Genomic DNA, 132,166 nt, shown 5'->3' with positions numbered 1-132,166 from the left:
AGAGATGCCCATTAGCTCCGGGGAATGGAGATGGAGCGATAGGAGCTCTAATGGCTTCTCCACGGAGCCTCGATGTCAGGCTGGCTGCCTGGGCTGCGCAGGGGCTGCGCGCCTGGCAGGCTGCTGTGAGGATGGGGGGGCACCTCCAGCCCCCCACGTGCCCCTGGCTGCCCCCATCTCCCTGCCCTGCTCGGTGACACCTCCTCTCTCACGCCGTCTGTCTGTCTGCCTTTGAGACCTGGGTGATGGACAGACTGCACGGTGTGTGGTGGAGAGCCTTGCAAGACAAGCTAGAGAAGGGTCCCAAGGGCAGTGGGATGGGGACAGAACCCTCCTGCACTGGGGGGACGCCAGCAGCGGTTAAGTCGTGGTTTGCACCCCTTGGCAGGGATCTCGAAGCGGATTTTGAGCCATGTGCATGCACGCTGGCACGACTTAAAGCCACTCCAACAGCAAGAGCTGCCCCGAGGGGTGGCCGGAGCACCCTGGCTGGGAGGCAGCCCAAAGCCGTTCCCTCCTCACCCTCCCCGGTCCCACTGGTGAGGAGGATGAGAAGGACGTTTGGCGCTGGAGCCGGCTGATCTCCCCAGTTTAATTAACCCTGTCTCCCTCCTGCACAGCCTTCCTTTCCTCTGCTTAAATGCCACAAATGATCCTATGCAGATGCTAATGTGCAGAGGGGAAAAAAAAAAGATTCCACATTTAATTGCAGAACATAAAGATATTACAGGGTCATTAAAACTCCATGAATATGGAAATAAAATCCACAGGCATCCATGCAGATAATGGCAGGGAAAAGGGAGCCGCAGGTGAAGCTGAAAGGTGGAAAGGTCGACTCCGTCTGGATGCATCATTAACCCCCTGCTCCATGCAATCTCCGAGGGCGGGGAGAGGGGGGGTCTCGGGGGTCCTGTCCTCACCCCGCAGGGCCGGCAGCGGGTGGAGGGTGGTGCTGTCCGGGCCGGAGCCCAGGGGCGAGGGCTGGCCCCTGCTGCCGGCTCCGGGGATCGGCCCCCGCCCGCGGCCGCGGGAGCCCCCGAAGGCGGCTCCAGTCCCCGTCGAGCCCGGGACGCGCCCGGGACTCGGGCCGCGGGACTGCGGCGGCGGCAGTGGCATGGTGGGCTCTGCCCATGCCCCGCTCCGCTGTGCCCACCGCGGCCCGGGTGGGCTCCCAGATCCGCTCCAAACTCCAGAGGGCAAACGCTGCAGGAAAGGAGAGAGCTGGGATGCGCTTGCGACCCGGAGCTGTGGGACCCCCCGGGAAAGGCGGGACACCGGGACGGTGGAGCCAGATCCGGGCTTCTGCTCTCTGCAGGGCACCTGCGGGGCCAATGTGCACCCGGGGCTCATTACAGCCCGATCCTGGTGCCTCATCTCCCCTCCACTGCTCCTGGCAGCTTGGGCTCCCTCCCTCACCGCACGCTGTCGGTTTGACACTGACGTGAGCTGCTGAGCGGAAAAAATTAATAGGAGCCTCACTAATTGGAGCTGAGACACCAGGAAAGACAGACAGGGCTGCATGAGGCGTCCCCATCCGGAGGGCTGGTGGCTCTGGCACCTCGCTGCTGCAGCCGGGAAAGGGGGTGCGGAGGCGTGTGGCGGCCGTGTGGGCTCGGGGGCTGCTGGCCGTGCCTGGGGCACTCCGTGCCTCTGTCCGTGCAGCCCCTTTGGGATGTCCCTGAGGAGCTGCAGCCTCTGGGCAGTGCAGGGTGCCAAGGCCCTGACACCCCCGTGGTGCCTGATCTGCTGGAGGTGTCCCAGCCCCTTCCCTGGCGAGCTGCTGCCCTCTCTGCCACCAGCCCACGTGTCCTGGGCACAGTGAGAGCCAGGAGAGCAGAGGGAGGAGAAGGAAGGAGAGCCCTGGGTGCTCTGAAACCACTCTGAATTTCTGCTGCCGCTGGCACCCAGGCCCTGCCAGCCAGCTGCTGCCTGATGGGTGGGCACAGCGAGGAGGGCATGGTGCTGCTGGGACACCTCTGGACCCTTGGGAGACCCAGCACGATGCTGCTAGTGCTCTCCTCACAGGGCTGCCAGAGCCCCCCCGCTCTCCCAGCAGCAGCTTTTGCCGCCGGGGAGAGCGCGAGGAGGAGAAAAGCAGATTAGAGCTATCGCTGCATCTCCACGCGCCGAGCTGCAGAGCTAAATGTCAGATGGCGTCTGACACAGCATGGCAAGGGGAGACGAGGAGTGTCAGCGCGTCCCTCGCCAGGGTGGGCACCTCTTGGGGCACAGGCAGCAGGGCTGGCAGCCGGGCACCAGCCTTCCCCTGGGAGCAGAGAGGAGAGACAGGGGTCCCGTTGCCTCGCCCAGTTGGCACAATCCCAGCTGCAGCCCCAGAAACTTTCCTCCTCTGGTTCCCATGGAAACAAGGAATTTTCTTCTCCCCAAAGTTGAGCCACAGGGCTGGCAGCGGGCAGGGACAGGCAACAGATGATGCCTGCACTCGCCTGCCCGAGTCAAGCCCCTGACGCTGGAGCCCCGCAGGACAACCTGTTTGGTGGGAGCTGCTGGTTGGGCTGGTGCGGTGCGTTGGCGCACCCAGTGCTGCTGGCACAAGCGGTGCGTGTCTGCAGAGCGAGAGCCCCGCTGCAGGGCGGTGCGCAGACCCCCTAGTGCTGCAGGAGTGCTGCATGTTGCAGTGGCTTTCTCCCCTTGGCAGATCAGGATGGCCTGATGGGTGGAGAGAGGCTGAGGAGGAGGAACATCTCCTGCTGAGTGTACCGGCTTGTCCTCCACAGCTTGGCCAGAGAAAACGAGCAGCTTGCTGGGAAAATTACCCGGCAGAGCGACCAGAGCCCTCGCCTGCCCCAGCTGTCCCTGGGGAGTGAGCCCCTGCGGCTGATGGCCACGCAAGAGGAGCCAGCTCTGCCTTTGGCTCAGGCCAGGAAGGACACCCGGGGAGCGATGTGAGACCCGTCCATCAGCAATCAGAAGGTTTCGGCGCTCTGCTTGCCTCCCGCAGGAAGATGACAGCCCGATGCCTGCTCTGACGAAAGGAAAAGCTTTCAGCAACTGCCAGCCCCAGGAAGCACCGCAGCAGCGGCTGCAGGGGCCATGTCCCCTTGCAGGCGTGGGGCTGCTCTCCCCACAGCCGGGGGTCTCTGCCAGTGGAAGCCAGAGCCTGCCCTGCCCTTCCCGTGGGCTGGCAGGAGTGGGTGGCCAGACACCGGGCACCGGGCACCAGCTCTGGGGCCGCTGAAATCCTGGGGCTATGCTCAGGAGCTTTTCCATGGGATAAATGTGGAGGAGACAGGTTTCGACAACAATGACTAAAACTTAGCTTCAGCAAAAATTAACTCCAAGCAGGAGAATGTTCCAGGCACTGCCGTGCGCCGTCAGTAAAAATAAACCTGCAGGTTAAACACAGCCTTTTCCTCCTGGGTGCTCATGTGCCAGATCGAAGAGCTTCCTCCCAGTGAAATGGCTAAAAACCTAAAATCAAGCACAAGCCCCAAGGTGTGTGGCACAGGACGGGGGGCAGCCCTTCTCCTGGGCAACCCGCACGGCTCTGGAGCACCAGCCCTGCCGCACCAGTCTGGGGACCCTGTGTGGGGATGGCTGTGCCTGCCCCAGCCACCCTCCAGCCAGGGCTGGGGGGAGAGAGGGGGCATGCAGAAGCTACCTGGCTGGTGCTGGGGTCGGCAGAGACTGTGCAGGCAGTGCCGCTCGCGGCGCTGGCACCAGTGCCGATGGAGGGAGGCAGCTGGCGGTGCAGGCTGGCAGCCTCCCCGCAGCCTTCGCCCTCCCCGTGGGAGGTGCGAGATCTTGCACTTCACTTCGCCCCCGCGCCACCGCCCGCTGCCCTCCCACCCCCTGCTGCGGGGGGACCAGGCGTGAAAGCACCTGGCGCTGCCGCTGCAGGTGGTGACGCGGCTCCTGGCGCCCACCCGGGGCTGTCTCACAGATTGGGGATAGGAGCAGGTGCCACTGGAGATGCTCCCCTTCCCCCTGGCACTGCCGTGCCCCAGCAGGATCCGGCACCATGGTGCAAGCACAGGGCAAAACCCCAACCCGCCAGCCCCACGGCCCAGCTCTGTCCTGTGCCGTCGGGCATCATCCCCGAGGCTGGGACAATGTCCCCAGGGCCCCCTGGCACCGAGGGCTGCAGTGGGGCTGGTGGCCGGGGCTGGGGCTGCCCCATCAGCGCTGCAGCTGGCGGCCAGTGAGCATCCACGCGGCATCCGGGAGCTGAAGGGAGCCAGAAGCGTCGGATGGTGTTTGAGGCTCACTGGAGACCTGCGGGGCCGGTCCCCATGCCCGCTGGCACTGGTGCCCCTCCAAGCCACGCACCCCTTCTCCCGGGGCCAGCTCCTTCCCTCTGCCTGCCGCTCGCGCTGGGTTTTTAATTAGCGCTCCTCTGTATATTCAGATAGTGGGAGCCCAGAATGGAAATGTACAGGTGTCCCCTTGATCCAGTTTCCATGGTTGCCGCACCGAGGTGGGGGCTACAGCTTTTTTTCTATTTAATAATTTTATTACAGTGGCTTCAATCCGTTGGCAGAGGAGGGAAGGGGGAGAACGTGGGGGAATAAAAAATGCTGGATGAGAAGGCCACGTTCCCGCGGCTGGGCTTATTTGCTGTCATTCTTTTTGTCTTATTAACAAGCGCCGGTTTCCAAGATGCTCAAAGTCAAAGAGCTCAGTAACGAGATCCCAGCCCTCGCCGGTGCAGGGAGAACAGCCCGGGGAAGCCGTGCCGGAGCCCCAGGAATGCTCGCGGGGCTGCCCCGTTGGCAGAGGTGGCCCCTGCAGTGGAGGCAGAGGAGCAGGATGGCGCTGAGCAGGGTGGGGGTCGGGGACGGTGCTTAGCTGTGCTGGCGTGTCCCCGTCCCTGCCCTGTTCCCACATCCCTGTCCTCATCCCCGCCCTCACGCCCCTGCTCCCCCCAGCCTGCCCGCAGGGTTGTCCCCGGCGTCCCTCGCTGGGACGGCAAAGCTGCCCCGGCCCCGGGCTGCGAGGGGACCCAGTCGGCCCCCGAGCAGAGGCTGTTGGGGACACTGGGCTCAGTCCCCCACTGCCGGTCCCGCAGCACAGGCTGGGGCCGGAGATCCCAGAGCATCCTGGGGGGAGGTCCTGCCACCTCCCGGGGAATCTGGCTCACGTTCGGGGCCCTCGTGCTGCACTCGCCCCAACTGCCCTGTCCTCGCGGGGCAGGGCAGCCCTCGGTCGGGGTGGCGGCTGCCCTGGGGCTCCGGGTGCCCGCGCCAGGAGCTCGCCTCTCCTCCGCGCTGAAGGTCTCGGTTTCCTCCGGCGTGGCCAGCGCGGGGTGTAAACGCGCCCATCTGTTCCCGTTACATGATTTAGCCCCAACCCCGCCTGTGCAAGCAGGAAAAATCCACTCTGTTTACCAGGGGAGGGCAGCTTTTGTGCAACGGGGGTTAAAAATAACGCGGAAACGGCACGGGCCCAGGAAAAATCTGCTCTCCTCATGCCGCACCACGCGGTTCGGCTTGCCAAGTGCGTGGAAGAAATCCCCTCTCCTCCTCGCGCTGGCAGCGTCCCGCGCTGTGGCAGGCAAACACACACGCGCCGAGCCACGGACCTATTAGTCACCAGTAAATGTTCTTTTCTCTCCCGATTTGTTTCCCTTAAGCTTGATGTTTTCCTCTCCTGCTGCCCCAGCCTCGTTAGGCTGCAATTAAAACCAGGAATCACAGCCGCATGGTGCAATTAAAACCGCGGGCAGGATGCGGGATGCTGCGGGGAAGCAGGCGCCGTCCCTCGCCTCTGCTCCCGCACCCAGACGTCCTGTCTCCCTGCCTGGCCCAGGGCGCTTCCCTGGCGCGTGGGGTGCGGCGGCGGCGCAGGGCGGCCGGACGGGCGCGGGCTGAGCCCAGCCCCGCTGCGCCATGAAGGTCTTTGTGTTGCTCACGGCGTCACCAGATCCGGCGCCTGGAGGATGCGCTGAGACGCATCCACTCTGGAACAAGATGAATTTTCCCAGCTGCGAGGATCATCAAACATACGGAGCAGCTCTGAGGGGAGGGAAGGGACCAGCTCTGCTCCGCGCCTTTACACGGAGATTCAATCTCCCTCCTGCCAGGCAGGGAGCTGCACGGGACCCCCCAGCTCCCACGGCCGCGGGGACGCGCTGGCGGCCGCTCACTGCGCTCTTCCCCACCGTTTTCTTTTGGGACCGTCCTGGGGACACAGCTCCCACCCGCACAACCTGGAGCCGTCACGCTGGCTCACGTGCCCGTCCCAGCAAAGGACTCGAGACAGCCCGTCCCCTTGGTGCCCTGCTGCTGGCCAAGCGACCACAGCTCCTGTTGCCGCATCCAGCTCCGGCACGGGCTGACGCCAGCGGAGACCGCAGGAGAAAGGCTCGGTGGCACCACGGGGGCAGGCACGTTGTTGGTGCCTGGTGCGAGGGCCGGTGATGAGCCAGTCGCGCAGTGCCTGGGGCAGAGCACAGAGGGGCTGGATCCTGCCACGGAGGAGCCACATTGCCGGTGTGCCGAGCTCCTTTGCAGGACGGGACCAGCCGGCCCCACCAGCACTCGAGCCGCCCGCGCAGCAGCTGCAGCCCACCATGCCCCAGCCAAGCACCAACGCCAGCGCCGCGTGGGACGCACCAGGGAGCTGGGGTTCCACAGAGAGCCGAGCCTGCCAACAGCACAGACCTGCGCTCGTCTGCCACAGGGATGCCAGAAACTCTGGCATCCCCGAGGCGCCGCCCCGCAGCCCGTCTCCCCGCCGCCGGGGCACGGCCCGCCAGCCGCCCTGCACAGAGGCACCCCCGGCTTTGGAAATATATAGTAACAAGTGAGTGCAGGCAGCAGAAGTAGCAAAGCATATGGTAGGTGTTGGAGTTTATTCCTGTCAGTGAGTGTCAGCAGCGACAGACGGCTGGGGGTGGTGAAGCGAGAGATTTTGGTAGGTGCCCGTGCAACACCACCCTACGGACGCTACAGCTGCAGCGAGGGTGGGGACCTCGCCGCTCGCCGCCGCGTGCCATCGGAGGGCACCCGCATGTGCAGAGCACAGTGTGCGGTGATGCTCTCCCGGCGCCGGCAAGGCACCGCCTGGGGCTGTCTGAGCCCCAGGGATGTTTGGCATCAGTGGTGCCAGGGGCCGAGGCACCCCAGCCTCACCACGCTGTGCAAAAACCACAAATCATTTGGCCGTTCCCCAACAAGCAGAGTCCCATGAGCCCTGTCCATCCCAGATGCGGATCACCACCCGCCTGATCCGGAGGAGGCTCCGAGGAGGGCTAATGGCTGCTCCTGGGTCCCAGCTGCTGCTCTGCAGGCTCGGCCAGTCCAGGGATTTGCCGGCACAGGCAGTGACCCTGCTGCCATCGGGACCTGCAAGGGAGCTGCCCGCTCAGCCCAGCCCGGCTCCGTGGCGCCTGGGAGCTTCCAGCAGATCAGCCCAGGGCCAGACCCGCTCCCACCACCCGCCGCCTCTGCCAGGAGACGCTGCGGGCAGGCGGCCAGCAGCAGCCGTACGGGAACAGATCGTCTGCAAAAAAGCGCATCCGTCCCCGAGTAGCACCTCGGAGCAGGATCTCCGGCGGGTTTGTACCGTTTGCCTGAGCTCGCTGGCAGGGTTTGGGGCACGGGGCATGCCCTGCACAGCCCCTCTGGGGTGCAGTAAGACGGATGCTCAGGCTGGGTGGGATGCATGGCTTGCATCCCGCCAGCAGGTCCCTCCTGTGCTGCCCGGACCAGGACAGGGAGCAGGAGCTGCCTCCCCCAGGGCCACACAGAGCAAGAGCTGCCAAGAGGAAGGTGATGCTTTGCCAGCGGTCGGGCTACCGGCAACTTCCGCCTGCCCCTAACGCCCGAGTCTCCATGTGCTCAGCAAGGGGTCCCCAGGAGGGGCTGGCAAGGGGCCAGGCTGCAGCACCAGGAGTGACAGTGAGAGGAGCCCAGAGACCCAGAATTAAGGCTGACGCTTCGTCTCCAGCTCCTGCCGCCATGCCAAGTGGAGGTGCCCGCAGCACTGTTTAAGGACACTTCACCACCGTCCTCTTCAGGTGTCTCAGCCCCCCCCAGCAGTGCTCTGGGGATGGGAGGCCAGAAGAAGCAAGCCTCCTCCCCAGCAGAGGCTGGCTGGCTGCCAGGGCGACTGCACTGCTTACGGAGTGCCCAACAGCTGCTGGTGCTCCGTGGCTCCAGCACCACCACGGCCTCAGCCCCCCCTGAGCACCCCACCCTGCCCGGGGCGGGCGAGGGGCAGCCCCCAGCAAACAGCCGACCAAGGGCACGTCCTCCCCTGGCACAGGTGAGATAAATACTCGCGGAGCGGCAGTTCACCTGCTGCTCCTGCTCCTGCTCATTGCAGTGTTCTCACTTCACACCGATGTGCTCGATAAGATCAGCGATTACAGAAATCCCACACGGCAATTGGTTCGAGTTGGGAGCGGCGTGGGGGAAATTGGACTGAGCTGCAAATAGGAATTAATTAAAACCTGGCAGCGGAGAGATCTGAGGGTTGGAATATATATTTTTATGTATTGCCCAGTGTAACCTCTGGCTTTGTCGCGGTGCGAGGGGTGCCACAGGCTTCACTCAGTGTGGATGCGCCCGCTGCCGCCCGGGCCGTCGTGGGGCTCAGGGAGGGGACGTCGGCATGATGGGCCCTGGGCTGGGGCTCCCAGCGCTGCCCTGGCGCAGACGAGCGCGGCCGGTGGCATCTCCCCAGCGAGCTCAGCTGCTGGAGCTCCCTGCCCTCCCTGTTCTGTGCCTGGCAGCGGCCGTTATCTCTATTGCCATGGCAATGCCAGATGAGCTCCCTGCAGCGTGTCCGGCGCGGTCTCTGGGCACCGCCTCTGCCAGGCAGACTCGGCTGCGATGGCAGACATGGGCCCAGGCTTGGCTCGCATCCTGCTCCTGCCAAGCCCCACTGAGCCGGATGGCCCCGGAGTGGGCCGGGGCATGAGCACAGCCCCAACTGCTACTGCCCTGGGAGAGCGAGGGAGACAGAGACACGTCTCCTTGCCCGGGGCCTTGGCATCCGGGTGGGGAAGCAGAGGGAGAAATGGAGCTCCGCGCCAGCCGGCACCCGGGGCATTTCCCAGCCCTTTGCCGCCAGTGCTCCGGGTCCAGCCGGGTGCCCACGGACGCAGCAGGACCCTCGTGCAGCGCAGCCGCCCCGGGCTCAGCCAGAGCCGCCCCGCGTGGGTGCCCGCCCGCAGGCGCAGAGCGGGGATCGGCCCCAAATGCCATATCGATCGCGCCCGTCTGCGCTGATAGAAGTGTTTGCCAGCAGCTGCGAGCGTTTAACAAATCCTCCTGTCTGCTTTGTTTATGCCATTTTTTTCCCTCCCACCTGAGCCCGTCTGATGCTTCGGCCGTTGCAAACATTTTAAAGGCAGCATCCAAAACTGCCGCAGGCAGCTGGCGGAGAGCAGGTCGTCGAGGCAGAGGGGAGAGGCAGGAGAGACCCCCCGCCCTGCACAGCACCCTCTGCTCTCGCCCTTGCCCACCATAGCCTCGTGCTCCCCCGGCACAGTCCCGCACGCTCTGTGTGCCCGCTCCCGGCCGGAGCCAAGCCTGCGCCGGCTCCGGGGTTTTGCATTAATTCCTCCTCTGCCAGAGGAGATGGGGAGGGAGAGTCCGAGACGGCACTTCCCACCTGCTCACTGCCTTTCCCTGGCTACGGAGGCAGGATCTGGCCCCTGGCCCCAGGTCCTGGTTGGATTGCCAGCCTCAAAGTGGGAGAGCAAAGCTCAAACAGAAAAGCAAAATAGACGGAGCGTGTGGCCGGGGCTGGCGGTGACGGGCAGCGCTACCTGCCCTGGGGACAGCCCGGCACACGCTGCTTCCTCGGCGCTCGCTTTGAGTGAACCGCCAAGCGCCGCGGGGCTGACAAGGAGCCGCAGGTCTCCCTGCTCCCAGCGGGCCCCTGGGTCCCCCAGCCCGGGGGGTTCTGTCCCTCGGAGGAGCACAGACCGCCAGCTGGCACAGGACAACCAGTGCCCAGCCCAGGGTGCTGGAGTGCAGGAGCCCGGGGGCAGAGTGGGGGGCAATCGCTCTCCTCTGGCTTTCTCTCTCGCCTGATGTGACTACGAGGGATTGTGGGATTCAATTAAGTTCTGTTTTCCTCCCAGTAACAGTGGGAGTCTCTTCTCTCCGCTTTAAAGCAGACACACTGCCATGGAAGACGGATGCTCGCAATAAAGCACAGGAGCGTGCGTGCCGGGGAGGCTGATGCTCGCGTGCGGCCGGTGCCGCCTGGGGCGTGCTCACGGCTTCCCGGCCGCACACCCGCACACCTCTGCACGCCTGGTCCCGCACGCGGCACGTCCCGCGTGTGGCACATCCCGCCGGCCCAGCCTGGATGCCCAGAGCTGCGTGGCAGAATTGCTACGGGTACCCGGCAGGCCCCGGAGCAGGACCCCCCCACACAGCCCCCACGGCCCCAGCACGTCCTCGCCCCAGCGCGGCTGCAGCCAGCAACGGGCACGAGGCCGTTTCACCATCCGGTCCCACCGCGCTGGCTGGAGCCAGACCGCGGCCGGGGCTGCCCCCGCGTCTGCCCCGGGAGGTGGGGGCTTGTGAGGGCGGCTGCTGCCAAACCCGGGGTGCGCCTGCGCTTTGCAGAGCTGTCACCCCTCTGCAGGGCAGCGATGGCTGCCGGGTCTTGCCCCAGGCGAGAGCCAGAATTTCCCCCCGCCCGAGGTTTTTCCGTGTGCCCAATGGCCGGGTGCGGTTGGCTCTTTGCTGGCCCGGGCAATTGTGTCCTGGGGGTCCATCGCGCTCGAAGGTGGCCGGTTGCGCTCGCCAGCCGTGAGCCCATGGCAGGTGTCGGTTTGGCACCTCACGCCCCCCACGTGCTGCGGCACAGACTCTGGGAAATGCCCTGGCGGCTTCATGCGTGCCATGCCCAGCTCTGGCACCGGGCAGCCCCTGTGGCCCCTCGCCCCAGCGCCAGCACGGTGGGGGCTGCGGGCAGCAGACAGACATTCCCCCCACCCCACGCCCCCTGTGGAGCGCCCCCCCCCCCCCCGCCCCCGCCGCTGGACCCGGCGGCCGAGGGTTGCTAGGCAACGGGAAGATGCTTTTTCTGACCAAAACAGTAAATCGGTAGCCGGGTCGGGTGAGGGAGACACAGCTCGGGGGAAAACTCGGGGCTCCCCCAGACCCAACAGCACCCGAAAACCTGGAGAGGAGAACCAGCCGTGGCTGCCCCACTTGGCCAAAAGCTGCCCCTGCCCCAGCCCCCACGGAGCACCCCCTGAGCACCGGCTGGGGACAGCGCCCGGCCCTGGGAGTCCCCTGCCCAGCCGGGGGACGGGGCAGGGACAGGGTGTCCACACACGGGGATGGGACGGCCCTGCTGCCCCCCTCCCTGGGAAACCTTCCCAGGGGAGTCCCGGCCCCGCCACGCGCCCCGTATGAGATGGAGCCCCTCATTCACCCTCTCCCTCCCTCGCCGCTGCCGCACACGCAGCTGAATGAGCTCCAGGCGATTTTCTCAGAAGTTGAGTCCTCGCGTTGTGGGAACACAGGACTAAAAATAGCCGAGGTCTGTGTGCGCGTCTCGCCCAGGTGAATCTCGCTCTGCAGATGAGGGTGAAGCGGTGGCCGCTGCCTCCAGCTCCTCCGTGTCAGCCATGTCCCCTCTGCCTCAGTTTCCTGCACAGATCCGGACGCGTGCCATGCCGTCTCCCAGCACAACCCACGTGTGGCTGCACTGGCCTGGGGACCCCCGGCCAAAGAAACCCCCGTGCGGGGGAAAGCTCCCGGGGCTCGAGGGTCCCTCCGTGTGGGTGCTGCAGAGCTGCTCCGTCTCGGGCTCCCACCTGGCAGCCTCCAACGGCTGCACTTCACCCGGGCATCCTCCGTCCCAGGGACTGCGCTGTGGCAAGGGGACGTATCCTCCTGCTCCCCCCCAGCATCTTCCGATCCAGAGGCTCATCTCAGTCCGATCCCGGCCCTCCCAGGTCCAGCCCAGGGTGCAGAGAAGCAGTCACATTTCCTTCCCACAATGACTCGATTACAAATTCAGAGTTAAATCTTCCCCCACAAGACACCCCTCTCCACCCCTCTGACTGGTTCCAGTACTTCAAAACGTTGAACGCTTTCCAGGGATTTTTCGTGTGTTCAGGCTGACCCCATCCACTTTAGTTCAGACTAACTTAATCAGCCTCATTTTATTGCTAAGTGCTGTAGCTTTACACCTCTAGAAAAAACACAACTTAAATTCCTGGCACCTGCCAAGCTCTCGCCACGCTGCTTCTGTGCCCTGCGGGGGCAGGAGGAGGGAGGGTGGATCTGTTCAGGGCTCCTAGCCTTTATTTCTACCGAAAATGACAAATTATTAGAAGGGTGGAAATTAGAAAAATGGCATTTAGGTAACAGACAAACGTCCCTCTTTTCAGCAGCGTCTGGTTAAAAGCAGATTTGGAAATGGAAGGTGGGGGAAAACCAGGGTAATCAGCTGAATGCAGCAGGGCAGGGGGGACGCCCTGAGAGCAGCTCATCCAACACCCACGTCGCTCGTGCCACAGAGCACACGGGACGCGTGTCCCGGCAGCACCGCAGCGGGGCCATGGCGGGACAGAACCATCAGGCTTGTTTTCACACCAAAACGCTGCCGGAGCGAAGAGCACCGCTGCACGGGAGCTGGGGTTCGAGGGGAAAAGGGCTGCAAAGCTTAGAGACCGGCAAGGAGGGCTTCCACCCCTCGCTGCCATGGGGTCAGGGCTCAGCCATGCTCCAAAAAGCCTCCTGAGGGTCGCCTGGAGCTCAGAGCCCCCCAGCAGGGGCTCCAGCCCACGCAGCACAAAAACATCCTTATGTCCTTAATCACCAGCACTGCCAAGCCGGAGCCCAGGGGCCAGGCCGGCGGGGCCGGGGAGGAGGAGGAGGAGGAGAAAGGACCCCCACGGGAAGGGGCTCTCCCTCGCTGCGGCCCCATCCCCACGCAGGCAATGCCCCGGCTCGGCTCTGCCCCAGCCGTCTGCCCAGGATCCCATCTCTGCTCCACGCCCCCCCCTCCCGACTCTACGGCACAGGGAGCCAGTGGGAGGGTAACAGGGCCCAGGGGACACCCCAGCAGCGACAAGCAAAGGGAACACCTCGGGAAACAAAGGGCTGGGGCCCCACCTGCATCTGTTTTAGAAATTACTTTATTGCACTAAAAAGAGGAAGTCATCTGTAAACAAACATTCCATTCAGGTATTAATATATTTTTTCACTCCAAAAATGCATCATTAAATCCAGCCACAGAAATATCAAAGCAGGAACAGTAGAAAAGAGCTACAGGAGAGGAAGGACCCAGCCAGGCCACTGTCCTGCTCCCACGCCGCCCTCCCGCCCGTCACGGGAGCGGGGCTCACGGCAGCACGTCCCGGGGCTCGGTGGACAGCCGCGCTCCGCAAGCAGCCCTGGGACAGGTGGTGGGGGGGACAGCACAAGCCCCCAGGCCCTTGGGTCTCCCCCAGGGCCAGCCCCAACCCAAGGAGCAGCCCAGAGCCCTGTTCTCAGCATCCCCCTTCCCCAAACGCAAAGGCATACAGCTCGGCTCGGGGGGATGTGTCACTCCCCAGCCCTCTCAGAGCACCAAAAATCTTTGTCCAGCTCCTGTTCCCCCTTCCCTCGCAGCCGTCTGGGTGCCCCCCACTCCCAGTGACGCCTGGGGTCCCACCCCAGCGAGGGGTGCACGGGGCTCTTGGGCACAGCCAGTCAGGCAGGGTCCCCTCCCTTCCCCAGGGCAGGATGTTCACCCCCAGCCCAGGGACGTGGCCCATCTCCCTGTCCCACCCTCCCCAGAGCCCCCATCCGCTCCCGGGGCCAGCCTGGGCACTGGGGGCCAGGAGCATCCCCCGTGTTGGCTCCTGGGGGAGCGGTGGGAAGTCTCAGGTGAGAAATCCCCCGAGAAGGAGGGACGTGTCTGCTCCCTATGTCCTGCACCGTTTGTTTCAGCCACAAGCTCCAACAGCCACGATCACCCCGAATCGCCCCGACATGCAAACCCGGCGCTGTCAGGACCATGCCTCGCGCACCTGACACGTATTTACAGACAGAAGTAAAACACGCCGCGAAAGATCAGCCCCAGATATAAATAGCCAACACTGAAATCTGCCATCTGCTGCAAAGGACAAGGAAGGAACATCAACTGCCACCGACAGAGGTTAACACAGAGGGACACACGTGTGTGTGTGTGTCCACGCGTGCAGGGACAGGAGCACTGCGAATCCCGCTCCCTTCCGCAGGAACATGCAGAGCCCGATGCAACGGGTAACACCACAGCGAACGACAACAAGGCGTCTGTTTTATACACCCGCAGAAATGCCCCAGCTGGCATCTCCCCCGCTCCCAGTACCTCCAGCCGGTTGACCGGGGTGGCAGGGAGGGATGGGAAGGGGTGGGAGCCCCCACTCTGCCCCAGAGGAAAATTGCAGAACCAGACCAGCCCCTTCGGGGAGCCGGGTCCTGCCGGGCACAGGGGCTTCATGACCCCAGAGGACACGTCCCTCCCATCCGGCCGGTGCAGCTGCTCACAAGCCCCTGCAGGTGAGGAAGGGCAGAAGGCAGGGGAGCCTCAGCCCCAGCCTGCCTTCCTGCCCAGCAACACCCAGGGATGTCCCCAGTGCCAGCCAGACCACCCGCACCCAGGGAGGACAACTCCTGTCACCCCAGCTTTTGCCAGCAAGCACGTCTGCTGGGACACTGCCCAGGACCACCCATATGTCCAGGGCGAGGGGTGCCAGACCCCCATGGCAGTGCCAGCCAGCCCCTGGCATCTCCCTCCTGTGGGCAGAGACGGGCACAGGCAGCCTCCGATATTTGGGCAAACCCAAAGCCCTGAAGCTGTGGGAGCAGCTTCCCGCAGGGGCTCAGCAACAGGGAACACTGCTGAGGGTGAGCAGGGAGGGCGTCCCGGGAGGTTGCAGGTGTCGGACCAAGCTGACTTGCACATCTGTGCGGTCCTGCAGGGCTGGGAAGAGTCCAGGAAAGGCTCAAAATCTACAAGCCTGGCTCATCCCCCATGGTCACCTCCCTCGGCCCACTCTTGGGTCACCTCTGCAGTATTTTCTCTGCAGTTTCCAAGACTAGAAACTCGTCTCTTAAATTGAAGCCGAGATCAATGCTATCACCTGACTCCAGGAGCTAGGTCTTTGAGACAGGTGGCAGGAAGTGTGCTATGGAGATCTACCCACCTCCAACCTTTGTGCTGGGCAGCTGGAGACCACCGGCACCAGGGACGGAGGAGCCCAGCAGGTGACATCCATCCTTCCTGGTGGAGATGGGGCTGGTGGCTCCCCACTTCCCGCTGGGCTCCTGAAGATGCAGCCCCAGGAGGGAGCAGGGAGGGAGCTGAGGGGAGAGGCTGCAGCTGCCGGTCCTGCCAGCGCTGCCGCAGGAGGGCCGGTGCTGGCAGAGCCCCACAGCAGCGCTGCCCCCGGGACCCCCACGCTCTGCCACAGCCCCGTCCCTCCTCCAAGGGGCCCTTCCAAACCCTTCTCCAGTGAGGCCGGGGGACAGGGCCAGCCCCCCCACCTCGCCCCAGCCCCATGGGCAGACAGCTCCCTCCGGGGCTGGCAGCAAGCACCTACAGGCAGGACAGGAGGGTGGTGAGCGGCAGCTCCTTCTCCCCCAGCAGCGTGTCCCGCTTAAGGCTGCTGCCCTTGTTGACCACCTTGAGCTTCAGGGACATCTTCCTGGCGTGGCCGGGGCCCAGCCCATCGAAGAAGAAGTCCTCGTTGAAGATGGGGTTGCGGCTGTTCTTGACGATGGTGCTGCGCTGCTTCTGCAGCTTCCCGGGGTTGAGGCACAGCGAGACGCAGCAGTTGATGCTGCGCAGGTCGACAAGGGCATCGTAGAGGTCCTCGGCAGAGACGAGCCGCACACGTAGCCGGGCGTTGGAAGGGTCGTACTCAGCAGCCAGGCGCAGGCTCCCGCCCCGGCTGAGCCGCAGGTTGTGCTCCCGGTCACGGCCCGGCGGCAGGTCCAGGGGCAGGAGGGCGGCAGGCGGCTGCCCCCCGGCCGGGGCGCTCCTGGCACGGCGCTGGGCACTGGGGCTGGTGTCGGCTGAGCTATCATCGGTGGACAGCGAGCTGTTGCGGGCTACCGAGTGCTTCAGCTTGATCACCTTGGACTGGCTCTCCTGGCTGAAGATCTTCAGCAGGGAGACGGAGCGGGAGAGCAGTGGGGAGCCGAAGGGCGAGGACTCGGCCGAGGAGCACGTGTCGCTCTCGCCACCACTGAAGTAGCGGCCAGGGTGCATGAGGGCTGCGCCCAGGTCAGTAGGTGCCCGGGGCCCACTCTCACCGTTGAGTTTGGCTCTGCGCTGGGCACTGGGCGAGGTGGCCGGCGAGGGGCAGAGGCTGCTGTGCTCGCTGTGGAACAGTGACTCTTTGCGCCGCGTGTGGGGGCTCTCCACCAGCGTGGCAAAGCCGTAGGAGGTCTGCGCCTTGGGCACGTAGGGCAGTGACATGGCCGTCTGTGCCTGCGGGTCCGCGTTGGTGCCGAATTCCCCCTCGGCTGTCCAGTCCTCAGCACTCTCGATCTGGATGATGTGCCGGCCAGCAGCCCGCGACCGAGGACGGCTGGACGGACGGGGGCTGCGCGGAGGCTTGCGCCCGGCCAAGTCCTGCTCTGAGGCTGAGGGGCCCAGGGTGGGCGCTGCAGGGGGCTCAGGGCCCTCGGCAGGTGCCGCGCTCAGCTTAGGCGGGATGAAAAAGTCAGGGATCTTGTCGGGGGTGAGGACGTTGCTGTAGCGGGACCCCCGCGGGGACTCATCCGATCCCGAACCCCGGGCCCCGCCGTTCTCCGCCACACCGCGCAGCCGCTCCAGGAGCCACATGTTGCCGCCGGGTGCGGGGCTGGAAAAGACCCGAGGGGCAACGCTGTCACCGGGGTCGGGGCAACAGCAGGGGCAGACCGGAGCCGTCAGCCCGGAAGGCAACCGGCAGCACCGAGAGACGGGGACCCGCCAGCCCGCGGGTTGGGGACGGGAAAGCACCGGCCGCACAGAGGGACGCGGACCCGAGGGACGGGGACCCGAGGGACGCGACGGGGCGGCCGCGGCGCACGGGGAGCCGCTGCCGGACGCGACGCGACGCCCAAACCGACCGACCGACCGGCGCCGCCGCGAGCGGGAAGTTGCCGGGAGCCGCCGCACCTGGAGCGGAGCCGCCGCCGTCGCCGCAGCCCGGGCGGGGCGGGCGCGGACGCGCTTTTATACGGCGGCGGCGGCGGCGGCCCCGCTCCTTCCCCGCGCCGCCGCCGTAATCCTCCGAGCGCGGCGCCCCCGCATTTCCCCGCGCCGCGCCCGGCCGGACCGGGACCGAGCCGGGCCGAGCGGCCCCGGGCTGATGATGCTCGGGCGTGCGGGTGCGGGGGCCCGGCCCCGGGACACCCGGCCGTCTGCCCACGGGGGCGCCGGGGCTGGGATGGGACCGGGAGTGGGGGGACGCTGCGCCGGGAGCGGGAGGGCGGCAGCCCCGTGCCCCCCCCGCGCCCTCCCGCCCTGAGCGCGGCCGGGGGCCGAGGCCGGCGGGACGGAGCCGTGTCCCCCCCGCGCGCAGCCCGCTCTCCCCCCGAGCTCTCGAGCTCCTGCAGCGCTGAACAAAGCCCGCAGCACTCCAGGGCGGCTCGGAGCTCGAGGGCTCGCTGAGTGCGTTAAGTGGTTTAATATCGCGGCTGCAGGAGCCGAGGGGGGGGGGGGCAGTGCCGCATGTCACCGTCTCACCGGCACCTGGCGGGGACAGCGCTGGGGGCACCGGGAAAAACGTCGGGAGGATCCATGGGGCGTCACTGCAGGCCCCGGGGGGCAGGAGGGGGGCAGGACACTCAAACCGGGGTGACCCCAGCCCGGGTGCCGAGTGGGTTTATCGCCTTGGGGACAGGGGTGCACCGAGCAGGACAGTGGCACAGACGGGGACCAGCAGCTCTTCCTCCCTGGCTGATCCCTGCGGATGCCGTCAGGCTGCGGGGAAGGCGCCGTCATCCCACAGCAGTGCAGGGCTGGGAATAATCACCAGGAAGGAGAGCCTGGCGCGGCGAGCTCCTTCGGCAGGGGCTGCTGCAGCCGGGCAGCGGGTGCGAGAGGTGGGAGGGAGGTCTTGGCTCCCTCTGCATCCTGACTCCGAGCTGATAAAAAGAGATGGCCGGCCGTGCCAAGCCAGACCAAGGGCCAGCAGCCAGCTCCTGGAGAAGGTGGCAGGGGGGAAGGTCCCCAGGGCATGGGGGAACAACCCTCCTTCCTCTGGAAGCAGGTCACCCTCCCCTCTCCCTGCACCTCCCAAGTTCACCACATGCCCTCCACCAGCCATGCCCAGGCTTCTCCCAGCAGCAAGTGGGTACTCCCTGGCAGGGCAAGCACTCTGATTTACAGACTTTTTTGGCTTTTTTTTCATTGCTCTGCCCAGTGGGGAGCAGTGGCTCAGGCCAACTGCAGACCCTCACTGGCGGTGGGCCCCTTGGCACGGCTGCCCCTCACTGGCACAGGGGCAGACCTGGGAAAAGCTGCTGGGATCTTCTGAATGGGGCATATGGGGAGCAGGGACCAGCCAGGACCTGGAGAGGTCTGGGCAGAGGTGTCTCAGGGGCAGCAGTGGGGAAGGGAGATGGCCGTGTCCTGGCTGGACTCTGAGCTCTGCACTGCCAGGTGCTGAGTCCTGGGTCCCGCAGAGGGGAAGAGGGCAGATGGAGCCCGGGAAAGGAGGACAGGGCTCAGGGGAAGGGGAGGATGGTGAACAAAAGGCTGGTGTTTACCTTTCCTCCACCCTGCACAACGGTGGGTAAACAAGGTGCAGAAATGGTTGAGTTCCCTTGAGATAACAAAGAGCACTGGAACTGGGCCAGCCCTGCCTGCTCGGCTCGGGGCCAGCCGTCTCCGGGGCACGGAGGGGAGCAGGGTGCTTGGAGCTGCTTGCTGCCTGCACTGGGCTTGCCTGGGCTCAGTTCAGGGCAGGGCTTCCAGATTTGAGGCCGAAGAGGTGCTGCAGCCGTCAGGCAGAGATGCTGAGGTCCCGAATGCCCCAGTTCACAGTGATGGGACGACAGGAGATACCCCGTGCTCACGGCAGGAGCTGGCACGGGCGCTCACATCTCTGGCACCCCGAGGCCATGGTCTGTGCTGGGAGCATCCCTTCCTGGCAGCGCAGGCAGGGGCCGCAGCCAGCCCTGCTGCTGGCACGGGGCTGCCAGGAACCAACGCTTGCCTGCCGCACTGAGTTGCCACAGCCACTGTGTGGGTCAGGAGCTGCAGGAACTGAAGCAGAAACGGGCAGAGAAGAAACACTCGCAGGGCCAGCAGAAAACAAGGTTTCCAGGGCCTCCAAAACAGGCTCTGGACCATTGCCTGGCATGCTGCAGCGTGGAGCTGGGAGAGGTGCCTTTCCTTGCCTGCCTCCCCCTCATCCGGGGCTCTCCATGGATCCGAGCATCGCTGGATACCAGGAGGGGAGAGCTCTCGGGGCTCCAGAGCCACCTCCCCAGGCAGTGTGATGGGGAGCTGGACAAGGGCTGGGTGAGGTGGACGAGGATCCCTTGTGCTGGGCTGGAGGCTGCTGGAGGTGTGTGGTGCTCGGCAAGGCCTGGGCACAGACCACGGGCAAGCGACGCCAGGCTGGGCGCACTGGCAGGGCCAGGCAAGCTGGCAGAGCTGGGGACGCGGCTGGCACAGCCGGCAGCATGCTACCACCTGCTGGAAGCTGGGAAGGAGAGAGCCCCGCGAGGAGAAGGGGCTGGTGCTGGGACCCCCAGGATCCCAGGGCACGGGCTGACCCCCGCTGCAGCCCCTCTGGGGCAGGACCGCTGCTGCGTGGCTCCCAGCCCACCTCCCCCCGTGAGGTCTTGCCCTTGTGCCAGGTGGCCGTGGGGCACTGCACCATGGCAGGACCCTCTCGAGGAGAATCCCCACGCAGTGGCCCCGCACCCCATGGCCATTGGCACTGCTCACCAGCCTCAACCTAAGCAGTTAAACACCCAAAATAAATCCTCCACCGACCGTTCAGGCACTTTCGGCAGCACCCGGGGCTGGGCAGCAGCCGGGGAAAGGCTGGGCTGGAAGAAACTCCGAATTCTCGCTGCCTTTTCCTGCCGCTGCCAGTGAGGGAACTGCACAACGCTCTTTGCAGACGCGTTACTCCATGGCAAAAATAGCAGCCGAGGTGGAAGCGCCGTGTCCCTGCAGGTATTCAACATCAATGGAAAATTACACATTCATTACTGGGCTTTATTTAGGGGCTTATTTTATTCATCGACTCAGCCAGCACCCAGCCAGCCCGGCAGCCCTGTCGCGGGAGGGGCTGTCCCCAGCGATGGGCAGAGGGTGCCAGTGGTGCGGCAGCAGCACCAGGCACGCGGGGCAGAGCTGAGATGGGCTGGCGGCACCCACCTGGGTCAGGGTGAGCGGAGGGGACCAGGCAGAACCCTGGAGCCGGACAGTGCTGGGGCTGGTGCCGGACCTGCCAGGAGGCTGCTGCCCACCCAGCGCACACGCCTGGTGGTTCGTGGCCTGGCCACGCCGCCAGCACAGAAAGCCACCCGCCACTGGGCTGCCGCAGCGCTGGGGCAGCCTTTTCTCACCTCCACCCACTCCAGCCAAGAACCTTTCCTACGTGCTGGCCACACCACGCTGCTGGGAGCTGTGGCCAGGCCCACCACGAGGCTCTTGGTCCACCAGCCATCATGTTCATTAAGAGGTGACGAACGGCAGCTCAGCTCTGGGCTGCTCAGTGCCAACTCGGCTGCAGCAGGAGCTGGATGAGGCCTCGCCGGGAGGCTCGGAGGCAAGCAGCCGCATCCTGCCACCAGGCAGAGGCAGGAGGTGGGCCTGCAGCCAGCAGGAGGAGGCAGCGCAGGGAGATGCTGGGAGCAGGGAGGACCTGCTGTGCAGGACCAGTGCCCTGGGGCCAAGCCCTGGGTGCTGCAGCCCCCTCTGGTGCTGGGGGACACTGGAGGGGGTGGCCCGGGGAGGGGGGTGCAGAGATAAGTGCGGCCAGCCAGGACAGGGCAGGCTGCCACTGCCAACGTGGGACTGGCCAGGAGCTGGTGGTGACAGAGATGCTGCGATGGCATCCTCTGCATCCCCAGCCCCATCAAGCTCCCAGGCGCAGGAGCCAGCAGTGGCAGCCCCGTCCCAGCACCGTGCCCAGGGGCAGCACGAACAACCCGGGCGCCTTGCTCATTTCCAGGTTTAATTAGAAACGTATTCCAAACCACGAACCCACACCCAGAGCCAGACACGCTGGAGAAGGGGACGTGTATGCTGTAAAAATCTGCCGAAGACCCGAACCGGCCGAGGGGCTCCCCGGGGGCCGCAGGACATCTCTCCTCCCGGCAGCCCTGGCCTCGTGAGCCGGTGTAAGTAGCTCACCCCTGCCCTGCGCCTTCCCCGCAACAGCTTCGTCCTGGCCCTGGCCCGGGGAGGGCTGTGGGGGCTCAGGGCTGCCAGAAGCCTCACACGGCAGCCGCTCCTGGGGAGATCCAGCTGGAAACATGGGAGCAACAGGGACATCCAGCAGCATTGGCTTCCCAGCCCCACGGACAGAGCCAAGCTGGGGGCTACAGCCCCCACCGACAGGGCACCCTGTGATGGGGGTACTCCCCAGATGTCTGGGGGAGGCGGGGAGGAGTTGGGTCCTGCGCAGCAGTGCTGGGCTAGAGGCACGGCTGTGGGCGAGGGGCTGCTCCCCGGCTGCCCCTCACATACCTACACGCACACGATGCACACACGACGCACACGCTCACACGTGCGCACACGCCAAGCCTGCTCGCCTCATCCCACCCTGGGAGCTCCGTGATGAGGCTCCTGCCACCAGCCCCGACCCCAGTCACTCCGTCATCGTCCAGAGACCAATTCTGTGCAGCCCGGGGCAGGAGTGAGCAGCACTGCCCGAGCCAGCTTCAGGCCCGTCCCTCTGGGCAAGGCTGCCCACCAGCTCCCAGCCTGGCAGCTTTTTGCCTCCATGGAATAAACATCTTCGTGTCGGCTGGGCAAGGGGCCCTGTGTGGACAATGGAGGGGAGGCAGCGGGGAGGGGGGGCCCTTTGGGGCCAGGGACTGCGAGGCCCTGCTGGGAAGGGGGATGGGGAGCCTGACCCTGGGGTGCGAGGGGAGCTTTGCCTCCTCCCGAGGCCAGGCACCACCAGAGGAGGGGAGTGCGGAGCGGCCCCGGCTTTGCCCCAGGGCTGGGGTGAGTCCGGTGCCAGGGAGCGGGCGGGAGCTCACGTACCCCCAGCATCACTGCTTCCTCCGGACAACCTGGCGGAGGTGCAGCTCACTCTCTGCAGCCACGATGGGCTGCTCGTTCTGCCGGTGGTGGCTGATGAGGTGGCTGATGCTCTCAAACAGCACGTCCTTCGTCCTCACCTGGGGCCGGGGGGGCACAGCGGTCCTGAACCCAGGCCAGCTGCCTCCCCTACGGGGTCTCCACACAGCCTCCAGCGCCTGCCCACCCCACGGACATCTCCCCCAGTGTCCCTTCCCACCCAGTCCTCACCCCATCCCCATTGCCCACCCCATGCCCTGCCCTTACCACGCCCTCAGGGTCCACCAGCAGCAGGTGCTTGGGCTGCCCACTGTGCATCCCAGTCAGCACGTACTGCCCCGGGTTGGTGAGGCTGTCCCGCACCAGGAAGTCCCCGTCTGTCTGCAGGAGCCTCTCGGCGTCCCGCCGGCTCATCCTCCCGTGGTACCATGGCTCCCGCCTGAGCTGCTCCTCCGTGGGGGCGACAGGGGCTTTCCGCGTCGGGGGGCTCGGCCACTGGTCCTCGATGGGGAGGCTGGTGCCGCCCCCCGCAATGCACTCATGGAGCTTCAGGGCATCCTCGAATGGCCCTGCAGGAGCCAAGGGGTGCGGGCATGAAGCAGGGCTGGGGTGCAGCGGCAGCAGCAGGACCCGCAGTTATGGCCAGACCCACCTCTGGGCTGGACCCCACTGCACCATGGCTGTCCCAGGCACAACAATGTGCTTGTGCCCAGGCATGGAGGGGATGATGCCACCCTGCACCAGCACAGCTGCCCCTTCCACAGGGCCAGGCAGGGGGGTGGATGTGGTGCCCACCCACAGCTCTGCCCCGAGCACATCCCTGCCGGCCTCAGCAAGGGTGGGCGAGGATGGGGCCCCAGCACACGGCCCCCCCGTGCTCAGCACAGCACTGCTCTAGGCTCAGCCAGCGTGGGCACGGCCGGGGCTGCGGCACACAGCTGGGCAGACCACCAGCATAGCGGCAGCAGGTCTTGTGGCAGACACCCCCCAGCCCGGTGGCTTACTCATATCAAAGAGGTCCTTTTTGGGGCTCTCCTCTGGCACCCCGCGAGCCGTCGCCTCCAGCTCCCAGGTGTCCAGGCTCTGGGTGTTCACGTACATGTGCTCCTCGTAGTCCCGTGGCCCCAGGGCATGGCCATCTGCCTGCAGGTACCCATCACAGGGCTGGCCTGCAAGGACCGGGCATCACCATCAGCCTGGGCATGGCAGAGCTGCGGGGACCCCTGCTCACGGTCCCCAGGGTGCCCCCCACAGTGGTACCCACCCTGGCTCTCCAGGTCCCAGGGTGGTCCCGGCTGGCTGCTCTGGTCTCGCCTGACTGTAAACCCGCCCTGGGGAGAGGAAACAGCAAGGGCAGCATGGGGACCTGCCTGGGACCCCCACGGCACGGCCGGCAGCGGCCCCGGGGGCTCACCTGGCTGGGGGGTGCAGAGCTGGAGGGCTGAGTGTGGACATGGCCCAGGACTGTGCCGTGCCGGAGCCGGGAGTCGATGAGTCCCCCCAGGGGCGGCTCCTTCCCCGGGATGCTGTTGTAGTAATCGTGCTCGGCCCCCTCCTCGTCTTCCCCCCAGGCCGACTCCTCTGCACCCAGCACCCTGCAGCGGGAACGGGTGAGCTGGGGACACCCTGCCCGGCTCGGACCCCTCCCCATGCCTGGCAGGGGACGTACCCAGGACAGGGGGTGCAGGGCTGCGGTGGGGCCTCCCATCCCCCTACCTTTCCAGGGGTGCCACCACCTTGGGGGGGCTGTGCAGGTACTGCTTGAAGCGCAGCTCAAAGGCCTGTCCCACCGTGCTGATGACGCTCTGCGCCAGCCCCTCGCAGCACTCCAGGATGTGGCAGGCTGCGGACAGACGAACAGACGGCTTCAGTGTTTCCCCATCACCCCTCTGGGACCACCCTGAGCCGCCCCTTGCGCCCAGCACAAGGGATCCCCTCCTCCAGCCTCCATCTCCCAGCGCATCCCTCCTCTTCTGCACAGCTTGCGGGCACAGGGGCCAGTGTCACCTCTCTGGTTGATGGGGTCCTTGGCGACGTAGGCGACATAGTCCGTGGTGTCCTGAGGGCACAGGAGAACTCAGGGCCCGTATCCTGCTGCCACGCGGGGAGCAGGGCCGGGGGCACCAGAGTGAGGGGCCGGGCTCAGCCCCAGCCCCCACGTCCCACCCTGGGCCCAGGCTGCCCCGCAGTCCAGCTGAGCCGTGGGACGGGCAGCCCCTGCCCCTGCTGCCCCTCGAGGGACCGCAGCTGGCGGAGGGCTGGGGTGCGTGTGCCTCACCGTGTCCCCACCGGAGGCAAAGGAGATGGATTGCATGTGGTGGTTGGCGATGATCTGGGGGGAGGACATGGCCCGCGGGGGCAGTTAGTGTGGGGTCGCCAGTCCCCCTGGTTCACGGCGGGAGGCAGAGGGCCAGGAGGTAGCAGGTGGTGGGGCCGTGTCCCCAGGGATGGCTCTCACCTGGCGCGTGGTGGGGACCATGAGGTTCAGTCCATCAACGGAGATATTGACAGCGATGCTCATGCCAGCGAAGCGGAGGTTGCTCTTGCCCAGGATGGAGAAGAGAGCTTTGTTGGGAGCCTAACAGGGAGAGAGGAGCATGAGGGCGATGCAACATCCCAGGATCAGGTTTCCTGGGGGGAAGGAGGCAAAGAAGGGTGGCCCGAGAGACCCCAGGCTCTGCCCCTCGAACTGGGCAGGCAGTCCCAGCACCCAGTCCTGCAGCCTCTGCTCACCCCAGGAAGGGATGATGGGTTGGGTGGAAACTCACCTTCTTCTTCCAGATGCCCTTCACGCCCGGCACCGCCTCGTACAGTCTGTTGATGGCTTCCCTGCAAGCCATGGCCCCTGGCCGGGTTATTGCTGCAGACCCCTGGCCCCTTCCCAGCTGCCTCCCCGACCTGCAGCTCCACGGGGTCTGGGGGCACCAGCCCCCGCAGCCCCGGACGCCGCAGCCTCCCCGCAGCACTGCCCCACGTCACGGGCCTGCGGTACGTAATTCCAGCCGGGGCCACCTCCCTTCTCCTCTTTCTGCCCAGTGATCCGCGGCAGTGCCCTTCGTCTGTGTCCCCGCGCACGGGATGGATCCCATGGGGCAGGGCTCCCCCAGACCCTGGCCCTGTGTCTCCCCCTCTACACAGGGCCCCAAGGAGGGGGAGCACCCAGCTCCAGGTGGCACCGGGGTGCGGGAGAGCAGGACTGTGGGGCCGTACCTGGTGACCTGTGTCCGGGTGTTGAAGTCGAGGGACCTCATGGAGCGCAGCACCTCAATGCACCCCATGTACTGCAAGGGGGAACACGGTCAGAAGAGCCTCCTCCAGACACCGTTGCCAGCCCAGGGCAGGCGACAGAGAGGAGAGCAGGGGAGGAGCCGGGCGTCAGTGAGAAGGGTCCCTTTGATGCCAGCTCTGGGGCTCTCACCCCAGTGCACGGCACCTTTTCACCCTCCACCCCAAAATACCCCAGACGCCGTGCTGAGACCCGACAAACTCATCTGTGTGCTGTGGCTTGTGCCGCCCTCACAGGGGCTGGCTGCCGCTGGGTCCCAGGGCTGACTCCCCAGCCCAGAAAGCCCCCTGGCCCGTGCCAGGCTGGTTCGGGAGGCCGTGCCACCCCTCCCAGGGGTGCCCGACAATACGGGTAGTGTAACGGGGCCCGGCTGCCCATGATGGGGCGAAGGGGCCGCAGGCTGCACGTGCCAGGGCACCCCCCAGGCCGGCCGCCCCCTCCCCCCCCGCAACGTCCCCTCGGCCGGGGCCAGGGCACCCCGCGGTCGCAGCCCTCGGCGGCAGAGCCTGCGCCGGGGCAGCCGCGGAGGACCCGAACCGGGGGCTCTGCCCGCAGCCGTCGGGAGCAGCGGGCAGACCCGCCGAGCCCCGGCCCGGCGGCCGAGACGGGGCTCCCCGGCCGCCCGCTGCCCCGACACGGCGGGACTTACCCGGACGATGTAGGAGACGCCGGGCCCCAGCACCCGCTCGTCGGGGTGCAGCCAGCCCTGCGCCGGTTTGCGGATGAAGCTGCCCTTGCGGCTCCACTCGTCCCCGCCCGGCCGGGCCGCCTCCGCCCGCGCCGCCCGCCCCGCCGCCGCCGCCGCCCCCCGCGGCCGCCCGCCGGCCGGCAGCGCGCAGGGAGCGGCGCAGAGCGGCTCGCAGGCGCCCAGCACGGCGGCCAGCGCCGAGGGGGCCCCCGCGGCCGCGGCGCCGCCCGCCCGGGCCCCGGCGGAGAGCTCCCGGCCGGAGCCGGCGGGGCCGCGGCCGAGGAAGCCGGCGGGGCCCGGGAACTTCCACTGCGGCATCCGCGGCAGCAGCGCGCAGAAGGTGGTGCCGCGCTCGGGCTCCTCGCCCGCCGCGGGGCAGGGCCCGGCGGGCGCGGGGGCCGGCGACGGCATCGGGGCGGTCAGCGGCTCGTCGCGGAAGCGGTCATACTTGGGCTCCGGGAGCATGCCCGGGGCCGCGCTCCGCTCCGCCGCTGCCGCTCCGCTGCCGCCGCGCCGGCTCCCGCCCCCCGCCCGCTCCCCCGGGGCCGCGCCGCGCTGATGTCATGGTGTGAGCGCTCCGCCGCCCGCCCCGGCCCCCCCCGGCCGCCAGCGCATCCCCCGCCCCCGCCCCGGCCGTGCCGGACTCGCGGCCGCCCCAGCATCTCCCGCCCGCCGCTGCGTCTCCCGGCCGCCGGAGCATCCCCCGCCCGCCCCCGGCCCCCCCCAGCATCCTCAGGCCGCCTCTCAGCCCCCCCGGCTGCCCCAGCCGCCCTGCGCCCCTCGGGCTGTGCTGCCCCCCCTCTCGGGTCACCAGCGGGGGCTGCGAGGAGGCGGCAGCGGGAATCGCGGAACGGGAACCGCGGGACGGTCCCAGCGTTCGGGGACAGCGGGGGATGAGGCTGACCGGGGTCTTCTCGGCACAGCCCGGGGCAGCCGTGCTGGCTGACAGACCTGTGGGCACGGCCCTGCGGCCCCCACCACGTCTGCGTGCCCCCACAAACACAGCCCGTGGGGCTGCAGCCACTTGCGCTCTGCCCTGCACCCCACTCCAGACCCGCTCTGTGAGCCCCCCGGGCTCGCACCAGCGCTGTGGGATCCCGGCTTTGCTGCAGGGTTAATGGGCCGGGGGGCAGCGGCGCAGGGGGGGCTCCTGCCCTCCCCCGGGAGCCATAAGGCTGATGCACGGGGCTGCTCATCCCTCGCGTTTTGCCCGTGGCTGAGCAGTGATGCGCGGGCAGCTTCTGGAAGGGGCCAGCAGCTTCTGGAAGGGGCCAGCAGCCCCTGGCTGCTGCCCTCACCCACAACGTGGGTGTTTTCTGCTCTTTCCACATCTTATCGCCGAGAAGGGCTTACAGGGAGCCCGAGGCTGGCTGGGAGGCGGGGGCGTGGGAGGCTTTGCCAGGCTTTGCCGCACAATGGGGCTGCCCTATTTCTGTGCCTCCCAGCCCAGCGGTCTTGCTCGCTCTGACTTCATCTGCCTGCAAAGCCAGGTCTGGCTCCCACTCGTTTATATCTGTCTGGAGGGCTCAGGCAGTAAAAAGCACAATCATTTCTTGCTTCTCTGCCAGTATCTGCAGCAGGGGAAAAAAAAAGGGACTTTCTGACCTCAATCAAGTAACTTGCCCTTCCTCCAGCCCTGGGATTGCTGCTTTTTTCCAGCAGTTCAAAGAACTCAGACCTCTTGTCGAGCCTGGCACCAACCCACAGCATCTCGCTCACTGCAGGGCTCAGAGGGGCTGGGCTGCGTGCGTCCCCCACAATGTGGGATGGGCACTGGGCTGGTGTGGACAGAGCTGGGGACTCCTGTTCGGGTTTCCTGCCGGTGCCCGGGGCGGTGGGAGCCAAGCTCAGGCAGAGGGTGCAAGTCCTGTCCCTGTGAGGCAACGTGGCGATGTTCCAGCACAACTCTCACCAGCTGCCCAGGGCAGCTCTGGCAGAGCCAGGGATCAAGCCCAGAGCCGCCTCTGCATTTTGGGTTCACCCTCTGCCCTGGCTGGCGTTGCCAAGACTTTGCCACAGATGCTGACCCCCCCCCCCCGCCCCAGCCTGGCTCCAGGCCGGCTGGGCACAGAGGGGTGAGGGGCCGCGGACCCAGGAGGCCCACAGCCGAAACCCACCCCCTGGCCCACCGCAGCGCCTGTAGCTGCTCCACTGCCCCGGTGCCGTGGGGTCCCTCGCCTTTCCCCAGACCACCCCAGCTCTGCATCCCCTCCATTGCCGAAGTCATCGTAGCGCTGACGCTCCGTCCCCGCGGTGCCGGCATCACGGGCTCTCTGCAGAGCAGACGTGCCTGGATGCAGGTTCCTGAAGAGCCTCCTTGGCCGGTGGAAACCACTGCGTTCCCCTGCCGGCAGAGGTGACACGGCTGCAGCCGCGCAGCCGGGTGGGAGCTCTCCCCCCACGCCAACCGGCACAAACAAAACCGGAGCCTCCCCGGGGGCCAGCTGTGCCCTGGGCAACGCGCGGCCGCCTTTGTCCTGCCTTCTCGCTGTCTCCTGCTCCCTGGCAGGTGACGGGTGAAAGCCAGTAATTGCTCTAACGCGATCGATAAATCAAGGTAATAGAATTACATTTGCTGTTGCCATATTAGGAACCGCTTCTCTGCTCTCTGTCCTTCTTGGGTTTGTTTTTAAACTGCTGCAGAGCACTGGAACGAGGTGGGTCCTCCATGCTCTTGAAGCAGCTCCAGCGTGGACTTGGGTCCCTGCCTGGCACGAGCGGCCCTGGGCGCACGTCCCTGGGGCTGGGGTCTGGCCTGAGGGAAGGCACCCGGTCCCGGTGGAGGTTATGGGCATTTTACCCCACACCACGTGCACATAAGTCTGGGGACCATGGGCACAGGACCTGCTGCCCTGGGCGCAGAGCAGCAGCCCCTGCCAGCCCCACGCCCACTGCTGCCCTCGGGGCTAGAGCAGGAGCACATTTGCCCGCAGCCCTGGAGGAGATGGAGCTGCTCTCCTCTCCTGCGCAAGTCCCTGGTGGCCGGGGGATTATTTTCATCTCGTTTGCAGCCGCTCTCAGGCTCTGAAGTCAGCTCACGGGCTTTCCCCTGACTGCTTTTAATCATTACTTGGAGGAAAGTCTCTGTGAACAAAGGCTGGATCGCAGCCTTGGGGAGCCCCACGGCATCTCGCCACCCCACTGCTCTGCAGGGCGGTGTCCTGCGCGGTCACCAGATCCCTCCAGGCTCTCCCGGTCACCCCCAGTCGCTGCCGTGTGTGTGTGTGTGATGGTCAGCAGCCCCACAGACCCCTGACCCAGCGATGCTGCTGGGGCGGCCAACTCGAGCAGGGGGCAGCGAGCAGGGCTGGCCTCTGCCCTGCCGCTCCCCAGCGGCACCCGATTTGCATCCCTTGTCTAAACTGCGCCTAATTAATCTCCTTGCTCCTCTGGCACTGCACTAGGGGAATCAACATCAAGTGCTCTCCCAGCCGTGAAGGATTAATTGGGGGAGGAGAACACACCACGCACAGCCAAGCACAGGGGCGACTCGCCGGTGGTGCCGAGGCAGGTGCTGCTTTGCCGCCGCAGCCCCCCCGGGGGCACTGAGCCTCTCCAGCCCCCGGCCCAGCTGCTCCCTCCCCAGCTCCTCTTGGCGCCAGGCTTGGGGAAGGGGCTGCGACCCTCCCCGGAAGGCGCTTGGCGGTAACTACCGCGCCTGACGCCGGCCAAGACACCGGTGCCGAGAGGACAGTCACCAGCCCAGCACCAAGCGGGGCTGCAGTGGTGCAGGGGCCCCCAGCCCCGGGGTGGCCGGGGGTCCCTGTTCCACCTCCCTGCCCCCAGCCCAGTGCTCCAGCCGGGAGGTGCCTGCAGGCCCAGCAGCGCTGCGGCCGGGACAGCGGGCGGCGGGGCGGACCTGCCCTTCGCCGTCCATCAGCCCCAGTGCCGGCAGCAGTAAGCCCTACTGGGAGGGGGGGAGAGCGACGGCAGCTCCGTCCTGAGACAGAGCGAGCTGGGCGCGGGGCACGGGGCTGCACAACAGCGGGGATTCATTTCAGATCCACGGTGGAAATCGGAAGAAACGGGCAGCGCTCGAGCGGCACAAGGCAGGGCTGCGGCCGGAGGCGGCTCCGGCCCGGGAGGCGGGAGCCGCCGGCGACATGTCTCGGCTGCTGCCTCCGGGCGGCCCCGGAGGGACCGACGCGGGGCGCGCCCAGCAAAGGCGGCGCTAAGCCGGGCCGGCAGGAGGGCGGCGGGGCCCGCGGGAGCTCACACCGGGCCGCCCCGGCCCCGCCGCCCGCACGCAGCCGGTGCCGGTGCAGGCGCAGCCGCCCAGCCCCACCGCCCGACACCTCCTCAGGCTGCGACCGACGGGCCCCGGCGGGCGGGGGGGCGGGGCGGGGCCGCTCCCCCCGGTGCCCGCCCGGCCGGTGCCGGTGCCGGTGCCGCGGGGCAGGGACCACCCGGGTTGGGCGGGCCCGTCCCGGCATGCCGCGCGCCCCCGGAGGACCGGCCCGTCCCGACAAGCCCCGCGCTCCGCCGTGGAGAGCTGCCCCGCCCACCACCGTGCCTCGTGACGTCGTGGCACCGCCCTCCCAGGCCGGCGCAAGAGGCCGCGCAGCGCTTCTCACCCCCGCCCCCGCCTCTCTCAGCCAATCAGAGGCCAGCCCGGCTGACCAGGAAGAGGCGGAGCAGCCAATTGGGCGCGAGGGAGTGGGGCGTGGCGGCGCGCAGTAGGGCGCCGGAAATGCTTGTCACGCCGTCGCCCGGGCGACGGGGGCGGGGTGGGGCCTGCGGGGTGGGGCCTGCGGGCGGGCCGCCCTCCGCCGCCGCCAGCCGGGCCGCTGCCTGCGCCCCGCGGCGCCGCCCCCGCGCCCGGCAGCCCCGGGCCCGGCGCTCCCCCGCCGGTGCGGGTCCGGGTCCGGGCCCGGGCCCGGGCTCGGCGCGGCGCGGCCCGCCGCAGGGAGGATGGGGCAGCCGTGGAGGCCGGCGAGCGGCAGCGGCCCGGCGGCGCCATGACCGGCGAGAAGAAGAAGAAGAAGCGGCTCAACCGCAGCGTGCTGCTGGCCAAGAAGATCGTTATCCGGGACGGGGCCGGCGTGAGTGCCGGGGGGCGGGGGGCTCGCCGGGCCCGGGGATCCGGGGGGGCCCGGCGGGAGCGGAGGGCCGGGGGCTGCCCGGCGGTGCGGCGGGCGGGAGCGCGGGGCCGGGCCGGGCCGGTCTCCGCGGAGCTGCGCCGGGGGCGCGGGCGGGCAGGAGGCGGATCAGGGCTGGGCGCTGCGGCGGGGAGCGCGGTGCGGGGCCCGAGGGCGGCAGCGGGCGCGGAGGGAGGCGCCAGGCCGCCTCCAGGCCCGGGCGGGCCGCTCCGCCCCTCCGAGCGTCCCCGCTGCGGGCCTCCGGGGCGCGCAGGGACAGCTGGTGCCCGCGCAAAGACGCTTCGAGGTGGGCGCACCCCAGCAAGATGGCTGCACGCTCCTTCCGCCGGGCTTGCGCGCTCGGGAGAAGGGCGCTCCGGCCCCGGGCCGCTGGGCGGCCGCTGGGCTGCCCCACGGGCCTCCGCCGCTCTCTGCACCGGGTTACGTTTTGTTGCTGGCGTCCGTGCGCTTTGCGGCAGCCCCCGTGCAGCCCGGGGAGGTCGGCTCCCGGAGCCGCGCGAGGAGCGCAGCGCAGCGCGGGGATCGGTGAGTGGAAGGAGCGACGTTGGATCTGGGCTTGCTCGGTGCAGAGACAGTGACCGTTGGGTTGGTTGCAGTCGTGTGGTAGCGACGTTGAACTGCTCGAGAGGGTAGGAAGGGGAGGACGGCAGCAAGAGCAGAGGGCTGTCCTCTGCTGGGTGGTGATGGCTGTGCCGCTGCCTTGGGGCTCCTCCCTGCAGAACACCCCATTCGCGTGCAGGAAAACCCCTTCTTTGGCTGACCGTGTCCCCCCCGGTGGCGTGTCTCTCGTGTTGATGCCACTGGTTTCTTTTTGAAGCAGACTCGGCCCGTCTGCGGGACACAGTTTGATGGAGCCTGTGAACGTTGCAGCAGAACGATGTCCCTCGCTGCCTCCTCTCCTGTTTCCCGCAAACTTACAGCTGCATTAGTTATCTGAAACGCAGTAGCGTTCTGTCAAAGCCTGGGAGGATGTGACTGGTAAAAGACTGCTCTTTGCAAGCCACGCTACTGGAATTCCTGTCCCTGAGAGACTCAGTAGGGAATGCTGGAGGCAGGATACAGGCATGTCTTTGGTTTGCTCCATTGAATGATTTGTATCTCAAGAGCACAGGCTAGATTAGTCAGATGTGAGGAAATTAATCTCTTAGCCTGGAAGGAACGACTGTGGATTTGAGGTTTCCCATACCAAATCCCATATGCCTTTGGATTTGAGATTTGTGCAGCTGATGGAAATTTTGTTTAACTTCTGGATACTCTTCAAGCCATTGGAAGCTGTCTGAATGCTGGGATTGCAGACGTTTCAGGTGGTTTTATTAACACTGTGTCAGGGCTAGCCCGCACTTCTGGGCGAGCTCAGGTCGCGTGGGTTGCTGATGAATCCAGAAGTGAGTTCTTGTGGAAAAGCACATTGTGCTGCCGAATATTTGGCCTGTGCGTTCCCTGACGTAATTCAGCTGAAACCTGTGTGCTTTCCTCTTGTTCCTTGCAATTTATTTTCCTTGTGAGCTCGTGACTTTGCAGGCGTGTCCTGCGTGGCAGGAGAAAACCTCCTGGGCTGGCAGCTGGGATTTGGCACTTGGGAAAGCGGCAAGAACAAACGCTGCCCTGAAAGGGCCGTGAAAAATCTTTGAGGAAAGAAAGATAACAAGGCCTTGAGGTGTGCAGTTTTGGTTCGTTTGGGGTTTTTCACAGCTGCTCTAGGGACCGTGCCTGTCCCACCGTGCTTGGTAGATGGAGTTGGCGCTCAGGAGGGAAACTGCCTTCCCAAACTCCCAGCGCTGTGTTGCAGATGCTGCTGTGAAAATATTCAGAGAGTCGAGGCATTTCATTTCAAAGTCCTTAAGGGGAGGACTGAAAGGATGATCGGTTGGCCGTGTTTGGAGAAAGCATAATGGTACCAAAGATGTCAGTTCTTGGAGACAAAAAAATTGAAAACAATTAGCTTTTAGGAGAGGCACACGTTGGTAGACCCTGGAGGGAGAGATGCTGCACCCAGTCACACGTCTCAAATCTGTTGCGGATCAGGATACGTGTTTGGGTTTTTTTTTGTTTTTTCACTTACGGAGCTCTGTTTTGCAGCGACAGGGGATTGGGGAGCCCAGCGTGTACCATGCCGTGGTGGTTATTTTCCTGGAGTTCTTTGCCTGGGGGCTGCTGACCACGCCGATGCTCACGGTGAGTAAATCTCCCTGGGAGTAGTACGGGCTCTTGTAGAGGGGAGTTCAGCATGGGGAAGGGTGAAGATCCCGACATGGGCCTTTGGAGCACAGCAAGTAGGAACCAGGATGTAATAGTTCGTACCTGAAATTTTTTCTGTGTGCATAAAGCCGGAGCTATAGTAATTTTTCATGCAGTTGGGCAAATATTTTCCTAATTATTGTACTTTAACTTGGAGCAAAGCATGAGTTAGATTTTTGAAAGCTTTTGGAGAATTTCAAGAAAGCAGGACCAGAAGACCTGACCTGAAATTACTAGAATTTACTGGTAGTTTACTGTCATTTATTGCTTTTTTTTTAGATATTTAAAAAAAAAAAGTGCACATGAGAGCTTAATGGAAGAAAGATGAGCAAAGCTTTGACTTTTTATCCAAAGACTGCACTTTTTGCCCTACATTGACTTACTTAGGGATAAAAGAGATTTCTGTTGAATTACTGCTGTCATTGCCTGAGGTGTCAAAGCACAGAGACAATTTCCTGGCAATTACTGACTGCACCAAGTCATGCTCATCCTAGGAGAGCCCACCAGTAGCTCATTCAGGACTTGACTGAGTCATGATTAACACAGGCAGCAAAGGCAGCTTCACGGTCAAGTTAAGTGCAGAGGGGTAGCTTTAATGAAGAAACTTAAAATCTCGTCTCAGATACTTGCCTTTAGTTAAGGAGCTGTAAACTTCTGATTTGGCACTTTCGGGAAGAATTCTCAGCCTCTAAAACACATTTTCTGGTGGTGGCGTGCCAGCTCACATTGAAGTCCGATGTGCCACACGTATTTTTGACCTGATCTCTGATATCTGGGTAGCTACACAAAGGGAGTCTCTTTTTTTTTAATCAAAGGCATTAGAAATGCAGCAGTAGCTTAGCAGTATGAAACGCAGGTCAAGTGTGTAGACAGTACAAAGGGGGAGAGAGCAGAAAAGTTATGCAGAAGTTGCTAGCTCTGTTTTTTGTTTTTTCCCCTAGGTGTTACACCAGACTTTTCCTCAGCATACATTCTTGATGAATGGCCTGATCCATGGAGTCAAGGTAAGGATTATTCCTTCCAGGCTTTCGTTTGAATCTGCAACCAGTGCAAGAGTGACAAGCCATTGTAATCTGTGTCATTTGCTGGTATCAACCAGTGTTTGAGAGAGAAATGTTCGTTTTTCAGTTTGGGCTGCTGGTTGGCACACCTAGTGCAAAATGAAGGCTTGGCAGAGCACAGGCATCGGTAGCTCATGTAGTTGATCCTACCGAGCAGTATTAGCAACGTGCTGCTGGTCAGCGTGGGTGGGGGGCTGTGGCAGCTGTGTGTTTCAGCTGAAAATATTCCAATAGCACGAGGTCAGCCCTGTAACCGTGTTCTGGAGCATAACAAAATAACACATCAATGACATCTGAACTTACCAGTAGCAGAAGTTGAAGCTAAGCAGGCCTTAGTGGCTCTTCCCACACAGGAGGTGGGCAGTATGCTGTGGCACGGTGAGTGGGCATGGTGAGTTTGGATGAGACCAGCATTCCTGGAGCAGAATTGCAGGCAACTGTAGCAAACAAGCAGTAGCCATGTGTTCTGACTTGGGAATGTGGCAAAACAGATTGTTAGGCCCAGGCTCTGGCAAGAGGATCTCAAAAATGAGCCCTAGAGAGGTTTGCTTTGATGCGAGTCGGGCACTCCCATATACGCTTCACGTTGAAAGGCATTGAACAGTTTTATTTGTGCTTAATGGCCTTGGCATCTCATTGGGTCTGTCTTATCTCCATCTAAGAGAGAAGGCTTTCCCTCGAGCTGCAGCAGCTGTTAATGTGATGGAGCTGTGCCAACATCTTTTTAGGTACTGGCAGGGCAACTCCCCTCTGCACGGGCTGCCTGGGAAGGCCCCAGCTGCAGGCTGAGCACTTGCAGAGAACGGGAAGTAATTGAAATGTCTGGCAGCGCCTAGCTGGTCCAGGATTTTCTTTGTGTCCCTAAAAGATGGGAGCAGTTTAACAAACGGTTATGTTTTGGTAATATTGCCTGCTTGTAGAAAATAGGAATGGATTGTCTCCTCTTATCTTTATCTTTAGATGATGTTGTCAAAAGCTCTTGCTATCGACAGTTGGAATTTGACTGAGAGATTTCTCGCTGTCATCCTGTCTGTCTGTCTTAGGGTCTGCTTTCTTTTCTAAGTGCCCCACTGATTGGTGCTCTCTCTGATGTCTGGGGCAGGAAATCCTTCCTCCTCCTCACTGTCTTCTTCACGTGTGCACCAATTCCTCTTATGAAAATCAGTCCATGGTGAGTTTACTTGTGTCCCAGCCGAGGGGTTCTGAGGAGAAGAATGAGTGCGAGGCTGAACGGTGGGGTATTTGGGGTGTTGCATTTGAGGATGAGATGGAAGAGTCCATTCCGAGGAGGAGGATGCTCAGCCTGGAGACTCGTTTGCTTGTCTGGTTCTACTGGAAGGTTCAGCATCAGGAGGAAGGAGTCTGTCTTTCCTCTCCTGGTGCCTATTCTCACAGGGTCGTTACCACTGTTAGAGGACGTTGATGTTTCCTTCCTGTGTGGGGAAAACGAGTGATGAAACTCCATGTGCCACCAGACTGAAGCTCGGTGCTCCTGAGTGCTTTGTGGTGCAATGAAGTGGGATGGACTGAAGGAAGAATAAGGGGAAGCTGTGAACTACCATGTGGCTGCTGTCTAACTCTGCCTTTGGCGATGCCTGTTCCAGGTGGTATTTTGCCGTCATTTCCATGTCTGGAGTCTTTGCCGTCACCTTTTCTGTGATTTTTGCCTACGTTGCTGATATCACACAGGAGCATGAACGCAGCACGGCATATGGCTTGGTAAGGAGCTGAATAACTGGCTTCTCTCCTGAAAGAAATATTTGGGGCTTTGCGGGTAGGAGAGGTACAAAATTAGTGTGGGAGATTTATTGACAAGGCTGAGGACAGTGTCAGTGAAAAGGTGATACGCGTTTTACTCACAGTAGTCTTCCTGTTCTTCTCTTTGTGGTTTATCACCAAGAGAAAGGGCCAATTTCTGTCGGAATATGGCTTGTGTTGTTGCTTAGCCTTGAAACCAGCCGGGTCTGAAAGCTGCTTTGCACTGGGAAAGGGGGCTGTGATGCTGGCAGGCATGCAAGTAGCCTGTGATTGGGCCCCTTCTGTAGGGGTACCAAAAGTATCGGTGTGTGAACTGTTAGGATAGATTTAATTTCCCTTTGCTAGAACTTGGACTAGATTGCACCAAGAGAACATGTCGTCTTTCTGTCTGTTCACCTGGATTATCTCCGTCAAAGACGGCTAACCCAGTGCTCTTGGACTACTCTGGAGGAGCAAATGGGCCCGAGGAGGAGGGGGCTGTATTAATGTTTTGTGCTTCCAGGTGTCAGCCACGTTCGCCGCTAGCCTGGTCACAAGCCCAGCGATCGGAGCGTACCTTTCCCAAGCCTACGGCGACACGTTGGTGGTTGTGCTGGCGTCGGGCGTTGCTTTGCTGGATATTGGTTTCATCCTGCTGGCTGTGCCAGAGTCTCTGCCGGAAGAGATGCGCCCGGTGTCCTGGGGAGCTCCGATCTCTTGGGAACAGGCGGACCCGTTCGCTGTAAGTAATCTCGCCGCTGTTTTGCCGCGTGCTGGTAATGCTTGTTTGCTGCAGTTCTGCTAGTTTCTCTCGAAAGGAAGGTGCGTTCCGTGAGAGGTGAAGGGTGTGAGGCTCAGATTAACCCTGTCGAAGGAGCAGTGTTCAACTGACGGCAGGCTGCACGTATCTCAAGCTGTCCAGCAGCTTCTCAGGGATTTCATATAGCTACAAATCACCTAAAAGCAGCTCCAGGTGTCCTGAAGCAAAAGCATCTCTTGGTGGAAACGTGCCGGCTGTTTGAACAGAAATTCCATTCCTTAGCGAGAGCACTGTGCCAGGAGAAGTCTGAGCTTCGTAGCGTTTCACCTCACCTTTGCTTGCTAGGAAGATTATTTTGGCTTTCTGAGGAAAGAACAATTCTGATCAAAAGCACTTGACTGTAAATCTGAGAGACTCAAAGGTAAAAATTCCTCTCTCTGGGGTGTAAGTTGATGCAGTTGTACCCCTGGTCTGGCGTGTTGTGGCAGTGTTTGCATCTTCCTCTGAAATGGTGGTCTGGCTTCGTTCAAGCGTTCGCTTCTCGATATTCGACGGTGACTTAAGCACTTGGTTTTGCTGTCTCTGTACCTGGAGAATGTTTAATGATATTAACTCCTTCTATTATTTTTTTTTGTTTGTTTCCCACTCCCTTCCCTACAGTCCTTGCGGAAAGTGGGTCAGGATTCTACAGTGCTGCTCATCTGCATCACCGTCTTTCTCTCCTACCTTCCTGAAGCCGGCCAGTATTCCAGTTTTTTCCTGTACCTGCGACAGGTCAGTCTTTTGCTGTGGCGGAAGGCTCTGAATGCAGGAAATCCCAGCCTACAAATATTGTCTCATTTGCATGTCCTGAGGAGGCTAATCTTGGCCAATAGCTTAGTAAAGTTGAAGCTATAAGAAATAGTGACTTGTTCCAGCTTTCCTAAAAAATGTGGGAGTCTGGCGATCACTCCATAGGCGTTGCCAGGACCCTTGTTTGGCTTCTTGCTGCTGGTCAGCCCGTCCATCCTGTCCGTGCCACTTTCAGGCATTTAAGGTGAGCCCGGTGATTTAAAGCTGTTTCTTCAGCCAGAGGAAAAGTTTTTTCTCAGCAGGGAGGTGGTGGAAGGTACAGTTGAGTAATGTTTAAGTACCCGATGAGCAATGTCAGTAAACATCAGTGACACCGATCGAGTGTACAAATCTCTTGCCTGAAAAGTCTCTCTCTGGTGTTTTCACAGGTCATTGGTTTTTCCTCGGAGACTGTGGCAGCCTTTATTGGTGTGGTTGGAATTCTCTCTATACTGGCTCAGGTGAGAAGGAGCTCTGGCAGTCTGGTGACAAGAATGTCCAAAGTTTCTGATAATAGGGGCTGATGAGTTGTCAGAATCCCTGTGGTCACACAGACACCGTCGGATCCGTGCACGGCTCCCTGCGGTCCCTCTCTTACCTTTTGAATGTACCTGTTTGTTGAATAACAAACTGTGGGGTGGCCCTGTGTTGCTCTGCAAAACTCCATAGATTGTGCTCCACCATGGACAGGGATGTGCTGGCTTCTAACACAACGTTACAAGAGTGGAGGAGTGTGTGTGCACGACAGCCCATCTCACAGCACCATGAGTTCCCTCGGGTTCCTGTCCTCTTGTCTTCCAGTGTTGTCATCTTTCTTTGCACTTACTTTGAAAGCACCTCTTTTTTCTTTCCAGACTGTAGTGTTGGGAATTCTCATGCGTTCAATAGGAAATAAAAACACCATCCTGTTGGGACTAGGCTTCCAGATCCTGCAGCTTGCCTGGTACGGCTTCGGATCGCAGCCTTGGTAAGAGTTTGCCCACGTTTGTCTCGTGGCTTTGGCAGGTATCTCCCTCCGTGGTGGTTCAGTGGCTCTGCGGCAGCTCCCTGTGCCCTGGAAGAGGGAGATCGTGCCCTGCCACACTGCTAGTCTGTGGCTGGCCCTTGGGACTCTGCCTCCTAACTGCTGCCCTTCTCCCCAAGGATGATGTGGGCAGCAGGAGCCGTGGCTGCCATGTCCAGCATCACCTTCCCAGCCATCAGTGCCATGGTGTCCAGGAACGCGGACCCCGACCAACAGGGTGAGTCCCTTGGGCATCTGACAGGCACGTTCATCCCAGCAGGCGCTTGAGCTGGCACGTGTTCAGCTTCTCAGCGTTGGTGGCAGAGGGGCGGGCAGGAACATCTGTGCCAGCTGGGCAGTGTTGCTTTATTGTTAGTAGCATTGGCACTCTTGCCTTTGACTATAGCTGATGCTTTGGGAGGGAGTTCTTAAGTTGTGCACGTAGGTGTTCAGCGTTGCCTGAGAGAGGAGGCTGCTGCTTAATTGTTTACGTGCTTCATGGTTCAGCCCTGAGTCCTCGGGCTTGGCTGCCTTAAATTCCAGTTCAGTTGGAAATTGTTGCTTGATGTGCCCGTGGTCATTTTATTCTTGAAAGTAGCAAGCCCAGTCTTACTGATTTTTGTAAAAGCTGATACTGAGCGAAGCAAATCACCAGCTCGCTGCTTCAGCTGCACAGCGCGTGTCGATCCAGATCTGACGGTTGGATCCTGTCGTTAAATATGTAAGCGTCCCTGAACCGAACAAGTTTCTTCAGAAAGCCGGAGGCATGTCTTCCTTCCCTTGCTCTGTCCCCAGGTGTGGTGCAGGGGATGATCACTGGAATTCGGGGGCTGTGCAACGGTCTGGGGCCGGCGCTCTATGGCTTTGTCTTCTATCTCTTCCACGTGGAGCTGAACGAAATGGCTGAGGTGGAAACTTTGGGAAAGGCCTCCAAACCCAACATGGCCAACCCTACAGACGAGGTAACCTGTTCAGCTTTGTTGTTCTGTTTGCTGGTCTGCTGCTGTCCTTGCACTTGAGCCTTGATCGTTCCTGTTTCACCCTACAGAGCAGCATTATCCCAGGGCCTCCGTTCCTCTTCGGGGCTTGTTCTGTCCTGCTGTCGCTCCTGGTGGCCTTGTTCATTCCAGAGCACAACCTTGCACTGAGATCAGGCAGCCACAAGAAGCACAGTAATGGAGCCCAGACCCACACCCACAGCCCGCAGGCCGGAGGATCGGATGGCAAGGAGCCCCTGCTCGAGGACAGCAGTGTGTGAGGTTGGGAGAGAAGCACCTGGCTTGCGTCTCAACTCCAGATCAAGGATGGACTCAGCCAGTTGGAGTTCAGGGAGAGAGGGTCGGGGGAGAGAAGAAAGGAGGGTGACAGACTGACACCAACAGCTAATGAGAAGGGACGGGGTTTCCCTTCAAGCCAAATACACCCAGCTGGTGCAAAAAGGGAATTGTATCCTCTGGTGCTGATGGAAAGGGGAGATACTGAACTGCCTCGTGTGAAGGGATAGTTCTTTAAAGCAAACCTGCCCTTGTACGTGAGAACCGAACTTCACGGTGTGACCTGCCAAGCACTCGGCTCGCCAGAGGAAAACGGAGGAGCTGGTGTTGTCTTTGTTCTACCGCGGACTGGCCGAGCTGCCAGCCAGAACAGAGCGAGGCGGCTCTTGCGCGCCCCGTCCCCGACGTAATTGGTGTTTCTGCTGATCCCGTGGCAGCTCGGCTGGCCGGCCGCGGCCCAGGGAGGCTCGGCGGCGGCCCGGCGCGGTGTGCGTGGCACGGCATGGGTGGCCCGGTGCGGTGTGCACAGCCCGGTGAGCATCTGATGAATTCAGTTGAAAGCGAAACTTGGACCCCCAAAAAATCCACTGACTTTAGTGTTCTGATGAAGACAGAAAAATTAAGAGGTAAAGTTGCAGCTGACACAAGGGAGAATGGGCAGACGGGAGAAACGCAACTACAGGAATTACGGACACTTAGGTGGTCAACAGCGTTTGTATTCGTTTGGTTTTTCTTTTTTTGTTACGCTGATGTAACGTTTGTCTGTCGCTGCCTCCATGGTAGAAGGCAGAGGGTTTTTCAGAGTCTTTTTCTGGAACTGTACGGGTTGTTCAGAAAATACGGTTCTCTGAGAGGCTGGAGAAACACCTGAGCTCTGCTGAGCACTTTGATAAAGCGTCGTTTCCTGAGAAAGAAGGAGTAGAAGTAGCTGTTTATCTCGAGTGCTTTCAAAAAGCATGTTGATTTTTCCCCAGGCTCTTGCCATCTGATATTAAAACCAGATAATGACCGTAGCTTGTTTTTTCTCGGTCCGAGAGATCCTGATGATTGCAATTGATTTGAACTTACAGGTCTGCATTCCATGTAGCGTTTCTGAGCCTGCCACGACGGCTTTCGTTTTGTTGGAAAATGGGATTGCAGCCTCTGCTGCCAGGTTCAGCTCTGCTTAGAAAGAGCAGCAGGTGCTCGGATTTGAGTGTTGAGAAAGAAGCTAAGACACGCGTAGGGAAGGCGTGGTTGGTTATAGATGCACAGAGGTGTGGCCGTGGGCAGGAAACAGTTGTTGTCATCTGAGTAAGATCAGAAGTGATGGCATTGAGCAGTCGCTGGAGAAGTAAGGACCAAACTGGGAGCACTTAAGAAACTAGTTGTTAAGGAAGTTGAGGATACAGTGGCCAAAAGCAGCCCTGCCTCAGCGCAGGCTATGTGCAACAGCTGTTGTTTGCTGGTGGATCCCTTCTCTGTAGGTTTGGAAAGGTAACTTAGGGAAGGAAGGGCAAAAGGGAGGGAGCACCATCGCTGAGTGTCTTGGGTCTTTGCAAACAGGTAATCGTGGCGGACACTGTGCCTGCACAGCAGTGACTGCAGACGCCGTTTACCTCTGGGTTTAATGGGAAACACCAACTGGACGGCCCTGGAGAGCTCAGTGCCTGACACACAGCTGGCACAAGCAGGGCAGAGCCCTGTCCATCCCCTGCTTTGCCCTGGCAGTGCGGCTCGCCCGCTCTGGGAGTGCGCGGGGACGTGAGCTCTGGGTGTACTCAGCGTCTGACCTCTTCCGTGAGCTGGTCAGCACCAGGGCTGGGTGACGTGGGCTTTGGACCCATCAAGAACTGCAATTCCCTGAAGGGCTCTTGCACAGCTGTGAGATAGTAACAGCTTGGAACCACTGCCTGCCTTGTCTGGGCTGAGCTAATAACTTAATGTCTGTTTACCAATTTTCTGGACCAGTTAGTTACTGGAGGTGGACAGTTAAGTGAAGTAGTTCATAGTTTGTTTTGCTTTAATCCAGTCTGGTACCCAGATCCTGTAATTGGAACTGTGAGAGTAAATGATTGTCCACGCAGAGGGCAGCCACCTCGGGCACTGAGGAGCTGCTGATGTGGATCTCATTGCGGGACTGGAGAGCAGAGCTGGCAGAGTCTCACTGGCCTGTGGTGACTCCAGTTTTCCCAAGCTCATGGTGGTGATGCTCTAAATTCCCAAACGTTATTGGGCTTCTTTCCTGAAGGAAATCCAGTCGCTTCAAGCCAGGCAGCAACCCCCCCTCTGTTGCTCACAGAAATGCCTTTGCAGACTGGAGTTCCCAGGGCCTGGCCAGGTGAGCGTTTACACGGTTACAACGAGCTGACGCGGGTTTGTCCCGCGCGCACAAGCGAAGGGAAATGCGACACGGAATCGTTACCTCGCTCACACGGAGGCACTCCGAGCTTCACGGGCAGGCTATAGCGGAACGGTACAGAAAGACGAGCATAATTTATATGATATGAAGTATATAGAGATCTATTTTTAAAAGTCCTTTCCTTTATTGAATAGTTTATTGAAACCAACGTGTTTCCAGTCCCGTTCCCTCTCACCATTGCTGCTGCCTGCAGCATCTGGGCCTCTCCTGCCCTTCAGACAGCAGGACTAACCGGGCGAGCGTCCCTCCTCGGCGCCCGTCCGTCACGACGCGATACCCGAGTTTCCCGTGATGCGGGCATCGCCCGGACCCGGAGCGTTCTGGTCACTTTGTCAGGCCCTGAGCTCGGGGCAGGCGATGCCGCAGGTTCCTGCCGTGTTGGGCTGCAGCCCGGCTGCGTGGACGGCTCCACCGTGGCGGAGGTTTCGTTGGCAGCGGGGGGTACAGCGTCGGGCGGCTGCGCTGGCGGAGGGTACGCTGCGAGTGCGGTTACCAGCGTGAAGGTGACTTGGATGTAGGTCCTTTGCCGTGCCGGTTCAGGGGCTTCTCTCTGGCACAGGGACTGGCCCTGGGACGCGGCGCAGCCCCGAATCCGGGTGCCTGTGGCGTGTGGACCTGCCCCAGGAAGAGGAGCTCCCTGTGGGGCAGGGCCACACGCCCTCCCCAGCGGTGCCACTTGTTCCTGGCGCTGGGAGCAGGCAGCGATTTCTTTCCATGGTTCTGGAGTTCCTTCACCTGGTTTGATGGGGGCTCAGCCCCAGGTGACTCCCCTCCCCGTCAGTGCCAGGATGTGACCCACCCACCGTTCTGCCTTTAAGTGACGGGGGACGACTTGGGCCAAGCAGTGACAGAGCTGAAATTACCGGACCTGAATGAAGAATGTCTCATTCTGAAGGGCTGGTAATTGCGCAGCGTCCCACGTGGAGACTGGGAAATCTGTACGGAGCATTCAGCTAGTTTTGCCAATTTTTGTTACTTTATATGAAAAAGCAACTTTTTTAAGAGCCTTTTCTTAAAACCCCCTTGATCTGCTGTGTAGTGCCTGAGCCTGGCTGTTTAACATCAGTATTCCCAGAATTTGCCTGCAGTGACTTATAATTCAGGTCGGTAACAGCGATGCCCCAAGCATAAGGCAAAACTTGGCTTAATTGCCCTTTTTCTGCAGTTCAAGTGAGTTTAAACTGGACTCATCCCATTAAAAAACCTGGGTTAAACCGTGACTTTCTCTTTTGCCATTACTTTTGCCAAATAGTAACTTTTTACTTCACTGTTTTTGATTCCTTTCTCTGCACTGGATGGCTGCTAACATCTTTGATTAACTCGGAGAAGTGGGCACGTGGCAAGCCCGCCCTCCCTGCGGGACGGCAGTACCTCTGCGCTCTCACAGTTTGTTACTGCGTGCGTTTCTGTATCTCTCTTTTTTTAAGATAACCATGAAATGTATTTGTTTTGGTTCCGGTTGTGTTTAGAACTGGCTAATCTCTCCCTCCGATGGATTATTTATTAAACTGCTGCTTTCCTGTTGTGTTGAAGTTCTCTGTCCTCATCCTTCTCCCTGCCCGAGGTACCAGGCAGCTCTCCACGCCCTCGCTCCGCTCCTGCCCAGCGCTGGGTTTGGCCCCGTAAGTTGTGCTGAAGGGGCTGCGCGGATCGACCTCGTGTCTCCCACGGGCACAAGTCGCCGAGTTATTTCTACTGATTCCTTGAAACCATTCTAGAGCAGAAAGGATTTGGAACCAAGTCACATTCACCCTTGATCCTAAAAGAGCTATCCAGGCTTCCACTGGAGTGTTAAACAGCAGTCCCCGAACAGCTGGAACTCCTCTGGGCATGCTGAGCCCCGGCCTGCTGCCCGTCGCGCGGGGCAGGGGCCGAGCACTCGGGCGAGAGGAAGCGTTTTTGGGGCAGTTTGCGCCGGACGGTGTTTAGTGTCGGCCGAGTAGGGAGCAGCAAAAGGCTCCGGAGGAGCGAGCGGTCTGCGTGCCGCGGGCAGTGCCATAGCTGGCAGTCTGGCAGGTCTGTCTGAGCGGGGACGGGCTGCCTGCCCCCATCCCCACCCCGAGATGGCAGAGCGGGTCCCCCGGCCGGGTCCCTGGCTCCGGCCCCCCCCAGCAGCGCCGGCCCCACAGGAGCCTCCTTCTAGGGCTGGTTTTTAACATCACAGACTGTTGTTTTCACTTCCAGACAGGCTTAATTTAGATCTTATCTTGCCTGTTTAAACACTTCTTTTGGTGATTGAGAATAGCTCTAAGTGAACAGTATCATCACAAGAAATATAAACACATCCAAGTCAGCTCTTGGATGAGATCTGGTGTTTGATGGCCGACATCCTGTAATGAACTGGGAACAGAAGCCATCTATCATACAACATGTTGCCTTTTGTATTCATTTCCTCTGGACTTGAGCTTAGTTTTAGTTTTTTATCTTTATTTGAGAAAGAACTTTCAGCTTGTCTCACTTAGGAAGATATTTCAATACAGTGTGGTGTTGGCCGTCCTCTCCTCGATGTGGTGGTGGGTGGGACGGCACGCGCAGCCCGGCATTGCTGCACTGGGGACATCACGGCTGTGCCGCTGGGCGAGGGGCAGAGCGGTCTGTGGGACAAGCCTCATGGGGTGGGATTCCTGTGTTTTGCACCATGCGGAAAACCTTTTGTCTTGGAGTTGTCCTCATTAGCGCCTACTCCAGCCCTGTCATTTCTGGTACTGGGTGTTAGCAGTGCCGGTGATGGCAGCCGGGACAGCCCAAGGGGCTCTGGCACCGCCGCAGCGGTGTGGGGGTATCCTGTGCCGGGGGCCAGCGCTCGTCCCTCCGTGGTTTGTCTTTCCCGGCTGAACTGTTTTGTTTCCTGAGAAATGCCTCTGGACTGAGCGTTGCCCAGCGAGAAGCCCCTGCTCCTGCCCCGCAGGAGGAAGCGTGATCGGCGTCGAGTGCTCTGCAAGCCCCGAACGGGAGGAAGCGCATCACGAGGCGCTGGACTTTCTGGTAGCTATTAATCTCCTGAGGAGCAGCCTGGGAAAGCTTTGTTCTAAAGAAAGATCCGCTCCCGAATGCTCAGCTCTGGTTTGGATGCTCATTTATGGGTTTTTATTTGCTCACCTGAAGCATCATTTTGAGGGGCACCTGGGGTGCGATGCCAAGGTGACATTATGAAGCAGTCCTTCCCTAACGAAGGAACTGGCCGCGTGGTGCTCCCCCTCATGGGGGCTTGTGCAGCCCCGACCGTTCCCTCCCGGGCTCGCCCGGGGCCTTCGCTGGCCCATCACCGTGGAGGGACCAGCGAGACGGCCTCACGCACGGCACAGGCACCACGGATCCGGGTGTGGGAGCAGGGGCAGGTGAAACCCTGGCACCGCGTGCGCGTCTCTGGGCATCCCGGGCTCGCTGCTGGGAAGAGCACGGCCGACGCGGGCAGCAGTCCTGGCCACGGCTTGTCCCACACCGAGGCTGGGCCGGGGGCTCCGGCGGCCGCTGGAAACTCCGGGAAGTGGCTCTGTTAACACAGGATGGAAGGAACAAAAACCCCAGAACCATTAATCACCGGCTTCAGCTGAATGTGCATATTTGATGGCGGCTGTTTACAGAGCACTTCCCTCGCTCGGGGGCCTCCCAGGCCTCGGAGAATTAATTGCCTGGCATCCCGAAAGGATGCGCGACGCCCAGTGCCCGGAGCTGCCTCTCCGGAGAGTTCCCGGATGGGAAACGGCCGGGTCCTGTGCCGACCTTCCACCTTCTGCAACAAGAGGTGCAGGGCTGGGCACGTCCCTCCCTCGGCCCTTCGGCACCTTCCCCGGCCTTGGCTGCTGCCCGGCAGGACGGGATGGGCAGAACTGGGCCCGTCTCTTCCCAAGGAGCTGGTAGGGCTGAGGAAGCGATGGCAGACCTGCCACGAGACAGAGGGCAGGCGCTGAGGCTGTGCCAGGGCCTTGGGGCTACGTATTGTGGAGTAATCGACATCTTCCACATAGTAACACTTCCTCCTGTACCATAAAACCGACCCTCCCAGGAACACCCTACTTTCATCCTTGGAAACACCCTATTCTGGGAATAAATACTGTTCCTGGGGCTGGACACCCTCTGCCCTGGGGATGTGCCTTTCCAAACCCCTCGTTTCGGGGCAGTCAGGGCTCGGGGACGAGTTCCTCCCATGTGCCCTCACTGCCTGGGCAGCGATGGGGCTGCCCACTCCCGAGGCCACGTTCCCACAGGGGTCCTGGTAGGACGTGCCCTGGGCAGACACTGCAGCCCCATTCTCCCCTCCCTCCGCCCCATGTGCTACCTCCAGGCAGCCGTGCTCGCCAGCGATGCCCCGGTTTTGGGGCAGGGGGACCAAGACGGCCCCTCTGGCAGACGGGCATCCCCAGCCCCGCGATGGTTCGTTTCAGCCGCTGCTGCTTGGAGCATGAAGAGGGCTGGTTTGCTGGGGGCTCCGGGTGGAATGGTGGAGCCTGGTGAGAACTGGGGAAGGGACCAGATCTTGGCCACATTTTGGGGTGCAGGTGCCTGCGCAGGTCTGTCTGGTGGGGGGTGCTGGGGGCTCCTGCAGCCACGCAGGGACCCTTTGGGCCAAGGTCTCTCCCAGGTTTGGGGCCCTTGGCTGCAGAGCTGGGTGTTGTGCAAGAGCTGAACTTGGAAGAAGATCAGAGACCTCCCTCTGGAAATACCCCTCGGGCTGGAAAGTGGGGGAGGCCCCGGGGCCAGTGCCCGCGGGGGCGGTTCCTGCAGAGCTTAAGAAGGGCTGAGGACGGGGCTGGCGGCCAGAAGGAGACAGCCCTGACCAGCAGCGTTCGCTCTCTGGAAGGAGGGAAGGAAGGAAAAGCAGCCCTTGCTGCTGCCCTGCCCTGCCGCTGGCTCTGCCGATGGACCCAGCTCGTCTCCTCCTCCTTGGCTTGCTGTGGGGCTGCAGCGGTGAGTGCCATGGGGCCAAGAGCTGCCCTGATCCCCTAACCCGCCGCGCTGCCCAGCCCTGCCCGCTGCTCTCTTCACTTTGCCGCATGGCACCGCGGCCCCAGGGTCTCCCCGCTGTTGGGCCCCGACAGCCACCATGTCCCACGGGCACCGCTGCGACAGCGCTCCTCATCCTGGCACCGCAGCCTGGCGCTCGGAGCCCAGAGCACGCCGCCGTGCCAGCGACAGCGTGTGCCTGGCCCGCACCCGCCATCCCGCTGCCAGAACAGCAGCAGTGCTGGCGAAGGACGAGAATTGTGGGGAAGGGGTTTCTGGGCTTGTTTCCCCAAGAAGTAACTGGAAAATCTCAGTGGTAAACAGCGATGGATCAAGCAGCGATGCCTGCGACGGGGCAGGCCTGGGCTGGCAATCGCCAGGCGTGTCAGCTCTGTGGCACTCCCGATGCCCGGTAGCAGCAAGCGGCTGCCCCGGGATGGTGGCACTGCGGCGGAAGCCTCAGCCGTCCCTAACGAGCAGCGTCCCCACCATGAGGATGGGGCATCTGGGCGTATGTGTCCGCTTCGCAGCAAACTGAGGAACTGGTGTCCCATTTGCCTTGCAAACACCTGGGTTCTGGTGACTGTCCCCTTCCCTAAACCCCGCAGTTTCCTTCTTCCTCTGCCCAGGGCGACCCGCTGACAAGCTGGCGGTGGTGCCGCAGGAGCCGGTGGTGCGGTACGGGGGCTCGGCACAGCTGAACTGCTCCCTGGCCTGCACGGGGGGCACGGTGCAGTGGAAGGGGCTGGACACCAACCTGGGGAGCATCACCTCCTTCCCCACCCACAGCATCCTGCACATCAGCAATGCCGTGGTTGCCATAGGGGGCACCAAGATCTGCCAGGGGACCTGCCATGGGAAGCAATACCAGCACACTGTCGACCTGAAGGTCTATGGTAAGCTTCCCCAGCCTGTCCCTTGATGCCTCCCTCGCAAAGTCCTGGATTCCCGAGAGAGCTCACTCCCTCCTGGGCAACAGTGCCAAAAATCACCGCTTGACGCTGCAATTCCTCTCTCAGCCCTCCCAGATAAGCTGGAGCTGGAGGCGGACCCCCCTGCCCTGAAGCCAGGGCAGCCCGCCAGCCTGCGCTGCTCGGCCCGGCGGGTGTACCCGCTCGCAGGGCTGGTGCTCACCTGGTACCGGGGAGGCCAAGCGCTGGAGGAGAAAGACTTTGATACCACGGAGACTGACGAGGAGCTGTTTGACATCGTGTCCACGCTGATGGTGGCTGGGAAGGAGGTGGGAGAAGGAGTGGAGTTCAGGTGCAAGGTGACACTGAGCATCAGGCAGGAAACCTTCACCTGGGTGGCATCTGTGGTGGCAAATGCTAGTGGTGAGTGCTGGGACTCGGGTTCACGTGCTGCCGTGTCCACTGGAGCCGACCCCCATTGCCCTTGACTGCTTGAAACAGCAGTGGGAGCAGCCCCCACCATTGCACTGCTCTGCAAACCTCCCATGCCCGCTGCTGTGCCATGCCGGCAGTGCCGGTTTGCTCCTGCTCACTGCCACTCCCTGCCCTGGGCTGGCTGCACACACGGGGTGGAGGAGGATGGGGCTGCTGGGCAGCGTGGGCAGAGGGGGCTGTTGCCCCAGGGGGATAACGTGTACCAGAGAGCCCCTGTCCTGGCTCCGAGCCGTGGCGAGGCCACTCGTGACCTGCTGTGTTCACAGATGTGACGGAGCAGCCAGTGGCCGTGGCCACCTCCCCGGAGAGCCCCCAGACAGTGGCAGCTGCAACAGGGAGCCCCAGCACAGCCTGTGGCACCACAGCGCTGCCCCCAGAGCCGAGTGTCCCCATGCGTGACCCCACCACAGCCCTGACCACCTCATCATGGCAGCCTGATGCTGAGACCATCCTGGAGCCACCTGCTGCCACCAAACCGCCCCCCGCAGAGCGCCACGCTCCCCAGAACCTCATCGCCAGCAGTCCCACGGCACGGCCGGCCACCGCCACGCACCCCGGCTCCAGCACCACGCGCTCCCCAGCTGTGGCGCTGGGGACGGCTGCGGGCAGCGCCAGCCGGGGCTCTCCCCTGGCAGAGGGGACCGCGCTGTCCGTGGGGACGGTGCCTGCCTGCAGCTTGCGGATCTGGTCGCTGCCTCCCAACGGGACGCGGGGCAGGGCCCTGCGCATCGAGTGCCGCGCGCGGTGCGCTGGGAACGCCACCGTCCGCTGGCTGCGGACCCCTGTGGCCCTTTCGCACTACCGGGAGGAGGCGGCGGGCAGCAGCTCCGTGCTGCAGCTGGACCATGCCGAGCCCCGGCACCAGGGCCAGTACCAGTGCGTCCTGCTCGGCCGCCGCTCCCAGGCGGTCAGTCTGGAGCTGACGGTCTCGGATGGTGAGTGGTGGTCTGCAGCCCTCTCTCCTGTACCCCTGTTACCGGGCTAGGGCTGCAGTGGGTTGTGCTGGTGCTGCCTTCCGTGCTCGCCTCCGCGTGTTGGCTGGCGTGGGCAGAGCCTGCTCGCAGCTACATGCCCTTCCCGTGTTTTGGCAGTTACACGCCCTTCCCATGTCTTTGCAGACACGGCCATCGCGGGCCCTGCCATTGCTGTGGGAACAACGGTCTCGCTGTTGGGACTGATCGTGACCAGCATCGTATCTCGGTGCCTGTGGAAACGTCTCCGATCCCAGTACGAGCTGCCCTAGGAGCGGGAGCTGCTCGCAAAGGCCCCCGGCCCCCCGGACCGGTCCCTGCTGGCGCCCTCGCCCGGCCCCGGGATGAGGAGCAGCCGGGAGCCCCGCGGCTCTGCTCGCGGCGGGGTCGGCGGGGCGCGGGGCGCCGCTGCGAGACCCGCGAGAAGCGGCCCCCGCCCCGGGACGGTGCTCCGGGGCCCGGAGAGCTCCGAGAAAGCGTCACCCGCCCTGCGGCTGCCGCTGCCCGGGGCGCCCCGGGGCTGCTGAGGGGAACGGCTGCGCCGCCCCGGGGGCCCCCGAGCCCCGGAGCCGCCGGGGGCCCCCGAGCCCCGGAGCCGCCGGGGGCCCGGGCGTGCGGCCTGCGGGGCTGGCGGGGAGTCCCGCGGGGGCGGCCCGGGGCCGGGCTGAGCGCTGGGGGGGTCCGGCCTCGGTCGCGTGTCACGACAGAGGGGTCGGGGGCCGCCCGGGGGGACGCACAGCCCCGCGGGCGGGGGCGTCAATAAAGGGCCGTGTCCGTTCGACCCCGAGCGAGTCCCCTCCCGGCCGGGGAGGCCCCGGGCGCGGCGCGGGTCCCCGGGCGGCGTCGGCAGCGACAGCCACGCGCGCGGCCGCTGAGGGCGGGGCCTCTGCCCGCACCCAGCATGGCGGCTCGCACGGCGGCGCGCCCGCCCACCGGCCGGCTGCCAGTGTGCAAGATGGCGGCGCAGGAACTTCCCGCCCCGGCGGAACGGCGGTCTACGATGGCCGGAAGCGGCCTCCGCCGCCCGCAGCCAAGATGGCGGCGTACGAGAAGCGGCGGGCGGCCGTGGCCCCGGCCCCGGCGGCGGGCGGCGGACTGGCGGAGCCGGCGGGCGGCGGGCCGGGGAGCGCGGCGGAGTTCCTGCTGCGGGCCGGCGTCAGCGCCGTGGTGCGGGAGGCGCTGCTGAAGGTGCTGGAGGCGCGGCCCGCCGAGCCCGTCTCCTTCTTGGCCGACTACTTCGGGCGGCTGGTGCCGGGCAGCCCCGGCGCGGCGGGCGACGGCGCGGCGGAGCCGCCGGGGCCGGCGCAGCGCCTGGCGCGGGCGCTGTGGTACGTGCGGCTGGCTCACCACTCCCACAGGTGCGGCGGCGGCGGCGGCGGGGGCGGGCGGCGGCTCCCGGGGCGGGGGCGGGCGGGGGTGAGGCGGCGCGTCTGTCCCTGCCCTGTCGCGACAGGACGGCCTTCGACAGCAACGCCGGCGCGGCCTACGAGGCGCTGGGCGGCGGCGGGCGGCCGCCGGGCGTGGACGGGCGGCGGTACACCGAGCTGCTGCGGCGCATCTGCCGGCGCGGGGCGCCCGCCGAGGCGGCGGCGGCGCTGCTGGGCCGCGTCCGCTGCCGCGACCACGAGGCCGTCCCGTTCGACGTCTTCCGCTACGGCGTCCTGACCTGCTGCGTGCTGCTGGAGTTCGCGGCCAAGGCCGACGCGCTCTTCGGCGTCCTGGCCGGCGGCTCCGGCGCCGCCGACGGGAGGCTGTGCCGGGCCGTGCTGCGGGCGCTGGAGGACGCGCTGGGCGCCGGGCACGGCCCGCGCCCCGGCCGCTACCTGGCGGCGGGCACCAGGCTGGGGCCGGACGGGCTGGCCCTGGCCATGGGCCGCGCGCTGCAGGAGAGGAAGCCGGGCGCCGCCATGAGCAGGGAGGAGTTCCTGACGAAAGCCACCGCCTTGTTCGTCGCCAAAGTGAAGCCCGTCGAGTGAGGCCCGGGTGGGGGCAACACCGACCGCGTCTGCTTCGAGTCCCCCGGGGCTCTGCGCAGAGCGGTTCCGGGGAGGGCTCCGGACGCCAGCGCTACGCGGGACGGCGAGCACCGGGGCTGGGCAGGCGCTGTCCGGAGAGCCCGGATCGGCCTGACCAGAGATCGACGACTTGTGCTCCCGTCCTTGTCCAAGTGCAGCAGGTGCCCGGCCACCCCTTGTGCCAGATGTGTCCCTGTGCCTCGCCCGGCCGCGGTGCCTCTGGTCCAGCTGGCGTTAGTCAGTCTTCTCCAGGTGCTAACTGGGGGTTGCAAGGAGGCAGCCGTAGTCATTAAAAATGAGCCAGAATGAAGGAAAGTGGGGCTGGACCTCCAGATGTCCTGCAGTTCGTCCTCGCCCTGACCACGTCGTGTCTCGCAGCCCCACGGCGAACTTTGCTTGTGCTCCTGGGTTTGCCTGACGCGTGCCTGCGAAGCGGGGGCCGTGCTCCTCCACCTCGCAGGCTGCGGATCCGCAGGTGAACGCGGGGCTGATGCGAGGTGTGAGATGAAGCGTCGTTTTGGTGAGCAAAACGCTTACAACACGCGGATGAGAAACGGCCGGCTGGGAGGCACGCCGCCCCGGGAAGGGCTGCGGGCCGAGCAGCGACTCCTCAGGCAGAGCTGTGGAGCGCTACGGATTTGGTGGCGGTTGGGACGCGGAGCACCGGGTCAGGACGAGACCAGCCCCGTTCCCTGAGGCCATAGTTTGCTTTGAACAGAAATGTGTGTCGAACCATGTGTTATTTATTTTGTCTGTTAATTATTTATACTGTGCTATGATTGTTTTACTGTAACACATTAAAGCTTTTTGTTATTTTTCAGTGGACAATTTCTTTACTGCCTGGTGGCATTTAGTGCCAGGATGAACCGCGGAAGCGCTCAGATCCTCGAGACAGTCTGTGTCTTCAGGGGTCGATGTCAGCAGGCAGCAGGTTTGGGAATGTGAAGCACTTGTGGCTACTGCCAAACAAAGGAGGCTGGGAGGGTGCCCGTCATGCTCCGGGATGTTTGGTTTGTTTTGTTGGGCGGATGTTTTGTTTCCTGCGGGCAGGAGGGGCACAGCCTGGAGCCGGTCTGGGTGAGGCTGCAGGTGGTGACTCCCAACAGGATGTGACACAACAGGAGGTGGGAACTGGGGATGCTGGAGACACCTCTGCTGGGGCTGTGCCAGGAGCAGCCTCTGCTCCAGTTCCAGGTGCCGCCTCATGAAATGCCACAGATTGTTCCGTAAGTGCAGTGGTTGTGCCACGGGCTGCCTCCCGGTGGGCGGGTACAGTCACCCGGTGCAGCACAAACCACTGAAGCTGAATGCTGACCTGGAGCAGCGCGGCCGGGTGGCGGGATTCGGTGTCCGCGTGCCGAGGGGGCACCGGGGCCGTTATCTGGGGCGGGATTCGGTGTCCCCGCGCCGCGGGTGGGGGCTCCGGGGCCTGCGCTGCTGCTCGGGCCCGCAGAGGAGGCGGCCGGTCCCCGAGGCAGCCTCGGTTCGCCCGGCTGGCCGCGCTGGGCCGGCGGCCGCACACCGGCACCGCCGTTACGGCGGCGCCTCCGCCCCGCGCGCGCCGCAGAGGCTGCCGGGAAGGAGCCGCGCGGCAGTGGTACGCTGTGATAGGCTCACAGCGCCAGGGGGAGGAGCCCGCGCCCGCCCCGCCCCCTGCGCCGGCGGCGCGCTCTGATAGGCGAGCGGCGCCCCGCCCCGGCGGACTACAGCTCCCGTCGTGCCCCGCGGCTGCGCTCGCAGCGCCCCGCGGAGCCGCCGGACCCGTCGCCGCTCGCCCCCCTCCGCGCAGCGGCCGCCGCGCCTACGCCAGTCCCCGGCTTCGCTCGCGGCCTGTCGCAGCTGCTCGGCATGGCGCGGCCCCTTGTGCCCAGCTCGCAGAAGGCGCTGCTGCTGGAGCTCAAAGGGCTGCAGGAGGAGCCCGTGGAAGGGTTCCGGGTCAGCCTGGTGGACGAGGGGGACCTCTACAACTGGGAGGTGGCCATCTTCGGCCCCCCGAACACCTACTATGAGGGCGGGTACTTCAAGGTGAGCGGCGGGGGGCGTACGGCGTCGGGAGTTCCGCGGTCTCGAGGAGGAGAAGCTCTGGTGGCCGCGGGGGTTGGAGGTGTGGGTGGGAGATGGGGCTCGGAAGGGATAAAGGCAGAGTGGGGGGTGTCGGGGGTGTTCTGGGGGGAGGGTGCCTTGGAGAGTGGTTTTGGAAAGGGGAGAGATTGCGGGAGAGTAGGGGGAGCCTGAGAGGAGGCTGGGCGTCCAGAGGAGGTGAGTGCTGGGGGAGCACGACCGGGATATTCCTGGGCTTGAGGGGTGGTGAGCGCCAGGGAGCCCCGGGTCTGTAGCTGGGCACCTCGGGTGTGTTGGGGCTTGGGGCGCTGGGCCACTCCTGGGGTGCCCGCAAGGAGAAGCGGGGGTGAAGGGTGTGCAGGTGGCTGCTGCCAAACCAGCCAAGGGTTCCCTTCGCTGGAAGGGGGCTTCGCCCCACCCGGGGGCTCTGCCTCCCAGGGCTTTTCCTCCGTCCTGTCCTCTCCGTCTCCCTGGTCGGTGGGTGCAGGACAGCCAGCTCGGGGTCACTGGCGTTCCCTCCCGGAGGGGGTCGGGGCATCCACCAAAGCGGACGGAAGAGACAAAGGACTTTCCTGCGCAGCACGGGCGGCTCGGGCCGAGCAAGCGGCCGCTCGGGCTGGGGGTGAGCGGGTGTTGTGTGGGGTGGGGGCACAGGACTGCGCGACCCGCCTGCGCAGCGCCCATCAGCAGGATGCGGATGTGCTCTTCCCAGGTGTTGTGCAACCTGTGCGGCTGTTTTCTTCCTCTTTTTCCCTCCTCCACCACAAGCTCTTCTGTTGTCTTCCTGCTGCTGGCAGGGTGGGGATGCGCCCGGGTGAGTCAGCCCCAGGGCCAGCTGTGCCCAGGGAACTGTGCTTGGTTTTTCCGGTGGAGCAGCGGCGGGCAAGCCTGATGCCTCAGAGTCAGGTTTTCTCTCTTCACTGAAATGGAGGCTTTTTCCGTAACCTCTTTTGGCCTTCGGCGTGAGGCTCTTCGAACTCTCCCCCTTTCAGCAGCTCATGCTCCTGTTTTGTGCCCGAGAGCTCCCGGAGGCAGCGCCGTTGGGCGGCCGTAGGTGAGACTTTGTGTGAGAGGGAAGGGGCTGAGTGCCCCTCCAGCCCCCGGCAGCATCGGCGTGCGTGCAGCGCCAAGCGGGGCACGCTGCTCTCCGAGCCCCCTCGGCAGCGCGTTGCTTCGGGCCGTTCTGTCCCGATCCCCTCTGCCACAACAAAGGGGATTGTTCTGTGAAGTTCAGCTGTTTGGCCGGAGCCCAGCGCGGGGCTGCGTGGTGCTGGGTGCGCTGCCCGAAACGCACCCAGCCCCGCTGCCGCCCGCGTTCCCTGCATTCCACCCCTCGTCCCGCGCCACGGAGCACCGAGCACGCAGACAAAGGGCCGCCCGGGGGGTGAGCGGCAGCATGAGTGGGGACGGAGCCGCTGCGGTCGGGGCACCCCTGGTTCATGGTGTGAGCAGCCTGTGCCAGGGCTGCACCCTGGCAGGGCGGGAGGGGCGCGGGGAGCGGAGGGGCTGGCACTGGGGCGGGCGCTGGGGCCGGTCAGAGCGGCGGGCAGGAGGACAGACGTCTCTCTGCCTTCGACACCAGTCTTTGAGCAGCTCGTAGCTGACAGCGGGGTTTGGCAGCGTCGCCTCTGGTCGAGGCTGTAATTCCAGAAGCACCCGAGGCCCCGTTCACAGTCGCCCCCCGCAACGGGCCGCGCTGGGCTCGTGGGGCTCGTTCCATGAGTGAAGAACGATTCCGGGTCACTGTCCCCCGCTGCCAGGCAGAGCCGGGGCAACTCGCTCTGTCACTTCATGGATCCTACGTCTAAATTCTCGTCTACGTGAACTGAGGGAAGCCAGAAATGCTCAGGGAGTTGCGTGTTTTAAAACTTCACCTTTTTTTGGTTTGTTTCTGGCTGTTGGCTCTTTTGGGAGCAGCGGCTGAATCTCGATCTGGAAGTTTGCTTCCAGAGCCTGGAAATGCCCGAAGGCTGAATCAGCCGCTGCAGGTCGTGCAGCGATGTGGGGAGGATGAGGATGCTGCTGTATGGCTCTGTGCCACCTCAGCCTTCACCTCCTCCCTGGGAGGCCGGCAGCGGGCCGGTCTTTCCGGCTTGCCGTAATCCCTCGTTCTCCGTGGCCGCCGCCTGCAGCAGGAGCCGGCGGCGGGTCAGTTGCCTCTGCTGGCGCCGGAGTCACGGGCTGCGGCGTGATCTTCATGTGCTTTTATTTTTAGCACCTGAGCTACCCACTGTGGCCAGCTTTGACTTGGTCTCTTTTTTCGGTGGTGATGGGCTATTTTTGGAGATTCAGTGCGTTAATCGGAGCACCGAGCACCTGACGGTTCCTTCCCTGTGAGCTCTGAAGGGTAAACAGCCGTCCCTCCGGTGGCACAGCGCAGGGCTGATGCCAGGCTCGCGGTCTGGCTCCAGGTGCCGCTTGGTTCATTGAGGAGCGTGGCTGGAGCTGGGGCCCCCCAGCCCTGTTGGCCGCCGTACGGCCACCGGCCCTCACCACGCCGCTGTTTGCCATCCAGAAGTGTCCTGCCCCCATGCTGTGGGTGCCAGTGTGGGAGGGGGCAGGGAGTGTGTGAGGCACGTGCTGGACTGGCACCACGAGCTCCCACTGCGCTCTGCCTGGGGCCCGCTGCCTCCCGCTGTGTCCGAGAGCACTGGGTTGGCCCTGGTGGAGAGCAGGTTGTGGGGCAGGGTGGCAGTGAAGGAGTAGCTGGTGCTGCTGCAGCTCACAGGCCCTTCTGCTCGCCACCCTCTGCGCAGCGGCACGGCAGCCGCCCTGCCAGTGTCCCGCCTGCGAGGCTGGCAGGTGCGGAGGCTCTGTCTCTGCAGGAGCACAGCTGGACTTGGCGGAGGTTCCTTTTTCCTGGTGGTGTCGGGAGATCTGTGTCTTCCTTCCCTTCCTTCTCACAAGCTGATGCTCGCTTTTCCGTATTGTTTCCTTGCAGGCTCGTCTCCGGTTTCCCATCGACTACCCATATTCTCCTCCTGCCTTTAGGTTCTTAACCAAAATGTGGCACCCCAATATCTACGAGGTAGGTCGCCTGGGACAGCGTGGGGCATCTTGGACTGGCGGGAGGGCACGTTTCCATCTATTGTGACAGTACTGGATGAAAACGCCAGCCTTTGTCTGGCATTGGAGCATGGCATTGGAAACTCTGTGCCTTTGGCGTTTGGTGTCTGGCACTGGCAAGGCAGCTAATGAGCTTACGACAGCCGGTCTCCAGTCCTGGAGCTGGTTCCAGGTCAGCCAGGCTTGCAGGCTCCCACGCTTGGCTGGCAGGGACATCATGCTTGGGCCAGCAGCGGATGCAGAGCGGGTGCTGTGTGTGGCCCGGGGCTGCGTGCTGGTGGCGGATTGCTGCCTGGGGGCACATGGGGTTGGGCTGTGTCGGGTGGGCACCTGGGGGCACATGAGGTTGGGCTGTGTTGGGAGGGCACCGGGAGGGCTGTGCTGCGGATGCAGTGTGTTTGGGCATTGGACGGCCAATGGTTAGACAGCCTGGTCTGTGCTGCGCTGGCAATCGCAGGGTGCTTATCCAAGGCCTGAGGCTGTGGGCAGCATGGCAGGGACCACCACTGCTGCCATCCCTTCCTAGGCACCGAAAGAACGGGCTGGGGTTGCCTCACCTGGCTTAAGCCAGCGAGGAGCAAGCAGGCTGCTGGAGCAGAGGACCGAGCTGCTGCTGGAGGGTGCTTAGGGCAGCAGCTCCTAAGGATCCTGTTTCACTTGTGCTTTCAGACGGGCGATGTCTGCATCTCCATCCTCCACCCGCCAGTGGATGACCCACAGAGTGGGGAGCTGCCATCCGAGCGGTGGAACCCCACCCAGAACGTGCGGTAAGGGCTGCGTGGGGAGGGAGCTGCGGGCAGGAGGCTCGTCCGAGGGCAGGGATGGGAAAGCAGGGGATGGGGATTGCCTTCTGCTCCCAAAGCCTGCGGGAGATGCCTAGAGGTTGTTGAAAGACACTTGGGCTGTGTGCTTGGCTGAAGAACAGGTAGAGCTTGCATGGGAACGTGCGTGAGCCTGACAACCCGTGCACTGCTGTCTCCTGCCTGGGCTGCTTGACTTGGCTGAGACACTCCCTCGCTGGTGGGCCAGCACCCGGCTCTGCTCCTGACCCACGGGACGCAGCGGTGCTGTGCCACTGAGGCTGCTGGCACGGCTGGGACGTGGGCAGCTGCTGACCCGCCTCGGCTCTTACCGGCCCGTCTTTATTGATTGCCAGGACCATTCTCCTGAGCGTGATCTCGCTGCTGAATGAACCCAACACGTTTTCTCCAGCCAACGTGGACGCCTCCGTGATGTACCGCAAGTGGAAGGAGAGCAAAGGGAAGGACCGTGAATACACAGACATCATCAGGTGTGTGCGGAGCTGAGCCCAGGCCCAGCAGCACTGTTGCAGCCTTGAGAAGACTTGCTAAGCTGTGACCTTGTAGGACGCAGAGGATGGCAGGATCCTGAGGGCATATCCTGCCCTGTCGAGTCCCGTCTGCAGGCTAGTTGGGGGGCAGGAGCCTGGCTCTGAGTGTGGCTTTCGGGAGAAGCTTGGTGGGTTACGTGCCCAGCTTTGCTCTCAGCCGAAGCCCTGGCCCTTTTCGGCTTCAGAGCCAAGGATCTGGGTTTGTAGCAGACATGGTGCCAGCACAGCCTTGGGCACCACCTTGGCACCAGCACATGAAGCTCCTGAGCTGCAGACTGGCCAGCCCGGTGTGGCAAGGGGGCCCTCGGAGCAGGGGCACGTCGCAGTGCAGCCGTGTTTGCTCTGCGGTGCTCTCCCTGCTCTGCCCTTTTGCCAGTCTTGCGTGGGACCCGTGAGCGGGCAAGGGCTGTGTCGCTGGGCATCCCCCGGGCGAGCCGCGCGCGCTGACGTGGGTGTGCTGTGCGAAGCTCTGTCCTCACCCCCTGCTTCTCGCCCTCCAGGAAGCAAGTCTTGGGCACAAAGGTGGACGCTGAGCGGGACGGTGTGAAGGTCCCCACCACGCTGGCAGAGTACTGTGTGAAGACCAAGACTCCAGCCCCGGATGAGGGCTCAGACCTCTTCTATGATGACTATTATGAGGATGATGAGATGGAGGAGGAAGCAGACAGCTGTTACGGTGATGAGGATGACTCCGGCAATGAGGAATCTTGATGGCCTTCTGGCATTGCAAAACTTACCATGAACTACTGAATTTTACCTCAACTAGGACAAACTGGTTTGAATTTAGGATCTGTCAGCCCTGAAATTAACTCTCTACCTCGGAGGGAGACTGTTCTGCTGTTGCAAAGAAAATCCCACCACTGTCTTTGTAGAAAAAGCAAAAAACAAAACCAAACCCCATTTTATAAACTTGCCGGGTGGGAGGCGGGTGGGGAGGGGGAAGTCGGGTTGGGGTGTTCACAAATCCACAGAAACCGGGGAGCTGGTGTCTCTGGCTGGATAAGGAGTGGTGGCAAAACCTGGTCTTGGCTGCCCGTCGTTTGGGCATGTTCAGCTCCTCTTCGTCCTCGCGTGGGAGGAACGGGCTGGGAAGGCTGTGGAGCTGGTGAGTGGTTGCGTTGGGTGGGCAGCGTGTGAGCGTTGGGTGGGCAGCGTGTGAGCGTTGGGTGGGCAGCGTCTGAGCGTTGGGTGGCTTCTACAGCCTTTGAGGTGTCTGGGCAGGAGGGGTTGCGGGGTGAGTGCTGCTGCCCCCGGCGGGGCCGACCCTCCTGCTGCCCCTTCCCGTGATGCTGGAGCCGTGTTCACAGTGAGCTGGTTGGGAAGGGCCGGTGCATCAAGCAGGACATGCCCGGCAACTGCCTGGCACCAGCGGGGTGTGGGGATGGGCTGTTTGTAGTTTTTAACTAGCTGGGAGGGCTGGGGTAGTTCTGAGTCTTTCTGCTTCTGTTTTTTTTTTTTTTTTTTGAAACTATTTAATAAAGTACTTGAAGGGAATGGCTGTGTGGTGCGTGGGTGAGGCTGTGCCCAGGCTGCAGGGGTTTCCATGTCAGCCATGGACTGGGTCCTGCCCTGCAGCCTCGGAGGGGAGGGGAGGGTGGGCTACCTGTTCTCCCGGGGCTGTGGGGGCAGCCTTGGGTCCTGCAGCCACCCTCTTCCCTTCATCCTCAAACTCAGAGTGGGCAGGAGCCTCTGCCCAGGGTTGCCTTTGGCCTGGGAGCACCTCCGCCCTTCCTGGGGAGGGCACAGCGCTCACTGCCTCTGCCTGGGCAGAAGGGCAGGCTCCGCCGAGCCCTCAGAACCCTCCAGCACGGTGCAGGGAAGGTGCTTTTCCCTCCTGCTCCTCCCAAGGCGCTGGGCAACTCCGAGACCAGCCGTGCAGCGCAGGCGGCTCTGCAGGCAGCAGACGTGCCCGGGCAGTGCCTGGCTGTGCGGAGCAGTGGCCGACGGGTGCCCGGGGCCCTCGCAGCTGCTCTCGTCTGGGTGCAGCTGGGTGCGTCCCCAGCCCGCGGGCCAGGACTGGCTGGGACGTGTGAGCTCCCAGCCGACCCGCTCCGACCGCGCAGCCGAGGGGCATCACCGGCGCCTCGTCCTCCTGGGCTGGGCTGGGGAGCTCGGCCCCGCCGCCAGCTCTGTGGGCTGCGGCAGGGATGTGCCCCTGGCAAATCGCCTGCCTTGGGGCTCTCCGTGACCCCAGCGGGGCTCCTGCCCCTGCTCCCACCCCTCGGACAAAGCTCGTCCGGGATAAGGAGCAAAACTTCCCCTTGCCTGCAGTTGTGGAAGTGGGATCAGGGCTTGAGTGACACCTGTGGCTGCACATGGCGGATACATGTGCTTTGTTGCCTTAGGAAATGAGGCTAAAAGGTGAATAGGATTATTGTCACAGGCCTGGCAAACGGCTTCCAAGGTCACCCAGCTGGCACGGAGCAGCGGCAGCCCTGGCTGCTCGTTCAAAGCCAGCCCCCTCCTCCTTTTCCTGAGGGGCTGCTCCATGCACCCTCCCCCACCCTGGCTGGGCCTGGAGGCTGCCCTGCGCAGGACCCGCTCCTTGGATGGAGGATGCCATGAGCTGCCACGTTCTGCCCGCTCTCCCCGCTCTCTGCTCCGCAGGAGCCATGTCTGCCGAATCCCTCCAGCACACAGGGGAGTGTGGAGGGGGTGCCCGGTGGCTGGTGGATGGGAGGGGGCAGCTGGGCAGGATGTGCTGGGGGCAGATGTGGTGCTTGGGGTGAGAAATGCTCCCGGATTCTGCAGCTTACAAGAGCCAGCAGATCCCTGCGGAGAGCGCCGCGGGGGCTGGCGCCACTGGCCCCATTGTTCTGGCTCTTCCTGCCCCCATGCCGGGCACCCCCGGCCCCCCAGCCGTGAGCACTCCACCTCGCTCCCAGGGCTGCGTTGTTCGACAGCTCCCAGGCGCTGGGGACGGAGCCGCTGCCCTGCAAAGGCCCCTTTGCCCCGGAGGCCAAACCACGCGGCCATGCCTGGTTATCGCCCGCCCGAGCCCCTCAGGGTTATCAGGCAGCTCCAGCTGGGCCGGTGCCAGGGACTTGAGGCCCCGCATCCCCCCAGCCGCACGGAAAGCGCTGCCCGGGCTCAGATCCCGCGGCCGGGCGTTCTCCCGGTGCCCCAGGGCTCCCCCGACCAGGGCTCTGGCCCCGCCGAAAGCCGGAGGAGCCCGTGGACACGGCCCCGTGCCGCTGGCCCGGTCCCTGGCGTGCTGCGCTGCCGGTTTGTCTTGGCGCCGGCCCCGCGGCTGCCTGCGGGAGCCATTGTCTCCGCCTCGCTCCCCGTGCTGCGGAAGCGCCGCCCGGTTCCCTTCCCACGCGTCCCGCTGGGGGGACGCGGGCCCCGGCTCGCCCCGAGAGCCGCGGCCGCGGCGAGACGGCTGCGACCGCGACCCCCTCCCGCTGCCGCCCCGGTGCCAGCCGCGGCGCAGGCCCCGGGCGCCGCCCGCCGACCCCCCTCGGGTGCGGCCCCGCTCGGCCCCCGCCGCCCGCCGCGCCCCCCCATTGGCTGCCCGCCCGCCCGGTGGGCGTGGCCGCGGCGGGCCGGCCCGAACCGGCTCTCCCCGCGGGGGCCGGGAGGGAGGAGAAGGGCGCTCCGTGGCCCCTTCCCTCTGATTGGCCGCGCCGGGCTGGGTGGGCGGGCCAGCTTGCCAGAGCGCGGCGCGATTGGCCTTCGCCAGGGCCGAGGGGGCGGGGCCCGCGCCGGGCCCGCCCCCGCCTCCGTGACCCGGCGCGGCGCTTATAGCGGGCGGCGCGGCGCGGCGCGGGGCGCGAGCAGAGATGGCGGTGGGTGCGGCGGGGCCACGCGGCCTCCTGGCGCTGCTCCTCCTCGGCGCGATGGCTGCCGGCGCGGCGGGGACAAGTATGGCGCGGCGGGCGCGGAGGGGAAGGGCCGGGCCGGGTCGGGTCGGGTCGGGTCGGGCTGGCCGGGGGCCCCGAGAGGAGGCGGCCGCGGGCGCTCTGTAGGGCGGCGGGGGTCGGGCCCGCGGGCGGGGAGCTGCGCCGGGCCGCGGGGTCCCCGCGGCGGGCTCGGACGGCGCCGCCGGGGCTCGGAGCGGCGCTGCAGCCGGCCGGGGCCGAGCGGGCGGCGGCGCGGGCGCCCTGCGGCGCAGCACGTCGCTCGGCGGGCGGGGCCGGGGGGGCGCGGGGCCGGGGCCGGGCGCGCAGGGAACGGGGCCGCCCCGAACCTGCGCTGCCGCCGGGGCGGCTCGGAGCGTGGAGGGGGGAGCGCCCGCCGCGGGGAGTGGGGCCGGGGAAGCGGCCGCGCTGGGCTCGGTGCCCGCGCTGCCCGGCGGTGCCGCCTCGCCCCGGCGCGGCCGGTCCCCGCGCTCCGGTGGCCCCTCGGCGCGGCGAGCGGTGCTGCCTGGGTTTCCCCTCAATAAAAGTGAGAAAGTTTATTCCTCGCAGCCACTTCCCCGGTTTCCGGGGCTTATGGGGAGTAACGGATCTCCGGGCTTTAAAACCTTAAAGATGTTCACATGATGCTTAAGTTGATAATCCCCTAATGAGGAAACAACGCCTGCTCTTGGGCTCCGGCCATCGATGGTGTGCGGCTGGAAGCTGGATGCAGCGCTGGGAATTACAGTAGCCTGTTGTTGGGTGCTTAAAAACGTAACCCCGAACGAGCTGGGATTTGCTCTGTGCTGTTGCTCTGACGTTTTGTTTTCTCACTTCTCCAGCCCCCATGAGACCAGCCTGGCCAGTTGTGTTCGGAGCCAGGGGCGAGCAGGCTGCCGTGGCGAACACGGCGGCATTCTGCCTGGAGGACTCTGCATCTCTGATTCAGACCTGGTGCCAGAGGTGCTGATGATAAAGGCGTAGTTTTATTGTGGGTGCTAGGCTGTTGTTTCTGGCTGTTTAGCATCTCAGGTACTAAAAAATTTGTAGCCTGTTTGTGGTATCAGACTTCAGTGTAGTAGAGCCAAACCCAAGGATCAAAGGCAGAAGAGTGGGAGGATTCTGAAAAATCCAGGGTAGTGTCAGAAGTGTCTGCTCCAATGTTTCCTTGCAGCTGAGTTGCATTTTAATACTGCAGAACCGGAGAGCACGTGGGACCCTTCTAAACATCACACGTGGGGCAGAGTGTGAGTTCTTAAACCTGGACCTGCCCATGTCGGCCACTTCCCGCTCCCCGTGCCGCACCGAGCGCTGGTACCAAGCGCTGGCAGCGGCCTGCGCTGAGCGATGCCCCCTCTGAGGGACTGACACCAATGGGGTGTGGACGAGGCTGTTTCTATCCTTGGTCTGAAGAGCCTCGGAAGGAAGAGCTGCTCCGCAGGCCGGTTGGTTGTGCGAGATGCGTGTCCTGCTCCGGCTGCCGGGCTTTTGGGCTCCGTGAGTAACGATGCTGATTCTTCGAGTGAGCAGAGTAGGGGGCTGGACAGTGAGGGCTTTCACCTCTCAACAGTGTTTAGGTTCGGCTTTATGGAGCAGAGCCCGTGAGGGATGGTCCTTTCAAACTGCACCGTCCCAACTTTTGGTAGCTCACCATGCAGAACAACTGGCTGAGGTGTAGGTCGGAGTGTGCCTGGACTCTCTGCCCTGGGGAGGAGGTGTCCTGGCTGGGAGCACTTGCCTTTGACTGGTGTAGTGACTGCCTGGTTGTGCGGAATTTAAGGGGAGAGTAGATTTTATAGGTATTGGTGGAAATGGCACCTTCTGAGGGCCAGAAGCAGAGGTCATGCTGGGAGGAGCGCGAACCCCCCGGGACGGTGCAGGCTCCTGCCAGGCTCGGCTGCCCTGAGCGCCGTCCCGGTCCCGCGGACACTGTTTACAGCACGAGGTCTCCTCCCTCCGCTCGGGGGGAGGTTGTTTTTAGTTTGAAGGTGACTCGGGAAAACATTATCTGGTCTTGTCTGCCTTCACAGCTGTCCAGCTTGGTGGGACACCACGCTGCACCAGGAGAAGGGTCCCCCTCAGTTCTGCGGAGGGTCTCTGGGTTTTGTGAGCTGCTCCCAGCCTGTCCCCAACTGGGAAATGTTTGAGTAGCTCATTTCCAGCGGGCTGACGCTGGTTGTGCTCGTATCTCCCTGGCTCGCAGGTGCTTTCTCCAGCCTTGAGTGCCCAGGATTTTGATTGCCTGGTCTGTTTTGTGTTGGGAGGAGAGGGGATATTAATCCCCTGTGAGAGCAAATGGTGCTTGCTGTTGTTACTGCTTGCTGAAGCTTTTTAGCCTGTCTGAACTGCATCGAGTGCCCTCTAACTCGGAGCAAATAACCTTGCAACAGCTTATTTTGTCAGCATACAATAATCACCTTGTATCTGTTGGAAAAAAACCCACCACCTTGATCTTTACTAGCTTCCATTTTAAATCAGGCTGTAGTTAAAATGGGACAGGCTTCTACAAGTGCTGTAGTCAGGTCTGACTTTTCAAAATTAGGTGGTTGGGAGTGTTTAATCACAGGCTGTGGTGTAAAAAAAACCCGTTTGGCACACAGGTCAGTTGCTGAAGTAAAACCGTGTATGAGCAAACTGCCTACAGCTGATACCCCTGTACATCTTTTGGGACCCCCAGGACCTCCTGCTTTTTAAAAACCAGTTCATCATTCTGGTCTCTCTGGTACAATTCTGTCATCCAGAGTCACTCGGAAACCTTAAAACCTGTGCAAAGGTGGTGTTGAACGTTTCTGGATGTAGCCAGCTGTGCTGCGGTCGGTGTATGAAATAGCAACTGAGGGTTTTAGCCCCCGGGTTACTCAGACCTCTGTTTTAAGGTGCCTCAGTTTTCAGTATCAGCCTTCTCCTGAAAGTGTCTTGGTCTCAGATGAGGGTCAGATCTCTCCTTCCCTGTCCAGGCATGTTTATTCTTCCAGACTTTTAAAGCTTTAGTATGTAAAACTCATTTTCCTTTGAGAAGCGTGGAACTGGTTTATTTAGGACTCTGAAACTTCCATTGCAGACTTACTTGTGCTTTTCTTGACTTTAGGCAAACTTGGTTTTGTAACACTGATTTGTTTCTATGCTCGCAAAAAAACGGGCATAGGTTTTCTTGTTAAAACATCTTCAGGCATTCAAAAAACAAACAAGAAATTCCCTCCCAAACCCACCTGCTTTGTGCCTGTAGGTCATGGTACTTATACGGAGAGTCGTATGTAATCGTGAGCGTTGAGCGCTTAATAACGGAGTAAATCAGTTTCTGGGAAGCAGCCTTGGTGCGCGGGATGCTCCGTGGGCACGCTGCTGGCGCATCCAAAGTGCAATCAGTGCAGGAAGGACGTGTTCGAGCTTAACGAGATCTTCTTAAGTCTGGCTCTGGTTGAGTCACGTAGGTAACCGTGGCCCACGAATGGTGGCTTCTCCCGAACCGCTGTTGCCGGAGCCTCCCTTCCTGCCCGCTCGGAGAACGGCTCCCCAGGGCCCTGCCCTTCTCCTGGCTGCCTGGTCAGGACTCGGGGACGGTTTGGCCCCGGGGGCCGCTGGCCAGTAGCCCAAGGAGCTTTGGCAGCGCAGCTTTCCGTGGACCGGCAGCTCACAGACCCACCTTTGGACTGTGCTTTCGAAAGCTGCACCCCTGGCCTCACTGCGAGAGCGGTTTGGAAAACACCGGAGCTCTGCCCGGCAGCTGGCGCTTGTCACCCGCGGGCTGCGAACTGGGCTCCGCAGAGCTCTCTGGCCTGGGGTGAGAAGTCTCGTTTCACCCTCAGTGTGACAAGGAACATTACGGGTTTCCTCACCTGGCTTGCGACATCCTGCAGACTGCGAGATGTTCCTCCCCCCGGGAAAGCTCAATATTGTGTTCAGAAGCGTCTGCCGGGCACCTCCGTGGGCAGAGTGAGGAAACCAAGAGTGGGAGAGCAGAGGGGCTGCCCTCCCTGCGGCGGGACAGGTGATCGGGTGGTGCCACCTGCTCCTGCCAGCCCTGTCCCAGCCCGCGGTGGCTGCTTCAACGGAGCCACGGAGCACCTCGCCGGAGCGCAGGGGATGCCGAAATCGCGCGGGGGCTGCGGAGGCGGCATAAGCCCTCGCGACAAAAAAAATCTGTTGCTGTCTTTATCCTGAACTGAAGGTGCTCGGAGACCGGGCGAGTGTCGGGGGACGCGTGCGGGCGCTCGGTGTGCCCCGGTGAGCGTCACGCTGCGGTGCCGTCCCTCGCAGAAGGCAGGCAGTGCCGTGGCTGCTGTGGGTTTCTTGTTTGGGTAGTGGTAGATGCCGTGTGCTGGTTTGTGTGTTCTGGTTTTGCAGCGGAGTCGCAGGACATACTGGCTGGAGGTGCATCGGTGCAAAATAACGGCCCTGTCCGAGCTGGGCAGGGTTCAGCGGGCGCGGAGCGGGGAGAGCACACTGCTCTGGAGACTGTATGTGGCCTCTTCGCAGTGTCTGAATTTTTCTTTTTTGCTTGTAGAGGGTGAATTCTTGCTTTGCACTAACACTTTGCACTAATACCTCTTCAACTCTTAGCTGGTTTTATAAAGTCACCGCTGTCTCAAAAGAGACTGACTCAGGACAGCGTCGAGTTGTACTGCGAGGCGATTGGCAATCCCATCCCTGAGATCCAGTGGTGGTTTGAGGGGAACGAGCCCAATGAGACCTATGCTCAGCTCTGGGATGGCGCACGGCAGGACCGTGTCAAAATCAACGCCACCTACAACCTGCACTCTACCAGTACCATCTACATCGCCAACCTCACGAGCGACGACTCGGGCACGTACGAGTGCCGGGCCAGCAACGACCCTGACCGCAACCACTTGTCGAAGAGCCCCAAAGTCAAGTGGATCCGTTCCCAGGCGAACGTGTTTGTCATCGAACGTGAGTGGCCACACTGAGGCCTTGGCACTTGCTCGGACACTGGTGTCTTGAGTCTCCTGCCATGCTCACCCCTGCACCCGTGTCCTGTGGCTCCCGAAAGCTCCCCTCACCCTCCCACCCTGGCTGTAGAACTGAGAGACTCCCCCCCTCTGTCATCTCCCTCACCTGTGACTTGACCCGAAATGGCCCCACTCAAAAAGGGTTGTGGCTTCCCAACCAAAACACCCTCCCGCAGTCCTGCGCCTGTTCCGGAGCCAAAGACCTGGAGCCTACTGCTTATTCCCGAGTGCCTCCGAGTCCCGGTGCTGGCTTGCAGAATCGAGTCCTGATTCCGCTGTAGACTTTGCCCTAACCACTGACATCCTGGCCCTTCCCTGCAGCTCGCGCGGCTTCTGCTCCTGGGATCAGCCCTGCTTTAAGCGCGCTTCCGTGCTGGTGATCAAGCTGTGGGGAACGAAACCTGCTCTCGGTTTCTTGAGATGCAACCGTTTTTGAAATGGCCGTGTCTGTGTGACACTGAATGTGATGTGGTGTTTGTCCTGTGGAGGTGACAGGTCCCCTCCGCTCGCAGAGCCGGCAGTCGAGCTCTGGAGCTAACGGGGCTGCTCTGAGTGCTGGACACCAGGGCCAGTGCGAGGTCTGCGAAGGTCTCACCGTGCATCCTGAAGGTCGCAGAGCAGCGTAGTCTGTTCAGTGTAAATGTGCTAGGGAATGCAGAACTCCAGCAGAACCTTCTTCCAGTGGAATTTGGGTAGGAGGAAAAGCAAAAGGTCTGTCAGCCCTGTGTTAACATTGTTCCTTCCAAGAGGTTGAGACTGGGTGGAAGGGCAGGAACCGTAGTGCCAATGGGGCTGCTAATGGCAGCTGCTTTCTTGGGCTGCCTCCTGCAAGCAGAAATGGTCCCAGTCCTCCTGGGTAATCTACTGCTGCTTGGCACAGGGAGGCCCAGGACCTCTTGGAGTCCTGGTTCCGTGTGCTCTCCCTGGAGTGAATGTAACTGGAGTCTCTTGGGCTGCCTCAGATGGTGCACGTGCTGCTCACTGAAGGTCTTGTTTGCTGCCCCTCGCAAAAGAGGATCTTTGCTGCCATCAGTTACGTTGCCTGGAGGTGTCAGCTCTGCTCGGATTCTGGACGCTGACACAGCTATAGTGGCTCATAAGAGCAGAGATGTCCCCTTATAACTGCCCTTCGTAGGACGACCTTTTCCATTGCTTATCGAGCGCTTGGCGCTGCTGGAGATGCACCCGCTGTAGGGACAGCAGGGACTCGAAACCACCCGGAGCACATGGCAGCGGTCCTGCTCGTGGTGGGAGCGACTGCAGGGTCAGCATCCGTTGTCACTGGGTGCAGTCAGGCTGTAGTTGCCTGGTTTTTTTTCAGTCTCTCCTATGCTGGTATCAGCAGTTCTGGTAGGAAACTGCAAAGGTAAGTGAAAGATATGATAGAGACAAGGAGCTGTGGGTTTTGGTAACTTTGCATTAAAGATTCTTGGGTAGGTGTGTGGCCTCTGGAATACTACATGTTAACTTCAGTCGAATTATTTATGAATGCAGGTCCAGACATCAAGACGTACGTAACTGGCAGTTCTGGCAAGGTGACCCTCACCTGTAACATTTCTGCGACTCAGTCTGCCATCAAGGGTCACGAGTGGATACACAGGGACCAGACAATTCACACGGACACGGAGCCGACTGCCTTCACCAGTTACACGTGAGTGTCGGGGCAAGGTCAGATAAGAATCTGAACAGAGGGGACAAATTTTAAACCAGAGGCAGTTAATGTGTCCCATCAGCTGAACCCAAAGCGAAGCGCTTGCAGTCTTGCTGAAGGCTTTTTAGCCTTTAGAACGTAAAATGAGCTAAACGAAGTTTTGGTAAGGCTCAACGTTTTCTCCTTTGTGGGGAGGAGGGGGCAAAAAGGAGAAGGAAGGGGAAGTTATGTGCCACAAATAGCCTCTTAGTAAGAGAAGTGCTGCTGCGTCATGTTTGCATGTGGGCGTTCCGCTGGGCTCTGGGGCTTGTGCAAGGTTGCACACCGGGGCTGCTGCCTGGCCTGGGGCTGCACTGGCATGGGTGTGCCAGAGCTGTTTTCCCAGAGCTTTGAGGGATTCCTGCTTCCAGAGGCCCTGTGTGCAACGGGAAACTCCAGGGTATGTTGTCTCTGCCTTTGGGTTTCACGAACCTTTCCGAAGTCCAGCCGTTCTCACAGGGAGCTGGGAGGCTGCCTGCAAATTATGGTCAGAAACTGTTTGCAGGGTGTAGCTGAGCAGAAGCGGGAATACCGGCCTCATTGTGGCCGTGCAGTGAGCTTTCCCTTCTGATTACAGTCAGGCCTGCCTGGCACTGACCCAGCAGCTGTAGAGGCATCATGTCCTTTTGTACGGCAGTGCCGACGTGCCTGTCTCCCCATAGCAACAGGGAGCTGAACAAGGATTAAAGTATTTATAACCCAGCCTCCCTCGCGTGACCTCAATTCCTTAGCTGAGTGGTTTTTGGAAGTGGGAAGCGCCATGCACGGCAGAACTAACAAACAGCCCGTTGTCCCAGCGCAGCCACGGGACCGAAACTTTGCCCCTTGCCTCGAGTGGGTATTACTGAGCCGCAGAGTGCGATGTTTGTTGCAGCGCAGCGTAATCCGCTAAATCGCATTGCAGCAGCTTGACAAAAAGGAGAACGAGAGAGTTTTCCCTACGCTTGGGTCCATCCAGAGTAACCCAGCCTGGGTGTGTCTGCCACTGCTCTGCCGGTGTTTGGGAGCTTTCCTGCATGGGAAGAGTAGCCTTCCTCTGGATCCGTTGTGCTAAGCTCCTTCAGAGAACTGCGGGCTGGTGTCTTGGCCGTGTCCTGGGTTGTGCTAACTGGAGGACTGCACCTGGTGATGGTGGAAGGTCCTGGCGCTCCTGGTTTTCTCATCTGTACTAGCTAACAGTCTAGGCCTTATTTTTTTTTTTCCCTTTGTAGAGTCCCTGTGGCAAGAGAGCTTTGGGTTAGGGAGTGAAAGCTGCTGGCTTTCAGGATTCACGACGCAAGACCAGAAGGGCTCCGTGATCACTGACTTGGCAGACCTGTGTCAGATTTGGTGTGTGTGAAACCCTCTTCTGCCTTCCCCAGCGGTGGGGAGAGAAGGGTGGAGAGTGGAGCTGCTGTAGGAACATGGTGCAGCGTAAATACTGGCACTGGAATCAGGGGAATTGCCTGTGGAGGAGACCGCTGATGCTTATAGGGGTCTGGAGTTTGAAATGTTTGTGGTTAAGTCAGTTGTGCCGAACGCTTATTTGACATCCTGTTTTTTGACAGAATCGAGGGGAAGATGGAAGATCACTCCGGTGTCTATGAATGTGTCTACAAAACAAGCCCGATGATAAAAGGACAAGTGAATGTTTCAGGTACCTTCATATCTTTGCTTCTGGGTCTGAGGAGGGGAGTGAGGAAGCTGTCATCTCCTGAGCACGTGGCTTTGGTATCTTGTCAGCTTCTTGAAAAGCTGCGTGCAGCCCGTACGAACAGAGCTGCAGGACCCTGCACGTGTACTGCCAGGTGGGGTCTGTGAGGCAGCTCCGTTCTTTCAGGCACCTGAAGTGTCTGTAGGGTCGGCTGTTAGACCTTGTGCTGTGGGCATGTTCCCACAAGAATGATGGGAAAGGGGTAGTACCGGGTGGGCAAATCTGTTTGAGTCTCTCTCGAAGCAGCTTGCTGTGCTTTCCTCTCTGAAAATGCCAAACCAGGGGCAAGTGAGGGAGACAGACCCACTAACGTGCTTCTTACGCTGATGTCAGGCTGTGTGGATAACTTTGATTCTGGCTAGGTGGACAAATCTTCTGTTTTCTATAGTGAGGTGTCTGATTTTCTTTTTCTTTTGCTGTAGTTGCACCTCAAGTGACGGCATACAAGAAGTCTGAGCATGGCAATGAGGGGGACACCGGTGTGCTGACCTGCAAGAATCCCTCTTTCCCCCCTGTCAGTTCTTGGGTCTGGTACAAGGGTAGTGAAAAGGTAAGTGCTGTGGTCTGCTCTTTCTCCCCTTCTGTCTACTCTGCTTCAGAGGTGGAGGACCTTGTCCCTTCAGAATGAACTGTTTCAGAGTACCCTCCTCAGTGCCACGGCAAGGAGGATTTCTGTAGTGGTAGGACCACACGTGGTAAGTGAGCAGCTTCCCTCATGCCAGCACTGCCCTGAGAACTGTCTGTCTCCCTCCCTGCAGGCCATCACCAATGGTTCTGATCGATACATCATCAAGTCCAGTGGCAACAAGACAGAGTTACGCATTCTTAAACTGAATATTGAGGAGGATACAGGTGACTACCACTGCAATGCCACCAACTCGGAGGGCACTGGTGGCGCTACGGTAAACCTGCGTGTACGCAGCCGCCTGGCAGCTCTCTGGCCCTTCCTGGGTATTGTGGCAGAAGTCCTTGTTCTTGTCACCATCATCTTCATCTATGAGAAGAGGAGGAAGCCAGATGAGGTTCTTGATGGTAAGAGGTGCCTGGGGTTAGATCTTTCTGGGGAGACCAAGTAACTTGTAGGGTGCAGGCAAAATGTTTTTGTACAGAACTTGGAGTTCCCTTTGTCGGATGGATGCTAATTTGAGGGCAGCTTCTCCAGGCTACTTCTTGTAAAACCATGGTAGTCTTTACCAGACTACTTGAGCCATGAAGCTGCAAGTAATTACACTGTTTCTGACAAGTCCTTCACCAAGCTATCCTTTGGATCTGGAGTCAGATAAGATTCATAGAATGACTTGGGTTGGAAGAGACCTCAAAGATCATCTAGTTCCAACCCCCCTGCCATGGGCAGGGACACCTCCCACTACACCAGGTTGCTCAAAGCCTCATCCAACCTGGCCTTGAGCACTTCCAGGGATGGGGCAGCCACGACTTCTCTGGGCAACCTGTGCCAGTGCCTCACCACCTTCATCGTAAATAATTTCTTCCTTAGATCTGATCGAAATCTGCCCTCTTTCAGTTTAAAGCCATTGCCCCGTGTCCTGTCGCTACACACCCTTGTCCAAAGCCCCTCCAGCTTTCTTGTAGCCCATTCAGGTACTGGAAGGCTGCTGTAAGGTGTCCTTGGAGCCTTCTCTTCTCCAGGCTGAGCAGCCCCAACTCTCTCAGCCTGTCTTCACAGGAAAGGTGCCGTTCAGTGCAGGTCAGACTGACCCTTTGTCTCACCAGTTCCTCTGCACTTTGCTCAAGTGCTTCATGTGAGTGTTTGCAGGACTGGGCTTTCTTTGGCAGCTAACATTCTGGAGAAGCTGACTTCTGAATAAGTATTAGAGCTTTTCTGGTGCTGCAGAATCGGGGGACTGTGTCAGTGGCTCTGTAAGACCAGGCGTAGTTAACTCAGGTTCAGTTCATGGATCTGTTTTGGGTCCTCAGATCTGCATGTCCTGACTCTGAGACTTCCTGCAAGCCTAGTGCTATCTTTAATCCCTTCTGGAAATATCAGCTCCTCCCTTTCCTTATCAGTAAGAATCTGCATTGTGTTCGCCCAGCTGCCCCTCCCTTATCTGATCCAGTTAACAATGGAGTGTAAACGCTTGGTATCCTTCCTGCCTGCTGGGCCGGGCTGCTCAGCCCTGGCTGGGGACCAGCACATCAGGTAGGCTGAGTGATGGGAGGTGCAGCAGAGGGACTAGAACTGAATATCCCTGCCCTGGCTCCAGGGCTTGGGGAATTCTGCTCAAGGCAGCTTGACAGGCAGATGCTTTGCCCTCTGACACTCGGCTGGAAGGTAAATGTCATCTTAAGGATGTTGTAGCTGCATCTGCCAGGAAAAAAACATACAGCCTGTGTGTGTTGAGTGATCTGGCTTCTGATGACATCAGCCTGGTCCAGATCATGTCAAGTGCTGACCTGTCAGAGATGTAGCAGGTGCTTTGACAGATGAAGATGGGGCATGTGTACTGAAGTGTCCTGGTGCTCCTGGGACGGAGCTCTTAAGTTCAGGGTCCCGAGTGCTTGTGGATGAGATTAATGTCGTACCTGTTTGACAGACATACACAGCTTTACACTCTCCTGGTGTAAGGTGGTTGTATCTCCCGAAAAGTCTTCGTAGCTTTGCTCTCTTGAGAGGAGAGAACAGTAAGGCATTGCTGAGCCACCTCAGCCAAATGCTGTTCCTCACGGTACGTGATTGTGAATTGGACGCTTCTTGTTACCTGGGATGGGGAGAGTCTGGCTTGTGTGTGGTGTGATATCCTTGCTGGTGTTACCTTTCCACTCTTCCCTTCTCTGCTGCTGGGGGCCACCTCAAATGGTAAGTAGAAGATGGTTCCAGCCATGTTTCTGCATCTGTCCTCTCACCAGCTGTGTGCAGATCTTGGTGCCCAAGGCAGTCCCAGTGCTCAGAGCACAGCCTCACTGCTTGGTGCTGCTGAGGGGAGCCTGGACTGTGGAAGAGATGATGGGGAGCCTTCTGTTGGAAGGTGGCAGACTGCAAGGAGCTGGTGAAAGGCCCCAGGGCTTGGCATGTGTTGGCAGAGATGTTTTCTTAGCTGTGCTTCTTGGTGTAGCAAGAATGTGGTGTGCAGTGTGGTGTTGATTTCCTGAAACGCGCGGGGAGGAATAAAGGCGTACTGCTGCTGGTACACAAAGCCTCATTCCTGAAACATCGTCTTTGGATTTCCCTTTGTTTGCTGTTGAAGTCTGCTCTGATCTGGGAGCCATCTGACTTGGTGGTGCTGTAGGGGTGAGAGCAGCAGGTGGGTCAGTGGCAGCAGTGCTGTCTTGCCGGGTGGATCTGTGGCTCTCTCTTCCAGTTTTAAGTGCTGCTGGTAGGAACACTGGCTGGTTCGCTGAGGACACACAGGGTGCAAATGTTAAATGGATGTTACCAGTCAGCAGTGCTTCTTTGGGGGCCACCTGGGTGCTCCCCTGTGTGATCCGACTTGTGTGGCCTCCTGGGGTAGTCTCAGGTGTGCCTCAGGGTTAATGCGGTGCCAGACCTGACCTCTGCTGATTGGCAGTGGGCTGGTGGTGACTTGGTTGTCCTGCGAGCCGAGCTGACCCTGTGCCAACAGGAGCAACTGCGTAACAGGAGCTTATGTCTAAGTTTGTGCCTTGTCTAAGCTTAGACAAGAAGCAGCTTAACTCATGCAGGGGGTGGTGGTGTGCTGGTGAGGAGTAGCCCCTTGCTCTGCCAGCTCCTGGTGTAACAGGAGCCCTGTGGGTGATGTGACCTTTTGGGTTCAGTCCTGTTGTCATGGCTTGAAGTGGAGGGGGGAGGTCTGGGTGTCAGAACTCTGTCCCAGCTAAAACCAGGACACCTGTGCAGGCAGTAGTATCCAGTGTATCCAGTAATGTGTCTGGAATGCAGTCCCCAGAGTTGAAAGAGGTGGCAGAGATTACTTCTTACATGCTCTTCCCTGACGCTGTTCTCTCTCTTTCTATGCTGTCCTGAATGTGAAGATGATGATGGAGGTTCTGCACCACTGTAAGTACCTTGCTATTTCCTCTGTTCTGGCAGGTCACATCCATCCAGGGAATCTGCTCTGAATATAAAGACTAAGAGGTGTGGGAATAACACACTAACTTGCTGGGCCGGGGACTTACCCCCACGGTTCATTTCACGTGGCCTGTGTATAGACCATGTGTAACTGGGGATGGTACCAGTGTCTCAAAAACTGTTGCTGTTCTGGTAACAAATCTCTCCTTACCTTGACCATCTGTTTGGACCTGAATTACATTAGTGGGTGGAGTGGGGCTTTGTGCTTTTTCTTTCCTCACTGCCCCTTTTCTCTTTGCAGGAAAAGCAATGCCACAAACCACAAGGACAAGAACGTCCGCCAGAGAAATGCTAACTAAGAGCAGGGGCCAGGTGAGTGCCGTGCCGAGGGCAGAGAGCACTGCTGTGCCAGGCTCTCTGCCTCCTGGCAGCAGCAGCCGGAGGTCCGTTCCAGCTGCTCAGAGGTCTGGCCTGGCTGCAGTATCTGCATCTGCAGAGGGGCTCTGGAAGAAGCAGAAACATCCATGTGGGCAGAGGCTCTTCTGGCCCAACATCACGGTGCAGGATCTGGGGCGGTGGGGGGCGCAGGCCGTTAGTAGCCTGGTAGGAACCTGACAAAGCTGCTGGGACTGCATGTGGGGAACAGCAATGAGGCCTCTGCCCGGACAGACCAGGGGAGAGAAGAAAGTGTTGGACTCTGCTGTGGGGGTCTAGAGCGTGGGAGAGTCAGGACTGCCTGGTTGCTCCTGCCCTGGCCTCAAGCAGGAGATGAGTCCTGGCCCACAGTGTTGCTGAAGGGCAGCCTTTGTCCTGTACTGCTCCATCACCCCCCGCTAGCACAGTGCAGCCTGGTACGACTGGGTTGTCTGACTGGCTTTTCTTTCTCTCCTGCCAGGTGATGTGTAGATGAAGAACTCGTCTGGACAATTTTGTTTTCTTCTAATTTTTTGGTAAAATAGCACCATGGAATATTCTAGGGCGTCCTTGAGATTCAGTTACTTCACTTTCTAAGGAAACTTAAGTTGTAGAATCTAAAATACACTTTTTTTTTAAAGAAAAAGAGTTGTGGGAGGGTTTTTCTACCTGTAAATGTAAATCCTTTTTTTTCTGATAGTCTAGGTCACTGCCTGCCTCTGTCCTGGGTTTCTTTGTGTTGGTACAGAGGGGTGGGTGGGAGCACAACTTCATGTCTGGGAAGAACTGGGTGTGTTGTGTCGGGCCATTCTGAAACGCCCTCCTTGCCCCACCTCCGCCTTTGGGGCCACCCAAGGAGCTGTGGGTGACAGACCTGACCACGCAGGGAAGCGTGCGTGGTTCCTCCTGAGCTGCTCCACTGGCCGCGGCCGGCATGGGCTGCGTTCCCAGCAGGTCTGTTGTCCTGCCCTGTTTATGTGGTCGGGGAGAGACTGCTCGGGTCTGGAGACGGCCCGATCCGACCGGAGGGTTTAGGAAAGTAGTTCTGTGTCTTTCCCAGTGCATCACCTGGAGCAAAGCTGCACCTTTCCTTAGCGTGAGTGGCACATCTGCTGGGGCGGCTCCTGGGGAGGAGCGAGCAAAGGGTCGTTCCTCAGCGTGTGCCACACAACCCAGACCCACATGCGGTGCCATTCCGTGTTGGGTGGATTCCCAGTTAGCTCCTCCAGAGCTCCTTCAGTTACCCTCTTAAACAGACAACCAGGAGGCAGTGTTAGAGCCGGGCACTGGTAAATGATTGCTGGTAACTTATTTCATGGGTGATGATTATCTCTTCTCAAGCTGCTGCAGTGGGGGACGGGGCGGTGTGGACGGGCGCTGCGGTGCTGGGGGTGGTGTAACAGCGTGTGTTCTTGTGTTGGAGCCACCGCGATGTTTGTGTGCCACAGGAGCCTGAGGGCAGGCAAATCCTCAGTGGAGTCTAATACCTTTATTGCTGGGTAGCATCGAACTGTTCCATCTGTTAACACACTTCACAAATAAAGATGATTCCTCTCTTTTTTTTTTTCCATCTTTGTTTGGACTCGTGTGTCTCTTACCTATGGGCTGCACCCCTGTGTTGCCTGACGTGCTGACTCATTTCTGGCTGTAGAACATGATGCTGTGTCACAGTTCAGTGCCAGCTCTGATCGTGCTCTCATCACCAAGTATTTGCAGCTGGAGAGGTGCAGGAGCCTTTGCGAAGGGAAGCGGGCAGCACTCCCTGCTCCGCAGAGCCCGGATGAATGCCAGTTGCTGGGGCACACTTGCCTGTTTGGGGACAGGTGTCACCCCACCCTGGTGTGCTGTTTCTCGGTGTCGTGGCGCTGCGGGGTCGGGGATCAGCCCCAGCCTACAGGTCCTTGCAGGATGGTGCTGCTCGTGTGCCTCGTGCTTCTCCGAGCTGTTATTTTTCTTTCTGCCAGCTCTTTCCTGTGGGGGAGGTGAAGGTGTGGGGGCTTTTTTGCCAGCTCTGTGCACAGTGCGGTGCCTGCAGAGGGCACAGAGGATGCGGTGGGGGGCCTTTTCCTGCTGCTGGCCCTGGGGCTGAGCTCAGTGTGCTCCTGCCCTTGGGCTGGAGAGGAGCGTCCACGTTCTCCTGGCTGGTCTGGGGGTGCAGGTGGTCCCAGTGAGCAGGTGAGCCGTGGCCCTGCGGCCTCAGCCTGTAGCCAAACGCTTCTCCCTGCCCGGGAAGGAGCGATTGCCCCCCGATTGCAGGGCTGTGCCCTGGGAGCTGCTGGCTGCGGTGCGGTGGCAGGTCTGGCAGTGGTGCCCGGAGCTGCGGTGGCTCTGTCCCTCTTGGTGGTGTTTCTGCTGCCTTGGTGTGCCGTCAGGCTGGCAGCCCCGGGGCTGGCGGGGCAGTGTGGCTCTGCGGCACGTAAGTGGGTTATGCAAGCCTTTCACAGCCGGCCTCGCGCTTGCGGGTGCTGTCCTGGTGAAAAAAATCAATGCATGGCTTAATTTCCTTGATGAGGATTATGGGTCCTGCCTGACCCGGCTCTCGGGCCGCAGCACAAAACATCGCTTGTGCCTTTTGTTTGGCAGCGCTGGTGCAGGGCGAGAAAAAACAGCCTGGGAAGCGGATGGAGCAGCATCGTGCCACGCTCTGCCAGGCCTGCTGGCCGGCGGCGGCTGCCACGGCGAGCCGAGGCAGAGCCGTGCCACGCTGCCGCATGGAGCTCGGCGCAGGGATGGCGCGAACAGGCCTTGCGCCATGGTGCGGTGCTCCATCCCAGGGAGAGGGTGGGTGCTCCGGGCGATGCCATCTGAGGACATCCTGCTCGGCCTTGGCCTCCTGATGCCTCCGTCAGCCCTGAGCTGTGGCCGAGCTGCAGCCTCGCTTGTTCCCCTCCGGCATCTCTGGCGTCTCCAGCCTCCTGCTCCGGTGAAGCCGCAGTGTCGGCTCTTCAGGGGCTCCTCCGTGGGCTTGGGGCTGCCCGGCGGGGGCACAGCCCTGGCATCGGGGGGCGATTTGGAGAAAGGGGCTGTTGCTTGTAGATGGCAACTGGCAAGGGGAAGCCAAGGGGGTGGTTTGCTGTGCCCTGGAGCGCCAATTTTGGGGCGTCCTCTCCCGTGGGGCTCGGCGGAGGGGCTGCGGCTGCCCCCTGCCCGGCCGCGGAGCCGGGCTGGCCCTGCCCGGTGCGGGAGCCGGTTGCCCGCACTGCCCGGCTGCGTTTCCGCTCCGTGGGCACCAGATGGTGCCGCGGCCGCGCCGCCGGTGCAGCACCGTGACCGGGACGGGTCTTGCCCTGCCCTGGGCCGCGGCCACGGGGGACCGGGGCGGCGAAAGCCTCGCCCTGCGTGGCCGGGGCGGCTCTGGGGCCGAGTGCCCGTTTGGGAGTGCTCGGGGCTCACCCGGCCTCGTCGCCCCGGCGCCTCGCAGCCCGGGGGAGCCGCAGTGGGAAGAGCCCGTTCCTGCGGCGGCGGGGCAGGAGGTGCCGGTGCCGCTGCCGTTACCGGCACCCCGAGCATCAGACTCGGCTGTGTCTGGCGTAGCCGGTTTCTGTCCGCCCCGGTGGTTTGCCGGCCCGAGCGCTCTCTGGGACACGCAGGAGCCGCCCCGTCGCGGGTGTCGGAGCAGGGTCTCCATCGCTGCAGCCCTCCCCTGCACACACCCCGGCCGGCTCTTGCCGCCACGGGCTCGGTGCGGCGGGGAGCTCAGCCCTGGGGGCGAGGGGACGGGCTGGGTCTGGGCTCGGGCTGGCGGGGTGGGCGGCCGGTCCTCGGGGCTGTGGGGAGGCGAAGCCACGTCTTCCCGGTCTGCACGAAGCCCCCGTGCCCGGCGGGACTGTGGGGTCCGTTCCTGGCCCGGGGGTGGGCTCCGGCCCGCCCGAGCTGCACCAGGAGCGGGGCCCGGGGCGGGGACGCGAAGGGGCGTTTCACGGGCAGCGCCCGAAGTGCTCTGTCCCCGGCGAGGCGGACGGGCCGGCGGAGCCCCGCGGGGAAAGCGCCCGGCCCGGCCTCGCACCGAGGGCTGGAGCCGTCGGGCGGAGCGGGGCGGCGCCGGTCGCCGGTCCCGCCAGCGAGGGCTGTGCCGGCGGGGGGAGCTGCGGAGCCGCCCGGTCCCCAGCCCGGCCCCGCCGCCCGCCCCCGGCCCGGCCCCGCCGCCCGCCCCCGGCCCGCCCCGGCCCGCCCCCGCCGCGGCGGCGGGCGCCACACGGCCGCCGGTGGCCTCGGCGGCGGCAGCGGCAGGATGCGGGCGGGCCGCGGCTCGGCGGGCGGGGAGGCGGCGGCCGAGGAGGAGGCGGCCGAGGCGGCCAAGCGTGGCGGGGCGGCGGCGGCGGGGCGGGCGCGGGGCCGCGGCGGGAAGGGGTCCCCGAACGGCGAGTGCCGGCGCGGGGACCCGCCGCGCAGCCCCGGCCCGGAGCCGCCCCGCGAGCCCAAGGTCTCGTTCTCCTGCGGCGGCGGCGGCGCGTCCCCCGGCGGGGCCAAGGCGGCCGAGGAGGGCGCGGGCGAGGATGCGGGCGAGGAGGCCCGCGGGAGCCAGGCCAGCTTCATGCAGCGGCAGTTCGGGGCGATGCTCCAGCCCGGCGTCAACAAGTTCTCGCTGCGGATGTTCGGCTCGCAGAAGGCGGTGGAGCGGGAGCAGGAGCGCGTCAAGTCGGCGGGGGCCTGGATCATCCACCCCTACAGCGACTTCAGGTGCGTGCCCGGCCGGGCGGGGGGCGAGCAGCGCGGTGCCCGGGACCCCGCGGGGCTCCGCGCCCGGCTGCAGCCCGCGGGGATGGAGCGTCGGGCCGGGCCGCTGCGTCCGGCCCCGGCCACCGCGGGTGCGGACGGCGGGCGAGCGGAGCCCGGGGCCGGCCCCGCCGGCCGGGGAAGAGGGTGCTGTGCCGTGCCGTGCCGTGCCGTGCCGTGCCGTGCCCGGGGAGAGGGCACCTTGAGCTGTGCTGGAGGTGGCAGCGCGGATGCTGCTGGCCTGTGTGCAGGGAGGGGCTGGTGGCTGGGCATCCCCCTCCCCAGCGGAGCGGCGGTTGATCCGGAGGGGCCAAGAGCCCTCTGCTTTGACAGAGGATGCCCGGGCAAGGGCATCCCCTCGTCCTTTCCCGGGCCTCAGACGGCTCGGGCCAGCAAGGACCCTCTGGAGCCCCACCATGCTGTGGCTCTGCCCCCAGCAGCCCACCGGGGTCTGGGCCGGAGGACGTGCTGCCCTCTCCGCTGCCAAGCAGAGCTTTGCAAAAGCTCCCCCTCCCCTAGGGAGGCCTGATCCTGTCCCTAAGATTCAGGGAGCCTGAGGAGGATTAATCTCGCTCCCAAGAGGACCAGAGACCCCAAGATCGAGCCTGTGCACCTTCCAGCCGAGGGATGGCAAACCCAGGGAGAGGCTCTGCAGCTCCATCTCCTTTGCACCCCCTGAGCCCCGGGGGAGCTCAGAGGCAGCAAATGCCTCCTGGGTTGTGTGCAGGCTACCGAGAGGGATGTACGGCTTGACCGGCTGTGGCCGAGACCCCGCTGGCATCGCTGGTGAGCCAGCCACCAGGGGCCTCTGGTCCAGCGACCTCGAAGGGGCTGAGGGGAGCAAAGGGCTCGGCTCCGAGTCGTTCTGCCACTGTTGTGCTGTGTGGTTTGGGGAGGCTCGAGGGGGTTTGCTGGGTGGTGGCGTGAAGGACACCACTGAGCTAGACCCTGGGATCTCTTCACCACTGACCCTGGCAGGTCCCCACTGCTGCAGGGGTCCCCAGGGCAGGTGGAGACAGCTGTGGGTGTGGGGTCTGCCCTGGCTGGGTGGGCTCAGAGCAGGGACCAGCACCTGCACCTCCTGCTTCCACCCTCGTGCGCTGCTCCTGGGCTGATCTGGCATCTTCCAGAGGAGCAGCTGGGGGCTCTCGGCCTCCTCTCGTGTCTGACCTTCCACACAGGGGTCTTATGGCAGACGTTCCCATTGGGAACCCACCACTGGTTTCCATTGGAGACCCCTCCTTGCCTCGCCAGCTGGGCTCCAGGTCTGCTGCAGAGCCAGGGTGAGGAGTGGCTGCACCGCGTGGCCATCGCCGGTCCTGTGGCGAAGGGAGCTCCGCCGTCCCTGCTGTGGTGGTGCCAGTGGATCCCCAGCACCTGGGTGGCTGGCGAGCCGAGGGCTCTGCCCCTCTGCCACCCGCGCTCTGCTTCACCATCAGCCACTGCAGGCTGTCAGGGGAGGCTCAGAGCGGGGTGACCGCCTGGCCTCGCTGTCCCCCACCACGACTGCCCCGGGGCCAAACCCTGCCCTGCTCCTGCAGCCAACGCTGAGCTGGCAGAGCTGTGGCCCTGCTGGCAGAGCCACGGTGCTGCCGGGAGCAGGGTCTCCAGGCGGTGAGCCTTTCAGTGGGAGCGAGGCCTTGAAGGCTTCCCTGGGACCCAGCAGCGTCGGTCCCCGGGCTGGCGTAGTGGCGGGTGCTGGTCTGCACTGGGGTGACCTTGGGGAGTCAGCTTGGCCGGCCTGGCCCGCGCCGGCTCCATCCCTCCCAAAGTCGCTATCACGACTTGGAACCCGTTGGGGAAGAGCCGCTGGCTGTGCTTTGATGCTGCAAGTGGCGTAGGAGAGTTCCCTGCCCAGCGGGGAGGAGCTGCAGGCAGAGCCGCGGCATCATCTGGGTCTCCGAACGCGCACACGAACAGGGTCGGCTCAAGGCAGGGCTGAAAGCGCGGCTGTGAGGAGCCCACCCTGCTTGTGCATGTTGAGGACACGTGTCCCTGTGTTCCACGTTGTCCTACCTTAAAAAACAATACTGTATTTATCTAGGAATGATAATGGAGCACGAACCCAGCCGTGTTTGCCCTGCAAAGCCCATTTTCTCATCTTAAGCTAAAATCGTTACCCATCTGCATATGTGACATCATTTCATAATCGGAATCATTCAGAGATCCTGTCTCCTTACGGACACGGCGCTGCGATTATTCATGCAAAATTCAGGGGTAGACTTGCTCTGGGAACCAAAGTTGCTGTTTACATAAATATTGAATTATTAGGAAGCAGCCTGGGTGGCTGGTTGAGATCATGAGCTGCAAATCTGATAAAAGAGACCTTGTAAACTGTGTGCTCAAGTAGACAGCGTCGAGCAGAGCCACCTCCTTTTGGGTGGGGTGCTCAGTTTCTTCTCTATCTTCACTGCTTCTGGTCTTTATTGATGGGAGGAAAAAGCTCAGCTAACTCAACTTTTTTGTTATTTCTGTTGGTATTTCTGCAACTGGGGTATCGCTCCTGGAGCAGGACTGGGAGCTGAGGGGCCGCATCCAGCCCTCGTTTTGCGATGGCCTGGGGCACGTTGCTGGTCTCACTCCTGTCTCTACAGCCCGTAGGTAGCCGGGAGCCAGGCTGAGGGGGAGGCCGGTGGTGTTCCTGGGGAGCGGGTGCTCCAGCTGCACGTTGATCCGTTCCCCTTCTCCCGCGGTGAGAGGAGGGCTCCGGCCGGGCGCCTCGCTGGGTGCAGCAGTATCGCCGCGAGCTGCGTGCTGCCGGTGATTCGGTGGTGGTCGTGGCGGTGCCCGTCTCCAGGAGGCTGCTCAACATGGCTACACTGGCATCCCCTCCCGCCAGCCCAGCACACGTGGCCTTCCACGAGGTGAGGGGCTGGGGCTGAGCCGCGGGTTCTCGCTGCTGGTGAATTTCTGCTGCAAGAGCTGGTCCCACAGCTGAGACGGGAGTGAAGGAGCATCCAGAGCACGTGTCCCTGGTGTCGCTTGGCCGGAGCCTTCCTCTTCCAGGCTTAAAACGGTTTCTGAGGCTTTGCTGCTCCTGGATGGTGCCACTGACCTGTTGGTGCCACGGTCAGAGCAGGTGAACCAGGCTCGCCAGCTGTGGTCGCTCCCAATGCGCGTACCAGCGCTGAGAGCTGCTGCTGGTCCCAGTGTCACCGTTTCCTCTGGTGAGGGTGTCAGGGACCCATTCTGCCCCTCTGCGGTGTCAGTGTGGGGCGGTTGCACCTGGGGGTGCTGAAAGCCGCCGCTCGGTCCCCAGGGAAGAAAGGCTGTGACCAGCTGTCTGGGGGGATTGTGAAGGTTTGGGCCCTTGGGCAGTTTGCAAAGCCTTTATCTGCCCGCCCCTCCCCAGGCACCGCAGGCGTTTCCAGGGGAGAGCAGCACCAGCACCATCGCTCATCACAACGGGCTGTCCTGGGATGCGGGGGTACGGACAGCGCGTTGGGCGCTGTACCTCGCTGCTCTCTCGACTTGGGCAAACTTCTGCTGTTGGCTTCTTAACCCACTTCTGAGAGCGGCCTCGTTTTTAGAATATAAGTATTTAGTGCAAGTTCATGAAGTGCCGATCCCGCACTGATCCCACGCTGCTCTGGGCAGCCTGGCCGTTTGCAGCTGGGGCCCCGGTCCGGGTTGAGGGGCTCAGCTCTCGGGGCAGCTCCTGCAGAGCGGCGTCTTGAGGAGCCGCGTCCACCCAGGCAGGCTGGCGAGCGGGCGGCTCAGCGCCCGGTCAGTGGCATCACTGCGGAGGGGAGCGATGCGTTGCACCAAGCGTGCGGAGGAGGCTGGATCGTCCCCAGTAGCACCCAGAGCTCTGTGTGCCAGCGATGGAGCTGAGCAGGGACGTCCCTGGTATCCTGCAGCTGAGCCTCCTTGGACAGCTTGGGGGGGTTCTCCTGGCCCCCTCCCAGGTGGTGACAGTGGCTGGACAGGGAGATGCTTCTGCTGTGGCCATTGGGATTGGCCCTTGCACCTCTCCGGCCTCGCGGTCTCCATTGGGGTTTTGGAGGTGCCGGGGAGACGGCAGCTCTGCGGAGGGATGTGCTCTGGGGTCTCGGGTGCAGGAGCGTGATGGGGTCCCTGGGAGTCGGTGGGGGGGCTCAGCCCCTGCCCAAGGCCTGTGGGGCGGCTCCGCTGTGCCAGGCTTTGGGCAGGTGATGGAGCAGGAATGCAGCAGCCCCTGCTCTCAGGGGCTTTCGACATCTTCTGTCATCGTCGCTGTCATTCAATTGGGTCAGAAGCAAGGGAGGGGGTGCCGAGGATCCTAATTAATTTGTTTTCAGATATTTTTAGTAGCTTGGATTGGATCTTTTTCTCTGTGCACACACTGCCCTCCGAGGAAGAAAGCGTTGGCACTGCACCCAGGTCCCCAAAGAGATCGCAGAGTCAGTTGTGTGCGTTGGGGGGATCAGGAGCAGTTTGTCTTTCTCAATAGGCCGAATTGGGCCCTGGCTCAGCCAGATTGCAAAGGGATTTGAGCCAGCGGAGAGTTCGCCCAGCTGGCACGGTTATTTAATCTTTGCTCTTCGCAGCTCTGCATGGCCAGGGCCCCCGTGGGACTCGCTTTGTGCAGCAGGGTCAGTCTGCAGCGAGAGCTGCCGGGGGTCCGTGGGACAGATCCAGCCCGGTGCTGCTGCCGTGGCCCCAGCAGCGGCTCTGCCAATGCCAGCGTCTCTGGGGGGTCGTGCTGTGCCCATGCGGCTGGAACTCGGGGGTCCGGCAGGGCCCACCACAGCCGCAGCTTTGCTGCCCGTGGTGGGTCGCAGGGTGCTGGAGCCGCTCGGGGCCGGTGGCTGGAGGTGGCTCGTGGGGGGAGCACAGCCCGTCCTCCTGGCTGGAGCTGGCAAGAGATGGCCCTGGGTGTGAAGTCATGGTTGTGCAGCAGTGACATCACTCACGGTTGCCATGGCAATGTCTCACATGGGGAAGGTGTCATTGGAGAAAGGTCAGGAGCTGGGATGCTCAGCTCCTTCTGGTCCTGCTAACCTGCACGAGGGGGGGGGGGAGCGGATGCATCCGGCCCATCTCCCGTTCCTGTTCGCGGGGGGTCTCTGCCCTCGTCCCCCCACCCTGGGTGCACCCGGGCACCCCTGTCCAGTGGCTCCTGGGGCGCTGCCCGGGGCGGGTGCCCTGGCAGGGTGCGCTGAGCGGGGTTGAGGGTCCTGGGGGGCGACTGACCCTCCTGCCCCCCAGGCGAGCAGCGGGGCGGGGGTCCGCTCGCACGATGCCGCCGGGACGGCGCTGCCGTGACCTTGCCGCGCTCGGAAAGGTCGTCGGTGCCCCGCGGGCGGGAGGGGCGGGGGCGGGAGGGGGCCGCGGCGGGGCCGTGCGGACCCGCAGAGGCGAAGGCGGCCGTTCCCCCCCACCCCCCCGCCGTCGGGCCGGGGCCGCGGGCGGTGCCGGCTCCAGCTGCAGCCGTACGTGACCGGCTGCACCGGGAGCCGCCGCCGCTCCGGCCACCGCGCTGCCGGGCTCTGCCGCGCAGCCCCCGGCCCGGCCCGGGGAGGTGGCGGGGGGACGGCCCTGGCTGCCCCCGGGGACTCTGCCCCCGTCCTTGGGTCCCCTGGAGCGGGGAGGGGTGGGGGCCGCTCCCGGGGCAGCGGTGGGGCAGAGCGCGGTGCCCTCACCGCGCTGGCGGGTTGGGGTGAGGGTGGTCCCCGGCCCGCGGGCTGCCCCGGAGCGGCTCCGCGGGAGGGTCCCCCTCGCCCTGGGACCTGCCTGAGTCTGGGTGCTCCGGGCAAACCCCCGGCCAAACCAGCGCAGTGGGAAGAGCCCCCCGTAGCAGGCACCTCCCACCTCACCCTGCACCCCTCTGCACTGCACATCCACCGCGGACTGGCCTGGCCCGCAGGATCAGGCCCACGGGCAGTTTGGAGATGGGGGAGCAGGATGTGGTCCGTGGGGAGAGGAGAGGAGCCTGTGGCAGAGGCAGTGCCCATGCAACAGCACCCTGGCAGTGTGAGTCCCTCAGGGCAGGGCACAGTGGCCGGGTCCCCTTGACGCGGGGGGTGGCTGCGGGTGCTGGTGACACCCTCCTCCATCCTCTCGCTCCCCAGGTTTTACTGGGACTTCACGATGCTGCTCTTCATGGTGGGCAATCTGATCATCATTCCCGTGGGCATCACCTTCTTCAAGGAGGAGACCACGGCACCCTGGATCGTGTTCAACGTGGTCTCCGACACCTTCTTCCTGATGGACCTGGTGCTGAACTTCCGGACAGGGATTGTCATTGAGGACAACACAGAAATCATCCTGGACCCCGAGAGGATCAAGAAGAAGTACCTCAAGACCTGGTTTGTGGTGGACTTTGTCTCCTCCATCCCCGTGGACTACGTCTTCCTCATTGTGGAGAAGGGCATAGACTCGGAGGTGTACAAGACGGCCCGCGCTCTCCGCATCGTCCGCTTCACCAAGATCCTCAGTCTGCTGCGGCTCCTCCGCCTCTCCCGGCTCATCCGCTACATCCACCAGTGGGAGGAGGTGAGGGTCCTGCGGGACGTGGCCCCACGCTGGGTCCCTCCTCTGGCAGCGGCAGGACAGGCTGGAGAGAGCAGGAGCCCGGAGGGACCCCGCGAGGGCGGCCAGGTTTGGTCCTGGTGCCGCGGTACCGCACCAGCCATGGGCGACAGCATGGCTGGCACAAGCAGGCATGCTGGCTCGTGCTGCACTGGCAGCTCGACCGCATCGCCCTGCTCAGCTCCCCGAGCGCTGGGGCAGGTGATGCTCCTCCGGTCCCTCAGGGAACGCTGGGGAGGGCTGCAGGAACCCCAGCCCCTCAGCGGCAGCAGGACCCCTGGGTCCCCGGGCAGGAGGCAGGGTGCTGCCTGGGCTCGGCACACCCGGGGCTGCGTGGGCTCCTCAGCGACGTGCCTTTGTGTCGGGATGTGGCACGCTCAGCTTTGCCGCGTGGCTCCAGCGCGTGGGCTGGTGCCTCCGGCAGCTCCGCTGGCTGAGGCCGTGCAGGTGCTCACTGTAGCGTGGAGCCGGCTGTGCACCCGCGAGCTGAAGGGGTGGCGAGCACCTTCGCTCCCTCCTCCTCCTCCTCCTTCTCTTCCTTCTCCTCTTCCACTGCCGCCACGTGTCCCCAGCCTGCCAGAGGCGTGTGGGGCTCTTGGCCGGGTGTACCCCACCTCGTGCAGGCTCCGGTGGGTGAGAACCGCCTGACAGTGCCGCAGGGACCCGTGGTGCAGCCTGGGCACGGTTCTCCCTGCCCGCATCCCCCTGCCCTGTGCCCTTCTCTTGCTCCTTCCTCGGACTGGGCTCTGCTGCAGGAGCGTCCTGTGCCTCCTGCAACCCCCCCTGTCCCAAAGCGTGTCGGTCCCCGCGGTCCCTCCCCTGCCGGGGCTCCGGCTCTGCGCCCTTTTCACTTTCGGCTGGGACTTAGCAGGGAGAGCCCCGGCGCCCAGTTAAGCCCCTGTGTGGCTGCCCAGATTATCCTGGTAATCGCATCCGCTTACCGGGGCCGGGAGCGCGGCCCTGATCCCGGCGGGACCTCGCCTGCTCTCGGAGGCACCGCGGTCCGGGCTGGTGGATGGCGGATGTCTCTGGGGGGGCCGCATGTGCCTGATTTTGCCCCTGGCAGCAGCCGGGAGAGGGGCAGCTGCCCCGGGGGGCGATTGCCGCTGCCAGAGCAGGGAAGGGACGTGCCCGAGGCTGGCAGAGATGGGGATGGGGCTGCTCCTGCCTGTCCTCACCCTGGACTGCCCTTTCCCCAGCCCCTCGCGCTCCAGCTTGTTCCCTCCCTGTCACATCCCACCAGCTCTGCCATGTCCTGCCCACGGTGTGCCCGGGCAGGAGCCGCAGAGCCCAGGGTGGGCGCAGAGGAAGAAGGGGATGCCATGCCCTTGCCCTTGCCCTTGCCCTTGCCCTGTGGCAACTCTGTGTGATGCCATAGGGCTCCAGCCTTAGACATGCAGCGGAGGGAGACTGGGGATTTCACTGCCAGGGAGTTAATTTCTTTCTTTTTGCTCCCCTTGAATTCACCTTTTCTGGACCCTAAAAATACTAAAGGGAAAGGAACAAGCCCTCACTCAGCCCGTGGCTCAGCGTGTGACCAGGCGCACGCGTCTCTGCCCCCAGGGTTTGCCTGGGCTGGTGCCCTGGGCGAGAGGTGCCAGGCTGGGAGCAGGGATGCTCTGATAGGGACTGAGGGTGGGTGCTGGGAGCACCGTGGTGGGTCCCCACGGTCACAGCTCCCTCCTGCACCCGCCCTGGCCCGGGGGCTCTCCCAGGTGTCGCTGATGGGTCTCAGTGTTTGATGCTCCTGTAGCCGCCAGCGCTGGGGGGGGGTCACAGTCCCAGCCCGTCGAGTGGCATCTCTGGCAGAGCAGACTGGGTGGAGTGGCCCTGGCTGCTCTCTCCACACTGGGGTCTCGCTGCAGCCCCACCCTGACGTGGGCACCTCGGACCCTTTTTACCAAAAGCCGCCCCATGGCTGAGCCTGGCCCCCCCACACTCACTGCCCGGGGGCTGCCCCACTCCCTCCCCAGTGCCCAGAGTATTTGGCTCTCCCTGAGCATCCGCCAGTGCTGGCTTATCCTCATCCCTGCTCGCTGCCATTAGCGCTTTCCGGGGCGGCAGCGTGGCGGCATCCCGCTGGCTATAAATAGGCAGTTGGAGCGCAGCTGCCACGGGGAGGGCCCTGAGTGCCAATTTCTGCTGAGGCCGTGTGGGTCAGTGCCCCAAGCGGGGCTGGGCAGTGGGGGGACGGCACCTGTGCTCACCCTCTGCTGTCCCACCCCACCCGTGTGCCCGCAGATCTTCCACATGACCTACGACCTGGCCAGTGCGGTGATGAGGATCATCAACCTCATTGGGATGATGCTGCTGCTCTGCCACTGGGACGGCTGCCTGCAGTTCCTCGTGCCCATGCTGCAGGACTTCCCCCAGAACTGCTGGGTCTCCATCAACGGGATGGTGGTGAGTGCCAGCCTCGACCCCATGGGGCTCCCCACCTCCCCTGGGCCCCTGTCCATCCCCGTGTCCACCTGCCCCAGGAGATGCCATCCCTGCGCCGGCTGGTGCCGCGGCGACCCGATGGTGTGAGTGCAGAGGGTGCGCAGGGCACCCCATGCCCGCTGCGGCCAGTCTCCCCAGTGAGGTCTCACGGGACTCGGGGCAGCGGATCGATCCGCGCGGGTGGAAGATGCTGACACGGCGCTCTGCCCCGTCCCCTGCCACCTCCTCCCTGATCATTAGCAACAAAGCTGCTATTAATAAATAATGGGCCACGTTTCTAATTGCTCCCTCTCAACCCTGCAGCCTCCTACAAATGGCTCTTCTCCTTCCGTCCGTCGTGTCCCGTTCCGCTGCTGTTGCCATCCCTGCTCCGTCCCCCCACTTGCCTCCCTCCCCTTCCTCTGCTGCCTGTCTCGGCCTTGGCCTTTCCCAGGGCTTCGCGTGAGGCTGAGCCGGGGGATTCCTCCCCAGGAGCCCCCAGCCCGTCCCTGCCTGCAGCCACCCGCTGTCCCAGCCGCGTCCGCCGGCTCCCACGTGCAAGTGGTGCAATAACTCAGTGGCTTCTGCAAACTGGGAGCTCGTTCCCATCAGAGCATTCCACAGGGGATCGCTGCTTTTGTGCATCAGCCTAAAAAACCCACCAAATAAAATGACGACCTAAAGCGAAGCTGCGCGCGCGGTGGGGTGCAGAGACCCGCCGGGAAGCGGTGGAGCGCCGCGGGATGCTTTGGGTTTGTTGGCATCTCAAAACTGTCAAAAACCCAACCGACCAACCAACCCGCCCTCCTGCCGCGCGCCGTGGGGAGGTGCGGGCACAGCACCCGGCTGCTCTGCCAGGCCCAAGCCAGGGCGTCGTACCACGAGCGCCTGTACGCGCACGCACGCGTGCGAGCAGCCGTGCACCGGCCGGGGCTGAGCGCCGCCGCCGTCCTGTCGCTGCAGAACGACTCCTGGAGTGAGCTGTACTCCTTCGCCCTCTTCAAGTCCATGAGCCACATGCTCTGCATCGGCTACGGGAAGCAGGCGCCCGAGAGCATGACGGACATCTGGCTGACGATGCTGAGCATGATCGTGGGGGCCACCTGCTACGCCATGTTCATCGGCCACGCCACCGCCCTCATCCAGTCGCTGGACTCCTCCCGGCGCCAGTACCAGGAGAAGGTAGGACAGGGCTGGACGGGGACTGCAGCACCTGCCCTGTGCCTGGCTGTCGCACCCACTCCTGGAGCCGCAGTGGCACCAGCAAGAGCTCCTGTCGAACCCGTCTGCGGGTGTGGGAGTGGGACCCGTGACCCACCCAGTGGAGCAGGGATGTGGGTGGGGGTCCCGGCCCAGCTGGGTGCTGACGCTGCCTCTCCCCCCCAGTACAAGCAGGTGGAGCAGTACATGTCCTTCCACAAGCTGCCCGCCGATTTCCGCCAGAAGATCCACGACTACTACGAGCACCGCTACCAGGGCAAGATGTTCGACGAGGACAGCATCCTTGGGGAGCTCAACGAGCCCCTGCGTGAGGTGAGGGCCCCAGGGGCTGGAGAGCTGGCCGTGGGATGCCGCGGTGAGGATGGGCACCTCTCTGAGCCCCCCAACAGCGACAGCCTCCCTGCTCCCGGCTGCGAGGAGGCCGCAGGTTCTCCAGCTGCTGCAGGGCGGGTGCTCGGGGTCGAGCACCTCTTGCTCTGGCTTTGCAGCTCCGAGCGCGAGTGTGCCCGTCCTCAGTCTGGGTGCTGACGTGTCTGTGTGTGCTGACACCTCTGTGCTCGTGAGCCTGCCCCGGGGGGGGACCATGCATGTCCCCCCCAACCCGGTCCATCACCTCCTTCCCCTGCAGGAAATTGTGAACTTCAACTGCCGCAAGCTGGTGGCCTCCATGCCGCTGTTTGCCAACGCAGACCCCAACTTCGTCACGGCGATGCTCACCAAGCTGAAGTTCGAGGTGTTTCAGCCGGGCGACTACATCATCCGCGAGGGCACCATTGGCAAGAAGATGTACTTCATCCAGCACGGGGTGGTCAGCATCCTCACCAAGGGCAACAAGGAGATGAAACTCTCTGACGGCTCCTACTTCGGAGGTGAGCAGAGGGGGGCTGAGCCCGGGCCCCCCCGGGGTCTGTGAGAGGCAATGGGGGACTGGTGCTGACCCACTGCGCGGTGGTTCCACCCCGTGCTCCTGCCCGTCCCTGTTTCCAGTCCACACTGGTGCTGTTTTGACTTTGGCACCGTTGTATCCCCCTGCAGAGATCTGCCTGCTGACCCGCGGCCGGCGCACGGCCAGCGTCCGGGCGGACACCTACTGCCGCCTGTACTCGCTCTCAGTGGACAACTTCAACGAGGTGCTGGAGGAGTACCCCATGATGAGACGGGCCTTCGAGACCGTGGCCATCGACCGCCTCGATCGCATCGGTATGGCACCGGGATGCTGGGAGGGGCCGTTCCAGCAGCACGGGACAGCTGGGGCCAGGGGATCTCACGGTGCTCCCCCTCTTGCCCTCCCTGCAGGGAAGAAGAACTCAATCCTGCTCCACAAAGTACAGCACGACCTCAACTCAGGTGTCTTCAACAATCAGGAGAACGAGATCATCCAGGAGATCGTCAAGTACGACCGGGAGATGGTGCAGCAGGCGGAGCTGCAGCAGCACACGGCCGTGTACAGCCCCGTCCAGCCCCAGGTCACCTCCGCCATCGCCACCCTCCAGCAAGCCGTCGCCATGAGCTTCTGCCCGCAGATGGCCAGCCCGCTGGTGGGCTCCATGGCGCTGGGTTCGCCCCGCGTGATGCGCCGCTTGCAGTACGCCCAGGCCGTGCCCAGCCCCTTCGCCGTCTCCCCCGTCCTGCTGCAGCAGAGCCCCCCGCAGCAGCCGCAGCCCCCCGTGCCCCACGCCAACCCCTCGCCCTCGCAGGACCAGGCGCAGCCCGCGGCCCTGCCCGCCTCCACCAGCGCCTTCGCCGCCGCTGCAGCCAGCCCGCCGTCCCAAAGCCCCCTGGCCAGCCGGACGTTCGCCTATGGAGGGGCCGGGGGGCAGCTGGGCTCCCAGCTCTCCCTCAGCCAGCAGCAGGGCCCCGGCTCGCCGCAGCGCCCCGCCGCCCACAAAAGCGCGCAGGCGCTGCACACCGGCGGCCTCAGCCAGGAGTCGCGGCCCCTGTCGGCTTCGCAGCCCTCCCTGCCCCACGGGCTGGTGGCCGGTGGCACCCAGAGCCCCCCAGCCTCGGCCCGCGAGTCCTGCGTCTCCATCGGCGGGAGCCCCGCCACCGCCTCGCCGGGCCCCGGCCCCCCAGCCGGGCTCCGAGGCCAAGCGCCCTCGCGGGGGGCCCCGGCCCACCCGGCGGCCGCGGGCTCGGTGCACGCAGGGCCGCTTGCCCTGCCGCAGGACTCGGCGGCCGCCCGCAAGGATTCAGCGGCCAGCACGCCCGACACGGACCCGGCCAAGTCCAGGCTGTCTTCCAACTTGTGACCTCCGCACCGCGCCAGGCGTGGGGACGAGCGCGCCGGAGGGGGCTGCGGCGGCGAGTCCCGTCTCACCCCGCGCCCGCCCCGTGCCGCCCCGCCGAGGAGCGCCGGGTGAGGGTCGCGGCCGCCCCACCGACTGTGTCCCCCTGCGGCGGCGCCAGCCCTGCTCCCCGGTGTCCTCCTGCCATGCGCTGCAGAGTGGGGCATCTGCCGGGGGTGGGCACGGGGCCTCTGCACCCCCAACCCACTGCGGGGGGCCGAGCTGAGCCCCCACCCACGTCGCCTCCAACCAAAGTCTGGCCCATCTCCCGCTCCCCACGGCGAAGCCCCGCTGCCCCCCCGGCTGCCCCATAGAAGCCACAGCTGCATCGTCCCCCGTGATCAACCCTGTGTATGGTATTTATGACCCGAACGCCTCCCCGTGCGTGTGCATCCGCAGGACGCTCCCGCGGCCTTTCGGCGCGCTGGCCACCCCCCCACAGTCCAGGGCAAGGGGTGACAGTCCAGGACTGGAGGTAAGTTGGGGGGGTCTGAGGGATGGTTGCCCCGAGGCTCGTGAGCACCCCACACACACGCTGTCCCCCAGCCCGACCCCAGGGCTGGGGGCGAACGTGGCCCCCCTGTCCCGCAGGCAGCGTTAGGGCAAAGGCAGATGCCAGAGCCGGGGGGGCCCACGGGCAACCCCAGGCTGGGAGGCTGCGGAAGGCACAGCGCGTGTCCCAGCGTGTCCGTGTGCCTGCGGATGTCGGGGGGGGGGGGTGCATACGTTTGCCTCTGCCCAGCACTCCCACATTGAATGTATGCAGCGGGCGAGGGGCCACGTGCCCGCTGGCATCCAAGCCCCACTCCAAGCGTCCACCTTTCCATCCAGCCCATCCTGTGCAATAAACGTCAGCAACTGACAGAGCTACGCACGACTCCGTCTCTGCTTCTCCTTCGCCCCCCTCCCTCCCTGCCGCGGCTCCGGCTGCTCCTGCTGCCCTTGCCCAGCCCTGGGAGCCATGCCACCGGGCACAGCCCCAGGCTGGGCTGCGGGAGGCAGCTTTGCCCTTTGAAGAGCTGCTGCCCTGCCAGAAAAATGACAAGGTGAAAAGTCGCCTCCATGAACCTTTCCCCTTGCTGGCAGCGCTGTCCCCTCGTGTCCAACATCCTGGGAGCAGGCTGGGACCTGGGGCCGGTGGGTACAGGGCTCAGCTCAGAGCTGAGCCAGATGTGCAGCTCCAGCTGCAACATCTTCCAACATCAGTTGCTGCAGGAGCAGCACACAACTCTGCAGCTGTGCTGGAAGGACACAGCCTCCAGGAGACACAGTCAGCACAACAGCAGCAGCCCAGGGAAACATCAGTCCCACCTCCCCAAGGAAAACGAGGCGAGTCCAGGCACCTGCAGCCTTCAGGCAAAGGCGCGGAGAAGGACATGATTCCCAGCTACTATTTCAAAAAAACATTTTATTTACAGTATCATACACCTCCCCTCCGTGCTAGTGGTTCTCCCTGCCTGAGACTCAGTGAGCAGAAGTGAAATCAATCCCTGGAAGCAAGTCAGGAGCCACAGTGGCCAATAGTGCCCAGCAGCTGGAGCAGGGCATGGAGAGCAGCACCTGCTCCACGGCAACTGCCAGCCCCTCCAGCGCTGCAGGTCAGAGCCTTGCTGGTGGAGAGGGATGGCACCCTAGGATAGGCACGAGCCTGGCAGGCTCTGGAGCTCAGAGCAGCAGCAGGCACGTTGTGCCAGAGTAAGGACTGAGGGGAGCTAGCCCCCGTTGCCACCATCCCTTCGACCCCACACCAGGGAGGTGCAGCCCTCCCCTGGGACATGGGCAGTAACAGCAGACAGCGCGGAGCCCCTGTCCCCCACCAGCCCCTCCTGGCTGCTCCCGCACCCCTGGCAGAGTCCCGGTTTGCTCCAGCACCTCTGTTGGGCAGGCAGCTGCTGCTGGGCTGGCAGCTGTACCCATTTTCCCCGTGAGATGCAGGACAGAGAAGCCTCGTGGGCCAGTGCCTACCACAGCCTCCAAGGCAGCTGGCAGTCCAGGGCTCAGCTGGCTGCCAGGGCTCAGCTGAAGAAATAGGTGGAATTCATCACCTTCTTCAGGTTGAATTTACCTGGGGGAAGCGAGGGAGAGGAGCAGTCAGACGAGAGCAGGGGCAGGGCAGGGTGGAGATGGGGCAACTGGGAGAGAAGCTGCCCTGAGTCCTGCTTCAGCTTCCTTCAGAAAACCCTGACGCAGGGTGGGTCAAGACAGCAGGTCTTGGAGGTCTTCCAGGAACTGATGTCCCTCCAGATTTATCTGGGACAATGGCAGGAAGAGCAAGACAGAAGAGCATGGACAGCAGCAAGGCAGGGAAGGGAGAAGGGAGCACGGCCTCAGGGTACGAACCATCCCTGCCGCTGGGTCGTGCTGCCGCTGGGGCTGACCACGGCCGGGTGCTGGGTGCTCAACAGCAACGGAGCACGGGGCTGTTCCGGGGCTGTTCCGTCCCGCAAAGGCAGAACAAAGCTCAGCCAGATGGTCTGGCAGAGGCAGGGCCGAGAGATTAGGAGGAGTTAAACAAATTGCCTTAATCCCATTGCCTGTATCATCTAGAGCCTGGCAATTACCATGCCGAGTGCCTCGCTCCCATCTCCAGGCAAATGCCTCGTGGATGGAAACAGATGGGAGAGGAACAAGACAGGGGACGGCATGAGCTGGGTCAACCTGGGGAAAATCCCAGGGGCTCAGCTCCAGGGAAGGCAGGGACTGCACACAGGGAGGCTACAAGGGAATGTCTTGAGGCGCTGCCCCACGGCTCTGCCCTCCAGGACTGGCAGGAAAACCCGATCTGGGGCACAGCTTTAGCACAGCTGGCCAGACCCTCACCGTGTCCAACTGCAGGCAGCACCGGAGCTCAGTGATTTGGGGGGCCACTCCTCATCTCACTCCCCTTATCTCCAAACTGCTCCTGAGCTTTGCAGTTCCTGTCCTGTGCTCCTACCTGTCTTGGGGACGTCTGACAGCTGCTCCATCAGTTTCTTCTGCCAGAGGGCTCGAGTCTCTTTGCCGGGGCTGGATGAACCAGAAGGGAAGCAAATCAGCATGGGAGCTCTGGGAAAAAAGGTGCACCCTCCTCTGCTCCCCAGTGCAGGCCCTGACGACACCCGTCAGCTCTTCCCAAAACACATTACACACCCCTTGGCGGGAGCCCAGCCCCTGCCACGGCAGCCCGAGGCAGGTGCCCAGGCGTCCAGAGACCCTGCCCAGGGCTGGGTCGGTCTCTGCTGTCTGGTTCTGTGGTGGTAACTGAGGGCCCAGCACTGGTCTGGCCCAACGTGTGTCTTCACCACTTCTCGCTGCCCCGTTCACAGCAGGGAACCCACGGCACGGACATCATGGCCCACCCCAGGCCCACCAAGGGATTCAAGCACCGAACTCTTTGTTTCTGCAGCAGCAGGATGCAGACACCTTGTTTTTCACACGAAGGCCTAAGGTGATTCGGGCATCAGTCCAGAAGGAAGCACGGCTTCCCTCCGGAGCAACCCCCAGGCAGGTGGCACAGCCTGCAAGCATCTGGGCACGACGACCCCGGAGAGGGAATCTGTGTGGGCAGGAAGGAGCGTGGCAGGGGTTCGCCAACAGGCAAGGGATACCTGCAGTACTTCTCCAGCATGAACTTGGACAGATCCTGCAGGATCTTCTCGCTGTGCAGAGCCACAAATTGCTGCCGACAGATCTGATCCAGGGAGCAACGGTGAGTCGCAGGTTAACAGGCTTTTCCCCCTCCTTCCCCTCAGTGCTTCGCAGCCAAGACAGCTCAGAGGAGAGGGGCAGGGAAAGCAGCGGGCAAGGGTGGGAAGGGGGGCTGCCAGACAAGGGTGAAGGGAATCAGCCTGGGGAGGTGGGAGGCAGAGGCCGTACGACAGCCCTCGCAGCACGCGAGGGGAAAGAGCCCAGGGCAGGACGGAGGCACCGACTGCCAGGCGCTGTGTTCAGCACTGATTTAGGGCCACGGACCCACCCTCACACCCTCCCTGAAGGGTGGGAGATGGGGCTATGGCACCGGGAAACCAGCTGCAAGCGCCAGCCAGCCCCAGGCTCACCTCGCCTGGGTAAATCAGTGAGCCTACGGAGCAAAGCCCGGGGAGGGGAGGGCTGGCAGGGGCCCAGGGGACAGACCCCTGCTCACACGGGGCCCCGCGGACGCTTTTACCTGGTTCATGACGTCCACAGTGAACGCGTGAGTCCAGTAGCAATCGTGGACCGAGACGAAGGTCAGACCCTGCCTGGGGGCAGCAGAAGGTGCCATGAAGCAGTGCCGAGGCCCCTGTCTGCGCTGTCCCCTGCCCCACGCAGACCCTCTTGCAGGGACCGCGCAAGGAGGGGAACTCCCTGCACAGCACCTGCGTGTCTCCAGATACAGCCAACCCCACCGTCCCCCCGTCCCTGCCCTGCTGCCTCCTCTCATCCCTTCTCTGCCAGAAGGCCCCAACGCCCACCGACCAGGGGAACCTCCTTCCCACGCCACCCCGTGCCCTGGGGAGGCTCTCCCAGTGCAGGGTGAGTCCCGGAGCCAGGGAGGAGCCCTGGCTGCCCGCTCCCCACCTGAGGCAGTGCAGAGCTGTGAGCATCATGTGTGTGGAGTCCAGGGAGTGGATGAAGTTGGGTGGGAAGGCGTTCTTCTGCTTCACTGTATCAGGCTTCCTGCAACACAGCACAGGCGATGGGAGGAGCTGAGGCTCTTCCAGGGCCAAAGATGAGAGTGCCAGCACAGAGCCAGAACAGCCAAGACGCAGGGTTGATGGGGGCAGCCCTGGAGGGCCCCCAGGTCAGCTGAAGCACAGGGCCCCACTCCTCCAGCTGGCTTCCTGCAGCTCGGGGGATGCCCTAAGCTTCGGCACACACTGGCAGCTTCCACTGATGGGAAGGCTTTGTGCCCAACGCAGAGGCTGGGGACAGCACGGGTTCAGTAAAGACCATGGTTTCATACTTACTGGTTGCTGTTGAAGCTTTTCACAGTCAAGTTCTGCATGCTGCAGTTCAGCTGCAGGGAGAGAGAAAGGGGATGAGCTGTCACCCCGCACTGCCCAGCCAGGAAAGGCACCCGTCACTGCCCCGTGCTGCTGGGGAGGTGACTGTGCTGACCAAGAGCTACTCTGCTCTGCAGGAAACAGGGGGCCTGGGCAGGGACCTTTCCAGGGCACCCCAGCCACCACGGCAGCTGTCACTCCTCAGTGCCACCTTGCCTGCTTCCCCTCCCAGGGCTGCACCCTCCAGCCCTGCCCAGCACCACACTGGTTCGGCCCTGCGAGGGCCACGAGAAGGGCTGTGGGGGTGAGCGGCTGCGAGGACAAGACGGGCTGAGGAGTCGTGAGTCAGCGCAGCAGCGCGTGGGAGGCGAGAGCAGCAAGACTGAATCACGCGAGCCCGAGGAAGGCTCCTCGGCGCGGGGAACGGGCCCGTGCCCCAGCTGCCTGAGTGGGATGGGAGCAGCAGAGCTTCCTCAGCAGCCCACCCACACACTCCGGTCTCCGCAGGGAGCGACAAGGATGGAGGATGTGCCTGCACACACGAATCCTACCTGCTCTGCAGGCTCACCCGTAGGTGATGCCAACCCACCAGGCTCCAGCTCACTACCTCAAAGCCCGGCTGTCCGTTCCCTGTCCCCCACCACGGCAGACAGAGGGGTAGATGAGTGCTGCACACCAGATACTTACCACAGTGGACTTGGACCGATAGTAGGGCTGCACGATGGGGAGACCCAGCGGCGTGACCCACTCCACCGTTCGTCCCGACTGGGCGATGAGCTTGGCGCTCTCCGTCAGCCAGTTCTTTAGCAGAGGGAAGTGGGAAAGAAAGTGACTGGAGTTACTGTGGGCAGCTGGGAGACTCCATCCCCTCCCACCACAGGCAACCCTGACACCCACCACTGACTGTGACAGTCCACCGCTTACGGGCAACTGTGGCCCTGTACCAGGCACAATCCCACACCTCTGGGCTGGACAGGAGGATCCTCTCTGGGCCAGGACCCAGAAGAACCACCTCTCCCCATGAAGCATCCCCTGGTCTACGTATGGGTGGTCCAGGGAAGAAGAAAAGAGAGAGAGAGATAAGAGGCAACAGGCACCCTACCTGGATATCTCGAGTTGCTGAGAACATCTCCTTGATGCCACTGAACACCCGCTTTACGAGGTAGTGAGACGCTTCCCACAAGTATTCCTGCACAGACCAGAGGAAGAGTGAGGGGTCAGGCAAAGGTGCAGCAAAAGATGGGGAGTAAAGTGGTGGGACCAAGGGTAAGCTAAAAACATCTCCCTGCTCCCTGGTGCCTCACAATTGCCTCCATCACAGACTGTGCTAAGCCTTGAGCTGCTGCAGATGGCTGCGGGTTGTGATGGAGGGAGGCTGAGATCAGCATTTCAGGCAGCTCCTTGTCCAAGGACAGGCTGATCTCTGTGAAACGTCCTGCACGAACGGGAGGCTCTCGCCGCCTCATCTGCCCCCGGAATGTAACACAGCAGAAACACTCCCAGCACCACCCTGCCACAGCAAATCAGCCACTCAGCAGGGACGGACTCGGCGCGGTCGCAGAACGAGAAACAGGCGTTGGGAGGAACGAGCCTCCAAGAGCTCGGCTAGAAACAAGGGCCACTTCCCGAGGGAAGAGCACAGCCACGAACCTTGTTTGTCACCTGAAACACCAGCTGAGGCTGTCGTGCCACCAAGCTGGGCCCAGGAAGGACGAGGAGCAGCCCCACCTGAAGAATCCTTCCCCATCCCCAAGTGCTGGCTGACAGCTCTCCTGCAGGCTGGACAAGCCTGGCACAGGCATGGGGGGCTCAGTCCTGCACGTCCCTCCGCTAGCCGAGATTTTGGGGTTAAGGAGAGCGCGAGGCAGGAAGGAAACCCACAGGAAGGGCGGTGCCAGCACCTCTCCCAGCAGGGACTGAGAGCTGAGCAAAACACTGCTGGGAGGGACCAGGGCAGGCATGCTACCTCAGGGAACTCGTCAATCTCCTTGAGACGCTTCTCCATCTGCAGCCGCCCGCCGTAGCGCGTGACACCGTACACCACCGTCATCACCGTCTGCTTCACCACCTTGCGGCTGACGAAGCCTTCCAGGACCTGGGCAATCTTCACCCCCTGTTCAGCATCCTTCTTCCGAAACTCCTCCACCTGAGGAGCAGAGCGCCCCGGCACGTCAGCCCCGCTGCGAGCCGTGCTGGCCCGAGCCCCTTCCATGGCTGGGGGAAGGGTCGGGGGGGCCATGTGAGACCCTCCCCGCGTGCACTGCCTGTCCTGAGCTCCTGTCTGAAATCCTGCAGCCCATTTTCACCAGCTCTGGTTAACAGAGATCATCTGCTGAAGGAATCAAGAGGCACCCCGATCTCACAGGTAACTGCGCCCGTGGGGACCAGAGCTTTCCACTGCTGCCCAGCAGAGCAGTGCCCCGTGGCAGCTGGGTGCCGGACATCACAAGGACATGGCACCAGGATTGTGGCTCAGGACTCAGGTTCTCCCGCCTCTGCCACTTCCAATCATAACTGAGCAAACCATGTGCCCTCCGTGTGCTCCCTCTGGTGCGGTGCTGCCTGGATAAAACATGCTGAGACCTAGAAGGGAGAGCCAGGGGTGCAATGCCAGCTGAGCAAGCCTGGTAGATCTCAGCGCACCTCCCCGCAGCCTCATTTCACACCGTGTCTTGCCAAGAAAACTGAAGACTTGGCAGCAGTGCCAAAGGCTGAATCTCTCCCCTCTCCCTCCTACCCAGCTCCAATGAAGAAAATCTCATCACCTGCGGGCCAGCCAGCTCTGATCAAGAGATGACTCTTCCACTTCTCTACCCTCCTTCTCCCAGACTTCACTCAGGAGATGTGAGGACAGCAGAAATCCCAGTGGATCTCTCATAGCTACCTCTGTCAGGACAGATCTCCAGCCAGATCCCCACTGCAGCTGCTGCACTGGTTCCCATTCAGGGAGGGAGAGGCTCTGCCTGTGACCAGCTCATGCCTTCCCAGCCCTCTGTACACTGGTCTTACCCCGGCCTTTCTCCTTGGGAACTGGGGTGACCCGTGCAACACACCGGCAAAGGGGGGAGGCAGGTCCAAGAGGATGCTGCCCCGTGTCCCTGCTGGGCCTCACCTGCTGGGCCACCGCACTGTAGACGTCCTGGGGGACGCTGCAGGGCATCAGATTGACGGAGATGGCGCCGATAAGGTCCCGGCCGAGAGCTGCGTAGTGCTGCAGACCATTGCAAGAGCCGTCCTGCACAGGGGAAGAGAGCCGGGTGGGAACGAGGTGTTGGTGTGGGGATGAAGCCCTGCTCACCCCCCCGCTCCCAAACACTCCAGTGTATGGCCATTTTTCCCTGCCTCTCCGGACAGGTTTGCGGCTGATCTCCCAGCAGCGGCCAGGGCTGCACTAGTTTCCATTTTCCTTCTGGACAGTTTTCCTGCCTGGGGCTCATCACTAACTACTGCTGCCTATGAGGTTTAAAAAAAGAAAACCTCACATCACACTGCCCCCTCCATGAATTCTGAAAGACATCAGAGCTCTGTGGAAACACTGAAAAACAGAAAATTTGGAAAACAAGAAATCTGTCTGGGATGCTAAAAGAAGTCTCAAGAGCCGGCAGTCAAAACAACCTCAGAAAACCCAGGAGTGTGCTCCGAGGCAGGAGGCGGCCACGGCGAAGATCACGCAGCAAACCACAGCCGCCCGCGCGGCTCCCGCCAGCGGTGCCGCCTCTGCTCGGCGGCCGATGAAGACATCCTCCCGACAGCGCCCAGCTCCGAGCCAGCCTCTCGCCAGGCGGCAGTCAGAGGCACACCGACCCATCTGTCGCAGCAGCTGCCCCGACAGCCCTCCCGGGACCGGGACCAGCCTGGCAGAGGCAGGCAGGACCTGAGCGACGGCGTGGGGAGGTCCTGCTGTTCCCCAACCAGCACCAGCACAACCACTTCTCACAGAGGATGTGCTGCTGCTTTGGGCCATCCCTGCTCCGCCTGTGCTGGGGCTCTGCCTGGCCAAAGGGAGCCTGGAGCTGCAGGCAGGATCAGCCCTCCTCCCTTCTCCTCCTCCTCTGCACGCCCCGCAGTGCAGCGAGCTGCGGAGCCGAGAAGTGACGGGGCTCCGGCAGCGCTGCCGCAGCAGCGGAGCCACCTCTATCAAGGAGCACCGATGACTCAGGTGGAAGGAGACTGGGTGCCCTCCAGAAGAAGTCCTTGCTTGAATTGCATTAACAGCACCCTCCACCCCCCTCCCCCTCACTGCTCTCTTGATCTTTTGTTGTCATAACAATATCAGTTTAGACAGTCTCATACACATCCCAGACCATCGCTGCTGGCAGAATGCACCCCCATTCCCCCCACCCCCCACTTCATTAGGGCCATCTGATCTTCTAATGAGATCAAGGAGCAAACCCCTCTCACCAGGAAAACAACTAATCACTGTCTCCCACGCACGGGGATTTCTCAGTGCGGGCAGACAGCTGGCTGGGCAGGGGCTGCAGATCTGCTGGGACCCAGCAGGGAGAGGCTCCCGGAGCAGCTGCCTGGCTCCTCTCTGCCCAGGAAGGGCAGATGCCCTCAGAGCAGAGGAGTGTCCGAGCAGCTGCACGTGCCCTGCCCAGAGCACAGGCACATCCGCGATGGAGCGGGGACAGGGCACACGGTGAACGACAGCCACGTCACCGAACGCAGCGGGCAGAGATCGGGGCTCCAGAACTCCCATCTTTCGCTCCTGCGGAGCTGCTGGGCTCCAGCCTCAGACCAGGAGAGGAGCAAAGACCCCAAAGCCTCAGCACAGCCAGGTGGGTGCTGCCGTGCACCACGCCACATCCCACCCAGCCAAGGTGGGGCTGACTTCCAGCCCTGATCCCGCAGCTGGAGAAGGCAATCCCATCCCGGCCCTCACCCTGCGGGCAGCTGCCAGCGCTCTCCCAGCCAGGCTCTGCTCCGGCCGAAGGGCGCAAGGCAGCACCTAACCGTTCCGGTTCCTTAACAGCGGCACGCGGCAGCAAATCACCGCCTGTTCTCCTGCCTCCGCTCAGCCACACAGCCCATACAGATCCGTTGGGCTCCTACCTGGTGAACTGGGAAGTGAGAGATGTAGGCTGCTGGATCCGGGGACCTTGAAGCTTTGGCGATCTCCATACAGCATGCCAAGGCTTGCCAGGGCTCGTCGGTGTTCATCCACCACTTCCTGCCCTGGGAACAGGAAAGCACAGGCTGGTAGGAGCAGGCAGTGCTCTTGTGGCACTCCGAAGCGAAGGCAGGAGCCCCTGCGCTCCTGGGATACACTGGGCAAGGCACCTCCCACCGTGCCTCCAGTTCCAGAGTATCTCATCATGTTTTCGGACACAAATGTGCTATTTAGGAAACTCTGCAACGCTTTGTTTCCCTATTTCCACTCAAAGCGTTATATTGCAAATGTTTGTGTCGAAACCTCCCAACCTGCCTGGGGTTAGCTGCCAGCTCCCGGAGCCCATGCGATTCCCAGTTCAGGGTCCCACCACTCCGCCCCAAGGGCGAGCAGAGCCCTGCCAGCCGTTCCCATGTACCGTGAGCGGGTGGTCAGCTGAGTCCAGGATTTCCTCCATGATTTCATTGGCATACTCCAGCCGCTCGTGCAAGGCGTTCTTCTTCTTCAGCCCCGTGAGGTTGATGAGGTGGATCTTCAGCCAGTCGAGGCCCTTGGGCCCCAGCGGCCTTCCCTGCGCGAAAAGCAGGATGGCGCGGGTGACATCGTTACCGAGGTGGTTGAAATAAGGTGGGCATGGGTAAGTCCTGCCTCGGAAGTCCATGTTGTGAGGAAACCAGAACACCTTGTCCCTGACGTAGTTGGCGATGGAGAGCTTATAGAGCGCGTCCATGCGCAAGCTGTGCATTTCCGCTGTCTTCTTCTTGCACAGCAACAACTCCTGCTTCTGGGACTTGCTCCCAGCAGAGGAACTGCTGGGAGCAGCAGAAGGCTTGGGCGCCTCAGAGATGGGCGGGGGGATGTCCAGCTTCTCATTGCCTTTGTCATTGAAGATGGAGATGATGATATCCAGCACTGGCTGGTTAATCTTCCAGGCGCAGTTTCCCAGCTGGTTTAGGGCATCCAGCACGGGGTGGAGGTTCACCGGAGGACACTGCTCCAGGAGCAGCTGGTGCTGGACGGCCCCATCCACAAAGCGCATCAACTTGGTGTCATTCAGGACAAAGGCACCGAAGTGGGGGGAGGTCCAGGGTAGCGGAGGGCACAGCATAGGAATGGCAGAGGAGTTAAAGGTCAGCAAGGTCTCTGCAGCGTCTGACACAATCTGGGAGAAGATGGGATGGGGCTTTAGCAGCCCAACCTGGAGAGGAGAATCAGAGAGGTGAAGGCCAGCAGCAGAGGGTTAGGGCTAGAGTCTGGAAGCACAAGTGGTCTATCAGCCACTACACAACGACCATGCCAAGCACTGACACCGTCTGCACAGAACCAGCGGCTCCTCCAAGTGTCCCTGAGCAGGAAAGGCAGCAGGGGGGGGAAAGCATTCCAATGAAGAGGTGACCTGCCCAGCCCCAGAGCCCCCAGGACAAGGCTCACCTGCCAGCTGCTGTGGAAGGAGTAGATGTGGTAGAGGACGGGGACAAGCCTGGGCTCCAGGCGAGGATTGAGGATGTTCCTGGGCACCTTGACAGCGTGCACCAGGATTTCCAGCATGTGCATGCCCAGGCGCATGAGGAGCATGTACGGCCAGCTGCAGTCCTTCAAGTTCAGGGAAGGTCCGAAGCCTGCTTCTGCTACCAGCTTCTCCCAATATTCCCGTGGCAAGTAGTTGTCAGGCTAGGAGATGGAAGGAGAAAATTGGGTCAGCCAGCCACGCTGCTCCCAGGGGGTTTGCTGGATGGGATCTCTGTACCTAGAACATGGCTCTGAGAAGGACCCTCCTGTATTTGTGTCCCTGTGAGGTCCTCCCTGACAGAGGAACTCGGGGAAGAACTGCTGATGCAGCTGGGGAAAGCCCTACTGCAAGAACCTGCTCCTGCTGCAGGCCAGGAGAGTGGTGCTGCAAAGCCCTTCCTCTCCCCACACCTCTGTGCTGACACCCTGTCCCCACACCATCCTGACCCTCCTTCCCAGACTGCGGCACTGCCTCTCCTGCCACGCCACACACACACTGGGAACGACCTGCTCACCCGGCCCTCAGCTGCCCCGATCCGTGGCCTTGGCCCCTTTCCCCTCTCCTGCCCTGCAAAGCGCTCCCTCCTCCAGCCCCAGAGCTCTCCTGCACAGGATGCCTGGCTCCAAGGGATCAAAACTCTGCTGATTTAAAACCTCCTGGCTCAGAGATACCCATCACTATGCCAGAACTGACCTGCCTGTTGCCACAGGGCAGGGGGTCTGCCAAGCACTAGACAGGGCCTTACTGGTTCTGGTGGCCTCTGCAGCAGCAGACTCCCAGAACCCGGACCTTGTGCTTGTGAGGCGGACAGACAAACTGCCTCGCCCCGTCTCTGCTCCGCCGCTGTAACCTGCGGGCCCCAGGACCCCCTCTCCCAGGTGCACCCACCTGGCTGTCCTTTGCCAGGAGGTTGATGTAGTCCTCATAGACCTCCCGCACCTTCTCCAGCTGGCGGCTGCGCAGCTTCCTCTGGGTGATGTACCTGTTGTAGACTTTGGAGCCCAGCTCCCTGGCCAGGACAGCCAGGGATTCTCCTTGAGGAGAGAGTGTGTTGAGGACCTGAGAAAGGGGAAGGCAAAGCGGGTCTTACGGAGGCAGAAACAGAACAACGAGGCAGAGAGACAAAGTACGGGGAGCACAGAAACATGCTCATTCCTGTGATGCTGAGCAGATGATGAGGAAGGAAACATGGCCAGGACAGAGCAGGGGCTTCTTCAGCTGCTTAGCACAGGGAGCAGACAGGACCTGCATCTGACAACCCAGGCAAACTTTGAGGCTGATGTTCTGATTCTTCTGGCCTGAGTGGGCATCAGTGCTTTGTGGCAGCCCTGTGCCATCCAGGTGGCCCCATTCCCGTGGCTTTGCGAGGGCAGAGCAGGGTCCTACCTGCAGCATGATGGCCACGTACTCCTCATCCGGCAGCAGGCACAGGTAGGGGTAGAGGATGTGGTACCCTGACACCGTCTGGAGCTTGGACATGCTGCGCTTCGACTTCTGCAGGGCCTGGAGGATGGAGTCGTGCCAGCGGGAACGAAGGACACCCAGCAGATTACGCTACGCAGAAACGGAAGGAAGACAGTAATGCTGTGGTGAGAGTGCGTCACCAGGGAGCTGCCCCCTTCCTTAGGCCACCGACTCCTGCATCCCTCCCACAGGTCCTGAGGGCTGAGCCGCCCCCCGGCCCTCCAGATGTGCAGCCCCCAGGCTCCCTGAGCTTTACCGCTTTAATGGCTTGCGGGGTCAGAGGTTTCGTTGACTCCACGGACTCGATGGTTACAGTGTTGTTCAGCTCCATCTCCAGCTGCTGCTGAAAGCGCTCCTGCAGCTCCTGCACGGAGAAATCCAGCTTGGGGTACGACACCATCTTCTCCTGCAACAAGAGGGAGACGTTAAGTGCCAAGAGCCAGATCAAGAGAAGACGTGCTCGTTCCCCTAGCTTCCCTGCCAGAGGCATGTGGTGTGAGTCCCTGCTGAAGGCACCTTTCTGGGACCTCTGAGTCCGGAGGTCTGACATCCCTGGCTAGCAAACACCAGGGAGTCTGGAGTAACAGGCCTCTCCAGAGGCTGCACTGTTCCTGTGTCATGGTCAAGCATCCCCCCAGGCACCCCCTCCAGCGTACAAAGGTCATCTCCAACCCCCCCAGCCAGCTCTTGGCTTCTCTGTTCCTCTGCAAGGTTGTTGGTAAGGCTGTTCACTTCCTCGGCACAAGGAGCTGCCTGGCAATCCATGGGGGCTATTGAGCAGAGATTGGCCTAAGAAGTTCTTCCCATCTTACAGTCCTGGGCTGGACCTGAAGACACCCGAGAACACCGCTCAGCCACCTCCAATGCCTCCCCGAGCTGCAGAAACATGCCTGAGCTCTGTGGCTTACTTTGGAGTAGAAGTCCCGGAGCAGAGAAGACTTGCAGGTCTGGGGTTTGGGTGGAGGGGGCAGCTGGTAGTTGGGCTGGACAATCCTGATGGCCCTCAGTACTTTCTCCTTCTCATCTTGCTCAAACAGGCACTTTTGGAAGAGCTCATCCACGCGGAAACCATCATTCTTCAGCTGCTGCACATATCTGAAGAGGGGTAGATAAGACAGGGTTAATCTTTCACAGGGGACTCTGTGTCGGACAGAAATCAGCTCATAATGAAGCAGGGAACAAAGTTTTTCAACAAAAGACTAAGTATGGAGGAGACAAATGGGGGTGACCTCTTTTGAGAATCCGAGAGCCTTGACTGTATCAGGCTTCTTATTCCTCACTTGTGCATCACCGAGACCCATGTGAGACACACCACAGGACAAAGAGCCACTCATCCCAAATCCCTGGCAAAACCCCCTCCCAAAGCAGGGCCTGGGGGCTGGCACCCACCAGGAATTAGCTCTGAGCACAGGACAGGAGACTGACAGGTTGTTCCAGAGGTTCCAGAGGGCTAGAGGGGCCCCCCCATGCTGGGTGGTTCCCAGCAGCCTTCCTCTGTGCCATGCTCCATGCCAGGGCAGCTGCAGGAGGATGCAACCTCTCACACTCGTTGGAAAGGCTCTGACAGCCCTGGGGAGCGGGATGTGCCCCACACACTTGCCCTGGGATGCCTCTTCCCTTCTCCTGCATGCTCCTCAGCGCACGCTCCACGCAGCAACCACCGAAAGCCTTGCAGCAACTCGTGCCTGACCGCGCCAATGTCTGCCCAGCCCCAGATGGGGGAAGAATGGTGCAGAAACTGGCATGATGGGGGAAGAACGGTGCAGAAACTGGCATGATGGGGGAAGAATGGTGCAGAAACTGGCATAATTGGGAAACCCCAGAAGGCAAATGCCTCAGCCCAAGAGCATGACCGTCAGGCAGCCGAGCAGCAGGACGCTGTGCTGCGGGAGCACAGGAGCTCTCTGCCCGCCACACAGCCGGGACACAGCTCAGGGCTGCAGGAGCTGCTGGGTGGGAGCTGCCTCCCGAGCACGGCTCGTCCCGACAAGGTCGCCGGCCTCAGGTTACAGCAATCAATTATCCCCCCCCCAGCCTGCACCTCCGCTGCGCAGGCGGCTGTCACCTTCACACTCGTGGGGAGCCCGAGCTCCGCTGCCGTTGGGAGCCCGAGCAAGATGTGGGTTCCTTCGCGCGCAAACATCCCTGCTCCGCTCGCCAGCCGGGACAGCGGGGAACCCCGGGGCTGGTCACAGCCTGCGCAGAGGGGCAGGGGACTGCGGTCACGCTCCGAGCGGGCACAGGAGTATGGCTCACAGGGCTGCAGCAGGAACAGCCTGAGCACCAGGAGCAGCCGCAGCGCCTGAGGAAGCTCTTTTCCCTGGAGCCCCCATCACTGCCAGGGCCCAGACCCCCTGCAAGCGCCAAGGTCTCCCACTCCCTCCCCAGCCTCACAGAGGACGCTGCGGGACCGCATCCTCCTGGCTCTGCCGGGCTGGAGCCGGGCTCCAGGCACAGCAAAGCCCAGAGCCCCACCTGCTGACTGCCCAGCCTGCGCCAGGCGACACCGGAGCGGGGACAGGCAGATCGGGATGGCAGACGGAAAGCAAAATGGGCAGGAGGGAGCCCCTGGCAGCTTTGGGAAAGCACTGAGAGCCCAAGAGGGGACACACAGCCCCCTGAGCCAGAAACGTAACACGCTGTGAATCCTGCTGCGGCGTGCGCCCCAGCTGCACCTCCATGCGTGTGGGAGCAGGCAGGAGCTTTGGCGAGGGAGAGCTCCACGTCCGCGCAGAGCCGCTCTCCCCGAAAACTATCCCACAGCAGCCCACTTAAAACAAGTGACTCCCACCTTACACCCTCAAACGGACCCCGCAGTCTGGGAGCAGAGTGAGAAACAACCTTATCTTCCCACTCCCAGCGCAGGCTCAGCGCCCCAGGCCGCTCCGCTGCCGCGTGGAATTGGGAAAGCACATTTAGGGGAAGGGAAACGAGAGCTCGTACCCACACACACAGTGCCAGCAAACAGTTATGGGGAAATACAGTCCCCCCGGCGAGGCGTGGGGCTGACAAACCTGCGCGGGTGTGCCATGAACACCCGCCCACAGACAGCCCCCGGGGTGCCACCGCACCGCCGCGACACCCACACCCCCACAGGAAAGTAAACACCAGTCCCTCCTGCATCAGCTGGCTGGAAGTCACTCGCTCAGAGGCATCTGGGACTTGTTAGCCAGGCCAGGGCCACACGTGGCCAGTGATAAACCCCTGAACCACCCAAGGGTGTTTGTGCAGCACGAGCACAGCACCAGGAAGCTTCCTCCATCCTCCGGCGAGGCACAGCCCTTACCAGACCCAAGCGCCGCCCCTGGAGCCAGCCCGCCAGGATCCCGCAGGGCTCCTTCAGCTCCTTGCTTTGGGTCTGACACTTATTTTGCCCATGAAATCCATCCGAATCTCCTGATCACACTCCTCCAGAGAGCTGGCACCCTGCAAACCCAGCTGTTGGCTGAGCCTACCAGGACGGGCAAACTCCGTGGAGGTGCTGTAAGAACGAACGGAGCCATTCCTGCTGGGCAGTGACGGAGGGGCCAGCAGGAGAGAGATGCCCAGGATGGGCGCAGAACCAAGGAGGACCTGACTGCAGAGAGGCTGCTCCCCGCCCTGGGAGCTTCTCCGTGAGCTCCGGGGGGAGCAGACACAGCGAAGCTGTTCTCACCTCCTGCCTCTGCTTCCTCTGCAAGACCTCAGACAAACTGCCCCCTGGCAAGGAGGGCCCTGCGGGAGCCCTGCCCGCCCCTACATCTGGCCACGACGAACGGGTCAGAGCATCCGGACACGCACGCAGCAGGGGCAGGTCTTCCCCACCCTGGGCCAGTGCATTCTCTCCCCAGCGCGAGCTCCCAGTTCTCCCAGCGCAGCAGAGCGGCAGGCTGCAGAGGTGCCGCCCTGGCACTCGGCGGTGCCCACGGCAGGTGACGCGCGTTACCTCCAGATGGCTTTGGCGGGCGACTGGCGCCGGCCCATGCACTCCAGCGCTGCCGCGTACGAGTCCAGGCTGGGCCGGAGGCCGACGGACTCCAGCATGGAGAAGAGCCGGTTGACGCGCTGCACGTGGCCCTGCGGATGAGAAGGGAGGGGGCTCCGGACACCGACACCGGCAGCCCCAGATCACGGCTGCGCGCCGCTCTGCTCCTGTTCGAGCTGAGCCACGTCTATCCTGCCCCATCCTCCCCTCAAAGCTGCCTCGCAAGGATCGGGGGCCTCCTACCCGCTCTGTCCCTCTCGGCAGAAGCCAAGCTCTCCTGGAACACCTGCTGAGGGCAGATGTGACAAACACAGGGAGGAGACTGAGGGGGGACCTCATTAATGTTCATAACTATGGAAAGGGTGACTGGCATGAGGATGGAGCCAGGCTCTTCTCAGTGGCATCCAGTGACAGGACAGGGGAAAGGGATCTAAGCTGGAACATAGGAGGTTCTGCTTAAACATGAGGAAGAACTTCTTCCTAGTAAGGGTGACAGAACACTGGAACAGGCTGCCCAGAGAGGTTGTGGAGTCTCCTTCTCTGGAGATGTTCCAAGCCCGCCTGGACATGTTCCTGTAGGATCTGATCTAGGTGGTCCTGCCCCAGCAGGGGGACTGACTAGATGATCCTTTGAGGTCCCTTCCAATCTCTGATGGATTGTATCTGTGAAACACAGATAAAACCATGACCACTTCTGCGACAAGCAGGAGGCTCTTTGCCCCGAGCCAGCCCTCCCCTGCCCCACTTGGCCACCCAGAAAACCTGACGCCAGACTGCTGCCCGCTGGGTACCTTCCTCGCCCAGCTGCGCATCACGATGTTGTACGCGTTGACGTTCAAAAGCCGTCTCTTCGCAGGGGAGCTGTGGTACAGCAGAAGGAACCTCTCGGCCTCCTCCGGCTGCTGCAGGAACAGGAAGCACTCGAGGTTGGACTGGATGGTCTGCTGCAGCACCTTGCGCTGGCTGCTGTCCTCGTCCAGCCCCCTCGGACGCCTCTGCACCTTGGCACCCTCCTTCCCTGCTGCCACCCTGGGCTTGCTGCGGCCGTACACACCACCGGGGCCAGCATGGCTCTGGCTCCAGGCAGCAGCCACTGTAGCCTTTGGGGTCTTCAGGCTCTTCTTGGCTTTAGCGTTGGCCTTGGCCTTGGCCTTTGGTTTGGGTTTGGCCTTGGCCTGGCCCTCCAGAGCCAGCTGGGAGGCAGCGACGGACAATTTCCGCTCCACCTTCAGCTGCCGGACGTACATCTCCTTCTTTAACTTCTCAAGCCAGCTGCTGGGCTGGGCCAGGCTGCAATCCCTTCCTCTGGCAGCGGGATGCTCCTCCACGGGGCCAGGAGACACCACCTTCTGCAGCGCATCCTGGTACTTGTCATTCCCCAGTGGGGCCAGCTCCGCTTTGTTGACCGCCTCTGGGACATGGCTGGCTTGGAGCTGCTTCACTCGAGCTTTCAGCACTGTCGGGAGACACACGGTGGGGCAGAGGTGAAGGGATGCAAGGCACGACAAACCTTGTGTCCTACTCCGGGGCCTCCCCTCTGGAAGCGCCCAGGAACATGCTCAGGCAAAGAGGGTCCACACAAGGACTCCCTCCCGCCTTGGCCAGCCCTCCTCCCAGCGATGAGCTGATTTGACCACTGTCTTTCTGGGAGCCCCCCATATGCTGTGGCCACCCCAGCAGCCCAGGGAACCCAGCAACATCACTGCGAGGGAAAAAGCAGCAGCTGACAGTTCTTTAACCTGCTGTCTGGTCACTTCGCTGGGCCTCTCTCCAAGGACCTCGTGCCCTCAGCGCCCCCAGGCAGAGAGCCCCAAGCCAGAGCGTGTTCCAGGTCAGTCTGCAGGGCCCACACACCCCAGATGGACTCTTCTACCCCCCCTTAGGACCACCCTGCGTTTTACAGCAACTCACTGCTCCCTGTGGGTAGGGTGGTCCTTGGGACAGGACAGAACTTGCTCAGAGAAGCCAGTAAGTCCATGGGAAGCCCCACGTCCTTACCCAGGCTACAAATATTTCTGGTCCCAAGTATCTCCTTTGGGGCTACACAGAACGGGAAGACTCCTAGAAAACCTCCCCGGACACTGAACAAGGGAAACCCCTGCAGCTCTCCCAGCCCTCCCCAACCCACCTTCCAGCAGCTCCGTCCTCTCACAGACAGGACTTCTCCCCGCCTTCTCCTTGGCGCTGGCAGAGGAGTAGTTCCTGAGAACGCTCCACGAGATCCCTGCAGCGAAGGCACAAGGAGCGGCAGGTCAGAGGAGGCTTCGCCCCTGGCCCCGCTCCCCGCCCCGCACCTGCCGGGCCCCAGCGCGGGGGGCACGGAGCAGACCGGGAGCGGGTTTCTCAGCAGCCACCGAAGGGCGGGGGCAGCTCTGGGGCAGCGACAGCGACACCCCCCGCACCCCCCGCACCCATCTCTCGCAGGGCACACGGCCCCGGGGCGCCACGAGCCCCAGCGCTGCCCCACGGGGTGACCGGCCCGCAGCGGCCCCCCCGAGCCCGCTGGGACAGGGACACCCGCCACCTCCCCGCTTCGAGAGCGACGGCGGCCCCGGACACCCCCTCTGTCCCGGGGGGGGCTCACGACGCCAACAGACCGCGCACCCCCCGGCTCTGTCCCAGCGGAGGATTCGGGGCGCCAGGACACCCCGGCGGGGGGGGAGCGCTCGGGCCCGCGGGGACCCGCGGCCGCGGCCGGTCCCGGGGGGAGGCGCACGCGCCGGGGACCCCCCGCTCCGCTGTCTCGGCCCCGCCCCCGCCCCGGGCCCGCCGCTCCCGCCGCTCACCGGCGCCCCGCAGCCGCGCCGGTCCCGGCAGCGCCGCCCGCAGCCGCAGCAGCGCCATCCCGCCGCGCTCCGCCGCCATGCCGCGCCGCGCGCGCCGCCCCGCCCCGCCCCGCCCCGCGCAGGCGCCGCGCGCCGGACTGCGACTCCCATGATGCCGCGCGGGCCGCGCCTCGCGCCCCCTGGCGGCCGCGGCGGCCCCGACGGGGCGGGCCGGGAGCGGAGCGGAGCGGACGAGGCGCGGCCCCGCGCCCCTCCCGGCCCCGAGCTCGGCGCGCACCGGGACGCGCCGCAGACGGACACCACCCCCGGGCCGGGGCCGGGGCTCTCCGCCTTCCCCCTGCCCGAGGAACCGGAGCCCGGCCCCTGCGCGCCCGCCCGCCCGCTCATCGCGGGAGTCGGTGGGGACCGGAGCGTGCGGTCGCCCAACCGGGCGCCGTGCGAGCGCGGGCGGGTAACCGGGGAGGGGAATCTGGGGCAGCCGTCGGGGCGCCGTTTTGTGAATGGGAGGCCCCGCCCCTCGGCCCCGCCCCGCCCCGCCCATTGGCCGCCGCGGCCCCGCCCCGCCCGCCGGCTCGCCCCGTGCTCGGGCCGCCCGCGCCGTCGGGGCCGGTCGCCGCCGCCGCGGCCATGGCCCGTCGCCCGCCGCCCCGCCGCGCCCGCCCGCCCGCCCGCTGCCCGCCGCCATGAGGCGCGGGGGCCCCGCCGCGCTCGCCGCCTGCCTCGCCGGGGCGCTCGCCGTGCTGGCGGGGCCGGGGGCGGGCAGCGCTGCCTGCGGCGGCCGGCGACCCCCCCCGCAGCTACGGCCACCTGGAAGGCGACGTGCGCTGGCGGCGGCTCTTCTCCGCCACCCGCTTCTTCCTGCGCATCGACGGCGGCGGTGGCGTGGAGGGGACGCGCTGGAGGGAGCGGCCGGGCAGTGAGTAGGGCCGGGGCCGGGACCGGGGAGAACCGGGGTCTGGGGCCGCTTCCCGCGGCCGCGCGGGGTCCCGGCGCCCGAGAGCCCGTCGGGGCTCCGAGGCTGCGGCAGAAGCGGGCGCTGTCGGGGCCGGGCACCGGGCAGGGGGCTCGGCCGGGGGATGGCGAAGGCTGGACGGAGGCGCCCCGGGGCGGCAGCTGGACCCCGCTGTGCCCGGCCCGGTGCCCGGCAAAACCCTTCAGCCGAAGCGTCTGCTCCGGCCGGGCGGGAGCCGCTGTCCCCGCTGTCCCGCGGCGGCGGGCCGGGGCTCGCAGCCCCGCTCCAGCACGAACGGCTCCTGCTGCCCCCGTCCCCGGGAGCCCCTTTCCCGGCGCTTGGCTGCCCGCCGCGCTGCGGGAGCGACGGGAGGTGCGCGGACACCGACGTGCTCCGGCCGGGACCGGGCGTCGCTTTGCGGGCGCTGCCCAGCGCCGGGATGACCGGGGGGTCCCTCGTCCCGTCCCGTCCTGCCAGCGCGGCCGGGGGTGCCGCCCGCCCTGCGCTGCCTCCGGGTTATCTTCATCCGGCGTGGCCCGGGGGGATCCGATCGTTCCCTGTAAACGCACCGGGGATGATAAAGGCTGAGGAGGAGGAGGAGGAGGGACGGAGGAAGCTTCGGGGCGATGCTGGTCTCAGAACCATCCGTGGGGCTGGCATCGGAGAGTGGAGCAGCCCCTCCAGAGAGGACGGCAGGGTGCCCGCGGCCTGCAGAGCGGGTCGGGGCTCAGCACGGTCCGAGGGCCAGCGCGAGCCACAGGGGCACCGGTCGTGTGGGGCCCGGGTGGGCAGAGGCGGCAGCTGCCACCGCAGCTCAGCCATGGGGTCACTTCCTGCAGCCGCCCCACGGGCTGGTCCTGCCGAGGGGCCCGGGGGGCTCGTGGGGCCGGGCAGCCCATCCCGGGGCGACAGAGAGGGTGGACGCTGCAGGACGCTGGCACTGCCCGCGCTGTGCCGAGATCTGGAGCTCGGAACGAGCGAGCAGGATTGGGCCTTGGCCTGGGGCTGGAGCTGCATCTGCTCCACCCGGCAGCCTGGGGAGTGGGCTGAGGCGGCGGGAAGAGGCGGCTGCGGAGGCTGGCACCGGGGCACTCGTGCCAGTGGAGAGGCTGTGCCCAGCACCGGGCCCTGCCTCTGCTCTGCCGCCACCTGCTCCCACCCAGGCCCCCTCCAAGTGACAGCACCGGGGTCCCGAGGGCACGTGGCACTCGCCATACGGCTGCGGCAGGAGCCAGGGCTGCGAGCCCAGCTTCAGCGCCTGCGGGATCAGCCCCTTTTGGGTGCTGGGTCCCAGCCCCTGCGACAGGGAGGGGGTGCCAGGCTGGCAGGGCAGTGGCTGGACAGGGTAGGGATGCTGGGGGCTTTGGGAAGGGGGGATGCCTGAGCATCCCTGGGGGGCCCTGGGCAAGTGGGAAGGGTGCTGCGGATGGGAGCAGCATCCTCAGCCCAGGTCCCGGTGGCAGCGGGGGCTGCCCTGTCTCCTGGCCAGTGCACGAGGATGTCACCTGGCAGGCTGCAGGACAAGGGAGCCCAGCCCAGCCCAGGGAACCCTCTCGCCTTCTGGGCAGTCCCAACTGGGCGCGCTGCCAGCACCAAGTGCCCCAACACGTTCCCTCGGCCATGTGGCGATGGCCCCTGGCAAGTGGAGCGGCTCCAGGCTGTCGCTCGGGGCTCGCTCCGGTTATCGGCGCGGCAGAGTAACCTGCGCTTGGGCTGGGCTCGGGCTCTGCTCCTCAGCCCTCGTGGCAGCTGCCAGACCAGCCCCGCTGGCAGCGGGTGCCGGGTGGCAGGGGCTGTCCCAGGGCTTCTCCCACGTCCAGACCCACATCTGCCTCAGCCTCCCTGGGACCCCACTGGGGCTGTGGGTGTGAGACAGGGAGCACTGGGAGCTGTCTCCAGGCTGCTGCATGGCCCTGGGTTGCTGCCCCATGCCCGCAGGGACCTGTCCCCCCTGCACAGAGCCAGGCCCTGGCTGGGCACCTGTGAGCACAGCGTGGCAGAGCCAACCGGGGTGCCAGGAACAGCAACGGGGGGTTATTTTTAGAAAAGCAGAAGTGCTTTGTTATAAATAGCAGCGGCTCCAGACGGTGATCAAGTGGGACGGATTCGCAGGCATTCGCTCAGCCCCTCCCCACGGCTGCTGCTCGTCAGTGGCTTCGCTGGGCCAGGTCCTGGTGGGTGCTGGGGCAGGATACTGGCGGTGGCACCAAGGCTGGGCTGAAAATCCCCTCTTACCCATCGCCCTGAAGGAGCCGAATGCTCAGGAGCGCTCATGCTGCCTTGGTGCTGCATGCACCCCGTCCACTCCCAGCGAGGGCACAAGTGCCGTCAGGGAGGCGATGCCCAGGCGATGCCAGCAATGCCGGGTCGAGACCTCGCGAAAGCCACTGCCCAGAGGCTGCAGGCCCCTGCACTGCTCATGCCACCACCCAAAGCCTCCACACGTCCTCCCGCCCCAGCCAGCTGGGGCAGCGCTGGGTGGCGATGCCCATGGGCAGATCCTGCTGTGGCTCACACCCAGCCCACTGCCCTGCCTGCATCTCTGCCCACTGAGGATTCCTTCTCCCCTTTGGGCAGCACCGTGGGCCTGGTGGGCGGCAGGGCTGGCAGCGGTGCTCCGGGCTGGCGTGTGGAAGTGGTGCAGGAATCCAGAGGCCCTGCTGATGCTCTGGGTGTTCCCCCTGTCAGAGCCGCTGGTCCGACCACATGCCTTTCCCATTAGCGGCCGTGCCGGGAGCTTGGCGGCCGAGGACACGCACGCCAGCCCGGCCACGGCCAGGCCCTGCTGTGACTTCACAGCGCGGCTGCAGCCGCCTCCTGGGCTCGTCCCCATGTCCTGCAGCACCGCTGCATCCCTCCTGCCCACCGTGCCCGGCACAGGGCCACACGTCCACGCTTGTGCCAGCCAGGCGATTGGCACCAGCATCTGTGTGCAGCACCATCCTGGCCCCCTTCCTGCCCCCGCAGCCCTCTACCCGGGTGCCTCCGTCCACCGTACTGCGGCTGTGCACCATCACTGCCACCCTCGCGCACGCTTTGTCCCTCCAAGGGCCACGTCAGCCTCGGAGCCCTGAGTGTGCGGGGGGCAGGTGCCAGGAGTTGGGTCCCCAGGGCACCGCAGGCGCGCTTGGGACGGATGTGTGGGCAGAGCTGCCAACGACGGGAGGATAAACGCGAGGTCGGCACCGGGCAGAGGCTGACAGGTTGTTCCAGGCAAGCGGAGGTTGTGCTTGGCATCGCTCCTGTGCAGCCCTGCTCCTGGGAAGCGGCTGGGCCCTGGGGAGGAGAGGAGCAAAGATCAAACCCTCCCCGGATCGGAGATTCCCGCTCCCAGCTCGGGCTGCAGCCCTTGTTCCTGCCATCCCTCTGCTGCTCCAGCACTGGGCAAGAGTCAGCAGCCCCGTCCCTCGGGGGGCACTTTGCAGGCACAGACCCGGCGTTGGGGCAGGGCCCCTTCAGGAGGTCGCCCGTCCCTCCCCGGCTCACCGCCGCGCTTCCCTGTCCCGCAGGCATCGTCGAGATCCGGTCGGTGCGTGTCGGCGTCGTGGCCATCCAGGCGGTGCACACCGGCTTCTACCTGGCCATGAACAAGCAGGGGAGGCTCTACGGGTCGGTAGGTCGGACGCTGCCTCCCGGGAGGGACCGGACTCGGGTCAGAGGCGCTGGGCAGAGCTGGAATGGGGGTCCCAAATCCGCCAGGACCGGTGCCCAGGACCGGGCTCCTGGTTTCCCATGCCCTGGCCTGCTCCTCAGTGGGGAACTGCACCCACCAGCCCCTCTGCCTTCCCCTCACCCCCTTCCCTCTCCTGCCAGAAGGAGTTCAGCCCCAACTGCAAGTTCACGGAGCGCATCGAGGAGAACGGCTACAACACCTACGCGTCGCTGCGCTGGCGGCACCGGGGCCGCCCCATGTTCCTCTCGCTCAATAGCAAGGGCAGGCCGCGGCGAGGGGGCAAGACGCGCCGGCAGCACCTCTCCACCCACTTCCTCCCCATCCTCATCAGCTGAGCCTCGCGGGTGGCTCCAGACTGTCCCGTAGGAAAAAATGGGAAAAAGAGTTATTTTATTTATGTACCTATCTATATTTTTGCTATTTATTGTTTCATTTTTGAACGCACGGCAGAGGATGGACGCGGAAGGCGGATGCTCCAGCGCAGCCTGCAGCCGTGCAGGGACGCGGCTCTGCCCACTGTCCTGCCGAGGCAGAACCAGCGTGGTGCAGCCTGGGGAGCGCGGCCAACACGCGCCGGGGCTGCTGACATCGCACCTCTGCCACGCAGCCGTCGCTCGGCTAACGGCGTCTCTGCCGGGGCTGGGGCCGGGATGTACCGGAGGGTGGTACTTGTGTTGTGTCCCAGCACCTCTGGCAATTAAAGCTTCATGGTACGGAAGCGGGAGCAAGTCTCGGAGCTTTGATGGTGCCGTTGGCTCGGGCCAGGTGGGGTTGGCTCCCCGGGTTCGTAGCTGCAGCCACCAGCGTCGTCCCCACTGCTGCCGGTGGGGAGCCCGGCGGGTCCCCCACTGCGTCTGGCTCCTCATCGACCCACACCCTCCCCTGCGTGCACGGGCAGAGATGCGCCCAGCCTGAAAGCTCTCCCGCAGGAAAACACTGCGGTGGTTGTTCAGTGGCACAAAGGAAGGTGCCCAGCCAGCCCCAGCCTCCCCAGGCTGGTCCTGTCCCCCTCTGCCAGCTCCGCGCCATCCTCCCTGTCAGAGAAGGAGCTGGGAAGGCGGTTGGTGGCAGTTGGCGAGGAGCAGCCTCTCGCCCAGAGGGTGGCACGGCCAGAAATAGCACCCGCGGCTCAGCCTCCCAGCCAGGGCATGGCCCTGCCACCGCCCGCCGCACCCGCCGCGGCGAGGCATGGCAGCCTGGTCACTGTCACATCGGACGTGAGCGACAGCCTCAGCGAAAACCACCAAACTCGTTCCATTTCTTACCCAACCAGCTCCAAACCAGTCTGTGAGAAGGAGCAGCCACCGCATTAACTGTGTGGTGACCGAGGCGGGCACCGCCACCAGCCTCAGCCGGGGGCCCCTGCCACGGGCTTCACTTCACCCACTTGAAACCCACCCCGAGCACTGCTCACGCCTGAGAAATCACCCCCCGAGCTCCGGGGGGGTCGGAAGCCCCACGCTGCAGCCACCAGCTGCAACGCAGCAGGAGAAGGAAGGTTTTTCCAGGTGTCCAAGGCTGCGTTCTGGTGACCAAACAGGAGAGCCTTCCCCCGTGCCCGCCCAGCCGATGGGCACACACAGGCTCAGCCGGGGACCTTCCTGCTGCCACCCACCTCCTACGCCCGGGATCCCGGTGGCAGGAGCTTCTGGCTCAACCTCCAGCTATTAACCCTGATATACCAGTCCTGAGATAAACCCTCGTCCCGCAGGCATCCGCCCGCCGAGATGAAAGGCACCGCTGGGCTGCCCCGGCTGCGCTGGCAAAGCCAAGGAGGAAAAACATTCCAGCAGAGTTGCTCAGTGCCGGCCGCGCGGCCCTGGCAGGCTCGGCAAAGGCTCTTGCCATCCGTGCCAGGGATGTTTTCTCCAATGAACCTTCTTTCATTCTGCAATGGCTCAAGAAACACCAAACAAGGCACCCGCCTTCCGCCTGCTAGGGGAGGCACGTCCCTTCTCCGAAAGCTCTTGGGAGGAAGGGCCAAGCCCTGGGTAAGGCTGCTTTGAAAGTGGCACCAAAGCTCTGCTGGTGCCAGGACCTTGGGTGCCTGGGGAGGCAGCCAGCGCCTTCCCCCGCCGCCCCCGAGCTGCTCATGGGGCCCCAAAGCCAGAGCAGACGCAGGGAGCCCCCCGAGCTGCTGCACCCCCCGTCCATCCCACCCCACAGCCACCACACTGGCAGGTTCCCCATCGACTGCTCCGGCACCTGCCACAGCAAGGTCCGGCCGTGGGGCCTGGAGCGCACGGCCCCGTCCCGAACGCCCCGTTACCAGCCCGGGGAGACCCACCGCCTCCCCAGAGCGAGTCCCCGCAAGAGGAAGGGGCACCAGTTCACGTCTGTCCCGCACCACCTGGGCCAGTGCTCCCGAGCCACGTGCTGCCGCCTCGCTCCTCCTGCCGGCTCCGCAGCCGGCTGTGCCGCAGCCGCCCACGCGGAGCGGGAACCTCACCCACGCTCCTGCGAGGACATGTCCTGCCCCAGCGCGCAGCCCTGCCCCCTGCCCCTGCCCCAGGCTTCCCTGGCAGCGGGCAGAGCTGCGCTGGAGACTCGGCGTGACCAGACCCGAACCGAAGGCCCTTGGCCGGGCGCCACGTGAACCTGGTTTTGGTCCCTCTCGCGCCTCGCGGCGCAGGCGAGCACGGGCACAGGCAGCAGGTAGGTCCCTGCCCGCTCCGGTCACATTCTTCTCATTCTCCCAGCTCCAGCTCTGTCACACAAACCGAGTCACAAGCACACCCGGGTATTCGTCTCTCTCCTTTTTTAATCGGCTGTATCGTAAGTAGCTTCGAAATACATTTTTCTCCAAAATGTTGTTTTTCCTGCGCATTATTTGATCACAACGACATTTGGCTGGTCCTTGCTCTGATGCACGCCCAGGCCTGATGTCGACACAGCGGAAAGGTTGGCTCAGGCTGTGACGGGCAGGACCGCAGCAGGAGGCGGCGCGAGAGACACGACAGAGCAGGCGAAGATGCTTTCGGCCGCCATCCCGCAGCCAGCCGCTCCATGCTCCGCAGGCTGGCAGGGCGCGTACGAGCGCTGGCCGTGACGGAGCCCGGTGCCCGGAGCCCACGGCACGCGGGAGGGCTCGGCCAAGCCCAGCCTGACCCCGGCTGAGACGGGACGGCTCGGGACAGCAGCCTCCGGAGAGCTGACCCTGTAGTTTTCCTCAAATCATGCATAACGTCTCGTTGAGCTGAAACGTCCATTTATTTAACAGCAGTAATAATTTAAAATTATAAAAACCCTTTCAGTGTTGAGTATCAGAAGGGCGAGGTTACAAAGAAAAATAAATGGGACTTGAGATGGGGAAGGGAAGGATGATGGGGTCTATTTCCAGAGTTCGTTTTTTCGGTGACAGCTATGGGCCCTCCCCAGCTGGAGATCCTGGGAGGGAGGCAGTATCGTTTCGCTTTCATTTTAAAGACTTCAACCTCCAAAGCAGAAGAGATAGTATCCGAGGGGAGGAGGAGCAAAAGAAATAAAGAAAGGAATCTCAAATTCAAAACCATACAAACAACCTTTCCATTCGGAATTGCAACCGCGAGCTCGGCGCCGGGGGTCCCCCACCTGTGGAGCGCAGCAGCTTTTCACTGCAACGGTTAAAAGTCCACGCGGCAAACGGACGTTTTTATTAACAAACAAGAGCTCTGTCCCCCCCATCACAGAACTTGAGGCTTCTCATCTCTGAAGGAGCCAGAGTCTCGGTGTCTTCAGAACTCAAAAGGGAATTCTGGGGGCACTGCTTGCCCCTCGCTCCCCGCCCCTCGCTCTGCTCTGGAAGCCCCTTTCGTTGCTTACGTTGGCCGGGGAGGGAGGGAGGACAATGGACAGGGCCCTGGGGACAGAGGGGTGGATTAAGATTCATGAGTTGTTCGATGAGTTTTCATTACTTGGTGAGCTGGAGGAGGAGGAGGAGGAAGAGGAGGAGAAGTTCATCCCCGTGAGTCCTGGGGGGTTTGTGGCAGTGTTCTGTCCGCTTAAGCTTTTCCGGCACACAGGACACGTGTCATGCTTTGGAGAGCAGACAAAAACAAACAAGAAATACGGGAAACGGGATTAGAAACACGATACAGGAGCAGCTCTCGAGGAAAAAGCTCGGATGACACTCCTTCCTCTCATCAAAGCCTGCTCACGCTTAGGCCTCAGCACGGAGGTAGGAAAGCTTTGACAGAGGAGAGCGGCACCACCAGAAAATCACCCAAGTGCTGCGACACCCACGTCACCCCCTGCGAGGGCACTAACCTGCTCCAGCCACGGGACTATACAGCTGTTGTGGAAGAGGTGATTGCAAGGCAACTGCCGGACGTTTTCACCGACTGTATAGTCTTCTTTACACACGGGACACTCTAACCCAGAATCTGTATCGCGAAGGGAAAGCAACGCGCCGCTGAGCAAGGAAGGAGAGAACGACACCGAAAGCACTCGCCTCGGGATCCCATCGCCTGCGCCCCTTCCCCCCACCGCTGCTTCACCCCCGCAAGGAGGAAGGCTTGCTGCTCCGCAGTTCCGACCACCATCGCTCCACCTCTCGCTGCCCTGGCTTGGCTTCATCGTTCCCTTCCCTCCCCGTTTTTCATCTCTGTCCACACTGAGCTTTTCACAACGGTTTGCCTCCCCAGGGCAAAGCCGTCCAGTCAACACTGCTCTTTTTCTGAGTACAACAGAGCAATACTTCAGCTTTCTCCCCTCTAACAAATGTTTTAGGCCTTCAAGGTACTAGCAGACAAAATTAAAATCCCAAGGAAATGGTGAACTTCGCAGAGCTCTTTGGGAGCGATTCCCTGGAGGAGACACATACCTACGTGTTCCTGTGCGATCTGTACGGTGGGGAGGGCCTGGATCTTTTCCTTGTCCGCTGGCGGCGGTCCAGTGTTTTCAAACTGATTTAGTAACTGAAAAAACAACAGGCCACAGAAGGCAGAAAAGATGTGAGGTCAGCAGCACACAGAGTCTGTCCGTTTATTGAACCAGGGCACTCGAACCCTGCGCTGTTGACCTCGTCTCCCACTTCTGCACCTTCGGTGGTTTGTCCCCCCCGACATCGCAAGCGCTGCTGGCAGCGTCGCAGCACCGCACGACAGGGCGGGGGCCGCCGTTACAGAGCCAGTTTTACCTGGGTAATGATTGCATCCAAGCCGTTGGCACCCCACGCGTAGTCCATCGGATTTGAATGCAAGACTCCCCTTTAGGAATAAGGACAAGGATTAAATCGGGCTGGGGGTACGACAAGAGCACTGTCAGAAAGAGCAGCACGTCTCCCAACTCACCAAGGACCTAGTCCCAGGTTCGGTATTGTTGTAGGCGCAATAATTCCATTGACCAGCTGCTGGATAATTCTGAAAGGCAAGAAAAACAGGATTACGTAAGAATTAGCGTCTGCTGACTCGCAGCCCCAAAACATGACATGGAAGGAGTGGAGAAATACTGCCCCATCACCAGAGGGGAGGGGAAAAACATCCTGTTGCATCTTATGAACTGATTATTCACCGATAAAGAGAAGTTTCAGTATTTTACTCGTAAGGGGATAATTTCTGACAAGGATGGCAAGTGGCTCTCCAGGATGCAGCTAAAGAAACATGAGTCGTCTTGTCCAGTGGTTTCCCCTCACACCAGTACAGCATTTGGGTGACAGCTGGTAAGACCAGGGAACGCTTTCTCACGGGAGGTTTATCGCAGCCACGCTGCAGCCCACCCTCCCAGCAGTGGGAGTTCAGAGGGGCAAAGCCGGGCCCCGACGGAAGGGTCGTGCTGGACGCTGTGCTCGGGGGCCGTCTGCAGGAGACTGCTCCTCAAACCGATGAGAGCAGGTATGGGCTGATTTTCAGCTCTCATCGGTGAAAAACAACAGGCCTTCCTCCCCGAGAACCGGCAGCTGCTCTCACCCTTCTAGCGTGGGCACTCCCTCGTGCCTGCCAGCGGCACGGCGGGTGGCCAGGCGGGCTCGGGGCTGCCTTGCGCCGTATCGATGCCGAGACTGATGCTCTCGCTCCCTCCGGTTCTCAGAGTCCCTGTTGTCTTCCGACTGCACGTTGGACCCAAATGGAAACTCGAAGTTGTCATCAAAGATCCCGAAGGCAAACTGGCCATAGCCCTGTGGCAAGGTGAATAAGTGCTGATCCACGTTCTGGGAGGGAGAGAATTCAGGGAACAGATTGTAACGAGGAGAGAAACAGCTCTCGGCTTTCATGCCTGGTGTTTCACCAGCCTTCCAGCAAAGACCAGTCTCTTCAGACCCCCAGCCGCTCCCGAGTGCTGGCTGCCACAGGCCACCCTCCGAGCCGGCTTAGTGAGGAACAGACAGACTGGAAACAACTGCAACTTCCCTGGTTTCCCTTTAGCTGCTGCGTGTCGCTGCTGCCTTTGGAGCCGAGGCTGCCGCACAGCAGCACAGCCAGGCAGCGCGCTAAACCCCAGCTTGGCCCCCCACAACACCAGTAAGCTATGAGCGATGGTCCTATTAAAGACACGCAGCAAAAATACAACATGCGGAGACTTCAGGAGCAGCACGTGGATGATATCAATACCTCCTTTTCCAGACTTTGTCGTAACGTGAGGAACACTTAAACAACGTGCTAATGGAAAACAATTCAATGGCGAAGCAGAAAGCGTTGGGAGGGACGGAGAGGGCTCACCTCGAAAGGATGCCTGCTCTGATCACTGGCTGACGTCGAGGTGCCCGTCTCATTGTCAGCGTTCCTGTGGGGAACGAGGAGCATTGGTAGCCTCGGAAGGGTGCTATGAGAAGATTTTCCCGGCAGAGGGGTGCAAGGGACATGAGTGTGATGGGGAAAGCAGACACCACAGCTGCTCGGTGACAGCACACAGAAAGTGACCACTTCATTTTTGTGCTCAGCCAGAGCTGGAGGGGACCTGAGCGGTCAGGTCACCTCCCCCTCAGCCCCAGGGCAGGGTCGGCTCCGTACAGAAACCAGTCTGCCCTCAGCTGCTCATTTTGTAACTGCCCATATCAATTGTCATTCTGCCCTCCCTGCAACCTGCCCACATCTTCACCCAGCTCCCCCCTCCCTTTTTGATTCTGATATCACGAAGCTGCAGAGAAGTGACTGGACCACAATGTCAAGCAAGGATTCCCTGCACAATCCACCTCAAACAAATCAGCTAATCCTCTGGAGCACCAGGAAGGAAGACTTAAGGTACAAACCCTGATCACTATGACCCAAACATGCTTAAGTCTAATCTTGAATCAAAGGAACTTCTCCATTGCAGAGGCATATGACCAAACGGGACAGATTATTAGGAAAACTCTTGATGCTGTCAGGCTTCTGCTTTTAGAGAGCTGCAGGAACTTCTACTGCTCAGTATCGAGGTCTACACTCTGCCATCCATGGTTCCAAAAACCTGTGGTTCAGCGATTACGCGACTGTCCCAAGGTCACAGCAAATCACCGGTGCAGTTAGGATTAGCCAGGACTGATTTTCAGTCTGAGCTTGGTGTGGTCAGACCAGGCGTCACCTCGCCAGCACAGAAGCCTCAGTCTGTAAGGACCACCTCCCTCAGCAGGCAGCACACACGTCTGGCACCCCGTGGGCAGCTCGCCGTGCCCCCACCAAACACCTGCCAGCCCAAAGCCAGGCACAGCCAAGTCCGGCAAACGAGTCTGAACCATTTTAAGACATTTCTGCTACTCTTGCGCGTTCTGACACCGCCAGAGAGCAGCCCCACTACTGAGTCAGCAGCAAAGCACGTGAACGCAGATCTCGGCTGCTCCAGCGCAGAGTCCAAAGTCTCAGTCAAAATGTTTTCCTATTTGGACTCTAAGTTGTTCTACACTGCAGCATACGTGCGCTCAGAGCTGCCACGTGCCACGGGGAAAGCCTCTCTACCACTTCTTGTTTGTTATAAATCAGCTCATTCCTCCCCACCCCTTACCAGCAGCGTACGGCGCTCCGCGTTCCCACAACTGAGCTACGTGTAGATGCAAACTAGGTGAATTAAGCACTGCCCACAGTGAGGAAAGATGGGCCAAATACTGGGCAGAAGTAGTAAAAGTGGTGTATTCAGTATGCACCATTGCCTTTTAACTAGCACAAGTGACAGAGCAAAGCAGCCCGAGCCCATTCTGGCAGCAGCCTTTGGAGCAGCACATTACCTTGGCTCTTCAGGAAGTTCTTCAATAAAACCAGATTCACACCGTGGGCAAATATAGTCCTAGGGGAGAAGAAATACTGAGTGAGAAAGGAAAGTGGGAGGTAAAAGCTGCAGAGTGCCTTCAGCATGATGGGACGAAGAGTCCTGCAGCCCGCTGTCCCAAACGCACGCGATGATTAAGAGCCGAGAAGACCCCAACCCGCCGATGCCCACCCTCACCTGACAGCCAGGCAACTCGTCCAGCCTGAGCCTTTAGCAAAGGCTTGGATGACACTAATCCCCAGCGGGGACAAAGCATTAGATAACATCTGGTGCAGCTGTGGGAGAAGTGAAAGCGAAACCACTGGCCAGCCCAGAAGAGCAGTGCTGGAACGCGTGTTTCGAGGGCCTGCCCTGCCCCCTCGGGGGCCAAACCGTCCTCACGGGAGGAAGCAGGAGGGGATCCCAGCGCAGGGTAATCGCAGTGGAAGGGTGGAATGGAAAGCTGTCGCTAACGTAGTCGGGGTTCACACCACGCAGGGGTCACAGAGACACTAGAGGTCCATTCTGCAGCGCACAATACCAGAATTTGACACTCCCACGCTCGGCGCTTGCTACGGAGAGCTACTGCCGCCCTCGGAGCCTCAGCACCGGGGACTGAGCACCTCGGAACAAGCCGCCTGTGTGTGCAGAGGCAGGATTCCGCAGGAGTTTGCGACAGTCGCTTTCCTCACAATTCCTGGTGCTAGTGCAGAATTCATACTCCCCAACCACAGCGTTGTGGCGAGCAGCAGCCCGGAATGCTTCAGATCCTGAAGGGAAATTACTTCACTTTTCAGGGCTCGAGAAGTAGCGCCGCGCAGCACCACCGAGCCGGAAGAGGAGCAGCAGACTCCGCACCTAGCCGTGCCACGGCCGAGGCGGAACGGCCACCACGGGCAAACGCAGCCGCTCACAGCCCCACGCTGGCAAAGCCAGGCCTGGCGCGGAAGGAATTTAAGAGCTTCTAAAAATAATGCTGACTTCCCTTTACTACTGCCACGTTCAGATTGGCACCGGCCCTTAAACAAAGCCAGTGCATTCCCCAAAAGAGCAGCGGGTGCCAGCCGTGCGGGTTTGCTCCGATAAGCCATCTGGGATCGCTCCTCCAGCCGCTGCAGGAAACCCCGATAAGGCCCGAGCGCGCGGCGGCGACACCGGCGAACCCCTCGCCGCTGCCCCGGCCTGCCCCGCCGGATAAGGAAGCAGCAGCCACCCACACCCAGACCCCGAGAAGTGGCTGATCCCTGTTCTGAGCAGAAGCCTTTAGATTTGTGAGTGTGAAATGACCGGGACGAGTTCTGCACCATCCAAACTCTTCTCCGAGTTGGTCAGCGGCACGTGGGAACTGCCGTGTCGAACACGGGAAATGAGACCGACTGCCGCTGCCGAAACTCGCCCGCGCTGGGTCGCTTCCCACCACAGCTCGAGCGCGGAGCGACTCGCTCCCCTCAGCTCTCCGGTTGGTGCGTGTGCCCACGGACCACTCGGAACAGAGGGATCAGCACATTCCTCTGCAGCTGGAACCTCACAAACGCCAAAGTCTGGCGCTTTGAGTCGCTCCCTTTGCGGTGCCCACTGCGGTGCCTGCAGCAGCTCCGCCTGCAAACGGAGAGTGAATGAACCTGGACCCCCAAACCGAGTTAATTAACGAGCAATTAAGCAGACCTGAATCCACACGAGCAGTTGTCCGCTCCCTGCCACAGCTCAGGGCATTCACCACCAGCCGTGCTCTGTGCCCACGAGCCTGGCACAGGGTGTTCAAACAAAGCCCAGACACCGACATTTCTCGGTTACGCCCTCCGCTCACAGTCGCTTTGGCCAGCCGGCCGCTGCGTTTCGCAGAAACATTATCGAGAGTTTTGTCCCACAATTAATCACGAGCTGGGAGATTTACCAGCAAGGCCTACCCTGCCCAACCAGTAAGGCCGACGGAGAGGGCGAAAGGACACCCAGCACGTCACCAAACCAACCTGACGGCGAGGTGTAACCGACCGCGGCACAGCGCACCTGCACTCGCCGTCGGGCAACCTGTAAAATCCAGTAAACGTGCGGAAAAGCAACGCCTTGTTCTGGCACGACTCCGGGAAAAGCTGCAGGACCAGGAGAGGCTGGCAGGACCCTCCGAATCGAACCTGGCGTTTCACTGCGCTTGGCAGGGCCATCAGCAGGAGACCCAGCCGCGGCGGTTCGGCCGGTCCCTCTGCAGGGGCCGGCGCCGCTCCCCCCCCGCCCCAGGAAAACGCGACCCGTGACGAGCCGGGGCCGCACGGGGCACCGAAGGGGCATCTCACGCGCGGCACCCGCGGAGCGCTGCTGTGCCAGCCAGTGCCAACGACCCCCCCGCCCCCGCTGCCTTCCTCCCGCTCCCTGAAATCCCGCTGCGAGAGGCAACACAGACCCCCCGTTACCCACGGAGCCCCGGGGGCGCTCCCGCACCGCGGCCACCCGCTCCGGGGCCGCCCCTCTCCCGCAGACGGCCGCGCCGCCCCCGCGCCGGCCGGGCAGGGCGGAGGGCCCCTCCGGGCCCCTCCCGGCCGCTTCCCCCCGGCCGGGCCGCCCCGTTCCCCCCGCGGCCCCCCCGAATCCCCCCGGCCTCGCCCCCGCGCCCCGCTCCGGGCCTCCCCGCCCCGCGGGCCCCCCCGGGCCCCCTCAGGCCTCGCCCCCCCGAGCCCGCCCGCCCCTCCCGCCGCCCCCCCGCCCCGCCGCCCCCCCCCGCTCACGGGCAGGCGCGGGGCGATCTCGGCCGAGCAGCAGTGGCAGAAGAACCGTCCCGGCTGCGGCGAAGCCTCCGCCATCTTCCCACCCCCCCACCCGCCCGGCGCCTCGCTCGGCCCCGCCCAGCGACGCGCGGCGCAGGACGACGGCGGCCGAGCGGGGACAAGAAGCGGAGGGGGCGGCAGAAACGCGGAACGGGCGGGGCGGGGGCGGGGCTTGAGGGAGGAGGCGGGGCTTAGTCTGCATGGGGAGGGCGGGGCGGGGCGGTCCCGCTCCCGTTCTGGGGGATTTGTTCCCGTTCTGGGGGATTTGTTCCCGTTCCTGTGCCTTTTTTCCCCTTATTTTAAAATAAGATTGTGGGAAGGGGCCTTTAAAAAAGTTTCAGCTCGAAAGCGAATTGATTCCTTTTGTTAAAAAAAAGAGATTGCGTCACGCCCCCCCCAAAAGAAAAAATCAAAAAAAAAGGCAAACCGAAACGGTTTTCCAGCACAAAGCCGAGATTCGCTTGGAGAAGTAGCGATGACCGCCAGGGAATGGCAGTGTTGGGTTTCAGCAAAAATGCCTCGATGAGCTGCTCCCCCAGATCTCCCTGGGGGTGTCGGCAGCAGCCGAAGGGGTTTTTGGGGGGCGGCAGATGGAAGGATTTTTATTTTTCAGGTTTTTCCTCCCTGGCTGAGTTACGGGGGCGCAGGCACGGCCCTGCCTGCTTGGGAGTGAGTGGAAAATCCCGCACAGGGCTCAGCTCAAGCCTGGACCATTCCCAAAGCTGCGGATTTTGGGGGAGCACGGGGTCTGCGTGGCCCTCACCGGGGCCCCTGGCACCGGGGCCAAGCGCTGCGGCACTGCGGGGCTGCGGGGGTTTGGGGGTTCCGCAGGGTGGGGCTGTGGGGTTTTGGGGTGCCCGCCAGACCCGCTTCCAGCAGGTGGCATCTTCAGCCCAGGTTTTGCTGCTCCGGCTTTTTCCGGGTGCTGCAGTGGGCTGGGGAGGGATTTGTGAAGCGGCTCCGGAGTCCTGGAAAGCCAAACCCGGGAATGCTCCCAATGGTGCCCAATGGTGGACGGGGCCCAGGGGGCAGGACACAGGATGGGGGTGAGACGCTGTAAACGGGCACTGGTGGGAAACGGCCCCGCACCGGCCCGGTGACGGGTTATGTGCTGGTAACGGGTCGGTGTTTTCTGGAAGAGTTTGGTCATTGCATGGAAACTGCAACTGTGGGACAAACCGGCAGTTGCTCAGTGGCTGACGGGTGATCCGGCTGTTGGTGACACTCGTTAGCCACGAGGAAACTGCTGCCAAGTCCTGCAACGCCTTGGTGGGTCCAGACAGCCCGGTGTGGCCCAGCCCCGGAGCCCGACGGAGCCCGGCTGCCCGCAGAGCGGAGCCCACGGCCCTGGACCGGGCACGTCACACCCTGGAGGGAAGTTCCCTTCCTCGCTGAGGACGTGGACGCATTTCTCCTTGCCCTGTTTCACGGTCGGAGGACAAGTTGCCGCTTGATCAAATGGGTGCTGGGTGCCTGTGGGATGGGGAGGGAAGGATCCGGCTCCACTGACTTTGTCCTTCTGGAATTCCCTGACGCAGGAGCTGTGGAAGCTGAGCGTGGCAACACTCGTCGGGATGCAAATGGCAACGGATACTAATGCACGTGGAGATAAGGGCGGGCAGAGCGGCACCTCCGGCATGCAGCAGGCGAGAAGAGGCCCCCAGCTCTGAGCCCCTTGGCTCATCGGGATGAGTTTGTGCAGGGAGAGGTGGCCCAGGGCGGGAATCCTCCGTGGCAGAACTGCCTCGTCCCTGGGCTCGGGGAGCCCGGTCAGGCAGAAAGCTCCTTGTAGGGCTGCGGCTCCTCCAGCACCCGGCCAGTGCCCCGCGACCCGCAGCCTCTGGGCTGGCGCAGAGTCCCCTGCCCAGACCTCGACCCTCCGCATCCCTGATGCTGAGCCTGGAGAGGGGATCACACGCGAGAGCCCTTCTCTGGGGCTCGAGATTCCCACCGCACTGTGCTGCCCCGTGCCACACCGTGCCACTCCGTGCCACACCGTGCCCTGCCTTCAGCCGCAGCCACAGTCCCTCCCCACAGGGACTGTGAGGGTGCCCGGGTGGATGCGCCCCATCTCTGCCGCTGCTCTGGCAGGGGCTGCACATCCCGGGATTCAGGTTCCTGGACACGGCTGTCCCCTGCCTGCCTGCTGCCTCCGAGGGAGCCGGGTCTGCTCAGGAGCACGTTTGAGTCACGCTGGGAATCCAGCGGCTGGCGGGATTTTCCCACGGTGCTGCAGAAAGAAGCGAACTGCACCCTCTTCTGCGAGGACTGACGAAGAGGTGACACCTCCCAAATTAGCATCGATTCATCGTTACACAGAGCCTGCTCCCCGGGCAGCCGGGCGGGCACAGTGGCCATCCCCGCGCAGGGAAAGCAGAAGGGAAACAGGGAGGGTTTTGGCCGAGGGCAGCGGAAAACGTCCTGGGCCCGTTGCTGTCGGAGGGCCGGCGGCGTTCCCGGCAGCCCGTGCAGATGTGGCAGCGGTTAGCCAGGGCCCGCTCCCGCAGCACCCGGCACCGCCACTCGCATCGCCATGGGTGTTGGCGATGAGCTCACGTCCCGAGACGTTACTTAATTCAGACAGTGCCACCGTGCCAGGTGCTGGTGGGGGGCAGCCGCGGGCTGTGGCGTTGCAGCTGCCGGCAGGATCCGGCACAGGCGTGTGCGCGTGCGTGCATGCGCCCCGAGCGCGCGGTCTCGGCGGGAGCCGATGTGCCGTATGGCCAGACTCGCCCTGTGGCACTCACTGGGGTGCGGGCACTGTGGCACTAGTTCCCGTCGTGACCTGGTGGTCGGCAGGCAGAGCCCATCGCCGGGGCCAGCCCCACACCGGTGTGTCCTGCGGGGAGCACCGAGGGCTCCGGGTAAATCCCGCCGGTTTGCTGACATGGGATCTGCAGCGTTCAGATAAACCCAGACACGCAGGTGTTGCTGCCCGCAGCCACGGCGTTGCACGGGCGTGTTGCCGATGGCACTCCCCCTCCGCCGGCACCGCGCTCATGGTGCTCTGCGAAGCGCGGGCTCTCTGGCCATGTTTGCTGTCGCTGAGGGCAGAGGGACGGGTGGCCACAGACAAAAGGACCTGGCTTCCCCCGCCAGCCCCGCGCGCTCCAGCGGGGGCCGGGGGCCGCCAGCGCTTTCGGCAGATCCCAGTGACTGCGGGTGCTGCCGCCGCCTCTGCTGCCAGCTCCCCGGTGACGCGGGCAAGGCGTTTTCCAGAAGGCCTCTGGGCTCCGCGCTCTCAAAGAAAGCGGTGGCTGTCGCTGAAGCCCACGCCTGGCACGCGGCCGGCCGTGCCAGGCAGGGGATCGCAGAGCTCCGGGCACCGGCTCTGGCGCAGCCTCTGCCTCTGGCCCTGGAAAGCACAGGCACCTCCTGGAGCCGGAGCAGCTTTCCTGCACGGTTCCTGCCAAGGGAGAATAACTGGTGCAGCTGGTCTCCCCGCTCCCCTCCACCCCACATTACATATAATTGCCTATTTTAATTAATAAATTGGAGGCCACTCAAAGGAAAGCGGCGAGATTTGTTACAGACACTGCCGGGATTGTCTGCCCGCCCCGAGCCAGTCGTGTCACAGCGCATTTGAATCGGGCTCCCTTTGAATTCCCTCGCAGACAGATCAGGAGATTTACACCCTCCCTCGTCTCTCCTCGCACCTCCGGGCTGTGGGTCCGGATCCCGCCCCAGCAGTTATCCGGCAGCTCCTGATAACCTGCGAGCAGCGGGCGCGGGCTGAGCCCCGTCCTTGCCACGCCACGCCGCGCCGCGCCGGCTGCGAGGTCTGGCTGCCCGCGCCGCCCTGCTCGCCCGGATCCGGGATTCCAGCAGCGGCGTAGGGCTGTATCCCATAGCATGAACCATCCCGCTGCGCCGTGCCGGCGTGGAGCCCACCTGCTGCCGGCAGCAGCGCTGGCGCAGAGGCTCGGGGGAAGTTCGGAGTCCCAGGGGACCACTCTTGGGCTCCACCAAAAATTTCCCTTTTCTTTTTGGATTCCTTGCTTTTCTTATGCCTGATTTAAACCATTGTTTTTCAAGGGAAATTTTAATGTGAAAAACATGTTTTGTTTTTCTCCAAGCCTGGGCTATGTGAGCAGTCAAGCTTCTCTTCTCATGAGGGCTGGGGGGATACCAGGGCTCTGCGGGGGGATGTGCCCGGCGGTGGCTCTGCCCTTCACTGGCAGAACCTCTGACTGCCGAGAGCTGGAGTCCCACAGGGCCACTGGGCTAGTGGGGCCGGGATGCCCAAGCCCAGCTGGGCTTGGCATCGTCACCACAGCTCGGAGTGGAAACCTCCTCCCGGCGAGGGCCGGCGCTGCGGGGTCAGACTGGGGTGGCAGCGCTGAACTGCCGGCGGCTGGGGACCTGTGCAGGATGAGCCCCTCCCATGGCTCCATCGGATGGTGTTTCCCCCGGCAGAAGGGCCGGGCTGGGCCCTCGGCTGGGGGGTTACGATCAGCTCTCGCTCATCACCCGGCTGCACCACACTGCACAGGATGGCCCCGTGCCGCAGCTTTCCCGAACGTGCCGCCTGATCCCAGCCAGCGCTGCCCCAGCTTCCCGTGGGAGCCCCAGGCCCCAGTGTCTGCCAGTCCCTGCACCTTCATCCATCGGACCGACGGTGGGACATGGCTGCGGGGGCTGTGTCTGGTGATGGGGTCAACGGGCAGAGCGAGGCGGTGACCCCTGCCCGTGCCCAAGCCGAGCTCCGTGAGTGAGGA

General features: G+C 62.8%; 11 protein-coding genes across 16 annotated transcripts; 7 read left to right on the top strand and 4 right to left on the bottom strand.

The window, feature by feature from the left end:
- Positions 1-15,507: 15,507 nt before the first annotated feature.
- Positions 15,508-16,761, bottom strand: C2CD4C (C2 calcium dependent domain containing 4C). Its single transcript, XM_086627861.1, has one exon. The coding sequence runs from the start codon at positions 16,759-16,761 to the stop codon at positions 15,508-15,510; it is 1,254 nt and encodes a 417-aa protein (XP_086483987.1).
- Positions 16,762-22,148: 5,387 nt separating this feature from the next.
- On the bottom strand, positions 22,149-26,615 carry SHC2 (SHC adaptor protein 2). Its single transcript, XM_086627546.1, has 12 exons — positions 26,112-26,615; positions 25,387-25,457; positions 24,945-25,005; positions 24,635-24,754; positions 24,455-24,508; positions 24,184-24,235; positions 23,893-24,019; positions 23,591-23,771; positions 23,441-23,507; positions 23,181-23,345; positions 22,444-22,745; positions 22,149-22,277 (listed from the first exon to the last, which is right to left on the bottom strand). The coding sequence occupies exons 1-12, from the start codon at positions 26,613-26,615 to the stop codon at positions 22,149-22,151; spliced, it is 1,833 nt and encodes a 610-aa protein (XP_086483672.1).
- Positions 26,616-31,075: 4,460 nt separating this feature from the next.
- On the top strand, positions 31,076-40,593 carry LOC104370186 (solute carrier family 71 member 1). 3 transcript variants are annotated; one of them, XM_086627561.1, is made up of 12 exons: positions 31,076-31,192; positions 33,329-33,424; positions 34,429-34,491; positions 35,592-35,719; positions 36,153-36,267; positions 36,809-37,027; positions 37,706-37,819; positions 38,266-38,337; positions 38,731-38,843; positions 39,020-39,117; positions 39,675-39,841; positions 39,928-40,593. In XM_086627561.1, exons 1-12 carry the CDS (start codon positions 31,109-31,111, stop codon positions 40,135-40,137), a joined length of 1,479 nt encoding a protein of 492 aa, XP_086483687.1. In that variant the 5' UTR covers positions 31,076-31,108; the 3' UTR covers positions 40,138-40,593. The 3 variants fall into 3 exon arrangements, with proteins under 3 accessions (XP_086483687.1, XP_086483685.1, XP_086483686.1); XM_086627559.1 differs by having other exon boundaries at positions 31,087-31,192; positions 39,675-39,804; positions 39,870-40,593; XM_086627560.1 differs by having other exon boundaries at positions 31,087-31,192; positions 39,933-40,095.
- A 6,820-nt stretch (positions 40,594-47,413) lies between these two features.
- On the top strand, positions 47,414-50,167 carry MADCAM1 (mucosal vascular addressin cell adhesion molecule 1). The gene is made up of 5 exons (XM_086627562.1): positions 47,414-47,462; positions 48,128-48,394; positions 48,518-48,832; positions 49,171-49,839; positions 50,023-50,167. The coding sequence occupies exons 1-5, from the start codon at positions 47,414-47,416 to the stop codon at positions 50,145-50,147; spliced, it is 1,425 nt and encodes a 474-aa protein (XP_086483688.1). The 3' UTR covers positions 50,148-50,167.
- A 743-nt stretch (positions 50,168-50,910) lies between these two features.
- On the top strand, positions 50,911-51,851 carry TPGS1 (tubulin polyglutamylase complex subunit 1). Its single transcript, XM_086627868.1, has 2 exons — positions 50,911-51,233; positions 51,329-51,851. The coding sequence occupies exons 1-2, from the start codon at positions 50,911-50,913 to the stop codon at positions 51,849-51,851; spliced, it is 846 nt and encodes a 281-aa protein (XP_086483994.1).
- A 1,887-nt stretch (positions 51,852-53,738) lies between these two features.
- Positions 53,739-59,510, top strand: CDC34 (cell division cycle 34, ubiquitin conjugating enzyme). Its single transcript, XM_086627663.1, has 5 exons — positions 53,739-53,915; positions 56,893-56,979; positions 57,687-57,784; positions 58,174-58,308; positions 58,869-59,510. The coding sequence occupies exons 1-5, from the start codon at positions 53,739-53,741 to the stop codon at positions 59,077-59,079; spliced, it is 708 nt and encodes a 235-aa protein (XP_086483789.1). The 3' UTR covers positions 59,080-59,510.
- Positions 59,511-62,150: 2,640 nt separating this feature from the next.
- On the top strand, positions 62,151-76,343 carry BSG (basigin (Ok blood group)). 2 transcript variants are annotated; one of them, XM_086627819.1, is made up of 9 exons: positions 62,151-62,232; positions 66,768-67,115; positions 68,669-68,825; positions 70,412-70,500; positions 70,980-71,107; positions 71,316-71,589; positions 74,524-74,548; positions 74,862-74,932; positions 75,456-76,343. In XM_086627819.1, exons 1-8 carry the CDS (start codon positions 62,151-62,153, stop codon positions 74,917-74,919), a joined length of 1,161 nt encoding a protein of 386 aa, XP_086483945.1. In that variant the 3' UTR covers positions 74,920-74,932; positions 75,456-76,343. The 2 variants fall into 2 exon arrangements, with proteins under 2 accessions (XP_086483945.1, XP_086483947.1); XM_086627821.1 differs by lacking the exon at positions 66,768-67,115.
- A 2,862-nt stretch (positions 76,344-79,205) lies between these two features.
- HCN2 (hyperpolarization activated cyclic nucleotide gated potassium and sodium channel 2) lies at positions 79,206-92,094 on the top strand. The gene is made up of 8 exons (XM_086627619.1): positions 79,206-79,654; positions 85,744-86,167; positions 88,445-88,606; positions 89,588-89,806; positions 90,011-90,157; positions 90,474-90,714; positions 90,881-91,045; positions 91,142-92,094. The coding sequence occupies exons 1-8, from the start codon at positions 79,206-79,208 to the stop codon at positions 92,092-92,094; spliced, it is 2,760 nt and encodes a 919-aa protein (XP_086483745.1).
- Positions 92,095-93,971: 1,877 nt separating this feature from the next.
- POLRMT (RNA polymerase mitochondrial) lies at positions 93,972-111,989 on the bottom strand. Of its 2 annotated transcripts, none has more exons than XM_086627618.1 (21): positions 111,928-111,989; positions 111,274-111,356; positions 109,937-110,601; positions 109,107-109,237; positions 106,090-106,276; positions 105,438-105,587; positions 105,104-105,271; positions 104,606-104,776; positions 103,639-103,878; positions 102,626-103,405; positions 102,150-102,272; positions 100,207-100,329; positions 99,061-99,240; positions 98,197-98,283; positions 97,782-97,895; positions 97,059-97,108; positions 96,670-96,768; positions 96,278-96,350; positions 95,718-95,800; positions 95,066-95,136; positions 93,972-94,195 (listed from the first exon to the last, which is right to left on the bottom strand). In XM_086627618.1, the coding sequence occupies exons 1-21, from the start codon at positions 111,987-111,989 to the stop codon at positions 94,146-94,148; spliced, it is 3,690 nt and encodes a 1,229-aa protein (XP_086483744.1). In that variant the 3' UTR covers positions 93,972-94,145. The 2 variants fall into 2 exon arrangements, with proteins under 2 accessions (XP_086483744.1, XP_086483743.1); XM_086627617.1 differs by having other exon boundaries at positions 111,274-111,369; positions 111,932-111,989.
- A 569-nt stretch (positions 111,990-112,558) lies between these two features.
- FGF22 (fibroblast growth factor 22) lies at positions 112,559-116,891 on the top strand. Its single transcript, XM_086627545.1, has 4 exons — positions 112,559-112,565; positions 112,695-112,847; positions 116,393-116,496; positions 116,697-116,891. Exons 1-4 carry the CDS (start codon positions 112,559-112,561, stop codon positions 116,889-116,891), a joined length of 459 nt encoding a protein of 152 aa, XP_086483671.1.
- A 2,856-nt stretch (positions 116,892-119,747) lies between these two features.
- RNF126 (ring finger protein 126) lies at positions 119,748-127,484 on the bottom strand. Of its 2 annotated transcripts, none has more exons than XM_086627629.1 (9): positions 127,410-127,484; positions 124,670-124,728; positions 123,192-123,255; positions 122,442-122,683; positions 121,827-121,895; positions 121,673-121,742; positions 121,358-121,451; positions 120,802-120,917; positions 119,748-120,570 (listed from the first exon to the last, which is right to left on the bottom strand). In XM_086627629.1, the coding sequence occupies exons 1-9, from the start codon at positions 127,482-127,484 to the stop codon at positions 120,421-120,423; spliced, it is 939 nt and encodes a 312-aa protein (XP_086483755.1). In that variant the 3' UTR covers positions 119,748-120,420. The 2 variants fall into 2 exon arrangements, with proteins under 2 accessions (XP_086483755.1, XP_086483756.1); XM_086627630.1 differs by having other exon boundaries at positions 122,511-122,683.
- Between the last annotated feature and the right edge of the window lie 4,682 nt (positions 127,485-132,166).

The sequence above is a fragment of the Tauraco erythrolophus genome, chromosome 28, assembly GCF_009769465.1.
Source record: "Tauraco erythrolophus isolate bTauEry1 chromosome 28, bTauEry1.pri, whole genome shotgun sequence".
NCBI classification, from domain to species: domain Eukaryota; kingdom Metazoa; phylum Chordata; class Aves; order Musophagiformes; family Musophagidae; genus Tauraco; species Tauraco erythrolophus.
Note: the sequence above shows the minus strand (reverse complement) of the source record. Positions and strands in the feature narration are given on the sequence as shown.

Excerpts from the sequence above, each read along its gene's own strand:
- C2CD4C (XM_086627861.1), bottom strand. The coding sequence starts at position 16,761 with ATGTGGCTCCTGGAGCGGCTGCGCGGTGTGGCGGAGAACGGCGGGGCC.
- SHC2 (XM_086627546.1), bottom strand. The coding sequence starts at position 26,615 with ATGCTCCCGGAGCCCAAGTATGACCGCTTCCGCGACGAGCCGCTGACC. Across the intron at positions 23,772-23,892 it reads GTGGTGGCACCCCTGGAAAG|GGTGCTGGGTGCAGAGGAGT; the intron begins GTAGGGGGATGG and ends TTCCCGCTGCAG. Across the intron at positions 22,746-23,180 it reads AAAGGACCTCTTTGATATGA|GGCCATTCGAGGATGCCCTG; the intron begins GTAAGCCACCGG and ends TGGCTCCTGCAG.
- LOC104370186 (XM_086627559.1), top strand. The coding sequence starts at position 31,109 with ATGACCGGCGAGAAGAAGAAGAAGAAGCGGCTCAACCGCAGCGTGCTG. Across the intron at positions 36,268-36,808 it reads GCAGCACGGCATATGGCTTG|GTGTCAGCCACGTTCGCCGC; the intron begins GTAAGGAGCTGA and ends TTGTGCTTCCAG. Across the intron at positions 37,028-37,705 it reads AACAGGCGGACCCGTTCGCT|TCCTTGCGGAAAGTGGGTCA; the intron begins GTAAGTAATCTC and ends CCTTCCCTACAG.
- MADCAM1 (XM_086627562.1), top strand. The coding sequence starts at position 47,414 with ATGGACCCAGCTCGTCTCCTCCTCCTTGGCTTGCTGTGGGGCTGCAGC. Across the intron at positions 48,833-49,170 it reads TGTGGTGGCAAATGCTAGTG|ATGTGACGGAGCAGCCAGTG; the intron begins GTGAGTGCTGGG and ends CTGTGTTCACAG. Across the intron at positions 49,840-50,022 it reads GGAGCTGACGGTCTCGGATG|ACACGGCCATCGCGGGCCCT; the intron begins GTGAGTGGTGGT and ends ATGTCTTTGCAG.
- TPGS1 (XM_086627868.1), top strand. The coding sequence starts at position 50,911 with ATGGCGGCGTACGAGAAGCGGCGGGCGGCCGTGGCCCCGGCCCCGGCG. Across the intron at positions 51,234-51,328 it reads CTGGCTCACCACTCCCACAG|GACGGCCTTCGACAGCAACG; the intron begins GTGCGGCGGCGG and ends CTGTCGCGACAG.
- CDC34 (XM_086627663.1), top strand. The coding sequence starts at position 53,739 with ATGGCGCGGCCCCTTGTGCCCAGCTCGCAGAAGGCGCTGCTGCTGGAG. Across the intron at positions 56,980-57,686 it reads GGCACCCCAATATCTACGAG|ACGGGCGATGTCTGCATCTC; the intron begins GTAGGTCGCCTG and ends TTGTGCTTTCAG. Across the intron at positions 58,309-58,868 it reads GAATACACAGACATCATCAG|GAAGCAAGTCTTGGGCACAA; the intron begins GTGTGTGCGGAG and ends CTCGCCCTCCAG.
- BSG (XM_086627819.1), top strand. The coding sequence starts at position 62,151 with ATGGCGGTGGGTGCGGCGGGGCCACGCGGCCTCCTGGCGCTGCTCCTC. Across the intron at positions 67,116-68,668 it reads GAACGTGTTTGTCATCGAAC|GTCCAGACATCAAGACGTAC; the intron begins GTGAGTGGCCAC and ends TTATGAATGCAG. Across the intron at positions 70,501-70,979 it reads AGGACAAGTGAATGTTTCAG|TTGCACCTCAAGTGACGGCA; the intron begins GTACCTTCATAT and ends CTTTTGCTGTAG.
- HCN2 (XM_086627619.1), top strand. The coding sequence starts at position 79,206 with ATGCGGGCGGGCCGCGGCTCGGCGGGCGGGGAGGCGGCGGCCGAGGAG. Across the intron at positions 79,655-85,743 it reads CACCCCTACAGCGACTTCAG|GTTTTACTGGGACTTCACGA; the intron begins GTGCGTGCCCGG and ends CTCGCTCCCCAG. Across the intron at positions 89,807-90,010 it reads GGCGCCAGTACCAGGAGAAG|TACAAGCAGGTGGAGCAGTA; the intron begins GTAGGACAGGGC and ends TCTCCCCCCCAG.
- POLRMT (XM_086627617.1), bottom strand. The coding sequence starts at position 111,989 with ATGGCGCTGCTGCGGCTGCGGGCGGCGCTGCCGGGACCGGCGCGGCTG. Across the intron at positions 106,277-109,106 it reads CCCGCCAAAGCCATCTGGAG|ATATGTGCAGCAGCTGAAGA; the intron begins GTAACGCGCGTC and ends ACCCCTCTTCAG. Across the intron at positions 105,588-106,089 it reads TCCGGGACTTCTACTCCAAA|GAGAAGATGGTGTCGTACCC; the intron begins GTAAGCCACAGA and ends CTCTTGTTGCAG.
- FGF22 (XM_086627545.1), top strand. Across the intron at positions 112,848-116,392 it reads CTGGAGGGAGCGGCCGGGCA|GCATCGTCGAGATCCGGTCG; the intron begins GTGAGTAGGGCC and ends CCTGTCCCGCAG. Across the intron at positions 116,497-116,696 it reads AGGGGAGGCTCTACGGGTCG|AAGGAGTTCAGCCCCAACTG; the intron begins GTAGGTCGGACG and ends CTCTCCTGCCAG.
- RNF126 (XM_086627629.1), bottom strand. The coding sequence starts at position 127,484 with ATGGCGGAGGCTTCGCCGCAGCCGGGACGGTTCTTCTGCCACTGCTGC. Across the intron at positions 121,743-121,826 it reads AACCTGGGACTAGGTCCTTG|GGGAGTCTTGCATTCAAATC; the intron begins GTGAGTTGGGAG and ends TTATTCCTAAAG. Across the intron at positions 120,571-120,801 it reads TAGTCCCGTGGCTGGAGCAG|CATGACACGTGTCCTGTGTG; the intron begins GTTAGTGCCCTC and ends TGCTCTCCAAAG.